Source organism: Malania oleifera, chromosome 13 (assembly GCF_029873635.1).
Source record: "Malania oleifera isolate guangnan ecotype guangnan chromosome 13, ASM2987363v1, whole genome shotgun sequence".
Classification (NCBI taxonomy): Eukaryota; Viridiplantae; Streptophyta; class Magnoliopsida; order Santalales; family Ximeniaceae; genus Malania; species Malania oleifera.
This window is the reverse complement of record NC_080429.1, coordinates 1,224,794-1,368,972: the sequence shown is the minus strand read 5'-3', so window position 1 is coordinate 1,368,972 and position 144,179 is coordinate 1,224,794. Positions and strand designations below refer to the sequence as shown.

General features: G+C 34.4%; 6 protein-coding genes and 1 long non-coding RNA gene across 14 annotated transcripts; 2 read left to right on the top strand and 5 right to left on the bottom strand.

Moving 5' to 3' along the window:
- The first annotated feature begins 3,642 nt into the window (after positions 1-3,642).
- On the top strand, positions 3,643-5,387 carry LOC131146053 (small heat shock protein, chloroplastic). Its single transcript, XM_058095332.1, has 2 exons — positions 3,643-4,210; positions 4,731-5,387. Exons 1-2 carry the CDS (start codon positions 3,907-3,909, stop codon positions 5,153-5,155), a joined length of 729 nt encoding a protein of 242 aa, XP_057951315.1. The 5' UTR covers positions 3,643-3,906; the 3' UTR covers positions 5,156-5,387.
- Positions 5,388-6,395: 1,008 nt separating this feature from the next.
- Positions 6,396-6,868, bottom strand: LOC131146054 (uncharacterized). Its single transcript, XM_058095333.1, has one exon. It carries the CDS (start codon positions 6,797-6,799, stop codon positions 6,509-6,511), a length of 291 nt encoding a protein of 96 aa, XP_057951316.1. The 5' UTR covers positions 6,800-6,868; the 3' UTR covers positions 6,396-6,508.
- A 36,643-nt stretch (positions 6,869-43,511) lies between these two features.
- Positions 43,512-44,678, bottom strand: LOC131146052 (uncharacterized). Its single transcript, XR_009134213.1, has 2 exons — positions 44,095-44,678; positions 43,512-43,831 (listed from the first exon to the last, which is right to left on the bottom strand). It is a non-coding gene; the product is annotated as an uncharacterized LOC131146052 (long non-coding RNA).
- A 7,495-nt stretch (positions 44,679-52,173) lies between these two features.
- LOC131146051 (uncharacterized) lies at positions 52,174-54,527 on the top strand. Of its 4 annotated transcripts, XM_058095329.1 has the most exons (7): positions 52,174-52,417; positions 52,576-52,755; positions 52,905-53,037; positions 53,297-53,390; positions 53,517-53,556; positions 53,696-53,963; positions 54,144-54,527. In XM_058095329.1, exons 2-7 carry the CDS (start codon positions 52,585-52,587, stop codon positions 54,224-54,226), a joined length of 789 nt encoding a protein of 262 aa, XP_057951312.1. In that variant the 5' UTR covers positions 52,174-52,417; positions 52,576-52,584; the 3' UTR covers positions 54,227-54,527. The 4 variants fall into 4 exon arrangements, with proteins under 4 accessions (XP_057951312.1, XP_057951311.1, XP_057951310.1 ...); XM_058095328.1 differs by having other exon boundaries at positions 52,174-52,755; positions 53,309-53,390; XM_058095327.1 differs by having other exon boundaries at positions 52,174-52,755.
- A 1,561-nt stretch (positions 54,528-56,088) lies between these two features.
- LOC131146050 (polyadenylate-binding protein-interacting protein 12-like) lies at positions 56,089-62,911 on the bottom strand. 2 transcript variants are annotated; one of them, XM_058095325.1, is made up of 11 exons: positions 62,600-62,911; positions 62,038-62,517; positions 61,099-61,209; positions 60,930-60,974; positions 60,773-60,845; positions 60,585-60,697; positions 60,370-60,429; positions 60,234-60,281; positions 60,080-60,148; positions 56,599-56,660; positions 56,089-56,452 (listed from the first exon to the last, which is right to left on the bottom strand). In XM_058095325.1, exons 2-11 carry the CDS (start codon positions 62,461-62,463, stop codon positions 56,395-56,397), a joined length of 1,065 nt encoding a protein of 354 aa, XP_057951308.1. In that variant the 5' UTR covers positions 62,464-62,517; positions 62,600-62,911; the 3' UTR covers positions 56,089-56,394. The 2 variants fall into 2 exon arrangements, with proteins under 2 accessions (XP_057951308.1, XP_057951309.1); XM_058095326.1 differs by having other exon boundaries at positions 61,099-61,206; positions 62,600-62,891.
- Positions 62,912-64,091: 1,180 nt separating this feature from the next.
- LOC131146675 (uncharacterized mitochondrial protein AtMg00810-like) lies at positions 64,092-65,034 on the bottom strand. The gene is made up of 2 exons (XM_058096415.1): positions 64,690-65,034; positions 64,092-64,223 (listed from the first exon to the last, which is right to left on the bottom strand). The coding sequence occupies exons 1-2, from the start codon at positions 65,032-65,034 to the stop codon at positions 64,092-64,094; spliced, it is 477 nt and encodes a 158-aa protein (XP_057952398.1).
- Positions 65,035-84,108: 19,074 nt separating this feature from the next.
- On the bottom strand, positions 84,109-126,398 carry LOC131146048 (uncharacterized). Of its 4 annotated transcripts, none has more exons than XM_058095320.1 (20): positions 126,004-126,398; positions 125,592-125,679; positions 123,731-123,833; positions 123,501-123,585; positions 116,813-116,899; positions 116,564-116,670; positions 116,200-116,341; positions 116,014-116,110; positions 115,716-115,935; positions 100,918-100,976; positions 95,510-95,634; positions 94,903-95,366; positions 88,852-88,933; positions 88,579-88,755; positions 88,441-88,494; positions 87,731-87,823; positions 87,536-87,601; positions 86,481-86,527; positions 85,440-86,138; positions 84,109-85,212 (listed from the first exon to the last, which is right to left on the bottom strand). In XM_058095320.1, the coding sequence occupies exons 1-20, from the start codon at positions 126,121-126,123 to the stop codon at positions 84,849-84,851; spliced, it is 3,279 nt and encodes a 1,092-aa protein (XP_057951303.1). In that variant the 5' UTR covers positions 126,124-126,398; the 3' UTR covers positions 84,109-84,848. The 4 variants fall into 4 exon arrangements, with proteins under 4 accessions (XP_057951303.1, XP_057951304.1, XP_057951305.1 ...); XM_058095321.1 differs by having other exon boundaries at positions 84,109-85,209; XM_058095322.1 differs by lacking the exon at positions 87,536-87,601.
- Between the last annotated feature and the right edge of the window lie 17,781 nt (positions 126,399-144,179).

The following is a 144,179-nucleotide window of genomic DNA, read 5'->3' as shown; positions in this document are numbered from 1 at the left end:
AGGTCCTACAGGGAATCGAGCCTAGCATGCTATGGGGTTAGGATTGGATTTTTGAGTTATTGTAAGTGTAAATGAGACACTAGGTTACTATGTTTATGTTTTATTACATTTGAGATGGTTAGAACTTTGGTAAAATGTTTTGAGGTTTAATTATCTTCCGTTGCATGTTTATATTGAGTTATGAACAAGGACACCTAGGACCCTCTGTTTGGGTTTGGGTCGTTTTGATCATGGAATCAGAGATATATGTGTAGGACATAGCACTCCGGGCCCCACCGGGTTCGGGGCATTACATTTTGTGTCTGCTTTGGATCGCATCTCGTGCCATGAGGTTCCAAAAAGCAACCAACGATTGCTAGATCATCCACGGAGGCTGAATATAAAGCTGTTGCCAATACAACTTGTGAGCTCATATGGATTCAAACTCTCTTAAAAGACGTTGGAATATTTTTGCCTAAACCTCCAACACTGGTGTGATAACTTGGGGCTACCTACCTGTCGGATAATCCAATTCTACACTCTCGCACTAAACTTGTAGAACTGGATTATCACTTTGTGCGAGATCGTGTAGCTGCCAAAACTCTTCAAGTATCCTTTATTTCTAGCAAAGATCAAGTAGTTGATATTTTCACAAAACCACTTTCCACTTCTTGGTTTTTGCTATTACGATCAAAGCCTCACCATCTGCTAGGCGCCGCTTGAATCGCAGGGGGCTGTTAAAGAGAGTCCTTAAATACAAACACAGTGATGTATGCCTCTTTGGGATTTTCTAATTGCTGCCAACAGCTTGGGATTTCTTTATGCTGCTAGCACGTCAACATTTATTTTCTGGCTAATGGTCAAGGACTCCAACATGCAATATGGGCTCTTGTGATATATTATTACTCATGCAGTATGGGCTTCAGTATTTGCTGCCTGCACTCCAACACAACAACATGGCTGCAGCGCAGGAGTGATTTATCACCAACACAGCAACATGGCACAACGGCATAGTAGATTATTATTGTTGCATGTAGTATGGACTCTGGACTCTTGTATTTGTTGCCTGCACTCCAACACAATAGCATGGCTGCAACCTAAATGTATATATAAGTCTGTGCTTTGACACAATATAGCGTGAAGAAAATTTCAGATTCAAGGGAAATAATTTGAGGCATTATGTCAAATATTTACTTTGCATTCTATCGTTTACACTAGCATTTCTAAATACGACATTACAGCACAAAAATAAATATTTCAAAGTATGCAATAAGGGGATAGATCTATCTAACTAGTGTTTCTTTATCTTATCTACCATAAGTTGTATATATTTATTATATTCATGTTATTTAAGACAAATTTTTTTCTTTTTTTCATGAGTACGAGTTCATTGTCTTTCAGATTAATGTTTGAGCATCATTGTGGTTCTTAGGTTCATTATATTTTCATTTAATTTGTAACGAATAATTTGCTCCTCTCTTGCCCATTAATGTAGGGTTCAAAGTGAAATTACATAAATATTTGTATTTTCATATTTACGTTAGAATTTGCACTAATTTAAAATTCGTTCATAATATGCAACTTTGATGTTATTATTATTATTATTATTATTATTATTATTATTATTATTATTATTATTATTATATGGGGGTGTTTGTAATTTATAATAATTAGAAATGGCTCACATTTCACGGCGGACATATATATATATATATATATATATATAGCACATTATTTTATATTATTTATTCAACATAATTCATAGATATTGACTAATTTATATGAATAATATCATATTTATAAAATTTGCATGTAGTACATAAAAATTTAAAAATATTATGAAAATGTACACATGATATAAATTTATTTGCGATGGATTAATTTAAATTTAAAATTAATTCAAAAAAATAAAATACAAATATATACCATAATAATGCTGAATGAGGATTTTAAATGTAAAATTTGAGTAAAATTTAAATACTTTGTTTTATAACATATAGAAAGTTAAACACTTATTAAATTACATGCATTTTGTATTTATATGTAAATATATATAAACCTTTTATAGAAGGTAGGTGAGAAAACAATCACTTATTCTAATTTTAATGCATATAATATATGTAAATAGAAATGTAACACAATATATATTTATATCTTTTTGAATAATATTAATTAAAATTAATTCTTTATTTTTAGTGGAGAAAAATTGTATTACATTGTATATATTATATTGAATATTTTTTGAAAAAATTCAATCATTTATGATAATATTAATTTATATAATGTATGTAAATAGAAATATAACACGGTATATATATTTATATAATTTTTGAACATTATAAGTTAAAATTAATTCTATACTTTTAGTAGATGTAAATATAAACCAGTTATAAAAAAAAAAAAAGGTAGGAACTAATAATTTAATTTAATTTTATAATATACAAATATTATGAAAGAAAGTGATGAAAAGTTGTTAAGTTTGGATCATTTTTCTAAAAATTATTTAGTGAATTTTATTCATATTGGAATTTTAAATTTTTTTTAATAAAAAAAGATTTTTTAAAGTAATAAAAAATTATTGGGATTAATGTAGATACATGCCAAAATTTGACAACATCCTTTTTTGACAAGCAAAATGAAGAATAGATGCATTCACAAAATTATGTGAGTGTGAAGAAATTCTCTCCTCTGCTTAGGAGGCATAACCTGGTTTGAAACTCAGAAAATATTAAGTAAAGAAAAATTTTCTTGTTTAGTTATTGAGAAAAGTAAAAATAAAAAATAAAAAATATATTAAATTCATAAATAAGTTTTTAAATTTACACATAATTAATATTTAATTTTTTAATTTTTAATCATATTAAAATAATCTTTCATTTTTTTATAACATTTAATAGAGAAGGAAGATATAAAAGAAAATGAGTTTCTTCCTTATTTTTCTTTTCTTTCATTTCCTTTTCTCAAGTAAAATGCTTGATTCAAGTGAACCCTAAAATGCAGTTGTAAAGGACTTGAAATTCTGTGTCTTTTTTCTCATAAATTATGTTCAGCCTCATAACTATTGATCTATAATGGATTAGTACTAATGTTATCTTTGTTATTTTTTATTATTATTTTATTAGAAACGGGATAAACAAGTTTAAATAAGCTTTCTATGATGATTTGACTTTCGAGATGTTAATGAATTATTTAATTAAAAAAAAATTTGACAGATGATAGTCGTTTTTAAATTTTTAAGAACTTTGGTTATTAAGGAAGCAAAATGAAAAATAAAAAATATTAAATCAATGAAGAAAATTAATTTCATACAGCATCAATATTATTATTATTTTTTTAAATGTTTAAGTGTGTTGAAATAAATTTTTATCTCAATAATATTTTATATAAAAAAAATCTAATAAAAAAATTATTTTTAAACAAAATTCTTAATCTAAACAAATACTCATGTATAAATATAAAATAAATTAAAACGAATTAAATTAAAATACCTCATACAACCTCAAGGCCTTTTAAACCTTTCATTCATATATTTTTCTACTTATTAACAATTCTTTTTTCAGTCACCTTCTAAATATAGACTATAACTCAAAAAACATTTAAAAAAAAAAAACTGCAATAAACTAACAAAGAAATTTAAAACAGGGGAGGCAAATTCCAGAAAAGGGCAATGCATCGAATCGATCCTTCCCGAACGTACAAGAAAAGTCATGAGCGCTGTGAGATGCCAACTGTTGGTTCCAGACCCTTCATGCTTACCCTTCTCAAATCTTCAAGATCGCTCCACGCCCGCTGCCCTCTTCTGCCTCTCTGTTCTGTATATATTGATTATTAAATCCTCACATTGCAGGGAAGAAATCTTCAATTCTGTAGTTTTTTATTGGATTCTGATTTAGGATTTGCAGAAGCTTGCGAAAAGGGTGTTTGGTAATGGCGGCCTCTCGGACTCTGACCAGTTCTTCTTTCCCTGCTTTATCTGCCAGAGCTAGGACTTCAGCTCGAGCACTTGGCCCCTGCTGTGTTCTCTTTCCTTCGACTTCCAAGTTCAATGCTAAAAAGAGTACCACCGGTGGTTCCCTGTACGAGAGAGCTTCTCGGCTCCCAACGGTGAGGGCCGAGGCCGCCACCGGCGACGAGGAGAATACCTCCGTTGACGTGCCTATCACTCAGAGCACGCAAGGAACCGCCGTCGATTGGCGACCCCGACGGCTCCCACTTGATACCTCGCCCTTCGGTAATCTTCTTTTTGTCCACCCTTTTCTTCTGTTGAAATTTTAACGTTTTGCAATTAAATGTGTAGATTTAAGCATGATGAATTCAACAACTGTGAGAGATTGGCTGGTTGCTTAGCAGTTAAAATTCAGTAATTTTAAGTTTGGGTTCATTATTTTGTTCATGAATTCGTTGAAGCAGTGATGATTATTGATGGGTAATCCTTGAAGTTACGTGCTGCTTAAGAAACTCATTGAGTGCCCAACAAGTTCAGCATAAGTAAAACTCTATTCATCACATTCTAAGAAATTTTTTTCCCTTTCAAATGGGGTTTTGAATGTTCGAACTATGATGAATTCAACAACTCTGCGTGAGATTGGCAGGTTGTTTAGCCGTTAAAATTAAAAAAATTTCAAGTGTAGGTTCATCATTTTGACATAAAACAAAGTCTAATTTATGAATTTGAGTTGGTTGAAGCAGTGATGATCATTGATGGCAAGTGTTGAAAGCATGTTTTGCTTGACAAAATTGCGATTGTGTAGGTTTACTGAATCCATTTTCTCCGATGAGGACAATGCGGCAGATGCTGGACGCGGTGGACCAGGTGTTCGAGGACGCGATGACGTATCCGGGCCGGAGCGGGCCGGCGGGTGAGCTGCGGGCGTCGTGGGACATCAAAGACGAGGAGCACGAAATCAAGATGCGGTTCGACATGCCGGGGCTGTCGAAGGAGGAGGTGAAGGTGTGGGTGGAGGGCGACGTGCTGGTGATAAAGGGAGAGCGGAAGAAGGAAGAAGGCGACAACTCGTGGTGGGAGAGGAGCTCCGGCACCTACGAGAGCCGCCTGCAGCTGCCGGAAAACACCGAAAAGGATAAGGTGAAGGCGGAGTTGAAGAATGGGGTTCTCTTCATCGCAATTCCAAAGATCAAAGTGGATCGGAAGGTGATCGATGTTCAGATTGAGTGAGGGATTTGAATTGAGGTCCTCTCTACAAAGATGAATGCATGACACTGTTTTATGAATCGTGAGCTTGTTCTGTTAATGTTTGGTTTTGTGATGTGTTTATTTTTTTCCTTCCCTTGGTTTACTGTTGTATTGTTCGTGAGGAAAGCAAGGGTTTCTCTGTTTAAATGCTAACTTTTTGTTTCGTGCCATCAAACAATGAAAGAATTCTAAAGATACATGGATGAATTCTATACTTGTATGCGTTTTGTTATCATGCGAAGTGTCAAAAATTAAAAATAGAAAAAAAAAAACTAGTGACATTATAATATTTTCTTTAGACTTGAAAAAGACTTTTTAAGATAACGGTCAAGTTGAATTATGAGTTATTTGTTCATAATATAATGAAGATAGTCTAAGATCTATGAAAAATCTAAATGGAACACTGTAAATTATTAAAATCATTAAATCGTTTTTATGAAGATAAAAAATTGAATTATGAGTTAGTTATAAAGATAACGGTAAAGTTGATTTATGACTGACTTGTAAAGGAAAATGCTCGCTCTGTTTCATTTGAACTTGACCCTGTTCCAAATAGCCTTCATAAACATTTGGATCTCGGAATAAGTTTCGCTCAAACAGAGCACTACAGAAAAAGAAGGAAAACGTGTAAATGAAGCCACCAAAAATAAAAAAAAAATAAAAAGGAAAAAAAGAAAAAGTTAAAAAACAGCAATCCACCCATATGATACTAGTGTAATTAATTTAGTTTCCCTTGATTGCCCCATCGAATTGAGCTGATCAAGATAATGAAAATTGAATTCCTGAAATATTTTTTACGTGAAAACAAAATTGAATACAGTTCTTGTGGTTGAATTTGAACATTTTGCCATTTTTGGAAGGAGTTTGAACAATCAACTTAGTTTGTGGTTTCCCTAATTATTTCTCCTCTGATTTGCTCTGTACCCAAAAACACAAAACAAGATATTTGTTAGAAAGATCAAGAAATCACGAGCATATAATCTATTGTTTGGCCACACTACAGCACCAAAATTAAGACTTGTTGGGTCGAAGTGTATGAGATTCTTTGCCATTTTCTGTCTATATTTTACATAAAGCTTACATGTATCATAGCATGTATGGTTCAGTAATCCCAAGGCTAGCCAACACCCCCCCCCCCCCCCGCCCCCAAAACAAACCCGCAAAATTAAAGAAGGAAAATCTAATTCCTACTCTTTACTCCTAATTAAGAATTCGACTTATGTGACTTCCGACTCAAGAGTAATTATTTTTCCTTAATAGCTTTAATAAGAAGAAATAATTTACTAGAGTGGGAAGTCACATGAGTTACATCCACAAGTTATGGCGAACATCTTCTTACTCGCTTCCTTCGGGGATCGATTCGAGCTTCGGCTTCCAGGCAGTGGCAGAGCAAAATGCTCTGTTCTCGACCCCTGCAACCACCTCCTCCACCGAGACTTGCTTCCGCAACAAATCCTGAAGCTGTTGCTTTGTTATTACCAACTTAATCCTCGTAACCCCCGCAGCTAACTGTTCCTTGTCAGCTATGCATGAGGACGCCCTGCTCTCAGCGCCACCGTCCCCTGTTTCAGAAACAGGGGAACCAGAACATCTTCTCGGAATACAGAGAGCCAAGCAATTTCCCATTTTTATTTTGAAATTGCTTCAGAGAGAGAGAGAGAGAGAGAGAGAGAGAGGGAATAAGGTTGTGGATGCTATTTTTGGGTTGGGTGGGAGAGATTAAAGAAAGGGAGGTGGGATATATTAAGGGAGATTAAGGGAATAATGGGTTGTGTTTGGTTTGTTGATGGGGAGAGGTAGGGTGGGAAGCCATCTTTGTATTTTGGAGGAAATGATGGTATTGGGTGAGAAAGGAGGAGGCAGTAAGATTTCAAAATTTTCTTTTGTGTGTGGAAGAAGGGGGAAAAGGCAAATAAGTTGTCAACACGCATGCAAGAGCGAGAGCGAGAGCGATAGGGGCGGGTTAGTGGAGGGTGGTGCTACTTGGAGCTCTGCGAAGTGCAGTCCATGTCACATGCGACTCCTCTTCCTCATGCATTCCATCTATGAGCTCCCAAGTGCTAATCATATATAACCCAATTGGGGTTTTTCCATATGGGTGTGTTCGCGTAAAAGTCATCCTCCAAATCTAAAAGAAAAACGGTAAAAACGCTATCTTGAGATTTGATAAAGATAAAATAAAAATAAAGATATTTTTTGATATTTTAAAAATATCATAAGCCTCTTTTGAGGTTTGGTAAAAAGATACAGATCTCTTGTAAATTTTTTTTCTTACAAAATACAAAAGGTCAGGACAGGTTCTTAAGATTTTTAAAACCTCATGAAGGTTTCTAAAATTTTTATGACGCCAAGAGTGATCATTGTTCTTTTGCCAAACCTTAAGGGAGGTTAGTGTCTATAGCTCCCGTTCAATTTTATTCTTTTTAATCTTCTAGTGCATAGTATGGATCTCCACTAGTATTATATATTTAAGAGGTTCAAAGAAGTTAGTTTTTTCAGGATTGCAAGTGTTCAACTTGCTGCTTTCAAAAATAAAAACAAAAAGAAAATAGAGAAGCAACCAAGGAAATCAATCCAAAAGAAAGTTTTAAAATTTTTGTCCTAGTCAAAGCTCTAATATTATGTCTAAATTGATATTATAATTTGTGGTTATAAATAAATAACTAAAAAAATAATCTTATAAAATTTTAAAAAAATTATAAGTGTGTTTCCCACAAGTTTCAGCCAATAATAATTACATGTCCTAACCCTCCCCCTCATAAAATAAAGGGAGTGGGGGCAGGGGAGAGTCAAACTTGACATAAGATAATCCAAAATTTTGAAATGGTTTCAAAAAAATAATTGGCATATAATTCAATTACAAGAATGACATTTCTAGAGAGAAGAAGATAAGATTGTCTTTGTCCCCCCTCACCCCTTCAAAAAATAAGAAAAAACAAATAGAGTAATTATTTTTTGTCCAGAAAATCTATCGTTTTTTCATATAGGGTGGCGTGAAGAATATTGGCTAGGCATTTAGGTGCTAGGCTCGTTTTATGTTAATATTGTTGAACATTGATAAGTGAACGCCCATCAAAATTTTCTTCTCTTACTTTTAAAATTTTTTATCCTATTTTTTACTTTTATCATATGCGTGCTTATCTTTTTTCAGTTATTGCAAACTGTAAAGTCCTAAATTATTAATGCGCTCGATCGTATACATACTTATCCTTTCTCAATTATTGCAAGATTTAAAGTCCTAAATTGCATAATTGCATTTTTGGACTTCTTCTTTCTTTTTGGTTATTTTGTTTATTCCTTATGGAAATAAAATTATGCCAAACAAGCTCAATAAAAAATATAAGGCTGAAAAGGACATTTCCGAGAAACAGAACAAGGGCATTTTTGTCCTCACAACTCCCCCACTTAAGACCTAATTACCATTTTATCACAGTAAAGGTGCTTTTGCCATTTTCCCAAAATGTTCAATGTTTTCATGATGCATGTCGGGAAACCCTTCTCTCCAATTGTTTCATATGTTTGTTGACATCATCCTTGTGTTCTTATGATGTCAAATTAGCATAATCCTTATGTCAATGTTTGCTTGACTAAGGTTTTTTCCATCATGAGAAAAACAAGAAGGCAAAAGGTGGGCTTAGGTAGGGATCAATGCATTGGGAGCAAAATCCTCTGTGCTCAGTTTTACATTGAAGGGATGATCCTCTGCTTTCTTGATTTGATACCATCATCACAAATTCACACTTTGAATTTATTAGGATAATTTGAGTTTTTTGGCTTGCCTTTTATATAATAAAACTATGAGGTCGGTAGGATAAGAAGTTAGAGAATGTCACGGTTTCACACCAGTATGATTTAGAAGTATGATTCAAACTCTAATTGTATGAGACGTCTTTTAGAAGATAAAACCGTGAGGTTGATAATGAAAGCGATGATACATCTTTAGAGTTGGACCCAAAATCGTAAATAAAGTAGTTATTGGTAGATATATGTAAAAAATTTTAAAAAAAACTATACAAAAAATAATAATTTCAGTCATGATCAAGTCATAGGGTAAATCCAGAAATGAAGCAAATAAAAGCTAAATAGGAAAAAAATAAATAGAAAAAAAAAAGAAAAAAAATCAAGATTTCTGTGATTAGGTTTAAAGTTCATGTTACGAGCTACAAATAAATGAATTTTCTAAAATATTAGAATCACGCAACACTTAAATTTTAAACTCAAATATACTCAATCTCGCTTAGATTGAAAAATAAAAATTGTGCAAACTCTATGAGTATAACAAAAATGTGTAGGGCAAATGATATTCACATTTCTTGAAATTTGACAAAAAGACAGAGACTTCTCCTGAGGTTTTAAAAATGACATAAATTTTCTCTGAAATTTGCTTAAAAGAAACTAACTTATCCTAAAAAAACACTTGTCTTTTTATAAAATTTAAAATGAGATTTGTGTCTTTTTCACAAATCTCAGGGGAGGTTCTAAGATTTTTGAAACCTCAGAGAGGTCATTTGAGGGGGTTAATGTCTTTTACCCAAATATATAATCTAATATTATAAAATAGATAGTTGGGTCAGGCCATGTTCTCGCAAAATTACCCCTAAATAAGACGACTTGCAATATACAATTTTTTTTATAATGACTTTCCCATTATATCATTTGGAAGTAAGCTAATTATATATATGTTGATTTTGACTTATGTTTGTGTTTTTCTTAATTGATATCCTGGCTATATTTTTTAGTCGATAATAAATTTAAAAAAAGTGGGGCTATATATCTTTGCTTGGATATTAGCAAATATCATTATTTTTTTTTTAGCAAATATCATTATTACTCCAATTGCTTGTAGGTTATTGCTGACGTCTTCACTATGAGAATGTCATTATCTTGATGTGGAAAGAATGAAATTTAATAGAAATTTTTGGATTCCACAAAAGTGCACATTTTTATTATAAGTTTGTTGAAATATTGAATTATTGGAGGGAATAGACTTATCTATAAATCATTTGTATAAAAAAAGGAATAAAGTGACAAATGCATTGACTCGATAAGGTATTATAAGGAGAAATAGTTTATTTATAACTAATAGTCAATTTCCTAGAATTATCAATGATTTGTATAAACTGGATAAGATAGATATGGTTTATATGAGATATGTTTAGTTGGTTTCCTTTTTTGTATTGAGGTATGTTTGGTTGCGGGTTGGTGTTGTTTTTGGGAGGTCTTTTAATTTATTTTTTCTATATGTAATCTCCCATTACTTATCTTGTAATCACGGTATTTCTTGATCAAAAGTGAGGGTATATTAATAAATAAATAGTAGTGTCATCATTCTTTTAAAAAAAAAAATTTAGTTGAGTTACTGAAAGCTTAGTTGCTTATTTAAGTTTAAAAATTAAACAGAGAAAAAATAGTTCTACAATTAGTGATACCAATAGTTATGCTTTAAAATTTTTCTCAGTAATAATTAATCAATAGGATTCAACTAAAAGCTAAAAACCTCATTCTATTATATACAATAGCCATTAGCAAATATTTGTCTCATTTCAACGATTAAAATTGGAATTTTTTATATTAAAGTTTTAAAATTTCATATTAGGAGTTAAAAAGGGTAAGATGAAAGAAGAGGTGATCGATGCAGGTAGAGATTTTTTTGTTGGGTCTCCTCTTCTTAAATTTTATTCTGCATCTTACATTGTTCTAATCCCAAAAATTAAGAATTCCCACAGTTTTGACAAGTTTAGACCTATTAGTCTTTATAGTGTTATCTACAAAAAATTTTCAAAAATTATTGTTATAAGGATAACAGGTTTATTATTTGTATTAATTTCTCCGAAGCAGAGAGCTTTCATTCCAAGTAGAAGTATATTTGAAAATATTTCATTAGTACAAGAAATGGTTCATTCTCTACATAAGAAGTTTAATGGTGGAAATGTAATGATCAAAGTAGACATGACTAAGGCATATGATAGGGTCAATTGGGATTTTTTAAGTTTGGTTCTGAAAAGCTTTGGATTCTCACGGGGATTCTGTGGTTTAGTGGCGAAATGTGTTTCCTCTCCTTGGTTCTCCGTTATGATGAATGACACTCATAAAGGTTTCTTTAAACCTTCTCGAGGGTTTCGCCAAAGAGACCCTCTATCTCCTTATCTATTACAAGAAGTTTTTTCTTAGTTTCTAAAGAAAAATTTTATGGAGAATAAGGTAGAGGTTTGCTATCATCCTCATGGGACACCTTTGGTATCTCACATTCTCTATGCGGATGATATTTTTATTTTTTCCAATGGTAAGAGAAATTTCATTCGAATTCTTATCAAGACTCTTAAGAAGTATAAGGATTGGTCTGGGCAAATGATAAATAAAGACAAGTCAAGTATTTTTTTGATCAAAAAGAATTGCTTATGCTTGGAAAAGATCCTTGTTAAGGATGATTGGCTTTGCGGAAGGAGGGTCTGTGATGACCCAAAAATATATATATAATAATAAAAATAATAATAATAATAATAATAATAATAATAATCATTAAGTTAATATCAATACAGAAGTATTTTTTTGTAGGATCCTTGATTCCATATTTGATGCCTAAGAAAGACTTTGTCTTAACGAGTGCTCAGAGACCATTGCGGCTCAGTCGCTCCCTAGAGGTCGGCTTGGTCAAAATGAAATTTCATAAGATAAACAAAATAAACACTGTTTGTATACGTAAATAAATACATATACATAAAATAATGTTTTGTTAGACATAATAATAATAATAATAATAATAATAATAATATAGGTATCTTATGCGGTGCCTATAAGACTATGTGGAGCCCACATGAGTCCCGAAGTCGTGTGAGGTCCATATGAGTCCCAAAGTTGTGTAGGACTCATAAAATCATATGAGAACTATTGAAATTACATAGGACCCACTTGGGTCTCGAAGTAGTGTGGGACCTACAAGACCATATGGGATCCATATGAGTTCCGAAGTCGTGTAGGGTCCACATGAGTCCTAAAACTATGTAAGGTTCATAAAATCGTGTGAGAACTATTGAAATTACGTAAGACCTCCTTGGGTCTTGAAGTTGTGTGGGGCCCACATGAGTTTTCGAAATTCGAATTTAATTTTTTTTTTTTTTAAAGATACTAAAACATGATTTAAAAATAATAACAATGATAGTGATTTTAAAAAAATTAATTAAATAGGAGTGGTGGCAAGAACTCACACATGACCTCCACCCCTATCCCATACCTAACTCATGTTTAACCCATCTCATGCCCATTCCTTAATTTTTAAAAAATTATAATTTTACTTCTCTCCCCATACTTTTATATATTCAATTTTCTTCCCCAAAATTTTCCTATAAATAGGAAGTTCTCAACATTCATTTTTCACAAAAAATTTTCAAAGGAATAAAAGGATTAGTGAGTAAAAGAATTAGTGGTGGAGGGAGAATTTTTGCTATAATTAAAATTCCCACTCACCCACTCTTTACAATCTCATTTTTTAAAAGATATTCGCTGTGATCGTAACACGAGGTTAAGTAAGAAGTAAGTAAATTTGATTATATTATATTTTTATTTAAAATTCATACCCGAATTTATTTGTAAGTAAATTTTGATTATGTTAGTTAATTTCATAAAATTCTCCTGAGTTTATTTTTACGCATATTTAATTATACTAATTTTATCTTTAATATACTTGCATTTATTTTTGAGTTAAGAAATATTCTAAATTTTTTAGGTATTTTGCATTATTAATTTCTATTTAAGAAAATATTTTTAAAACGAAAATTGTGTGGCACGAGTTTATTTATATGTTATATATTTCACGAAAATATGAGTAAAGATTACATTAGTTGAATTTTTTTTATGTTACGTATTTCACAAAAATATGAATAAAAGTGAGATTTTCATGATATTATTTTAATTGCACAAATTATATAATAAAAATATTTTTAAAACTCCTTATGACTGAGATGATACAGAAAATTACGAATGCTCGGTATCGCAGCTTAAAGTTTAAAAGGATTAGAGTGCACCAACACTATTTACAAACTGGTTTTATATGGTAGTGGATTTCTCCTGAATGCACACATAGGTCGGACCAGGGTTCAATAAGGAAAATCTCACTTAATAATGATATAACGACCCGAATTTAGAATGATATTTAAATAATAAAGAAAGGAAAACTGAAGATCGGAAACAAAAGGAAGCAGTCGACTTCGTCAACGAATACAAGTGATTCGTCGACGAAGGCTTAAGAGAATTCGTCGATGAACACAGGGGGCTCGTCGACGAGAAAATACCGAGAGGAGTTCTGAGGCAGCCTGAATTTCGTCGACGAATACAGGGTCTCGTCGACGAAATTTGTGAAGGACTCGTCGACGAAGGACGGGCTCGTCGACGAAATTCTCTGTTTTAAAAATATGGAAAATCCGGGAATTATTTCATTTTTCAAGAAATCTCTCTCTCTCTCTCTCTCTCTCTCTCTCTCTCTCTCTCTATGACTCTCTCTCCCTTCTCTCTTCATTTCTGGCCCCATCAGTCGTCGGATCAACAATCCGAAGCTACCACGACGATCCTGGCGGAGTTCTCTACAAGTCTGCCAGAGCGAATCGTCAGGAAAACAAAGTTGGATTCCATTCCAAATCCAGGGTAATGCTTTTTACTCAATTTTTGGATTTGTGACAGTTGAGAGAAGTGTTGTACGCGTTAAAATATTAAAGTTTAATACTGAAAGTTTTCGTTTTCAGGGGTATTGATTGGGAATGTTGGGAATACTCCCTAAGTTGAGGTAAGGCTTTTAAGCCTAATTTGACTTAGTGATAGTTATAAAAAATGTTGTATATACGAAAATACTGAACTTTAGTTCTAATAAATTTCATTTTCATGGTATTGAGTCGGAAACCCTGCGGGTGCAGGGAAGAGTTTCTTAGGGGCTGTTTAGGAATCAAGTAAGGGGATAAACTAAGCTAGTTTTTGTTTTTGAGAAATTGCTTATATATATATACTTATCATTTGATTTATGGAAAACGTGTATGTTTATATATATATGTTTTATATTTGCAAAATACTGTGAAAATGATCGTATGTTGAATATGTGGAAAATTTGTTGTGTGGCATGAGTATAAAATGTTGTGAAATACTGTTCTTTGGGAATATGGATGATATGAATTTTTATGATGGAAAATCGGCGTACGGGTCGAGATATTTTTATATATATATGATTTCTCGGCGTATGGGTCATGCTATGTGGATGAGATTTACCGGCGTACGGGCCGAGCTATGTGATTTTCTAGCGTATGGGCTGAGCTATGTGATTTGCCGGTGTACGGGCCAAGTTATGTGATTTACCAGCGTACGGACTGGGCTATGTGATTTTTCGACGTATGGGCCGAGCTATGTGATTTGCCAGCGTACGGGTTATGCTATGTGATTTGTCAGCGTACGGGCTGTGCTATGTGATTTGCCGGCGTACGGGCCGTGCTATGATAAAATGTGTAATACCGGCGTACGGGCCGATGATTTTCATGATACACATATATATGCGAAATGATATGATTGATGTGAAAATAAATGATATGAGATATATATGTATCACAGTTTTAGTATATATTATATGATATCAGAACCTGGTTGGCTTGGTCTAGGCTAGCACTTGCACGGTACGATTACTATGTGTCCATGGTCTTCGTGATCATGATATCTGTGTTAACGCCGCTGTACGGAGTGGTGTGAGACAGGATGGTCGATGTGGTTATTTTCAAGAAGTATGCTGTTATCACAATTGGTATACGGACCAGTCTGGGTAGACCCATCGGACCTACAAATTAGACTATTGACTTGCCAGTGGTCGGCCAACCATTGTCAGGTCCTGCCTTCAAGCCACACAGCCTAGTCATGTGGGGGTAATACATGACAACAGCCAGCTAACCTACCAGGATTGTTTTATGATATTATTATTATGAGATGAGATGAGATATGTTTATGAAATACAGTATGTTCTGCCATGTTTTGATGTACTTATGTTTTCCCAGATTTGATAAACAGTATTGAATATGTTATGTATGGTATATGTAGAACACAAAATACTCATGTTCCCACACATTAGTATTAATTTATTTTTCTTACTAAGAGGTGTCTCGCCCCTAAATTTCATTAAATTTTCAGGAGTCCCAAATAGAGGAGAGGGAAAAGCCCCACTGACATAGTGTGATTTATCTGCCCTTTTTAAAGGGTAAGTTTTTGGTAGGGATAGTATGGTTTTGTGGGAATTATCCCTAAATTTCATTTTTGAGATGTATATATGGAAGTACAGTGATTGTAGTAACTCTGGTACATTGTGATATATGATATGATGGAATGAATATGATTGTACATTTTCTGCTACGTAGGCCTCTACTGTATGTTTTGATATATCCCTGGTACCCAAGGGTCTAAGTGGATTGTGACCTGCTGAGCTGAAATGTGAGATATGTGGTATTGATTTTATGATGATATTATTATATAAAAAAAAAGTGTGGAAAATGAGCAGGTCATAAAAAATGATGTACGTTGATTTAGTTTGGCCGGCCAGCCAGCTAAGTCGAGTTTTCGGACCGCACAACACAATCATGGGGGTAAACATGATGTCACAACCTGCTCATTTTCCACATAAATTTTTTTTATAATAATATCATCATAAAATCAATACCACATATCTCACATTTCAACTCAGCAGGTCACAATCCACTTAGACTTGTGGGTACCAAGGATACATCAGAACATACAGCAGAAGCCTACGCAACAGAAAATGTACAATTATTTAAATACCATCATATCATACATCACAATGTACCAGAGTTACTACAATCACTGTACTTCCATTTATACATTCCAAAAAATAAAATCTAGGGACAATTTCCACAAAATCATACTATCCCTACCAAAAACTTATCCTTCAAAAAGGGCAGATAAACCACACTATATCAGCGGGGCTTTTCCCGCTCTCCTATCTGGGACTCCTGAAAAATTTGTAAAGTTTAGGGATAAGACACATCTCAGTAAGGGAAATAAACTAATACCAATATGTGGCAACATGAGTATTCTGTACTCTACATATACCATACATAACATATTTCATACTGTTTATCAAAATCTGGGAAAACATATATATATTAAAACATGGCAGAACATACTACATTTTCATAAGCATATCTCATCTCATATCATAATAATAATAACATAAAACAATCCTCGTAAGTTAGCTGGCTGTTGTCATGTATTACCCCCACATGACTGGGTTGTGTGGCCCGAAGGTGGGACCTGACAATGGTTGGCCGACCACTGTAAAGTCAATAGTCTAGTCTATAGGTCCGAGGGGTCTGCCAGACCTGGTCCGTACACCAGGGGCGATAACAGCTCACTTCTTGAAAAATAACCACATCGACCATCCAATCTCACACCACTCCGTACAGCGGCGTTAACACAGATATCATGATCACAAAGACCATGGATATATAGCAACGGTACCGTGCAAGTGCTAGCCTAAACCAAACCAACCAGGTTATGATATCATATACATATACTAAAACCATGATACATAAATATCTCATATCATTTATTTTCACATCAATCATATCATTTTGCATATATATATATATATATATATATATATATATATATATCATAAAATTATCGGCCCGTACGCCGACAAATCACATAGCACAGCTCGTATGCTGGCAAATCACATAGCTCGGCCCGTACGCTGGTAAATCACATAACACATCACGTACGCTGGAAAATCACATAGCTCGGCCCATACGCCGCCAAATCACATAACACAAACCATACGTTGGCAAATCTCATCCACATAGCACAGCTCATATGCCGACAAACATATCCACATAGCACGGCTCATATGCCGGAAAATCATATATATATAAAAATATCTCGGTCTGTATGCCAATTTTTCCATCATAAAAACCCGTGTCATAATCACGTTCCCAGAAAACAGTTTCTCATACAATTTATACTCATGCCACACTAGCGGATTTTCACATATTCAACATACGATCATTTTCACAGTATTTTCCCAAATATGAAACATATATATAAATATAATTATTTCTCCTGAAATCAGATGTTATATATACTTATACATGCATTTTCTCAAAACGAAATTAGTTTAGTTTATCCCCTTACCTGATTCCTGAAAAGCCCCTAATAAAACTGCCTTGCATCCGTAGGGTTCCTAACTCAACACCCTAAAAATGAAAACTCTTAGTACTAAAGTTAAGTATTTTCGTACGTACAACATTTTCTATAACTACCACTAAGTCAAATTCTGTATATATATATATACATGATTGAGTATTATAGTTATAGTTTTATAAGTTAAAAAGTTCAATTTAACCGCTGTAGTATATGATTATAAAATTTTACTATTATAGATGGTAGTAAAAGTTTTATATAGAAATTTTTAAATTTACATTTAATTTTAAAACAGTTTTAAAGTTATTGTATTAAATCTTATTTTACGAAATTAAAATATTTTGAAAGCTCATTTTGACCACACACTAATAATAATCTTATTTACTTACTGAGCGTCGTCTCACCCCAATCATTATTTTATATTACAGATCATTTTAAAGAGTGTACCAGAAATATGGCATAACAAGTGCATGAGCGGGAATAGAAAGAGCAGAGTAGAATAAAAAAATTAGCAAAATACAATTTAAAATATGTTTGTGTATTTTAGAATTTTATAAATTTGTATTTTAATAATTGAGACATATATTTGTAATAAAGCTAATTAGTGCTCTCGCAATAAAAATAATTTAGATTTATTTGCGTCCACTGAAAAATTTATATGCAAGAACCCACTCGAGTTCGGGTCCTTACAGGGTTCCCTGCTACATACTTGGGTGTTTCTTTGGTATCGGGTCGTCTTACAACCCATATTTTAGAGCCACTAGTTGCTGAACTGAGAAAAAAGATAGCGGGTTGGAAATTTAAGCTTTTATCTCAAGGGGGGCACTTAATTTTAATTAAGCATGTATTATCATCAATGTTGGTTCATCAATTGGCGGTAATAGACATTCCTACTATTGTCTTCACAAAGATAAATTCTATGTTATCAATTTATTTTTTTTGAGTAGAGTAAATGATAAAAGAAAAGGAAAATGGTGTTCCTGACCTAATATATGCAAGCCTGTTTGTGAGGGTGGTTTGGGTATTAGGGATTTTGAGGAAGTAAAAAAATCATTGCATATGAAGTTTGTGTGGAGATTGTTAACTATGAATAATTTGTGGACTCAATTCTTTAAAGCCAAGTATATGTATAATAGACACCACTTGAGAGAAATGAAGCCAAATAAAGGAACTTGATTTTGGAGATCGATTGTTTGTGTGATACCTAAAGTATTAGAGCATGTTCGTGTTCAAATTAAAAAGGGTCGGCCTCTTTCTAGTTTGATCGATGGTTAGCCTCCGGTCCCCTTTGTGCTAAGGTTTAGCAAATCAGAAACCATAAGCTACAAACATGAGATTGTTGGGATAGAGATGGGTGGAATGTTGATTTATTAGTGGATCTGTTGGGTGAGGATTTGGCTGAAGAAGTAATGAACTATACTATTTCTTGCAAGGAGGGTTCAGATATAATAGTTTGGGTATAAAAACCCAAAAAGAGATATAAAAGATTAGTGGATTGATTCCCAAAAAATAATATTAATTAATTAATTAATCAAATTTAAAATAAAAAAGAAAAAAAATTAATTAAAATTTATTTTTATTTTTATTAATACAATATATTATAATTAATATTAATTAAATATATTATTATTATTATATTAATATAAATATAATTATATAAATTAAATCACCTGAAGCTTCAGGTGACTCCAATTATAATTTACGCCCCCCCTATATTCTTCTTCTTCTTCTTCATGTCATTTCATTTCTTTTCTTTTCACGCGCAGCCTCTGTAATCTCTCTCTCTCTCTCTCTCTCTCTCTCTCTCTCTCTCTCTCTCTCTCTCTCTCTCTCTCTCTCATTCTCTCCCCCTCTCTCCTTGATTTCGTGACAGATTTTAGTCCGATGGAAAATCCGAAGATACCACTGGACTCCATTCGTTGCTGCCGTCATTTCTACCGGAGTGGATCGGTGGTAAGAGCAGCGTAAGCATATTCCCTGGGGTAAGCTATTTTTTCCTTTTTTCTTTAATTTCTTACAAAATATAAGCCCAATTTATGAATGAACACCACCACGAGAATCTAGAGATGATTCTCTACAAGTTTAGTAGAATGGAATTCTCATTGGGGTGTTGGACCAAAACCCCAAATTTGGGGTACGGATGTCATTAATGGGCTTATTTTTAATTAATTAGCATTAATTTAAAAATGCTAAAATATTAAGCATCTCATACTGAAATAAGAGTTCTGAAATTTAGGGTCCAGGTGAGCGCCACGGGTGTAATTTTAGGATCCACAGGTAAAATTTGAAAAATTAAGTGAGGATATTAAATAATAGTTTAAATATTAATTTGAGGTATATAGAACCTAGGGAAGGCTAGATGAGTATTATTTTGGAGAAATAGATTAATTAATTTAGGAAAAATATAAATTTTAGGAGTTGAATTTCGGGCGCCAAGGGCGTAGGATTTGGGTTCTAACGAATTTCTCAGTAGCCAGGTAAGGGAATAAAGTAAAACAATTATTTTCCATACAAATTATTAATGATTATGAGTAAATCTATTTTCAGAAAAGCATATGTTATATTTGTTTATTACGAATGAAATGTATGATTGAGAAAATACTGCTATGATGATTAAAATGCATATGTATGTATGAGATGCCAGAAAATCACGATTTTACAATTTGAAGTATTACTTTTAACAGCACATGTGTGGCATGAATATTATTTTACGAGAATTATATTATGATATGAAAGACTTTATGAGCAAAACATGTATTCAGGTATTATGAAAAGATGAGTTATGTTGTGATGATTTTGACGAATATATGATAAATGATTTATTTTCAGAATATATATACCTGAAACGATTTTGGTGCGAGGTCATGTATTTATGTTATCGGCATGAGACCGTATTTTTTATATCGGCGCGATGCCGTATTTATGTATGATTTGGCAAGAGGCCGTAATTACTATATTTTTGGCACGAGGTCGTAATGATGTTATATATATGATCATGTATTATATGTTATCACAATCAGGATATTAGTTTAGTTCAGTTCAGGAACTCGGTACCGTAGCTATATTGTAGATCAGATATCTACGTCAGATTAGTCCTAACCTTACCACGTGGGGATGGGAGATGGATAGTCGATGTGGCTTTCAGTAGAGTGTGGACGCCCACCTGGCAGTCCAGACCAGGGTGTGGCGGGCTCATCGTAGTTACAGACATATTTGATTCAGCAATGGTCGGCCAGCCATTGTAGGGTCCCACCTTCGGGCTGCACAACCCGTCATGGGGGGTAATACATGGTACCAGCTAACTATTCATCCTGAGTATATTTTCAGTATTACAGTTATAACGAATGTTTTATGTACGTTATGAGTTATTGGCAAATATGAAAATGTATGATTATTCAGTATGCTATGACGAATGTTTTCCTAATTTATGAAACGTACCGTATACGTATAATCGTATTAAATATTCATGTTGCCACACAACTGTATTTAGTTTATTTTCCCTTACTGAGAAGTGTCTCACCCCCGAACATTAAATGATTTTCAGGAAATCCAATGAGACTGGCGGGCCAAAGCCTCCATTGAGTGATTGGAACTTCCCTACTAGAAGGGTAAGCATTGAACTAGGATCGGGAGTTTTTGTTATTTGATCCTAGTGTTATTTTGACTTTTGGAGGTTGTATATAGTAACAATATTTTGATATTATAGAAAGCTCTGGTATTATGTTTTATGGTTGGATGTTTGAGATTTTATGTTTACTGCTGTTAGGTATTCCATTATGCTTGACAGGTGTCCCCGCTACCCATGGGTTTGGGTTGACTATCTTTATATTTTATTGAGTGTCGCTACATTGGGAAGCTTCAACATATGGGAAATTACCACAGCAAGTGCTTGGGAAATTATAAGGGAGCGTAAAAAGGAATTCTTAGTTGCAAAATGGATCTGGCATCCTATGTTGCCAAAACGGGTGTCAATTTGTATGTGGAAGTCTTGGTTCGCTTGTTTTCTGGTTGATACTCGTATTAAAGAAGTAGGTGTTCAGATGGCCTCTCGGTATGATTGTTGTTTAAATGCCAAGATTGAATCTCTAGACCATGTGTTTTGCACGGGATCTTTTGTTCAGGATATAATGACCTGAAAAATAATGGTATTTAAATAATAGAAAGAGGGAAATGGAATCAGTAACAAAAGGAGGCAGTAGACTTCGTCGACGAACGCGAAGTGTTCGTCGACGACATCACACTTGGGAGGTAAAAATAATTTCAAGGAATTTCTAGGCCTCGTCGACGAATATAGGGGTTGGTCGACGAGGGTTCTTCAGGACCTCGTTGATGAAAAAAATACCGAGAGAAGAATTTGGGCTACTCTAAATTTCTTCAACGAAGGGTAAGGTTTGTCGACAAAATTACTTAAGGACTCGTTGACGAGATGACGTGCCTCGTCAACAAATCCCGCAGTATAAATAGCCCTAAACTGATTTTAATCGCATAAATTCGCCGCAGTCTCTCTCTCTCTCTCTCTCTCTCTCTCTCTCTCTCTCTCTCTCTCTCTCTCTCTCTCTACCCCTACGACTCCTCACTCTTCTTCCTTTGATTTCGGCCCCGTCAGTCGCCGAATCGACGATCTGAGGCCACCATGACGTTCCTAGCGGAGTTCTCTTCGAGTCTGCTGGAGCGTATCGTTGGTGAAACGTAGTTGGAATTCATCTCAAATCCAGGATAAGGTTTTTATTCAGTTTTTGGCCTTCAGGCAGTTGTAGGAAATGATGTAGGTTAAGAAATATTGATGTTTTGTTCTGGAATTTATGGTTTTCTGGATGTTGAGTGGAGAACCCTTCGGGTGTTGGACTCGTTAATAGTAGGGGATTTTTAGGAGGAAACATGTAAGGGAAATATGCTATGCTAGGTTATTTGAGAATGCTTTCAGTATAAAATAATAAATGTTCCATCAGAGTATTGTTTGCAGCCGAGATTTATACAGTTTATCAAATATGATTAATATGTATTACAATTACTGTGTGACTTGAGAATATAAATATAGTATAGAAACATGTTTTACAGTATTTTTCAGAGATGTGTCTTACAGAATATACAAAAAATGTATTTTACAGCAATTACAAAAATGTCATGATTATACAGTTTTACAGTACCATGACATACAGATTTATAGTTAATTATAGAAACACAGTTGATATAGATACAGTTTTCCACAGCGTCATGGTTTATACAGTTATTACAGAATCATGGTAAACCAGATAGTTGTATATAGAGATGTATTATATAGTATCAGACCATGTTGGACCATACAGTTACAGAGCACGGTACCGTAGCTACATACAGTTATAGAGTGCAACCACCTATGCAAATAATACGTGATATTAAGGTCGATCGCATAAAGCCCACGAGTGGACAGGCTCCCCATCAGATATGGGTTGAGGAGGGCTAATCAAACTATGGAGTATAGTGATTTATTTCTGGTTGGCCAGCTAGGGTAAATTCCGCCTACGAGCCGCACAACCCTGTCATAAGGGGTTAAATCACAACACACAGTTATTCACAAGAAAGTTTACAGTTATTATTATGTTTATACAGTTTTACAAAAATAGAAAATATATATCTATACTAGCAGTATTTTGATTAGAAACCTAAAGTACATAAATGTTAAGCAACAGGTAAAAGATGAAGATTATATTTCTAGTATTGTGCTTTACAGATTCAGTGATACATGACTATATAGTTGTAATGACCTCAAATTCCTTAATATAAAATGTAATATAATGAATATAAAAGTCAACCCGAACTCATGGGTAATGAGGACACCTGTCAATCACAGCGGAAACCTAAGTAGAAATAAACATAAAATCAAAATCAACCATCCATAAAGCATAATACTAGAATTATCTACATTCCCAAAATACTATATCTATTTACATTCTTCCAAAATATTTCAAAATACATCTAGGATCTCATAATCAAAATAATTCTGATCCTAGTACATTACTTACCCTCCTAACGGGGTAGCTTAGTAAACTCAACGGTGGTCACGCCCCGCCGGTCACTCAGAGTCTCCTGAAAAGTATTTTAAGTTCGGAGGTGAGACGCTTCTTAATAAGGGAAAATAAACTAAATACAGTTGTGTGGTAATATGAATATTTAATGTAATTATACATATAAAGTACATTTCATATATCTGTAGACATTTATCATAACATACTGAATAATCATATATTTTCATAATTGCTGATAAATCATATCGTAAGTAAACATCTGTTATAACTGATAATATTGAAAATATATCCAGGATGAATAGTTAGCTAATGTCATGTATTACCCCCCCATGATAGGTTGTGCAGCCCGCAGGTGGGACCCGACAATGGCTGGCCAACTACTGTCAAGTCAAATATGTCTGTAAGTACGATGGGCCCGCCACACCCTGGTCCAGACTGCCAGGTGGACATCAACACTCTACTGAAAGTCACATCGACTATCCATCTCCCACCCCCTCGTGGAGTGGTTAGCACTAATTTGAACATAAATATTTGATCTATATAGCTACGGTACCGAGCTCCTGAATTGAACTAAACTAACATCCGGTTTCTAATAACATATAGTACATGCTAATATAGCATCTTTCATAATTTTCATAAAAATGGTCCCGCGCCAAACATTTCATAAATACGGCCTCGTGCCGATCATCTAGTAAATACAGCCTCGCGCCGATCATCTCATAAATACGGTCTCGCGCCGAAATCATACATAAATGTATATCATTCTGAAAATAATCAATCTATCATGTATTTTCAACATCATAATGTACTGTATTCTTTCATAATTTTTCAAAACATATTTCATTCGTATCATTGTTGTAACATAATATTCTTCCATGTAAAATAATATTCATACCACACATTGTATTCTGAAATCATAATTTCTGACATCTCATACATATGCATACATTTCAACATAATAGCAGTATTTTTCCCAAACGTGCATTAATTCCATAATATTCAAATATCGTACATATTTTCTGGAAATTAGTTTGCTCATAAATAATAGTAATTTGAGTGAAAAGTAACTACTTTAGTTTATTTCCTTACCTGACTACTGAGAAAGCCCCTAAAATATTCTGGTCTACCTCCCGTAGGATTTCCTGATCAATACCCTGAAACTGAAAACTTCCAATAATAAACTTCAGTATTTCCATGTGTACATCATTTCCTATAACTACCATAAGACCAAATTTGGTTTAAAAATTCTTACCTCAACTCAGAGATGATTTCCAACTTACTTTCACCAATGATCCGCTCCAGCAGATTTGGAGAGATCTTCCCCAAGAGCGTCGTGGTGACTTCAGAACGTCGAACCGGAGTAAATCCGGCCCAAAATCAAAGAGAGAGAGAGAGAGAGAGAGAGAGAGAGAGAGGGAGAGAGAGAGAGAGAGAGAGAGAGAGAGAGAGAGAGAGCGAAAGGAAGAGAGAGAGGAGAGAGTTAGCTTAGCAATGAAGTTAAAATTCAGATTTTTAGTATTTATAGAACTGAATTCGTCAACGAGCCATGTCATTCGTCGACGAATCCTTCATTAATTTCATCGACGAAATTTAGTCCTCGTTGACAAAATTCAGTCGACTCAAAACCTCTCTCGGTATTTCTTCGTTGATGAAATTTAGTCTTCGTCAACGAATTCTCTAATAGAGTTGTCGATGAATCCCCTGTGTTTGTCGACGAATCCTTTGATAATTTCCTTTCCTCTTCATTATTTAAATTTCATTTTATTTGGGTTGTCACAATAGTAATAGATTTTCTCAGTATTGTTACTAATTTGCCACACACTAGTAATAACATATTTCTTCTTACTAAGCTTTGGCTCATCCCAGTGTTGAATTATTTTTTAGGTGAGCCAGTTGGGCGAGCGGACTAGGCTCGCAGATAGAGGGGTCACAGTATTGCCCTATCAAAGAGAGTGAGTATATTTTTGGGAGTATTTTGTATAACCCTCACCAGTTGAGGATATTTGGGGAATAGTCATATATGTGTATTTTGGGAAACTTGTTAGCACTCTGGTATTGTATATAATTATATATGGATATGTTTATTTGATTTCCACTTCTCGATGCTTAGGTTGATGATTGGGTTCAATCCAGTGTGGTATTAGAGCATGCTAAATGTCATAGTATATATATTTGAATAAAAAAAAACCCATTTAAATAGCAAGACGTGACATAGAAGGTATGGAAAAAAGCAGCAATGGCGTTGGGTGTTAATTGTATGGCAACAAATACATGGAAAACTAGAGTTAATGACTAGTTTAGTTGTGCAAGACAAGCCTCACAGTTAAGCATTTTGGTAGGTCTCATACCTAGTCTCATCATTTAGAGACTTTGGACATGTCGATGTAGAGCCAAGATGGAATCAATTCATGATTCGGTGAGATCCATTTCGGACAAGTTAACTAAATGTGCACCTGCTTCTTGCACGGATATTGCAGTCCTTTGTGTAAGAACCCAACCCTAGAATTTTAGATTTAATAAATAACAAAAGGGTTAAAAGGTAAATTTTGTAGGCTTCGTCGATGAAGCCATTATTCTCATCGTCGAAGGCCCTCATACTCTTTTTCACCAAAATTTAGAGCCTCGTCAACGAAAAGATACCGAACGAGTTGTAAAATATCAGAATAGGGTTCGTCACCGAAGGAACTGGTTCGTCAACGAAAGGTGTAGATGATTCGTCAACGAAGGCATCGTCTCGTCGACGAATTGGACCAAGTCAAGTGTCTATAAATATAATATTTTGTTGCTTCATTGCTAAGAAACCTTAAAACCTCTCTCTCTCTCTAGAACCAGCAGAATCTCTCCTTCTCTTTTTTTATTCTTCATTGTTCAACGCTTGATTCAACGATCCGATGTTACTGTGTGGATTAGGGGAGGAATCTTTACGTTTTTAGCATATCGAAAATTCGTTTCGAGGATTTTCAGGTTTTGACCCAAAATCAAGGTAAGGGTCCGATTTCATTTTCATTCTGGTAGATCTATAGAAAATAGTATTGTAAGAAAATATTGTTCTTGGATGTTTAGGTTTTGGGAACTCAGTTTGTAGTTTTGGAGTCATAGAGTTCATATTTTGGTATTTGGAAAAAGGTAAGGGGATTTTTTTTATATTATGTTTGAAATCGGAATCGGTAAACCTATAGTTTATGATCGTATGTATCTTTTTGTTACTTATTTGGGAAAATCTATCGAGTGAAAATGCAAGATTTTCAGGTTACAATTTTTGGGTAAATTGGGGGTTTCAGGTATCATCTTTATTTCTGTTGGAAAATCGTATATTGTATAAAACTATAGTAATGAGATGATCGTACCTGTATTTGTATTAAACTGTATTTCTCGAATTGAAAATGATATGATTGTTGCATACTCAAATAAATGTGGAATGAACTGTTGTATGTAAAATGTTTCAGGTTTTGTAAAACAGCTAATGGCGGCTAATTACCAAACGTTGATAGGTATAGGAACATGAGTTCCAAAATTGTTCCAAGTTTTGTGAAATTTTACCATATCTCGGCTAATTACCATGGGCAAATTCCATGTCTCAACTGAATACCGTGGGCAAGAGTGTCGGACTCTATATCCGAAGGTGTAAAATATCGCCTGTTTGTTTCAGCTGTTCACCGATGGGTGTGAGTGGACACTGTATTATCACGATATCGCTGTGAGGCTTCGATTATTGCAGGATATCAGGTGCTTGAGTGTGACGACAATGACTGCATGTTTAGTATCGTATGTACCGGAACTGGATTGTGAAAATATTGGAACTTTATTGTGTTATGTTTTATGTCGAAATAATAATTGTATGTCACCCACTGATATAACTTCCTTAATGAGAGGTGTCTCACCCTGAATATACAAATGTTTTTCAGGTCCTTCGAGTAGCCGAAACTAACATCATAGAGTCTAAGAGCGTGGTTGTCGGTTAGCTGTGTTTAGTACCCATGTAAGTACAAGTTTTGTAACCGGGTTGTCATTGTTGGGTTTTGTAGACACTTGGAGTACGTACTATATTTTGGGAACGTATATTCTGGTTATGTATAGACTCTAGTATGATATGATGTATGCATAGAAAGAACATTTCCACTGCGTATTTAATGAGTATGAATATGTATGTGAATGTATATAGGGTGTACATGTACCCCACGGGGTCGGACCCTCATTCAGTTTAGTATCATGTATGTTTTAATTGATACAGAGGCAAGTTAGGTTACTATATTCACACCTAAGACCCATCCGCGGGTTTAGGGCGTGACACTTCATGCTTTGGACATTCAAGTAAAAAATGTGAGGGTTTGTCTTCCTTGTGTAGTCAGATGGTGTAAACCTAGGATAGGTTGGGTTAAATTGAATGTGAATGGAAGTTGTAGAGGTACCCAAGTAATTGTGGTGGTGGAGGCGTGAAAAGAGATGAAAGAGGTTTATTTAAAGCAATTTTTTCCTCATTACTGGGTTATGGAACCAATAATATGGCTGAATTGAAAGCGATTATTATAGGGATTAATCTGTGCAAAGATCTCGGATTTGATCAAGTGGAGATTGCCTCTGACTCTACTTTGTTGGTTCAGTGGATAAATTCTAGGAAGTGTTCAGCTTGGAACTTATAGGAATTGTGGGAAGAGCTTGTGCTAGCATTGAGAGGCATATAGTACAAAGTGAAACATATTTACAGGGAGGCGAATAAAAGTGCGGATTTATTTTCCAAGCAAGGTGAATCTGGTATGTCTCGATCATATAATTGTCAGGATGATCTTCCACAGCAAGTCAGGGGAATAATTTAATTGGATTTGTTGGGATTTCTTTCCTTACGCTCGTGATGCTTTGTGCTACTTTCCGGAATTTTTTTTGTTTTCCACTTATAGTTGTTTAGTTCTTATTTATTTGTTTGGTTGCTGGTCATTGGTTTATTAGTTTTGAATAAGTTGGTTAAGTTAGTTTTAGAGTTTTGGGGTTTGATTTTGTTGTCCCCAAATCTCAAGGTTAGAACCACGATATTCCTCTGCCATAAGTGAAGGATTTTCTAATAAAGATAGGAGGTACCTATAACATCCTCAAAATTCTTACCAATTTTTTTTTTATATATGTATATTTACATCCATACCTAAGCAACGGAACACAAATCACATAATCATATATATATGTAAATACTATACAATACCAGAATCGAGTATATATCGACCATAGCCATACAAAACAAATCCCTCCCGCATCATCTACCCCAAAAATACAAAACTCTGTCAAAAACTCAACTTATAACCAAGGTAATCAAAATACACTCTATCCGCAAGCTTGATACATGTATATGTGTGTATATATATATATCTGTTTTATGAAACTATTTGTATAAAAGTTGTGTATATTTATATATATATATATATATATATATATGTATATGTATATGTATATCTTTCTGTATAATCTATGTGAATATATGGCTATATTTGTATATTTTGTATAACTCCATATACTGAAAAAACTATATCAACTGTATATATTATCTATATCTGTATACTCAATATAGTATAATATACTGTGAAAACTATATAAGTTCTTCATCACATAAATATCTACTCAGGCCACACAAACATTTAAAACTCATATTCTGTAAAACTAGGTAATAAGTTGGTATATACATATATGTAAAATCTCTGTTAACATTATAACAGTTCCTAGGATAGCATATTTCCCTTATCTTAATTCTGAAAAGCCCTTACTAAATTCTGGCCCTATACCGCAGGGTTCCTAGCACAACATCCTGAAAACAATATCCCCCGGAACAAAACATCAGTATTTTCTTACCTACAACATTTCTCATAACTACAAGGAAGACATAATCTGAATAAAATACCTTACCCTGAATTTGGGATGAATTTCAAACCAACTTTCCCCACAATCTACTCCGACAGACTTGTAAAGAATTTCGCCAGAAGCATTGTGGTGGCCTCAGATCTTCAATCTGGCAAGAAATGGGGCCAGGATAGAAGAGAGAAAGGGAGAGGGTCGTAGGAGAGAGAGAGAGAGAGATAGAGAGAGAGAAGGGTTTTGAGCTGAAAATCTGATTAAAAATCCAAGTTTTAGCTATTTATAGGACTGGATTCATCGACGAGACACGTCACCTTGTTGACGAGTCCTTCAATAATTTCGTCGACGAACCAGCACCCTCCTCGACGAGTTTCAGTCTACTTAAAACCCTCTCGGTATCTTCTCGTTGACAAAACTTGTCTTCGTCAACGAGGTCCCCTTATGCGCTCGTCGACGAATTCCCTGTGTTCGTCGACGAGGCCCTGTGTAAGAGTTTCGGGTTATTCCATTCAAAATGCAATGTCGTCGACGAAGCCTGTTGTCTTCTTTCATTTTTGCTTCCATTTTCTTCTTTCTTTAATATTTAAATATCATTATTTTTTGGGTCGTTACAGTGCCGCCCTCTTTTTCCAAAAAAAAAAAAAAATCCAATAATAAAGCAATTAAAAGCTCAATGAAATATATAATGCAAAAAATGATGAAAAAATTCAAGATTCTTGTGGTTCGAGTTTAAAATTTGTCACAAGCCAAACAGAAAAAATTTTCAATATGACTCGAACAGAAAAATGTATTCTTCATAATCAAGCCCTAGATTAAATCCAACAGTATTGAAGCCAAACATAATCCAAATAAATATATAGATAAGAAAAAGTAAACATTCATATGGTTTGAGTTAAAAGTTTATATGACGAGCAAAGAGAAATGAATTCTTCCATATAAATCAAACAATAATATAGCAAATATTACAATCACACAATACTCAAAGTCTACCCAAATTCAAATCTTTAATATACTCGGTCTCGCTCATATTGAAAAAAAAGTGTTGCAAACTCAATAAATATAACAAAAATATATAGTTTAGCGGTTTAAAACAAATGCTTAGTTCAAATCGAGTACGCTTCTTATGAAAACATCCTTAATTTTCTACAATGACTTTCCCTTTATATGCTTATAACGTAGGTTAAATATTATCCCCACGAGCATGACACGGTGAAAAGACATCAGCACGTAAGAAAGAACATCGAGGATTCAATTTCAGGTAGATACACTCATGGAGCCAGCGGTATCAGTGGATGGTGAGAGTTTACATTATGAGTCAGCTAGGACCGTGGATGGTGAGAGTTCGCTCCGTGAGCTAGCGGGGACCATGGATGGTGAGAGTTCTCTGTGAGCCAGTGGGGACCTTGGATGGTAATGGAGATGTGTCCCAAAAGTTGGTTTGACCAAATGTCCAAGTGATGCACGAAAGTCGTGTCCACATCCGAACTTTACCCTGATTAGCGAGACCTAGGAGCAGAGGATGCTGATCTGTAGGTTTGATGCCGCACGAAGGGGACTGAAGGGTTCGTTAGTGGCTGGAGTTTCTATATAATAATAATAATAAAAAAGTAGGTTAAATATTTTATGTATGATGTTTTTTGACTTATGTTCATATTTTTTTTATTGATATTTTCTCTAAATTGTTTACACAACAATAAATAAAGTAGGGGCCATATATAGCATTTTTGGCAATATATTAGCAAATATCATTATTGCTCCAAATGCGTGTAGGCTATGTGGATGCCTTAACTATGAGAATGTCACTATCTTTGTGTGGAAATGATGAAATTTTGGATCTACCAGGAGTTTTGAATTCCACAAAAGTACACATTTTTATTATAAGTTTATTGAGATAGTTAGATTACTAAAAACTTAGTTGCTCAATAAATCAAACAATCTGAGGGACCTAGTGCTCAATTTTTTTTGGGTATTTTTTACATATAAGCTTTTTTAATGGGAACAATCATTGTATAATGTAAACACAACTTAGTGCAATTATTGAGGTCAAGCTATAATGATTTACATATTATATGGTAAAAACTATAACAATTCATAATGTATGATGATCATATTAAAAACATAATTTTTTTATTAAAAATAAATTTTTTAACGACAATAATAATCTCCCATCTATTTAACTCTTCGATTGAATTTATCTAATTTCTTTCTCCCTGATGTTTCCTTTTCTTATTTGGTCTACAAGAAAATAACATTAACCAATAGGTTAATAGGTTGAGTTTGACATTTTTTAGAATCCTGTTCCATTTCTTTTTCCTTTTTTTTTTATTACATAGGAACTCCAGCCACCAATGAGCCATTCAGATCTCTTAGTACGGCACCAAACCTACGAATCAACGTCCTCCGCCCTCAGGTCTTGCTAATCAAGGTAAAGTCCGAAATGCGGACACGGCTCCTGTGCATTAGTTGGACATTCGACCAACCCGACCCTCGAGACACATTTTCATTACCATTCACGATCTTCGTTGGCTCACAGAGTAAACTTTTACCATTCACAGGTACCGCTGGCTCTATGAGTGTATTTATTTGAAATTGAACTATTGATGCTCCTTTTTATTTGCTGATGTCTTTTCACTGCGTCATACCTATGAGGGCATCATGTTCCATTTCTTACTTGTAAAGTAGGAGGTTTTGAATCATTCATGTAAGGCCAATTAATTAAGCATACACCTGTTTCTTAAGTTTTAATAATATTAATGTTATTTTAATCCATTTGTTTCTCTTTTATTTGAATAAAAGATTTTATTTTAAAAAACTAAAAACATTATTTTCGATTATATTTTCTCTTTATATTAGATACTTTAAAAAATAAAAATTTAATATGATGTGATTAAAATTAAAAAAAAAAAACTAAAAGTTAATGACATAAAACTAAAACTTTCTTCATTGATTTATTTTATAAAGTAGATTTTTTAAAAAGATAATTTTCAAACTTCAAAAGGGCTTGATGTCACAAAAGTTAGATTTAAGAGTCTTGGCCATAAATTTATGAACCTTGTTAGGAAAAGTGATATATCTTGATGTTGATGGGAATGGGCACAAAGCAGATAGAACTGAAATGAACTACTGCAGAATCAATGGTTCAGTGGGCAGAGTGGGTCAAAGATGGTGACATCTTCTTTGTTCTTTTTGGTCGGGGTAGTCAGTAGGGTAGGTGTAGGAGGACCCTATGGCTATCTGTTTGTAGGGACTAGTCCTAGACTCCTTGTGAGGGATAGTGCAGGGGCAGTAGGTGTAGGACCCCATGGCCGCCTGTTTGTAGGGACTAGTCCTAGGCTCTTTGTCATTAGTGTCCATGCATCTAGCAGCGTACATGGATGCCCTAATTGCAATCTCAAATTCCAAATAATCCAAAATTTATGTTTTGGCCTATAATTTATTTGCTTGCAATAACTTGAAGTTCAAACGAATGCATGACAAAGGAAGGGATTGGAGCTAGAGACTAAGGCTAGGGTTGCAACATGATTCTCAATCCAAAAGAATTTTCTGTGGGAATGCAAGAGAAAAATATTAATAAAGTTGAATGGATAATGATTCAGGTCTTTTGTTTTTTAGTTCATTGGGAGATAATTGTGTACAAAATCAAAGTTAGAAGATGATTCGTCTCTTATGTTTTTGGGATGGTTCAATTAGTAAATTTAAAATATTTTTTATTAGATGTAAGAGTTTGAATTTTAAAATTAGGATTTCTTAAATGAAATCAAATCTTAATATTTAAATAAAGAAAAATAAATGACAGACTCATTATCTTGGTGGACTAATTAGTCATTTGTTCAAAAAGAAATAGAGGTAAACCTAAAACTTACTAGAAGAAAATTTCTCGATCAAGTAAATTCGCAAAAAAAGATTCACATAATTGATTTGACTTAACAGACTTAAGACTTATTATTATTATTATTTTAATTAGTCAACTGTCGAAAGGACTATAAACACTATCGTATTAAAAAAAATTAGACTTTTAAAATAAAATTTTCATCTATAATTATATATGGAGATGCTTATCGATTCAATAATAAATGCATTAAAAACTTAAGCAATAAGACATAAATGTTTAGTTTGCCCATTTGAATTTTTCTTTGTCCTTCTATATATATTGTGTTGTGGATCTTTTAGGTCATACTAGGCGGCTATGGAGGACATGATGGATTTATTTTTAATGGGGTTGATAGAAGGATTGAAGGAATACTATTGTCCTTAGCACTTGGCAGGAGGCTTCTGTTGCCCCACCTCTTAGTTTTAATATTAATTCTTACCAAACACAGCACTTTGATAATTCATAGCAAACCCTGTTATGGCTTCTCTCTTTCTCTCTCTCTCTCTCTCTCTCTCTCTTTCTCTCTCACTCTCTTCACTTTATTTCTACTCATTGTTATGGACTTTGTAGTTCGTAAATTAGACTAGGAGAAAGGTTGCCTTTGGCTGGTGGTGAGAAACCGAGTTAGAAATGGAATAAAGTTGGGTTGAAACTAATAATTTATTAGAAAATGTATACAAAAGTATGTATTATTTCATCTTAATATGAAGTGGAATAGGAATGATTTTCATGAAAAAGTTGGTAATGCTTATTCTTTTCTATTCTACCTTATAGATTAATGAAAGATTATACATTTTCGTCTAATCTTCTTGTAATAATTATATATATATATATATATATATATATATATACTTTCTTTTATGACTTATCAAATGTCTATGTTATGATTGTTTTATTTTAAAAAAAAAAAAGACAATTTGCAAACTTAGCCTTGAATTTAGATGTTCACATCCCAACTTCTTATTAGGGAGATCAAGATTATGTTCCTCATAAGTTAGGGTCATTAGAAAGGGGTTGAACTGGGTATGTTCAACTTAGTCTTTATTTTATAAGGTAAAAAATGACTATCAACAACCAAAAAATTAGCCTTCAGGGTAATCTAAAGATAGATACCTGTGCAGAACTTCTACTCTAAGGACAAGGCTCTATGGCAAACTATGTGCAAGGTATCAAATTTAACCACTAACTGATAAAGGCTCTTAGTCAACTTCTGCACAACCATGAGGCTTAGAAAAGGTCCTATCCTCACCTATTATAAGCTAAAAATGGACAAGATACATCTTGGGTGGAATCTTTCGTGCCCTGCAGGAAACTTTTGCCTCTTAAAGGATAACACTATCACGATTCCAAACTAACCGAGAAAGGGTATAACTTGGGTATAAAGTTAGTGAATGCGTGCAAGGAAAAGGACCTATGAATAGTAAGAGGACCAAGGTTTTATAGATAACATAATAGAGATATTTGTCGTAATTAGATCCATATAGATGTACTACTAAATTACTTAAACTACATAAGTTGTTGTCAAATAAAATTTTATAAAATTCTTTCACCATTTCATCAAACTTACATTCAATAATATGACAACATAGATAGTAAAGCCACAAGCTTGATATAATATTTGATTTTTTTTTTAGATTTTTTTTTTTTGACTTAAAAAATGGTAGTATAGACATCCTAGCTTTAGATTCAAATTATAAAAGATATTATCAACATAATTATTTAATTTAAATTTTAAATACTAAATAATTTTTAATTTTATAACTAATTTAATTAACTCCAAAACTAAACTTTATTTTCCTCCACAAACATCTTGATGAGTTATTGCATTAAAAAAGAAAAAATAAAAAGTACAGAAAGGAAAGTAGAAGTCGTGCAAAATTGAGGACCATCTCTTCATCATTAACTATAGCCGCCCAAGACTTGCAAAATGGGAAGTCAAAAAAGATTAAAAATAACTTTTTAAAGTTAATAAAAATTGGCCTATTAGTCCATGGGTTTGGATCACGTGCCAACTTGGCCTAGCGTAGGCTAGCCCTAGGCGGCAAGGTCACAGGGATGAAAGGCCTATCAAGTGGGAACCAGTGCCTACCCTATTCTAGTGTGTCTAACCATAAGTGGGTCAATATCAATAGCAATATTTTTATTAGCGAGGGAGAGAGAGAGAAATATATATATATATATATATATATATATATATATATAATTTTTTTTTTGTTATTATAATTTATGGTAAAATACATTAACATTTCCTGAGATTTAATACAAAGATAATTATCTCTTACAACGAAATATCTCATAAAAAAAAAAAGGCATAAATCAACTCTTATATTTTATATAAATATATATATATATCTTTTCTGAGAGAGGTATATGTCTTTTTAATAAATCTAAAGGGAGGATTATGACATTTTTAAAACTTTGAGAAAGGTCTCTATTTTTTTATCAAAGAGTTAAAGTGACTTTTGTTCTGTTATTTATTGTCAATAAATTTTAATATATTTAATAAAAAAATTTTAACTAATTTATGAATAAAATTATTTAAAATAAACAAATAGTTGACTTGAAAGTAGTTTGTTCACACAAGTCAATTTCTTTTTTATAATTTAAATTTAACTATTTTATTTATTATGTAGTTTAAGTATTTTTTTGATCTTTGGTTAATCAAATTACATCTTCCAACATAATTTGTTTAAAGTAAAAAAAATATATCAAAATGGGACAAAAAATTAAGAAATTAGAAAAATTAAGTATTGGAATAAACACGAAGTTAAAAAAAAAACCTTTGTTTTATTCTCAATATTAGTTGTATTTTTAATTAAACTATTAATGAACAAAAATACTATAAGAGTTTCTTTTTTTTTAAGAAAATTCTAGAATTTTCATTTTGATATCATATAAACATTACAACATAATAAATTTATTCACTACTTATATTAAATATAAATATAGTTATGAATTGCATTGATTAATGCTCTCCACATTTAGAAGTAATTTCAAAATTCAAAAACATTTTTTCTACAAAGGGCGATAATGATTGCGCAGCGGGATCCCAAATAATATTAGGTTGAATTGGTGACCCAAAGTTTATAAAGTTTGTGAAAAAATTAATGTTTTTTCTTTTAATAATTTATTTAGATATTTATTAAACAAATTGAATAAAAACAAATTATATATGTATACACTTTATTTTTATTTTGTTAAGTTATATATTTTATAATTATTTTAAAATGTTATGATATGGATGGGTTAATTAAGATGCACAGCGGAATAAATACAACAATTAAATGAAACACAACCCGAAAATGATAAACAACAAGAACAACAACAAAATTTACATGGTTTAACAAAGCCTATATCCACGGAAGTAATGGCACAAGAATTTCACTAAGGAAATCACAAAGTACACAATATACTTCTCAAATGATCACTCTCTCTGTTAATACACACCTAAAATGACATATATAACAGTTCCTCAGAGGTTTCCCTCCAATTACCCAACGACCCTAACATTCAAAATTCAAAATGCAAAAAAAAACTGCTCGCAACCCAAAACTTTTCGTCGACGAGACCAAGAACACTTATTGACGACTCTATCCACTCGTCGACGATCCCATTTTTCTGCCCTCGGTATCTCATAAACTCTAAACTTTTGGGCCTCTCAGGATCTTCTCGTCGACGAACACAAGACACTCGTCGACGATCACAGGGCACTCGTCGATGAGTCCCTACTGTGCTGCCCCTTCATACTTTTCTTTCTTCTTTGTTTAAGAAAACCAAAGTATAAAATTCATACCACAAACAACAATCTCCACCTTGGCGATTATACGCCCCTTAGGAGAATTTCAAAAAACATGTCTAACCGCTACAACTAATTTGGTATCTAATATCTTTATTTCTACTCCACATAACTTGATATATCCCAAAGACACAAACGAGTGTGTGGCCCCTAAATCAAATAAAACAAAAGTTGTAAGAACCCGACCTATGAGATATGGAATAAATAAATAAGAAAAGGGTAAAACAGTAATTAAGCAGGCTTCGTCCACGAAGCCACAGTTTCGTCGACGAAGGTCCTTCTATTGTTCAGTGACGAAATACAGAGGTTCATCATTTAAAACGTTAATTCACATATATTTTCTGTTATTCCAAAAACCTGACCCCTAGCCACAAAATAAAATCTTGCATGTAGTTGCTAATTAAAACTCAGCTCTCAGTCGTCAAGTAATAATATCCATTTCCTTTGCTTCTTGGCTAAGTTATCAAAATTCTCTCTCTCTCTCTCTCTCTCTCTTAATATCAATTTCTTTTGCTTCTTGGCTAGGTTATCAAAATTCTTTCTCTCTCTCTCTCTCTCTCTAGAACTCAAAGCTCCACTCTCTCTCTCTCTCTAGATTTCATTGTCATTCTTCATTAGAATCGACGATCTGACGTTACTGCGAGGATCAGGGAATGAATCTCTACATGTTCTTATGGAACGAATCTTCATTTTGAGGTCTTCAGGTTTTGACCCAAAAATTGAGGTAAGGTTTGGTTTTTATTTCTATTTTGGTAGATCTATAGAGAGTAAGATTGTAAGTGATTATCGTACTATGATTAATAGGTTTTGGGAACTTGGTTCGCTGTTTAGGAGTCATAGAGTTCATGTTTGAATTTTCAAGAAAAGGTAAGGGGATTCTGTTTATATCGGTTATTTTTAAGATCGGATTCGGTAGAATTGTGGTTCACGATCCTGTGTATATTTTGGCTAGTTATTTAGGGAAATCTAACGGGTAAAAATTACAGGGTTTTTACGTTATAGTTTTGGAAAAAATGGGGTGTTGTTTTGCATCTCTGGTTTCGTTGGAAAATCGTGGATATATTATTGATTATATTGTGTTATGGAGATGACTTTGCCTTGATTTGTTTTAAATTGTATTATGAAAATCATGATTTTGTGATTACCAAATAAGTGTGGAATAAACTGTTATATGAATATGCATTGAGTTGTGATATGCTGAAATGAGATATAGGAACGTGTATTCCGAATTGTTCCAAGTTGTGAAAGATTGTTCGACTCTATATCCAAGGATGTGAAATATCACCTGCCAGTGGCAAAAGTGTTCGACTCTATATTCGAGGGCGTGAAATATCGCCTCTTACCGGATGATCATAGAAGGGTGTGGATCCACCAAATGTACCAGTACGATGGCATGACAGCCTGGGACTATGCCATGTGTCGGGGACGCCGTGTAATGCGAGCTAGCTTCGTGCCGAAGAATATGACGACACTAGGTTGATTGATCATGTGTGTGTTGAGAACTATACTGAAACTGAACTGTGTTATGTTTTATGTCATGATAACATTCATATGTCACACACCAACATAACCTGAATCTGTCTTATTGAGATGTGTCTCACCCCTATCATACATATATGTTTTCAGGTCTTTCGAGTAACCGGAACTAGCGTCCTAGTATTGGGAGCATGGTAGTCGGTACTGCGTAGAGTACTTGTGTATGTACTTGGACTGTAACCAGGTTGTCGTTTTAGGTATTGTTGGCACCCTGGGTTATGTTTTGTAATATGGAGTCTGGACTCTATTTGTATAGACTCTGGTATGGTACGATATATGTATGGAATGAACTTTTCTATTGCGTATATGTCATGTATGTGAATGTGTATAGGGTGTATGGAAACTCCACGGAGTCGAATCCTCATTCATTATAGTATCATGTGTGTTTTGTATGATACAGGAACATGTTAGATTACTACATCACACCCTAGGGCCCATTGCCTAGTTTAGGGCGTGACAGTAGTGGTAATACGATCACTATTTTCCTAATCCTTCTTCTATTGCTTATCATTGCTATCCTTATTTTCTCCCTTCCATTTATAGTAATACTTTTTTAATATAACCAATCTTACCACAATAATAACACTCAATATTTTTAAATCTTGACTTTGACTTGCTTCGACTTTTATCTCCACCCCTTTCATTTTTGTATTTACAGTTTTGGAAAAAAGGGAGCGTTGTTTTGCATCTCTGGTTTCGTTGGAAAATCGTGGATATATTATTGATTATATTGTGTTATGGAGATGACTTTGCCTTGATTTGTTTTAAATTGTATTCTGAAAATCATGATTTTGTGATTACCAAATAAGTGTGGAATAAACTGTTATATGAATATGCATTGAGTTGTGATATGCTGAAATGAGATATAGGAACGTGTGTTCCGAATTGTTCCAAGTTGTGAAAGATTGTTCGACTCTATATCCAAGGATGTGAAATATCACCTGCCAGTGGCAAAAGTGTTCGACTCTATATTCGAGGGCGTGAAATATCGCCTCTTACCGGATGATCATAGAAGGGTGTGGATCCACCAAATGTACCAGTACGATGGCATGACAGCCTGGGACTATGCCATGTGTCGGGGACGCCGTGTAATGCGAGCTGGCTTCGTGCCGAAGAGTGTGACGACACTAGGTTGATTGATCATGTGTGTGTTGAGAACTATACTGAAACTGAACTGTGTTATGTTTTATGTCATGATAACATTCATATGTCACACACCAACATAACCTGAATCTGTCTTATTGAGATGTGTCTCACCCCTATCATACATATATGTTTTCAGGTCTTTCGAGTAACCGGAACTAGCGTCCTAGTATTGGGAGCATGGTAGTCGGTACTGCGTAGAGTACTTGTGTATGTACTTGGACTGTAACCAGGTTGTCGTTTTAGGTATTGTTGGCACCCTGGGTTATGTTTTGTAATATGGAGTCTGGACTCTATTTGTATAGACTCTGGTATGGTACGATATATGTATGGAATGAACTTTTCTATTGCGTATATGTCATGTATGTGAATGTGTATAGGGTGTATGGAAACTCAACGGGGTCGAATCCTCATTCATTATAGTATCATGTGTGTTTTGTATGATACAGGAACATGTTAGATTACTACATCACACCATAGGGCCCATTGCCTAGTTTAGGGCGTGACAGTAGTGGTAACACGATCACTATTTTCCTAATCCTTCTTCTATTGCTTATCATTGCTATCCTTATTTTCTCCCTTCCATTTATAGTAATACTTTTTTAATATAACCAATCTTACCACAATAATAACACTCAATATTTTTAAATCTTGACTTTGACTTGCTTCGACTTTTATCTCCACCCCTTTCATTTTTGTATTTACTTCTCCTCCCCCCCCCCCCTGTGGTTCACGATCCTGTGTATATTTTGGCTAGTTATTTAGGGAAATCTAACGGGTAAAAATTACAGGGTTTTTACGTTATAGTTTTGGAAAAAATGGGGTGTTGTTTTGCATCTCTGGTTTCGTTGGAAAATCGTGGATATATTATTGATTATATTGTGTTATGGAGATGACTTTGCCTTGATTTGTTTTAAATTGTATTATGAAAATCATGATTTTGTGATTACCAAATAAGTGTGGAATAAACTGTTATATGAATATGCATTGAGTTGTGATATGCTGAAATGAGATATAGGAACGTGTGTTCCGAATTGTTCCAAGTTGTGAAAGATTGTTCGACTCTATATCCAAGGATGTGAAATATCACCTGCCAGTGGCAAAAGTGTTCGACTCTATATTCGAGGGCGTGAAATATCGCCTCTTACCGGATGATCATAGAAGGGTGTGGATCCACCAAATGTACCAGTACGATGGCATGACAGCCTGGGACTATGCCATGTGTCGGGGACGCCGTGTAATGCGAGCTAGCTTCGTGCCGAAGAATATGACGACACTAGGTTGATTGATCATGTGTGTGTTGAGAACTATACTGAAACTGAACTGTGTTATGTTTTATGTCATGATAACATTCATATGTCACACACCAACATAACCTGAATCTGTCTTATTGAGATGTGTCTCACCCCTATCATACATATATGTTTTCAGGTCTTTCGAGTAACCGGAACTAGCGTCCTAGTATTGGGAGCATGGTAGTCGGTACTGCGTAGAGTACTTGTGTATGTACTTGGACTGTAACCAGGTTGTCGTTTTAGGTATTGTTGGCACCCTGGGTTATGTTTTGTAATATGGAGTCTGGACTCTATTTGTATAGACTCTGGTATGGTACGATATATGTATGGAATGAACTTTTCTATTGCGTATATGTCATGTATGTGAATGTGTATAGGGTGTATGGAAACTCCACGGAGTCGAATCCTCATTCATTATAGTATCATGTGTGTTTTGTATGATACAGGAACATGTTAGATTACTACATCACACCCTAGGGCCCATTGCCTAGTTTAGGGCGTGACAGTAGTGGTAACACGATCACTATTTTCCTAATCCTTCTTCTATTGCTTATCATTGCTATCCTTATTTTCTCCCTTCCATTTATAGTAATACTTTTTTAATATAACCAATCTTACCACAATAATAACACTCAATATTTTTAAATCTTGACTTTGACTTGCTTCGACTTTTATCTCCACCCCTTTCATTTTTGTATTTACAGTTTTGGAAAAAAGGGGGCGTTGTTTTGCATCTCTGGTTTCGTTGGAAAATCGTGGATATATTATTGATTATATTGTGTTATGGAGATGACTTTGCCTTGATTTGTTTTAAATTGTATTCTGAAAATCATGATTTTGTGATTACCAAATAAGTGTGGAATAAACTGTTATATGAATATGCATTGAGTTGTGATATGCTGAAATGAGATATAGGAACGTGTGTTCCGAATTGTTCCAAGTTGTGAAAGATTGTTCGACTCTATATCCAAGGATGTGAAATATCACCTGCCAGTGGCAAAAGTGTTCGACTCTATATTCGAGGGCGTGAAATATCGCCTCTTACCGGATGATCATAGAAGGGTGTGGATCCACCAAATGTACCAGTACGATGGCATGACAGCCTGGGACTATGCCATGTGTCGGGGACGCCGTGTAATGCGAGCTGGCTTCGTGCCGAAGAGTGTGACGACACTAGGTTGATTGATCATGTGTGTGTTGAGAACTATACTGAAACTGAACTGTGTTATGTTTTATGTCATGATAACATTCATATGTCACACACCAACATAACCTGAATCTGTCTTATTGAGATGTGTCTCACCCCTATCATACATATATGTTTTCAGGTCTTTCGAGTAACCGGAACTAGCGTCCTAGTATTGGGAGCATGGTAGTCGGTACTGCGTAGAGTACTTGTGTATGTACTTGGACTGTAACCAGGTTGTCGTTTTAGGTATTGTTGGCACCCTGGGTTATGTTTTGTAATATGGAGTCTGGACTCTATTTGTATAGACTCTGGTATGGTACGATATATGTATGGAATGAACTTTTCTATTGCGTATATGTCATGTATGTGAATGTGTATAGGGTGTATGGAAACTCAACGGGGTCGAATCCTCATTCATTATAGTATCATGTGTGTTTTGTATGATACAGGAACATGTTAGATTACTACATCACACCATAGGGCCCATTGCCTAGTTTAGGGCGTGACAGTAGTGGTAACACGATCACTATTTTCCTAATCCTTCTTCTATTGCTTATCATTGCTATCCTTATTTTCTCCCTTCCATTTATAGTAATACTTTTTTAATATAACCAATCTTACCACAATAATAACACTCAATATTTTTAAATCTTGACTTTGACTTGCTTCGACTTTTATCTCCACCCCTTTCATTTTTGTATTTACTTCTCCTCCCCCCCCCCCCCCCCCCCCCCCCCCCCCCCCCCCCCACCCTCCTCCCTTTTTCTTTTTGTAACAAGCACCTCATATTGGGATGAACCCAAAGATCTTCTTCTCATTTCTTCATTCAAAAACACTACTCTTAACAAGTTCCAAAGTCATAGTACCATTAAGAGCAACAAGTGAAACTCGAAAAGTTTCCCATGAATCAATGTAAGTAGCAAGTATCCAAAGTCTTATAATCTCATCATCAAATTGTATGCTCATACCCAATAATTGATCAATAACTCCATGAAATTCATTTAAATAATCAGCCACAGAACTTCCTTATTTATATTTTAGCTACATCATTTTTTAAGCAAAAACAATTTATTATTACCGACTTTTGAAGCATACAAATTTTCAAGTTTCTCTCACAAAGTTTATGCATTTGTGTCATGTTGAATATGATTATAAACATTCTCTCCAATAAAATGCCAAATAAATCCCTAAACTTGCCTATGCTCAAAATCCCACAACTGATAATTGTACCACCGAAATAGATCATTGTACTTGTGTTTATACCAAGAATAATTCAACCAAGCTCCAATACCACTAAAGCAACAAATGAAACTAACACGATGGATAAATTTTTCCTTGCCAATAAACCACTGAGGAGCAAAATTATTCAACAATGACAACCAATAATCTCAGCAAAAATGCAATTGAGAATCTGCCAAATATACACTAAAAACACACCCAATTTTTAACATGGAAAACTCTCCAATATGAAGAATAAAAACCACGAGACCTATGAAACCTAATAAAAATCGACTATAATTTAAGGGATAAGTTTACAGCAGTTCAAACATCACAAAATACTCACAAACTACGAGTAAAAATAAATTCCCAAATATATATATATATATTTAAATAACATTTTTTAAACTAAAGATGCAATTAATCTTATATTTGTGTGTACATTTAATGAAAGAGTAAAACAAATATGACTCGTACCAAAGGAGAAAAAATTACATCCTCAAGGCCGCTATCGTTGTTCGAAGATCACCGCGCTCTTCTAAACGCCGCTGCTCTGGCTGCAGCTTAAACACCACTGTTGCTCTATGATGTGCTGGCTGCTAAGAAAGACTGATTTGAATGAATAGGTCTTCTTGGGAACATATTATTCATAAAGCAAAACACATCCATTCACAATCAGTTATTCAAATCAAAATTTTAAGGAGGTTTGAGGGCATTTGGTGAATATAAGATTATTCTACTTTTGTTTTCTTTTACCATTTAAAAGGAAAATTCAATTTTACGATGAAATCCTTATTGGGGCATTTTAGCGAACACATTTTACGCACAGGAGATTAGAGATGAGAGTTGAATACAGCACCAGGCATCAGGCAGCAGGGAAAATTCTCTAACAATCCCACTTCATCGGGCAATAGGGAAAATCAAATTCTTCAACAAACCCACTTTCAATCTCCTTTAGGTTCATGCCTATAGTAGGTAAAACCAAATCCTCCAACAATCCCATTTTGCAGCTGGGTAAAATCGAATTCTCAAGTTCTCCAATAATCCCACGTACACCAAGAACAGGGGGCCTCACTATCCACGCAGAAGCAAACAATGAAACCGACCTGGCTAGCCATATAGATTTGCATTTCTAGCAAGGTTGTGGTGTCCATCCGCTCTGGTATTACAGGTGTTTGATCACCATGACGACGCTCTTCACCTTAGGAGAGTACAACAACTACACAAGGGCCCGCCTTCTGGCAACCTCCAACTGAGATTTACTTTCGGGGCCGCAGAGATTGAAGGAGGGTTGGCCATATTGCGGTTGTGGCGGAAGCCATCGATGGCTTGATGCGTGTTTCAAATCGCCGGAGAAACAGGTGATTTATCCCGCAAATAAAAAATAAATAAATTAAATTTGAGATTCAAAATATTAGCGGGCATTTGAAAATGAAAGCTAAACATATTGTTGGTCGTAACGACATGAATTTAAAAGAAAGAAAAATAACTCACGACGACAAAAGCTAAACATGAATTTTATTTAATAACAAATACAAATATAACTATTATGTCACCAACTTCCTCCTTGTCGGAGAAGAGTAAAAACTTCATAATCTATAAAGTCTAGCTGTTACCATCAAAAGAAATAAAAATTAAAAAAAAAAATCTTGGAAAACACCTTTCAAGAAAGAGATACGGAAGATATCTAACAGTTCATAGTAAAAATCTCTTTCAAAATGTAATTATTGTTGATTTTGTGATAAGAAAGATCACAAGATAAAGACGGCCCAGAATACAGACGATGCCACATATTGTTGGTCAATGGTGTCACACCATGGGCTTTCCATCTTTAAGTAGCCAAATTATAAACGATAAAATACAATGATATTAATAAGATAAGTGTAAGGAAGAACCCAAACACATCTTTTTGAATTATCCTGAACAGCAATCTTCCCTTTTGCCAATTTAACTCAATCGTGCACAAACACAATACCAGGTCATGATCCTTATGAGAATAATAGAACAAATTAAGTTTGTAACTAGAAAAACAAGGGGAGAGAGATAGAGAGGGAGACAAATAGAAGGTTTATATAGATGGAATCAAAAGTATACAATTATTGTGTTGGTTAAATGTTGAAACAAAAAATGGAAAGTAATTTCTCCAAAATGGAAAAGTACGAAATTAGATTTTCATTAATCTATAAAAAAGTTTTGGTTATATTTGAAGGGGGTTGAAACTATTTGGGCCTTACGCTTAACTCAATATATTATATAGTCAAAATAATTAATTTGGTGCCAAGAATGGAAGGCATTTATGCAATAGTAATAGATGGAAAACAAATGCAAATTTATCTTTTCATTACACATGAAAATTTGCATTTTAAGTTTTCCCAAGAATGTAAAGAGACAATTACATTAGTTGGTTCCATGAAAATTATGAGAAATATTTTAACAAAAATATTATTATATCCTTGACCTGTGTACGAAAAGTATATAAAATATTTATATTTTTTGATACAAAATTAATTAAATTCATTTCCTAAAAATTCCAACAATCATAAATAAAAAAAGTGAACGCATAATAATCCAATTAGCTAAACTAATGGAGGACCGAGAATATGGTTTCAACTTTTTAAATTTCAATTACTATGTTTATTATTGCAATATATTGTTTTTATTTTTTTCTTGATTCTTATTTCTCATTATAATTTATTATATATAACAACAAAATGAAATAATACTTATGTGATGTCCCCAACCAAAATAGTGAGGGTAATTTGCTCCAAAAGAATACTATCCCCGGCCCATTGAAATGAAATTCTCAGAAAACGTTATATCGGCTTTTGGCTTCCTACATCATCCAAATGGTATAATTTTATTGCTAAGCAACTTATAAGGGAGAACTAGCTTGGTCCTCTTTGAGGACCATGTCAAATGGGTTATTCACTTGGAATAAGTTATAAATAGGAAGACATGCGCGAAACTCTCTACCTACTTAAATCTTTACTTTTTCACTATATGATACAGTTAGAGCATAGTTAGAGTGCAATGTAATTATATTTCCATACAAGGGTACTTTGATGTTTTCATATAGGGCTATATATATGCATATTGCAGTCGAGAGTTGAAACCTAGTAACTTTTTTATGATAATAGAAATTGTGCAAGAGCTCCTACACCCCAGCATATTATCGAATCACACAAATTTGTTATTCTTCTTTTTACTCTATGTGCGTGTAAGGATAACTAGGAAAAATCAAGGATAATATTGTCATTTGTTACATAAAAATAAATGTAAAGTGCCAATGATATTATTGGGCATATGCCAAAACTCTTCCATTTGAAAAAGAAATCAATAAATAAATAAATATATCTTAAATTATGTGGGTCCTTACCATAAAAATCTCTTAAGATGTATTAGAAATGAGTCAACTAAACGCATGTTTTTTGAATTATGTAAGGCATTATAATTATTTATTTATTTATTTGTTCAAAAAGTTTTGATTGGTTCTTATAATTTTATTTTATTATTTAAAAGGGCGGCCCACAAACCATGCAAGCCTTAATGGCCGCCCTTTTATAGGCCCTGTATATTGGGCGTTGATACGGATGAACAAGCTCAACGTGAGATGGGCCAAATGGGTACCAAGAACGGTGGACTTCTCTTCCCGTCGTGACACTGGGCTGCATGTACCCTAACTCGGGTTGAAATTTTTTTTGGGGTATTCGGGTTAGAATTTCGGTTAATCCATTTCTACTTCTTTCCGCTCCACTTGCATAAAAGATTTTGTTTGGAAATTTGTTTGAAAAATTATTTTCTATGCTGTTTTATTTTTATATTAAATGATATTAAAAATAAAAATGTATTCTAAAAAATTAAAATACTTCTTTAAATTGTTATGAAACATGAGATCGTAAACTCAAAATAAGAGAGATTTTGCGACGATTAATTTTTTTTTGTAAAATAAATATCAAATGTTCCTATCAACAATACTTAATTAGATGAAATATTTTATAAATCCATAATAAGGAATAGATAAAGAATAATTATTTCTAAATTTTATAATGAGGATGCCTATCGCTTTCTTATTACATGTCGAATGAAATAATTAAGAATATATAAAGAAGAACCATTCTCTTAATTTTCAAAATTTAAACTATAACCCACATTATTTCAATGAGTAACTATTCCGCCAAATCAAACAATTTGTGACTGATTCGTCGACGGATAGCTATTAATTTTTGTTTATGCCCGAACATGTTTGAGTTAAAGCTTGATTGGATGGGCTTCTCTATTGAGTTTGATCTTTTGAGATTTGGATTGGACAAACTACAAGTTTGGATCGATAAGGATGGAGGGTCAATCTAGCATTGTAGCTCCTTCGATGAATATTTTTTTTCTTATTTGATCAGGCTATATATTTTCTCAATTCTTATAATAAAAAAATTAGGATGGAAATTAAATTTTATTTTTCCTCTTAATGCACTTCCTGTTTAGTAGTTATCGACACATTGTTTTTGTCTTTATACTCGATAAGTTATTATCCCTTTTATACATTCATTTAGATTGTGGGCAACAACTCTATATGTATGTATGATGTAAATTTATATTTATTACCATTTTCTAAAACGAAACATATGTCGTGAATTAATCGTAACTTACGTCGAATTAATATTAAATTAAGGAATCATAAGAAGTTTTTAAATGAAGCCTATCCTCATCAACAAATGAGACCCCTTAACTACTCAATGCCAACTTTGCCTTTGATTGCTGCATAAAGATTTAACTTGAGACTAAGGTCAACATCTACTTTGCAGAAAGATGCAAATTGGAAACCCTAAGGCTTGTCTTCTTCCTCATGAATCAAGCCCTCATGAATCAAGCCGACGAATAAGTTACTTTTTGTAAACTCCAAATTATTCAAACTTGAGTCAAATTCAAACTATTGAAATTAATTGATGAGATGATTTCAAATTTTTTTAACAGTACGTTACTCTTAAGTTTAATCAAACTTAATAAGTTTTTTTTTGTCATTTTAGTTGTTTTTTATATTAGATATATGATATAAAGTGTATTTTACATGTAATTTATCATTATACATATAATTTATATGCACATTTTAGTAATTATCTTATAATCAAATTGAATCAACCTTGAATTTTTTAGGGCTAGAACCGATTAAGTCAAACTCGAGCTAAATTTTATAAAATCGGTCAAATTTGTCTATTAGAGGTTGAATCGAGTTTCTGCTATATAATAGGAATTAGGCTATTTTCCATCTCATACCCATCCCGAATCCTTGGAATGTCATATGAAATAGTCCAAATTAAGTTTTGAATTACATAAATGTCAACTTTACTTGATTCAATTGCACTGATACTAACTCAACTTTGTTCAATTAATGCACAACGCACAGGCATTGAAGTTTGGCTACCCGAGTGTGAGAGATTATTAAAATGATACGTCTAACCACACATTTTAGACAGCTTCTTGTATTTTTAGATATTGATTGGTTTTAAATTAATAGTTATCAATTTAAATTATATCTTTTTAGAATTTATTCAAAATAATATCATAAATTTTTTTAAATGTGACATAATCAAACAATTCAATCTAATGATTTCTCACTATTTGACTATCGAGGGTCACAAATTATATTATAGATTTAATGGTTCTTTGAGGCCCATTTGAACTTACAAAATGAAAAAGATAAATAAATAAATAAATAAAGGAATCTACTTTTTCATGTTTGGTTACTAAGAAAATAAAGAAAGAAAATAAAAAATGTACTAAATCAATGAAAAAAATAAAATTTAAACACCGTTTACATTTGATTTTTCATAATTTTTAACCACATTAAAAAAAATTTCATTTTTAGAATATTTGATAGAAAGAAAATGTAATTTTATTTTTTTTTATTTTCATTTCTTTTTCCGGTCAAAAAAAACCTTAATGTATATTGCTATTGAGAATTTATGCACAAGCAAATGAGAAAGCATCGGGATTGTATGTAAATGAAATCTAGTTCTCTCGTTTTAATGTGTGGAATAGATAATAAACTAATAAATTAATTACTCTAATGCTCATCCATTATTATTATTATTATTATTATTATTATTATTATTGGGATCAATGAGTAATGACAATTGAGAAAATAAATAAATAAGAAAAGAAAAATGAAAGAAAATAGGCACAAAACTACCCAATTTTTAAAATAAAATATGCTTCAAAATTAAAGCATTTAAATTATAAAAATCAATTGGAAGAAAGAGCTCGTAAAATATAACTTTTGAGAGCATAAATTTATATAAACTTAAATTTTGAGGCCTGAATTTAAATTTATATTGGTCATTAAAAAACTTAATATTAATTTTACTATATTTTTCTAAATTTAAATAAATTTATGTTACAAAACTCATCCTCAAAATCTAGATGTTAAGGAGAGAGAATTAAGAGAATCTTATACCGACCTTAAAACTGTTCACAGAGACGATGTGGGAAATGAGGCGACGAGAGCTCATAGAAGGAAATGATGCGAGGAGAAGTACAGCCCACAGAGAAGCTAAGTAGCGAGGAGAAGTCCACCCCACGGAGGAGTCAAACAGCCCAAGACCCAACTCGGATACCATGTAAGAAAACTCATCCTCAAAACTTAGGTATTAAGGAGAGAGAGCCAAAAAGATCTCATACTGGCCTTGGAACTGCTCACAAAAACGATGCGGGACTGGACGAACATTAATAATTTATATTTAAGATCCAAAATTTGTACTCTCAAAAATAAAGATAAATTATATTAAAATTATATATATATATATATATATATATATTCAAAATCAAAAATCCATACTACCAGACATGACCTTGTGCTTCCACAAGCATTGCCATTTAATTATTTAAAAGAGATCCAGGTTCATTAATTTAAATTATTTTAATATTTGTTTTCTGATTCCCTGTCATGTATAATAATTGTTTGCAATTTGGATTCAACAATATGGACGCCGCCAAACACGCCACAAATCTCCTTCATCCCTCCCCCTTTTTTTTTTTTTTAAACCCCACCCTACCCCCCCCCCCCCCCCAACCAAAAAAGAGTTCTTATTCTCTTAGCTAGGTTTTCTTGGATCTGGGATTTTCATTCTCAAGTTTCTATTCACATTTTTGCTCTATCATGTTTTCGCGGAAAATGCATGTGCACTGTGTTTTAATTTAATTAATTTATATTGTTATTTAAATTTTACTTTTTATATTTTTTATGTCTTTAAAATGATAAAAAATAAATAAATAAATACTTTAAAAAAGAGTTACCAATAAAGTGAGAGAATGTCTTTATAAGTTTATGTCTAATCAATGTTGCAAATAAAATTTTGAATTTTTTTAAAATTATTAACAAAGAATAAGTAAAAATAATAATAGTCTTTCTGAAAATGGTATTTTAGGTTGTATTTGGGCTCACACAATAGTGAATTCCATAAAATAATTTCCAAAGATAGAGCGAGAGAAAAAACTTTAGGCCTTGTTTGGAATTGAGAAATTATTTGAGAAAAGAAAGAAAAAATATCAAGAAATCTATATTTTTATATTTGATTATCAAGGAAAGTGAAAAAGAAAGTAAAAAGTATATCAAATCTATGAACAAAATTTTGATTTTATATATCATTAATATTTAATTTTTCTTAATTTTTAGTCATATTAAAATAAATTTTAATTTTTGTTAGTATTTAATGGAAAAAAAATATAAGAGAAAATGAGTTTCCTCATAATCCTTTCCTTTAGGGTCCTCAGTGTACTGCAGTCACATGTGTGAGTGCCTTCTCATATTTTATGAATATATTAATTTTTTGAAAATAAAAATCTAGATGCTCAATGTCTATAAAGGTATATTTTTAAGGCGAATTAAAATGAACGTGTAGCCTACCCTAAGGCCCTGTATGAAACTCTAAAAAATATTTAAAAAGGAAAAAAAAATATAAGGGAATCGATGTTTTCATATTGGGTTATTGAGAAAAGTAAATATATATATATATATATATATATCAAATTAATGAATAAAAATATGATTTTATACACCATTTATATTTAATATTTCTTAATTTTTAATCATATTAAAATAAAAAAAAATTTAGTAGAATTTGGTATAGAGGGAAAAATATAGTGAAAAATGATTTTCCTTCTTTTTTTCCTTTTTTTTCCTAACCAAATTTATTGATGTAAACAAGCTTAAATGAAAAAAAAAATTATTCAAAAGACTTGTCCCTCCATGTGCTTGCTTTTTAGATACTAAGCAAGTGACGAATGGATCTTGCTCTTTACGTGTATTATATTAATGTATGTAGAACTTATTTATACATATTTCGCATCTAAAAAACTGACATTCAGACCTGTGTAATTTTTCGAATGCAATGTAATACAAAATTATATTAAATTTTTTTAAAAAATATATACAAATCTAAATTTAAAATTCAAAATTCTTGAACACCGGTCAAGGCATTAGATGAGAAATGTTGAAGGGGGAAACAAATTAAGGGTGGCTTTTTCTCAGCCAGCGAAGAAGATGGTGAAGAGGTGCAGTTGATGAACCCACATGGGGAGAGGAAGAGGGTCAATGTGTCTTCAGTCTCCTTTAATTTTCTCTGTTCTTCTGTGCGAAGCCCCACAAATGGCAAAGCACATGACACCCCCTAAACCCTAACAAATACATTATAAACACACACAGCTATATCTGATTTATATAATTCATTAAGAATACACCAAACAGTGCCCAAAAAGGAGTAAATAATGCAGATACAAAGAAAGAAAAGGCAAGTTGAATACAGCAAGGTGCCAAGGCAGACCCATTTAAAGTATGCAAACTGCTCATATGGGAAAGTTTAAAAAACAGATATAAAGTCCTTGATTTTATTATAAAACTACAACAAATCCTTTTTATCATTTGCATAAATACGTGGGGCTCTCTTGTTTTGCTTCCTTTTGGGTCTTCCTTTCCCCTTTTCCCCCTTTCTCTTTATTAATTATGTTTCAACTTCAACCTCCCAAGGCTAATGATTTCGCATAGCTGCCGAGGAATCTGAGGAGATGTGACAGTGTACACACATTATAGTGTCGTTATACTTCTACAGCACTTCCAAGAAATTAACAGAAGAAGAAGAAGAAGAAGAAGAAGATTTGGCCATGGAAGATCTCATTGATTGTTTCCCATTTATGTCTGCAGCAAAATGCTTCTTTTGACCTTGTTTCCTTTTCTCTCTGGGTTTTGGCTTCTGGGGTTTTTGCCTTTTGGGGTTTTGGTTAATTCTCCATCTGGGTTTTTGCTCTAGCTAGCTGAATTTATACCATTGTGATTACAATGTTTGTGTCTCAGTACCAAGCCATGGGTGTGAACAATGTGGGTGACACCACCTACACCAAGATCTTCGTTGGGGGATTGGCTTGGGAGACTCAGAGAGAAACCATGAAACGACATTTTGAGCAGTTTGGAGAGATCCTTGAAGCTGTTGTCATCACTGATAAATACACTGGAAGATCAAAAGGATATGGCTTTGTAATGCATGCTTGAGAATAAGAATATGCTTCTACTTTCTCCTCCTTCATTTTCTCTTTGTTTTAACTTCAACCATTTTGGTTTAGATTCATCTTCTGTGCTTGTGTTCTGAAGGTGTGATTAATGATTATGCATTTTGTTTGGCTAAGGTTACATTCAAGGATCCAGATTCCGCAATGAGGGCATGCCAAGATCCCTCCCCTGTGATTGATGGAAGGAGAGCTAATTGCAATCTCGCATCTCTGGGTGCACAGAAGAATCGCCCACCAGCTCCTTCACGAGGTCTGTGATTAACTTCATTTCTTATCAAGATTTTTCCAGTTAATGACTATCTGATCGATCTCCAATTGCCAAACTATCATTTGATGATGATGTAATGATGATAATGATGATGAGTAATGCATTATACGCAGAGGAAATTGATCTATTTCTTTAGCATTTTCTTCTCAGTTAATAAACCTATTCATAACCTATCCATTATTTGTTCTATTGTTCATATCCTCTATTTTTTATTTTTTATTTTTCTCTCTTTCTTGAGAAGAAAAAATTGCAGGAACGGAGAGATTCAGACCAACAACTTGGTCCATGGTGCCACTCTCCTACCGCGGCATAGCATTTCCCTACTCCACTTATGGGTAACTAACAAAATCAAATTAAAGATGAACAAAGAAAATCACCGATCAACTTCTTAACTTAATTGTGAAATGGGTTTCTCCTTGCATTTCATCTGTCTTATCCATTTCTTCCCCTTCATAATTTAGGTATTCTGGGTATCCACAGCCACAAGATATGCACACAATGGTTAGTTTCACACTTTTACTCCTCCATATTAAAATTAAGCTGATGAAATTGAGCATGATCATATATAATGTGTGTGTGTGTATAGTTCAAGACATATTCATGGCTATGTTTTGATTTGAGATGATGGGTTTTGATGCAGAATTATTACAATGGATATGGTGGGCAGCAGGTTTCATCTTATTACACTGGTGCAGCTTCTGGGTCCCCTGGGATTTATTACAGTTACTATCCTTTCTATGCTCCTCAGTATGGGCAGAGCAGTTCAGCCCAGCTGGGGTTTGGGATTCCCAGCCCCCAAACAGTCCAATACTCACATTTGCCACAGCAATCCCGTGGCGTCGGGGCATTCTCGTTCCCGGCTGCGTCGGTTTCCCCTTCGACTTCTTCCATGATCACTTCCGCAACGGGTTGAGTATCGAACCAATGCATCGTTTCTATTAACTATATGTTTGGTACATGGAAAAATGGAATGGGGAATGGAGATGATCATTCTTTTTTCAAAGTGTTTTGCCTTCGATTCTCTATTGCATTTCATTCTCTTCTTGTTTCATTTGGCAAACTAATAATGGGCTAGTTGTGAAATGCAGTAGGTGCGGCAACAGTGGCGGTGGGAGCAGCGGCAGGAGCGGCCGCGACAGCCTCTGCCTCTGACCAGAATTCATCAGCCTAATTTTGATCGAGGAGGAACAGATGTAGAAGCAGAGTTACAGAGACAGAAAAGGGAAGGCAAGGAATGGAGCATTGGAAGCAGGGAAGATTGATTCAATTCATGCTCTCAAGTTTGATCCATGAGCATTTTTGGATAGACAATATAGAGAAATGGCAATTCTGATTTTATTTATTGATTGTTTAACACGGCTGAGGGAGGATTGATTCAATTCATGCTCCAAATTTGATTACCCATTCTTTTGATCGATTTGATTTATTAATCCGTGTGTTTATGGTTCAGAACATAATTATTATTTTTTTAATCCTTGGAATTGGTCGTGTTTAATTATTAAGGTTCACTTTTGTTAAAGGAGAAATTTAGTCGAAGGCCAAAAAGAGGGTGTCTTTATTTTGAAGCTGTCTCCTCTGTTGTTTCTTTTATCATTTCGTTCATCAATCACTTCCAACCCCCACCAAAAGAATATGATGGATCAACAGAGCATGCATAAAATCCAAGCACTAATTTTAGGTTTAATTTGCAAAATGCAATAGAGTAAGGAAACTAATAATAATTTATAAAATACAATTGGTGGTTGTGTTTTTTTTCTCTTTTTTTTTTTTTCAAAATTATTGACTGCGATAAAATTAAGAAATTTTTTGACAACAAATTGAGATTATTTGTCACAAGAAAACCAATCTCATTATTTCTGAAAATATATCAAGTGAAAAATGAAAATCAAAATTAATTTCAAGATGTCCCTTCACTTGTTATATAGTTTTATGATCAATTGTAAAACTCGAATGAAGTATGTTATTTTAATAAATGTGTTTTATTGGGCTTACTGTTTTAATCCTTTCGCTAATCAAATAATCAAACTAATATAAAATTATATATTTAACAGCATGAATTTTAACTTTTCAAATTTAAATTTATGTAATTTAGATGAAATTCAATTTAAAATCTGAACTTCAAGTTTCCAAACACATGAAGTTCACAATACGTCATTATAGCGTTAATGACAGAAGTTAACCACTCTTAATTCCATATCTCCTCATACCTAATCGGAATTAAATCCTAAAATGTTTTAAAATAAAAAATTCAAAGTGTGGAATGTATTAAATTTTGACTTGAATGCTTCAATTACTTGTTCATTTCTTTGATTAAAAGCAAAGACTTCCTATTATTCAAGAAATAATTGATGCTTGGGGGTCAAAACATATCACAGTTGGGATGAGAATAGAAATAGATAAGATCTCCACCAAATCTTTTCAAAGAGAAGAATTGAATAGAGGGCATAATAAATATAATTATTTAAAAAGCCTCTAATCAACCAAACAAAGACTAGAATAACCATTTTTTTTTTTCATCGGGAATTTTTTGAGAACTGCATTTTCTAGCAAGAAAATATTTTCACAAAGAAACAAGACCCTAATGCAGATCACAGTTTTTTATCCAACTTGGCAGATGGATTCTTTAGCACTTGTGTAAAGGGAAACAATGCAATTAAAGAACCAATTGTGATTCTGACAAAAATAAAAAGATGTAAAATAATCATAACCACAAAAATAATAAAACAAATAATGCAGAAAAAAAAAACATATTTTCCACTAAAAGATCCAAATGCATGAAAACATGAAATTTTTTATACCAAAATTTAAAAACTTGATTTAAAACAAAAACCCTTGTTAGTGGACATAATTTTTTCCAAAATAAATGAATTCAAAACAGTCCATATCCAAATGCATCAAAACCCTAATTCGGCGTCAACACTCTATACATCAAAAATCCACCCGAGGAAGCAAGCTAGCAGCTTTCAAACAAGCAGCAACAAAAGCATTAAGCCTTTTTAACAGACTAATGATTGAGAACAGAAGGGAAGCATGTAAAAGAAAAGGTGTCAATAATGTTCAGGAGTTAGAAACATCAGGAAAGTATTTCAGTTTTTCTGCAATGGGGGTTCAACAAAATGTGCAACTTCAACATAAATTGAACCATCCAAAACCTCGAAATTTCTATCCAACTCTACAAACTGAACCAACAGACCATAAATATCCCATGTAGGCAACCCAAAATGCAGAGAAAACTATAAATATAAACGCCACAAGTTCCTTAAAACATCTCTATAACCATGTATGTGTATGTAAATATGTTCATCAGAATGAGATCAGTCCAGGAGACACACGGGCATTTCAGTGCAAGGATGGGCGAGGACTGCGAGGGCGAACAGGCGTCTTTGACGGGCTTACCCTGCACACACACAGTGTTGAGGTAATCTAAGGTTAAAAAGAATTAAGAAAATTCTTATTAGAAAAACAAAAAAGAAGACATGAAATCATTTCAATGAAATGGGGGGAAGTGGGGCGGAGAGATCCAAGAACTTTAAAAGAACCTACCTTATTGGTAGTGATCCCAAAACTGCACCGCTGCAGTTCAGAGCCGCAATTGCGCTTTCAGCCTGCAAGAGGAGGAATGCAGCATGCTTATGCATTCACTGGCAAAATTTGGAAATAAAGCAGATGCAATGGCAAAATCCTAAACCACAATGTGATTTGATGTGAATTGATCACCTAAATTGAAGTGCCTATATAACTTAATACTCATTTAATACCAGCAAAAAATAATAATAAATTTAAAAAATGAGAGATAGATACCTTCAAAAATGTAATCTTTACATTTTAAGAAACAGGGTCAATATTATTTTCGAATCACCACACAGGTTATTTATGGTTCATGAATTCTTACCTCCCTCTCCCCGCCCCCCCCCCCCCCCGGGGGGGGCGGGGGGGAACTTACATTACGTAAAACGAAACAAAGGTACTTAGGGACACTAAAGATTGGTGTTGGACAATTAACATTAAATTTATTTTATCTGTACCATAATTATAAGGTCATAACTAGTATTCCAGAAGCTGCATAATGAGCCGAAAAGGAAATGGATCAAAATCTGAAAGAATACAATGGTTCTTCCGAGAACAAAAATCACCAGTACTTGCAGAAAACATATGAAGTGGAAAAGTTCGCAAAATGGAGAAAATGGTGCAAGGGAAGCTTTAAGACAATGATTTTCCAATTAAAAATCTGAAATTTATTGATGATCGAAATGCATATGAATCCAGGCTCATGAAGTCATTACAAAAGATTACACCACCAATTTAACATATAAATACACACACACAGACACATAATGCATACACAGAGATACACATTTTTCGTGGGTTGGGTGCAGGCAGGATTTGTGCAGCCAATATATGAATGTCAACAGATTTCAAGTTGAAACTATCGGACTATGGTAAACTGCATAGCCCAAACAAGAAACAAGAACATATTTGGGCTCCCAAGAAAATTTATTGACGAACCAACCAATCACCAAAAAAAGAAAAACTCAAGACAGAATAAATACTCGTATGAAATGCAAGTCTGCCCACACACACACACATAACTGAGTACAATAAACAAGCTGGAAGCAATCAAGTGCATTTCAAACAATGTAAGATTTATAAAGGATGCAAAATCTTAAATCAAGTTAAGGACAACTAAGCAGATAGTTTAAATAGTTCAACAATTAGAAAAATTTCGCTAAACTTCTCCAAATGTTTGTACCCCTGATATCCCCCAAGAGATACCTACTTGCAATACTCCACACCACTAGAATGTTGGATTTAGCCACTTGATACAAAAAAAATCAAATAGTCAAACTAACACAATGCTTATATTATAGTGGATTTCTAGATCTATAATAAATTTCAGGAATTCAACTATTGTTTGATCAAGAATCACATTCAAACTCAAATTCAAGCAACTCAACAAAGATTTTAAAAAATACAGAACAGTACATGGATGTCAGTCCCAACTTCCCAAGTCAATAAAAGGGCATCCTTGGGCCACAAGGCTCCCCACTTTGCGAGGGTACGGGGGGTTGTCACTTGTCAGGGTGTACAGTCTTACCCTTGCTTTTATGCAGAGAGGCTGTTTTCTTAGACTCAAACCCATGACTAACTGGTCACAAAAGAGCAATCTTACCGTTGATCCGAGGCTTCCCTCATCCCAAGACAATACGATAAATAATAAAAATGCTTTGTTCCAAATTGTAACTGCAAATCAAATTTCGAGGAGTTTCATAATGAACTTCCACAAAACCAATGCACAAGGGGCCTAAACCACTTTGACATCCATGTGTTGCTGTCTTGTGAGAAACTCAATATCCAGATTCCAGGCAGAACATGGAAAAAAGGTTGGAAGAAATATGTGTACTGAAACACTTAAAATTTATGCCACTAATTTAATTTTCTACAATATCCTTTATTTGCTGAAATTCTTTCTGCGTCATCACTTCACTTGTAATCAGTCTCAAATTAAATCCATAAACCCTTTCAGGTACCAAGCTGCCATGCACCTATGCCTCACCCTCCATTCTCTTGCTCTCATGGCATTTGCCTGCTCCCCAACTTAAACTGATCAAATTTTGCAAAATGTTTATGCAACAACCACTCAGCTCTGCTAAGCAACCAAATGTATTGCCATTGGCAACCAACACTGGCCCATAACTTTAAATAATCAGGATGTTTAATCTGAAGAGTTTCTTAAAGTATGTTAAGTAAAAACTACAATGAAATAGCAGCAATACATATCTCTGATTCAAGTCTATTAATGTTTAGCTGTCAGACAATTAAAGGAAGTGCATCATCAAGATTGTTACAAAATCTTAAATATAACTGAAAAACGAAGGATATGAAGACATTTGGACACTCTTTGTTCCCTCTTATCAGAATAAAGTCAATTTGGCAGATCTTCATTAATAAAAACAGGATACTCAAGTGTTCCAATCCCTCTTTTCCACCCCCCCCCCCAAAAAAAAAAAAAAGAAAACAAAAAACAAAAAACAAAAAAAGAAGAGGCAGTAACCACATTTGCAATTTCCTTCTGACCAGAAACCATCATACTCTTACTAGCAGCCTTTATTTCATCTCAAAAATACAGGCAGATGGACGCTATCATACAGGTCATTCCTCAAGTGGACCCTATCATATCAGTCGAAACACAAGCATAATAAAGCTTTTCATAATAAAATATTATCAAAATGGGATGATCTTAAGTGTCTCCCGAAGTAACTCTTTTTAAAATGCTTCAATTTTATAACATTTTCCAACATTAGAATTCCAAAAGAATAAAACAGAACAGTCCAAAAATCATGAATTTATATTCTAAAATTTCAACGCTTGCAGAGAAGCCACATATAAACATTTGGCAAGCTGTATTCAAAAACCCCTTTTGTTTCTCCAAATGTTTTGCGACTTTTAAGTTGACAAAATCAATGTGATTCATTAATCTCATAAAGATCTCTCAAACGGTGGTCACAACCTCTATTCCATAACAAATTTTGGGATTGCATTTTTCTTCTTTTTTTCTTCATCTTTACCCAATATTTACCTATGAAACTTGTTTTCAAATAGATCTCTCTCACTCAAAAATCTCAAATGTTGTCCATAAAAAATTCAAAACAATATTTATGACTGAACATTTGAACAGCACCAAGTCATTAAATTAATAATCATGGAGTGAAGCATTGACTGCATGGAAAGGTTGGAATGCCAAAGAAACTTCTGCATACCTGATTCCTAATGATTAAAACTCAGTAGGATATACTAAGCAAACCATAAGATCAAGTCAGTTGATGCGAGGGTGGCATGGGGAACTGGATGTACTAGGTTTTAATCAATGTAACCGAAAAAATAGATCTAGATTATACTAAAGTATAAAGACAATTCCCTCTCTAGAGATTAATTTGATGACAAATCCACATTAAAACCCACCACAGCAGCAAAGGAGTGATATTTTTCACTTAGTATTTGCATACAAGATCTTGAAGGTAATTACCATTACAAACTCCACAAAAGCAATCCGGGTTGAATGATGGTAGTCTCCAAGTAACCTAAGGCGTTGGACCTGCAACAGACAGGATATTACAAAAGATCTAATTTATCATCAAAGGAGCAGCACTTTCAGGTTTGTTAAATTAACAGCAACAAACCTCTCCACAGATTGATTCAAAGAAAAGTTTGACATCTGCTTGAGTAACCTGTGTCAAATAAACAAATCATCAGAAACAGATATTCAAATCAATGCCCTTAACTACCTTTAGAAAACAGTTATAACCAAAAAACTACCTTCTTGTCAATATTTGTACAGTAAATAGTTCTTGCACACATCTCGCGTTCATCTTCAGACTGCAGAAAACATAATAGCATTTAGTTGCCACTAAGGAAAGAAATATGAGTTCATTATGACAATAGAATAAATATAGTTTCAAAATCAGCAAGTGAAAATTGAATTATAAATGCTCATTACAAAGAGACAATGATCATAAGAGAAATTCTCTCACCCTTGGCAAAAATGTTGGGTTAACAGGTGCAATTGCAGTCTTTGAAGGCAGCACTCTTACTGGGTAATATCCAAGCATAGTGCCTGCTAGACTCAAAGCAGCCCTTGCACCTTCTGCAAGCAAATGAATATTAGTTTACAACAACACAAAAATTCACCAACCTGCATATTAATAAGCAAACAACATACCCTCATCTGTAAACTCCACAAAAGCAAAACGCAGAACAGAATTAGGATCACCACACACTCGACAGTCAACAACCTGCAACCAGAAAGAAGGGAAGTTATTAATCATTCCCCTTAAGAAATAAAAGATAACAAATATGAGAAATGAAAGACCAGTTACCTGTCCACAGCTAATAAATAAAGCCGCAAGCTGTTCTTCAGTAACCTAGAAGCCATGCAGGGAAGAAGCAAATGTCTGCAGGTCAGAGAACAAGCAAAACACGCCCAAAAAAATGCAAAACAACAAACTTATAAATAGAACCAACCAACAATATAATACAACCCTTTACCTGTTGATCAATGTCAGAGACATACACAGTCCGCCTAATTACCTCTTCTCGCTGAGCCATACCTGTTCGACTGTTCATTCTCCGCTTACCCTGACTATAATTATTCTTCTTCTAACAAATGAACCAAATTAAACTATCAGGGACTGTAAATTGATATCAAAACATATGGATCAAATGAAACCATCAAGAAAAGTAAATTGCTATTAAAATGTATGTATCAAAATAAAGAAGAACATGCATTAAGCATGTTAAAGGCTTAAAGCAATGTTGATCGATGAGGAATTACGAGAAAAAAAATAATTGCAACTCAAGCTGGATTTAGGAGATGGAAGAAATAAAATTTTCACTATATTTCACAAATTTAATCAATGAGAACCATGGGGTTCAAAATACAATGCCATTAAGCATTAAAACAGTTAACAAGCATAAAAAGAATGTGGGTCAAAAAACTGAAGGTCTGCTAGCTGACTGAGAGATCGTAGGTTAACGCCCAAAAATTTAAAATTGTGAGTCTTGCATTCTCGTTCTTAGAAACCTTAGAAAAAAATAAACTCCACTCAACTTAGCCAAACATAACTATTTATATAAATTGACTGTTAAAATTTTTAAGGACTCTTTTTTTCTTTCAGTTTTGGAACAAACCACAGCAAGAATAGCCACTTGGCACAAAATTTTCATTTCATTTCCTTAGCATCCAAAAAGAAGTGAGAGCAAACAGCTCAATCCTGCCGCAAAACCTATTACTATGCTGCTACATATTTATCCAAATTGACTTGGAGCGGTTGTTTTGAACTTTTAAGGACCTTTTCTTTTTATCCAATGCTAAATAGACCACAATAAGAAGAAGCACGGGGCACAAAAATCCCATTTCACATAATTTCCTCCAATTTCTAAGCAGCCAAACAAAAGGCAAAAGAAAACAGCATAATAATCACATACCCGCCTGTTAGTATGTCCATTGGCATTGCCGGCGAGAGTATGCATTGCAAGGTTACTCGCGTAAGCGAAGTTGCCATTCGGTGCCCGATTGTTGGACAGCGAAGGAGGCACAAACTCTTCAGCCATGGGGTTCAGCTTGGACAGCAGTTCCTCCAAATCCCTAATGTCACGCTTAAAACCCTCCCCGCCGTCTTCCCCATTTCCCATCAACTCCAGGCCGTTGGATCGCTGATGGTTCTGATGATTCGGCACGCCATTGCCTTCTATGCCGCGCTGCTGACTGATCACTTGATGCTTGTGAAAACCGTTCTGATCGGCCGGCCGCAAATTGCTGCCGTCGTCGCCGTGCTTTGAGTGATCGAGATCGTCGATCGCCCGCGATTCCGACGGTACCACGCTAATCGCGGCGTTCTCGACAATCGCCATGATCGGAGCTCCCTAAACTCAGAAAATTCCTTGGAACTTCCCTGCTAGCCCCCTCTGTGTTTACTTTTCCAAATGAGGTCGAACGAGAATCGGCCGAGAAAGTGCGAGAAAATCACATTAGGTGAAGAGAACGTACCTGAGCAGTCTAAATCCTCGCCATTGATCGAACAGCAGACACCACCTCGAAGATCGAACCGAAATGCAATAGCTGCTCACAGCAGAATCGATGAGGGAAAGCGTAGAACACAGCACTGCTTTTCCTTTTCTGTATCTGTCACTGATTCTGAAGAGAGAGAGAGAGAGAGAGAGGGTTTTAGAGAGAGAAATAGAGCGACGGAGGAGTGGGTGGGTGCGTTCTTCGGATCGTCCGTTTCCGTTTCCCCTCACTGCCTTTTTGGACCTTCTTCGTAGCGTCCCCAACTGGTGAAAAGATGGTGAGGACTTGAGAGAGCATGGAGAAGACCATTCCACCCAATATATTTTGTAAAATTCCGAAAATGCCCATCAAAGCCTTCTCGTGCCACGTCGTCTCCTGCCTAGCCCACTCCACGCCAACGAGTTATTATCCGCTTTCATCAACAATTACATCAAAATTTTATCAAATTTATAAATATCCTTCATTTATCAAATATTTCATATTATTATGACAAAATACATGAGGGATACATTTTTTCTACGAGTGATTGACTATACCATATATCAATTATTACTTAATCAGTCGTAAATTTCGTGATAAACAAGTCATGTAATATGTATGTAACTAGTAAAACTTTTAATCTTAGTTTAGAAAGAAAAAAATAAGATAGTGTTCAATTAATATTTTTTCTCATCATTATAATAAGAAATTAATTTGGACTTATGGAATGCAATGGTGTAAGAGAGAGTTCACTCATATAATGTTTGTGTGTTGTTCCATCTTATCTAAAATAGAAAAAATAAGTACTCTTATTATAAAATTTAAATATGATTTTTATCTACTTTTTATTATTGATTTATCTATATTTTTTTATTATTTATTTTATAATAATAGCTTTTTTATATATATATAAACTACAATATTTTTTTACTAGATATTTCATAAATTAAATATATTAAAACACAATAATAAATTATGAATTAATTATAATATTTTTTAAATAATAAATGCCTAAATGATTTCATAAGTCATTCAATAAAATCATTTTAATTTTAAAATTTTACTATTTTAATAACTGCGCATTAACTCCATTTGCTTCCATCTTTCACTAAAAGACAAAACAATTTCAATTTTAAGCTTTATATTATCTCTATAACTCTATCACCCCTAGAGACCATAATTATATATCTTTAAAATTCTTCATTATTTCCTTAGTCTTTACTCAAAGGTAATAAATTTGAATATTTAAAACACATAAATGTGCTACCATGGTATCAGTGTGTTTACACTCAGCAATATAATCTATTATAACTTAGTTGCATGTTTGATACGTAAGAAAATATAATTAATTTAAATTGTTAAGATTAATACAGACTTTATTAATCTTTTTTTTTATACATACAACTCTACAAGGTCATCCTTTTATAGGAGAAAGATGCATACAACGGTACAAGAGTATTTTAGGGAGATATAATAACATCCTCCCTTAAACTCAAGGTGGTTTCGAAGATGACATCTGGAGTTTGTAGACTAAAGCATGATGACGACCAGGTGGATGAGATTTCGTGAAGATATCAGCCAACTGATCAACCGAAGAAACTGACAAGAAGCGAAGTGTCCCGTCCTGAAGATGATGACGTACAAAATGATAGTCGATCTCATTATGTTTGGTGCGTTCATGAAAGACATCGTTGTGAGCGATCTGGACAGCACTATGATTGTCACAATAAAGTGAAATGTTTAAGGGCTGAGGAACTCCCATATCTTGGAGAAGCCAACGAAGCCAAAGAACCTCAAAAGTAGTATCAGCGAGAGCTCGATACTCAGCCTTAGTGCTAAAGCGAGCAACAATAGTTTGCTTTTTGCTCCGCCAAGAGATAAGAAAGTTACCAAGTAAAAAAAGAAAACCAGTAGTAGACCAACGATCAGTAAGGTCCCCTGCCCAATCAGTATCTGAATAAACTTGTAATGTCAAGGATGAGTGAGAGGAAAAAAAAAAGGTCATGAAATAAGGTGCCCTTCACATATCGTAAGATGCGAAGAACAGCTACATAGTGAATAGATCGAGGAGCCGACATAAATTGACTAACAAGGTGCTCTGCATAGGCAATGTATGGTCTAGTGACAGTGAGATAAATCAAGCTCCCGACAAGTTGTCGGTAACGAGTGACATAGGGAAGGAGCTCCCCATTAGCAGGATGGAGTTTGATATTGGGCTCCGGCAGACTATAAGTTATCTTACAATCGGTGAGGCCAGCACGTGTGAGAGGATCAGAGGCATATTTGGCTTGGGTCAAGGAGTAGCGATTAAAGGTAGGGGACACTTCTAAGCCAAGGAAGTAGTGAAGAGAACTGAGGTCTTTCATCTCAAACTGCCGACACAGAAATTGCTTAAGCTTATGAATACCATAAGTATCATCACCAGTAATGATCATATTGTCAACATAAAGTAGTAGAAGAGTGATGTCAGTAGTAGTGTGATGGGTAAAAAGAACTGAATCATAAGGGCTAGGGGCAAACCCAAGTTGGGCAATAGTGGAGCTGAACTTGGCAAACCAAGCACGAGGAACTTGCTTAAGCCCATATAAAGCACGGCGAAGATGACAAACCTGACCAAGAGAATGAGGATACCCAAAAGGGGGCTGCATATCTCCTCAGCCAAATCACCACGTAAGAAGGAATTCTTGACATCCATCTGCCACGCTGGAGAAAGAATGTGGCCAATGAGCAAGTTAGAGCACAAACGGTTGATGTTATAAACCTTCCCAAGGAACTGGTTCTGTGGTGGATTTTCTGAGAAATCGAAGGTTCCCTCGCCGCCAACAAGACTCAATTGCCTATGCCGAGCGCGGCCAGAGGAGCAAGGAGCGACTTGATGGTGAAGAAACCCAGAGCCCAAACCACCCCACCAGGAGCTGGTTAGCTGGGCGAGCTCGCGCGTGTTGGCTTGCACAAGGAGAACGGACGGGGAAGACAGAGACTCTCTCACGATGGCGAGCTCGCGCGTGTTGGCCTGCACAGTCGGTGTCGTCGTCAAGGACAGGGAAGACAGAGACTCTCTGCCCTAGGGGTTTGTGCTTCCTTTCGTTTCTGTTCGGTCATAAGTGTCGAAGGTTGGGGGAGGATGCCTCTCCCTCTGTGTTGGCACGACGATTGGAATACTAAGAGAGCTCCAGTCAGCTGAGCGTGAAACGATGCCAGATGGAGGCAGAGACGAGAGTCTCGCTGCACCAAAGGGAGACAGGACCAGAGGGAAGATGACAACGACGTCGTCCAAAACAGCTACCAACGATGACGACGACGTCGTTCGTAACGGCGGCCGAGCGAAGAAGATGAAGCAGTGTGCGGCGGCAAGGAGGTTTAGAAAAAAGAAAAATTAGGTTTAACTTGGCTTTGATACCATGTTAAGATTAATACAGACTTTATTAATCTTTTTTTTATACATATAACTATACAAGGTTATCCTTTTATAAGAGAATGAGGCATACAAGGGTACAAGGGTATTTTAGGGAGATATACTAACAGAAATGACTATCAATATTGTGAATTTGCTTTATTTTTTCATCCTTTCAAAGTGAGAATCACGAGAATATTTTGTTTTTTGATGCATTAAAAAACAAATATAAAGTATAGTTTTTTTTTTTTTTTCAGAACACTGAGTCTAAACGTTACTGCTGCTATAGATGAAAAAAATAAATTTTAGTTTTAATTAAATTTTTTTCTGTATTTTTAAAATATCCTCCTTCTTATAAACTATTAATAAAATTAACGAATTTAATAGTATAATTCAAATTTTAAAATTTAAAATATCTTCAAAACTCTGAGATTATTAATACATTATTTTTGTATTAATATCACTTTTCCGAAAAAAAAAAAGGTGGGGAAGACGCTAAATAGCAAGTATACAATTTATCCCTTTTTTTAATTCCAAAAATGCCCATGGAGCACGGTCTGCAGTAGCTCGGACGCAGGCTGGACGCGTGGCGCGTGGGGTGGAGGAGGAGCAGCCTGTATTGGGAAATGAACAGATGGCACTCATAGGACGCGGGTGTTCGGAACATCCATGAACTACTGTTTGTCATGTGGCATGCCACGTATGCGATTGCGCACAGGATAGGGTGCCCAGACCTGTATCTTTATCCTCTGCTGTGACAGACCAAATTTTTTTGTAGTTCACGAAAAATTACGCGCACTCAGGGATGTAAGTAAATGTAAGACTCGCCGCAGATGGTCCAACGTGTCGTGTGCGTGACTAGTGTTGTGCGTGGATGGATCATGGATCAATATTCGCCTGGCGGGGACGTAAGCGACGTATACAAAAACGACGTCGTTTCGTTCGCTGAAGCAATTAAAATGTTCAACGTTTATCATCTTTGACATGTTGACTGCTGCAGCTAGCCGCGTGGTGGACCGTTTTGATCCAAATGATGATGAGCCGGCGGGTCAATTCCAAGTTCCTTTTGAAGTTAAAGTCCTGAACCAAACAAACGAAAATTGCCAAATTATGAACCCATTTTCGTGTGGATAAAATATGTCTATTTTTTTTTACCTCAGTATAAACTTAGATGGCAAGGAAATTCACCAAACAGTCCTGAACAAAGATAAAGTCTGGGATTCAAATCTTGCCACCTGTAACGCACATCCACGATTTACCTCTTACGTGTCGGCTAAAGGCACAGCTGTTGTAGGTGTGGGATTAGTCTAACGCATAAACCTAGGAAACCCGACATATCCAAAAAAAAAATATATATATATATATATATCTATTTTTACTCAAAATTTATCCGAACAAAAATGTCAATATCTCTTTATAAAGCAATAAAAGCATGTCCACTTTTATTCAAAATTTATAAAAAAAAAATGCAAATATCTTCCTACATATTAAATTGGTATTTTTATGCTTAAAATTTATCAACTTTATAATACAAGTTTTACGTCTGTATCCAAAAACATGAAATAATTTAAGATAAAAAATAATAGTTATTTTTTAGGATTTGACAAATCTCTATTGACATTTGATTTTTGAAACATTTAAATTCCGTTCGGAACTCGAAAAATATTCAGAAAAGGAAAAGAAATGAAAATATTAAAAAATTCACGTTTTTATGTTTAATTATGAAGAAAAATAAGAAATAAAATGAAATATATACCAAATTTATAAATTAAATTTTGATTTTACACATCATTCATATTTAATTTTTAATCATATAAAATCAAACTTTCATTTTAAGTAGAATTTAATGTAGGAGGAAAATATAATGAAAAATGAGTTTCCTCCTTATTTTCATTTTCTTTTCTTTTCCCAAGTAAAATTCATAATCCAAATGGCCCCTTATACTCTTTAAAAAAAATGTCTTTATAATATATATAAGGGGAGATCTCCCTCTTATTTTTTTTTTTCTTTTTTGGCAAAGTTCAAGAAATATTAGTGGAATCTTTAAAATATCAATAGAAGTTCATGTATCCAAAAATTTATGATTATCAAGAAAAGTGAATAAGAAAAGAAAATATATAGCAAATTAATAAATAAAAAAGTTAATTTTACACATAATTAAAATTTACATTTTCTTAATTTGTAATCATATTAGAAATATAATAGTCTTAACTTTGCACATAATTAATTTATTAGTTGATATTATTCTTTCACAAAAATAAAAGCTGGTTAATAACATAGTAATGAATAGAATTGTGAGCATTTTTTCATCTTGTCGTTGTCAGTAGGATAATGGATTGTGCATTCAACCTTTCTTTCTGTAATATTAGTTTCTAAAAACATTTATTGTATAAGACTATTATATTTAGTTACAATAATCAAATAATTAAGGGCGATAATTTTTTTTGGGTTCGGTAGGAGGCTTAAATAAGTAGTCTACGTAAAGAGAGAGAGATATGTTTGTACTTGAAGAAAAATAAGTATATACGTACGAAATGTAAATTTTTGTATGTTAAAACTTGTTCAAATGTTAAAATGCCCGAGTTATCATAAAATCCTTCTAATATATAACTCTGAATTAGCGAGGTCAATTTTAAAAACTTTATATATTTTTTTCTCGCATAGATATACAAGTTAAAAAGAGTTTTTACATCTCAGTTAAGTAACTCTCCACGTTAATGAGATATATGTAATAACAAAAAAAAAAAAAATAGTTAAATCAGATTAGTGGAGCAATTTCAAAAAATAAAAATAAAAAATATATAAAAATAAAAAATAAAAAAATTAATTAATTAATTAATCACTAGGCTGAGCCGAACTAATCTCACTTACGGAGTTGAAACTCCCCAATTCAATTTCCGGGTTGAACAGAACCGATCTCACTTACGGGGCTGAGACTCCCCAATTCAATTTACAAGATGAACCCAACCATAAAATAAAACATATGTTGTACATGAAAATGCTTCTGAGAAATACAAGTAAAAATGTACAGAATAAACCTCAAATGTATGCACTCTAATATGATATGATTTATACTCAGTAAAGTAAGGGTGCTTAAATATATTTAAATTCTAATAAGAGATTTTTTCCAAAAATATATTTCAATAATAATATGGGAGAACATAGGGTTTTTGATCTTAATAATATTTTTACAAAAACGAAGATGTGTGATCTTTGATGTTGAGAGAAATATGCACATGCTTCAAAAATCAAAATAAAATAAGTATTTCTCCAACAAAGATTAGCAATAAAAAAGTATTTGGAGAAATTAAGAGTTATGCTCAAAAATTGTTTTTGCAATAAACTCAATCAAAGTAGATGCCCGAACAAAATAAATACTCTTTTACAAAAGATTTTCCAAATAGCAATAAAAAGAGTAGGAGAGTGTAAAAATTTATTCCAAGGAAAAGATTTTTTGCAATGAAATCAGTTTGGGGGATCTTTGATTAAGAAATAATTTGAGAGATTTTTAAAGTTAATCAAAATTACTAATCTAAAGTAATAAGGGGGTATTTATAGATTTTCTAAATATTATGACCGTTGGGGACACGTTCGGTATTTTGAAAAAGATTAATTAAAAATTAATGACCTTTTATTTAGCCCTTAAAAAATTTCCAAGCCGAGAGGTTTCGGGTGGCTGAATTTTAGTTCGGTCGCCCTAATAAACTCAACTCAAAAATCCATTTTTATTGGTTCGGGTACCCGAGTTCAAGCTCGTGTGGCTAAACAAAAGTCAAAACCATTATGTCTGCGGTTTGGGTGCCCGGAGCAAAGTTTGATTAACCAAACTAACAAATTCGGTCGCTCAAGGCCTTTTTGAACGCAGAGGTTTGGGCCCCTGAGTTGGTGAAAAGTAACTTGACAGGTGTTCGGTCGCCTGGAAACAATACACTCATTTATGGTTCGGTCGCCCAAAACCATGTCAACCCGTTGACTTCCCAGCGATTCGGGTGCCCGAGGTGTTTTGAACACTTGGTGTTCGGTCACCCGACCTCTCACAATTATGCCTATTATGTTCAATTTTATTTCAAGTTGATCCCCTGATTGTAAATGTGAATGGGGACTTTGTGCACAATGTGTAGGAACCTAGGGTCTTTTCAAATACGCCCAAAAACTTGGCGTCGGTTGACCGCTAAGGTTATTCGGTCTCTATGGTCAATCTACAGCATTTCTGAGCATACAAGACATATCATGCAGATGCATATATTATTACAGACCAAGATATAAAAATTAAATACGTATACAAATTAAAATGAACGTCTTCGTCTTTTACTCTTCAAACTCAATGGAATACGCCGGATAATATAATCTTTATGTTCCTTCAGGCTTCCATGTCTTCAACCTCATGTGTGAGCTGAATCATGAACTTGTTCAAAAACACTAAATGCACACATGAGATACTTGTACTTTGTCAACATCAAAATAGGGATCAGACTCAAAAAGTCAACATGTAGGATGTGAAGATTCAGTTAAGCTTCGATTCTTGGGTTTTGAAATTCAATAATTTTAAACAAGTCAAAAATTATATACCTCTTATAAATACTGCTAAACAAATTGTTGAACCAACTAATGTAAAGTAGAATTAAGGGAATGAGCACTAACTTTTTGCTTTTTTTATTTTCTGTTTCTAAATTTCTCTGTCAGCAAGCTTATTTTTATTGCTTTAGTGATTTCTTTTGATAACCTCTCTTTACCCGAATTCTCTCAATTCTTTGTTGTCCAACCTTTTATCCCCAGTTCTCCAGCCTCTGCAATTTGAGCTTTTTAGCCTCTCTCGCTATCAATCTTCAACCTTTTTTATGTTTCTTTCTTCCCTTGTTTCAATATTTCAGTCTTAATTTCTCTCTCTGAGCTTTTCCAGCCTCCCACCCCCCACCTTTTAAAAAATAAAATAAAATTTTCCCTTTCTTCTCAATCCCCTTAAGTCCTATTTATAAACAAGCTTGTAACGACCTGAAGAATAATGATATTTAAATAATAAGAGGGAGGGAAATGGAAACAATAACAGAAGGAGGCAACCGACTTTGTTGACGAACACAGGGGATTCATCGACGAGGGTACATGAGGACCTCATTGACAAGGTAGCATTTCGTCTACGAGAAAATACCGAGCGGCCATTTTTTCGAATTCTGAATTTCGTTGACGAGGAGATGATATTCATCAACGAACCTCCTTCTAAACCTCGTTGACGAGATGACGTGGATCGTCAACGAAGGTGGCAGTATAAATAGCTCTAACTAGGTTTAATCACAAAACCTCAACGAAAATCTTCCCCTCTCTCACTCCTACGGTTCTTCTTCCATCTCTCTTTGATTTCGACCCTATTAGTCACCAGATCGACGATCTAAGGCCACCACGACGCTCCTAGCGAAGTTCTCTCCAAGTTTATCGGGGCGGATCGTCGGTGGGATAAAGTTGAATTTCTTCCCAAGTTCAGGGTAAGGTCTTTTATTCGAAATTAGGCTTTCCAACAGTTGTAGGAAATGAAGTAGACAGAGAAATAATGATGTTTTGTTCTGGTGAATGTTGTTTTCAGGGGGTTGAATGGGAAACCCTACGGGTGTAGGACCGATATCTAGTAGAGGCTTTCTAGTAGTTAGGTAAGGAAAATATGCTATATTAGGAAACCCTTTTATGATTTCAACATGAATTATATGTTTTTATCAAATTATTATTCAAAAAATATATATATATTTACAGTTTCCAGAACTTGATAATATTAATATTTATTTGTGTGACTTGAGTTGATAACATAACAGTACTATATTAATAGAAATACCATGATATTTGCATATTTATAGAATGACGAATTTTTCAGTATACAATATACTGAAATATGCATTTTCAGTAATTTCATAATAACACGTTTATTGGTACCATAACGCCCCAATATACAGATATTCAAACAGCAGTTCAATTATACAGAAATCAGATTTTCAGTCAGTTTATTTAGAATTTCAGATAAATTCTATGGGGTTATGGTTGTTTTAGAAACCACGGTAAAAATATTATATTACAGATATTAGTTATCTATATAGTATCAAACCCTAATGGATCAGACAGCAGAGCACGATACCGTAGCTACAGACATTCAGTTCATAGTGCAACCACTTTACTTAGATCGTAAGTGGTATGAGGTTGATCATGCCCACGTCGGGACAGGCTCCCCATCAGATATGGATTGAGGGGGCCGATCAGACTGTCGGAGTTCAATTGACTTACCCTGGTAGGCTAGCCATGATAGGTCTCGCCTTCGGGCCGCACAATCCTGTCATGAGGGGTTAAATCATGACATACAATCATTCAGGAAAAGTTTCTCAGATATTATAAGTATAAGTAGATTTCCAGAAGTAGTAGTAGTATTATGAAAAGGAAATTTATATAGTTTTAATATATGTTATTTATACCAGCATTTACAATTTCAGTTATCCATGATATTATTTATAAATCAGATTATTAATACAGAAATATAACTCAGTAACCACACACTAGTAATAGTATGTTTCGTTTTACTGAGCGTTGGCTCATCCCAGTGTTGAATTGTTTTTTAAGTGAACCAGTTAGGCGAGCGGAGCAGACTCGCTGGTAGAGGGGCTGTTGTACTACCCTTTTGAGAGTGAGTATTTTTGGGTGACATGTTTTTGTAAACCCTTGGTATCAGTAAGGGTAGTTTTGAGAGAATAGTGATGATTGTATATTGTGAGTTGATTTGACACTCTGGTATTGTATTATGTGTGGATTTATTTTATATGATTGGTTTTCCATTGTTTAGGTTAATGATTGAATTTAAAATTAGGAAAAATATTTTATTTTATTAGCAGGTCGTTTCAAGCTGGTCACAAAGACTAGCTCATATGAAATGGGAGAAAATGGCTAGTTATAGGAACTAGCCACCTTGAAAAATGATGCATGAGGAAGGAGAAGACAAGCATAGCTTGTCTGCCCTAGGAAAATAATCGTGTGAGGTTGTTGGGGCTCGACTCATTGGGTGGCTCCAGCCCAAATTGGACTAACTTTGAAAAGAAAATGCCCGAAATATGTCCTTTTAATTTCTTAAAATTAAACCCAAGGCTCTCAATTTCAAAACACGGGCCCAAGGTGGGCCTACACTATCTTTTAGTTGGGAAATTTACCCAAACTGGGCTCAATTGGCTTATATGTGATCTAACATAGAAATTCTTTCTCTTGTGTATGTAGGTAATGAAAAAAATCTCGACAACAAAAGAATGGAGACCAAATTTTTTTCATTTTTGTATTTTCTTAGAAATCATAATTATGATGCTAAAAAATGTATGCATGTAAAACAATTTTTACAAAAATGCCTAATTAATGAAAACCCAATTCAGCTCAGTGAGGTTGAGAAAAAAAAAAAAAAAAGGCCTGATAGGAGAAAACCTTAGATGGTACCAAAAAACCAATGACTAAAAAGACAAAATTAAAGAACAAAACCCCTTAAGTTAGGCTACATAATAGCCAGACAAAATGAGGTGTCTACATCCAAATTTATAATTTTAATTTATAAAGAATAAATTTTAAAATTTTAGTTTATCTTTTTTTAACACTATATTTGTCACGCCCCGAACCCCGAAATGGGACCCAAGGGTGAAAATGTAATCTAACATGTTGATGGGGATCAACATTCCCCAAACATAACATTTGCTAAGATGGTGTCACGTGGATGCATTCGCTGGGATGAAGGCAACTGCGCACCTGTACAAGAAAATGCATAACTTCATCTACAGAGGCCCAAATAACCTGATTCCAATTGGGCTAGAAAGAAGACTCCTATACCTTTCTTTGGGTATAGGGAAAATTATGAAATTCAAATTGTGCACGGCTTGGCAGCCCAATAACGGTAGGCATTCGTCAAGAAATTCTGCATCACATGGACAGCTGCACACCTCTCACCAAATATGCCATAACTTTCCAAGAAAAGTCCAAATGGAGTGGCTCAAAGTGTGTTGCAAAGAAGACTTCCATATCTTTGATTTGGTATATGGTAGGTAAACTAATTCAAAGTATGGAACGTCTAGAAGGCCGAAGAATGAGACTTTTTTTGTTTTGAAAATTTTACATTTTTGACTTTTGGTTTCATTTTCCATTCAAGGCTTGTTATATTTTATTTACTTATGGTTGGAGGGTTGTTCCAACACCTCTATATATAGCTGGGCATGTAAGTTATTAGGGACATCAAGTATTTTGAATTGAATCAAGATTTGTTGCCTTGTGTTTAAGCTTTAAGCTTGTTCCCCTCTTTGTGAGTGAGTGGTGAGAGACCACATCCCTTCTCCTTTGGGGATTGAGTGGTGAGAGGCCACGAGATTATCATTATCCATTCTCCATATTACCATTCCAGTAGCTATTTTGTGAGATTAGTACTTCGACAGTCAAGCAGATCAATCACAACCCCAAGAAAAGCCAAGAATCATCATTCAAGATATCGAGCAAGGTTCGAGTGTGTTGTGCTCATCATTCCGAATAATTTCAGTAAGCTCATTTCAATTACTTCCAAAATAACTCCTAGGTAGCCAATATGATATTTACCTTCCATTAGCCTTTTCAAAATATCCATTGTATGCCTTTGAATAATATCTGTAGACAAACTCTTCAAAATCCAAAAGATTTTCATACTTGAATGCTTGATTGTGTCTTATTCTAAGAATATATAAGATGCATGTTTAGGCTTATTTCTAAGGCTTGAATCTACCATCTTTCAAGTAATTATCTTATCCTACTTGATTAGGTCCTTAAAGACAAGTGTACATGAATCCTATAACTTTTTGAATTTTCCACAACCTGTAGTTCTTGCATATAATTTATATTGGTCATTGCGGTTAATTAAATTCTCATCTTAAAGTGTATTTGGTGTGTGCATTTGTGAGAGGGTCTTTGGTAGGACTAGGGTTCCTAGGATTGTCCTACATCACATGTCCATGTATCCGATAAAACATCCAAACATACAGTACAATGGATGAGAGTCCGATCCCGTGGGGTTTCTAGGCACCCTAAACACATCCAAACACAATCATATACGCAGCGGAAAAAGTCATTCTATATAAACATATACAGTACCATACCAGAGTCTATACAAAAGTACAACATGACTCTATCAAAACGTACAAACTGGGTGCCCAACACATCCCAAAATGGCAACCCATCAAAATACAATCCTAACACTTACCCAAGCGCTAAACGCAGTACACTGGCCACTACGCTCTCTACACTAGGACCCTAGTTCCGGTTACTCGAAAGACCTGTAAAAATGTACGTACAGCAGGGGTGAGACACCTCTCAGTAAGGAAGAACGCATGTTATATCGATGTGTGGCATTTGAGTGTTATCATGATACAACATACACGCAGTTAAATGTATTCCAGTACTAATTTCCACAGTGCACACACGCACCCATACACATACACATGATCAGTAATTTCGGTGTCGTCACACCCTTCGACCCGAAGCCGGTCCGCGACAATACGGCGTTGGCCTGTAGTCAACCCGCGAAGCACGGCGCCACCGGCACATGGCTAGTCCCAAACTCCCATGGCATCATACCGGCGCATAACTGGTGGATCCACACCCTTCGGCCTGATCTACCGAAATAGGCTCACGCCCTCGAATATAGAGCCGGACACTCTCAGTACTTGAAACAATTTCGGAATCGCGTTCCTACTAGCATTTCAACATATCACACACTCATGTATGCTCATATAACCAAACAAACCACACCCATTTGGTAATTTAAATCATGGTTTTCCAAACAAATACAGTTTAAACAAAGTCAAGGCATGTCCATCCCAATAACACAGTATAAATCAACATATACCCTTGGTTTTCAACAAAACCAGGGATGCAATCCGTCGCCCCCTTTTTCCCAAAACTGTAATAATAAAAAATCCATAGTTTTTCCCATTAGATCCCCCCAAATAAGTAGTCAAAACACACACAGGACCGTGAATCACAGCTCCACTGAGTCTGATTTCAAAAATAACCAATATAAACATAGTTTCCCTACATTTTCCCCGAATAGAAAATCCCGAACTCCAAAGTCCCTAAACAGCGAACCGAGTTCCAAAACCTACAAATCATAGTACAGAATATGCTCACAAGACAGTTACCTACAAAACTACTGGATCAGAATTGAAAACCGAGTCTTACCTCGATTTTATGTCGAAACCTGAAAATCTCCGAAACGAGATTCCAATCTGTAGAAAATATAGAGAATCCTTCCACGATTCTCGTGGTAACTTCAGATTCTTGATTCTATCAACGATCGGCGAAGAAATCTAGCGAGAGAGAGAGAGTAGGAAGAGTTCTAGAGAGAGAGAGAGATAAGATTGAAGTTTCTTAGCTTAGAAGTAAAGAATATTCTATTTATAGCTTTTTTGACTAGGGCAATTTCGTCGACGAAATGGTGTTCTCATCTACGAATTTTCCACTGACTTCGTCGACGAATCGATGACCTCGTCGACGAGTCTTGATATTCCCGATTTCCAAAACTCCTCGTCTTCTCCTCGTCGACGAGTCTCTAAATTTCGTCGACGAGAAGAACAAAGGCTTCGTCGACAAAATCTGGCTTCGTCGACGAGGCTTACTCTTTTACCAAAATGCCCCTCTCTTTAATATTTAAACCCACTTATCACGGTTCGAGTTCTTACAATATTTGATAAGTTACTTGAATTTAAAAATATTGAATTATATTTTATTTGTTTTATCATGTGTTTAGCCATTACATTTTGTAGTACTATAATTATTAGGTATTTTAATAATTTATTAGTAATTTTCATTTTCTCATATTTTATTATGACTAAAATTATTATTTTTTCCATATATACTTAACGACTGAATAATAGTCAACTAATAAAAGGTTCATTTTGTCAACAAAATTAAAACTCAAGGGATTTTTTGAAAACACATGGGGTGGATTGTCATTTCTAAAAACACATAGGGGTGTTACCCAATTTTACCTTTCACATATATCTTCTTCTTATTGAAACTAGTCAAAAAAAATAATATTTAGCTTTTTTCATTTACTCATAGACATCACACTCACCATTAAAACAATTATATCAAATTATTAAGAATAAAATAATTTTTAATCACAAGAAAAAAAATTGGCATAACTCCTAAAAATTATATTATTGTTTCTTTTCTTCTTCTTTTTGTGCTTAAAATCCAACCATAATATGAAAAAATTTCTTGTTTTCTTTTTAAATTTGTTTATATGATTTAAATAGAACTTAATATAATTTATATTCATGATATTAAGTTCTCACAAATTTTAATTTAAAATTTAAAATATTCAAAGCTCTTAAAACATACGCATCAATTTCTCTTTATGATATTTAGGGTAAAATATTATTATCGATTTTAATGCATGAGTAATGCAAATTACTTTGATATTTACATGACAACACAATATTAATCAAGTCTCATGCTGTTTTATTTTTTCGTGTGTGTTTATTAATATCTAAGTAATTAATAACTATTTTTTCTCCTCCCACTTTGAAAAGATAGCATTACTATAGCAAATAATAATAATTTTATTTAACTCTTTTGAAAGGTATAAATTTTTTTTCATGCATTAATTGTGATTAAGTTTAACGCTAATTGTATAATGCTAATATTATATTTATAATGTTTAGTCGGGCCAACTCAAGTGGTAAGGGCGAACTTGTGACTTTGAAGACCCCAAGGTCACGGATTCAATTCTCTCTTTTGAGACATCACGTCGATGAATTACTAGGAATACATCACTTTCAACCTCGAATTTGGTGTCGTACCATAATATTTAATGTAACGCGAAATTATAAAAAATTTATATAATTATTATGATGTGGTGGAGGTGGTGGTTGTATGGGATAATGATGATAAGGATTAAGGGCCTCAAGAAGAAGTAATTATTTTTAGCAAACTTAGAAGCAATCAAATTTTGCACGTGTAAAAAATCAATTATAAAAATATCAAAAGGCATAATGTTGACTTAATGATTAAAATATTATTATTATAAAAAATTCACGTGAGATTGGCTAGTTTTGTCAGGATATTATTATTATTATTATTATTAATTTAACTAAATTGGTGATTTCAAAGTCTGCGCAATTTTTTTTAATGATCTATTCGAATAAAAAATTGTAATTAGGATAAAATCGTGTTTACTATATATTTTTTTTATATTAAATATAATTATAAATAAAATTTATTTTAATTTAATTTAAAAATAATAAAATTAAATGTTAATAATGTGTAAGATAAAATTTTTATTTATTGATTTGTTATTATTTATTTTTTTCACTTTCTTGATGGCCAAACATGACAAAGAGATTCCTCTGAATTTTCTATTTCTTTACTTCTATTTTTTAAGTTCCAAATAGTACTTTAAGATTATTATATAAAAACTATTAAATAAATAATTGTCCTGTCATCTTATAAAATTAATTTGCAGTATTGAATGTGCAACTAATTATTTTTTAAAAGTTTTTATTTGAATTTTAAATGACATAAAAATTGCTATCTCTCATATAAAATATCTGTTCTTCTCATCTCAAGATTTAAGTTTATTTGGAATTTTAACATAAAAAAGTTTCCTAAGCAATTACTAATAAATATCTCAAAAATTTGGTTTTCAAAGAAACAAAGTGAATTAAAAATATTATTCAATATATCTTAACAACGGTAGTTCGTTTGAAGAAAAGAAATTATTGTTATAATTTATATTCAAATCTGGTGTAACCCGTCAAATTAAAAAAAAAATAACAATAATTTTAAAAGTACTTAAATAAAGAAAATATTTAAAAATTTATAAAAATAATTGTAATTACTTAGGTTCATCTCCTCGTTACGAAATTAAAATATCGAGATTTGAGCTGTCTTATCGTCATCTTTAAAGTATGAGACAAGAGGTTTTAGGATTAGACTAAATTGTAGCCCGTCTATTCATCCCTCTAAACACATCATACAAAGATTCATCTCCAAAAAAAAAAAAAAAAACCCCATACAAAAAAATATTTAAAAATAAAATTTGAATGGTCGAGAATTTTTTTTAATAAAAAATTAGTAATAAAAAATATTATAACTTAAAGTAGACTTTTAAAAAAAGGAAAAAAAGAAGAACTTAAATGGTGAAATACTTGTGTATTATAATTGCAATTAATAAAGTTTATGCTTTATTAATGACCAAATATTTTTTTAATAGACTCCATATTTGTATAGATGAGAATTGATATGAATGCAAGTTGTAGGGAGCAAGGGGCCATAGGCTATTAATTATAAGCTCATTTAATTGGTAACACCTAATTAATATTTTAATTGCCCATTCCTTTTCATTGCCTTGAGAAATGATTATGATAATCCCCAAAAAAAAAATTTTAAAAAAAAGGCACTTTGGGCTTATCAAAATTAAGTAGGTAAAAAGGAAAGTGTTATAGACCGTTTTTGAAAAAAGCAAAAAGTATTTTTTCAATATTCTACTAGGGCCTTTTTATTTAAGAATTTTTGATAAATAATTACGTCTTACCATCCTCTCATTAGGCTTTTTCATCCGATAAGAATATACCAAACAGTGAGTGTTATATGGTAGGGTCCACGTCTGATCTAACAATTTGCTTTATTTGATGTATTTTTATTGGATGAGAGGGTCGGGACGGGAGGATGATATTGGTTCTCTCTGAGAGTCTATCTATTTTTTTCTTAGAATCTTTAGCCTAAGTGTAGAGAAATTTGGCCGATTTTTTATTTTAAAAAACTTTGAGAAATATTATCTTATTTTATAATTTTAATATTTAAGAAATGTATTTATAATTTTTGGCTTATTAGGTGGAGCGGTAGAGAATTGGAGAGCTTATTAATTTAGTCACACTCATTTTTTTTTTTTTCAATATTTCAAAAGAAAATATAGAAAATCACTATGCATTTCATTTCAATTTTCAAAAGGGTGCCCTTTTAAAGTTGAAAATATGGCAATGAAAAAAAAAAGAAAATAATTATCGACAATTAGTGTGTCCTCTTTCTTGAACTGGAAAATATAAATTTACAGCTTTAGATTTGAATTACGAGTAAAATTTTATAATTAAAAATCAATGTCAAAATGATTAAAATTAATATAATTATTTCTGTATAACATTGAATTATATTATTTTTATTTATAATTATTAATTAAATATCTAATAATAAATTATTAGTTATGTTAAATTTACAACTTTAACTCATGCAATCGTTTATCAATTTTATCAAATATTTATGCGCCTAAGCATTAAAATGATTAAAATTAAAAAATAACATATATTCAGATATTAAATATCAAATAATTTAAATAATTTAAATTTTAAACTCCGTACCCGATTCAAAACCTATTTAAATCTAATTTATAAAATATTATTGAATGAATTCTCAAACTTCTTGACCAAAAATGAATTGGTCCATGCATGTCACGTGCATGATGCTTAGTTTGACCCTACAGTCAAGGGTTTTGGAGATTCGTGGGAGAGGGGACAGTGGGAGTAAAACCCATAAATACAGTCAAGGGTTTTGGCCAAGACCCAGCAAAGGATAAAACTTTACTGAGAGGAAATGGTAAAAGTAAAGCAAAGATTCAAGGTAAAATGTTTCATACTTCCATTCAAGAGCTTAGAATTTTCTTCTCACTTTCTTTTTTTTGGGACCTTGAACAGAGAATACCTAAAGCAATGGTTGAATTAAGCAGTGCTACAGAGTTTAATGTTCAATTAATCTGCACCACGATCCATAAAAAAATAAATATATATAGGAGAAAAGTTATACTAAAGTAGCACAAATTTTTCGATCTATTCCGTACGGTACACATGGGTCGGGCATATCACCGCTGTTGATTCTGTAGGACTTTTCAAGCCAACGACGGCGATCTGTTTTGATATACAATGTGGGTATGGGGAAATTTTTTGTGGGGAGGGAATTAAGGGGAGCATACCAATTTCACCAAAGTAATTAGGGCAACATTTTCAAGAATTTTCTAGAATTAAGAGGGATTAGGACACTTTAAGGTTCGGATTTTGATAGGCTTGTATTGGTTTTTAATAGTTCATTTGTAAATCTCATGTGACATATTTGTAATTACGGTATTCCTCCGCTATAAGTGAGGGCTATCAGTAAATTTAGAGTTTTCGTTTTGAAAAAAAGAAAATGGAAAGAAAGAAAGAAGATAGAACACCTTAATGACACCTTTGCCTCTAAGTTCTAACTGACCAATTAGGTGTGTTGTGTTGGGTATTTCTTCATTATTGCCCTTCACTGTCAACTAGCAGGACCACCATTTTTGTTTCGTTGGAGGGGAGGACCATAGGAGAATGGTGTACAGTAAACCCTACATTGACATGGCTAATTTTATAATTGTCGAACTCGAACTTGGTTTAAATGTAATTTTTTAAAATTAAAAAGCGATTGAGTTGATTTTAATTTGATTGTTGGAATATGAGTTTGTGGCTACTGGAATTTAGAATAAGAAAAAATAGTAAACTAAGATTTCTAAAAGTATACGCGGAAGTCATTAAAATATAGAACTCAAATCTTTCAAAGACAAAAATGAATATAACATTAGTTGGGACTTCCACTTTTTTTCTATTGGTTAATTGAATTAGTTTTTTTTTTAATTTTCTTTGTTTCTTTTTTAGGTAAATGGGTTAGCAACAATTTCTTACCTTAATTAAAAAATTTCTCATTTTAAACTACAATTATAATAAAGGCCTTGCTTCTTAAAAATTACCATCTTAAACTTTTACCGATTTTTGGACTTTATCCTGATCAGCAAGACTTAGGGGGAGGACGCTGATATGTAAGTTTGATGCCGCAACAGGGAGTTCGAAGGACTTATTGGTGGCTGGAGTTCCTATGTAATCAAATATATATATTTATATTAATAAGTTCCTTTTTAAAAGGTCCTTTCCAAAGTTCCAAGAGGTCAAAATAAGCCTTATACCTATTTTATCGTATATACATGTACCTTATATTGAGTGGACTGATTTTCTCTTTTAACCCATAATCCATCCCAATTTTTGCAAAATAAGAAATTTATAGTCAATATATGTTGAAATAATATCTTCGTATTTAAGTAGAGAAGGGTAAAGGGGCGGAGCGTAGATTAGTCAAGTGTCCAAAAGGCCTCGGATATTATCGTTTCAAAAAAGATAACGTTTCACTTATACAATATAAAAAATAATAAAAATAACATAAGATTAAGTAGAATCACGAATAAGAAATTTGACCTCAACTTGCGAATTGTTTAAGTGTCTTGAAGTAAGCTTTTAACTTAAATCGAGTCAAACTGAATAATGCAAAATAAACCCAATTTGAAATTTTGATCAATTCTCTGGCAGATTTTTATTACTATTAAGAAATAAAAAATAGAATAAGATGAAAAAGTTAGAATATGGGATAAAGATATGCACTTTGGAATCCAACACATTTATATTGGGAATCTCTTTAGTGGGTGCAACTTTTAGTTTCTTTCAACTTGCTTAAAACTTTTGTGTTTTTTTTTTTCATTTTTCAAATTTTCATTAGAATTATAATTGTATATTTCAGAGTTTGGATTTAAACTTTAAGGTTTTGTTTGGTTTGCAAAATGTCTATTTTCATGAGCTTATTAGTTTTAATAGATTTATTACAGTTAGTTATATGAGAAATTATATTGTTACTGTAAAATAAATAATAATGTAAACATTTTATAATGGAGATGTCTATTTCATTCTTATTACATTTTGAATGAAACAAGTAGAAATACATAAGAAATAACTATTCCCTTAATTTTTAAAATTTGATTAAAAATGGGTTAATGTGGATAAACGTAAGTGCAAATTTTGGGAAGCCCTTTTGTATTTGCCTTCTCAAATGTCCTCATTTAATTTTTCAAGTGAGAAATTTATATGTAATTGTCACATAAAATGAAAAATTATTGTGCTAAGATTTTGTTCAAAACTTGAAAAATATTAAGAAAAAAATATAAAATGAATCTCTTTTCCATTTTTTGTTGTCAAGAAAGACTAGAAGGAATAGAATATAGAAAAAATTAAAATTTTAATTTTACACATCATTAGCATATATCTTTTCTTAATTTCTAATTGTATAAGAATAAATTTTTATTCTAAATAATATTTAATAGAGATAGAAAATATAATAAAAAATAAATCTTAATTTTTTTTTTTAATAAAATACTTGGTCCAAACAAAATCTAATTATCATAACATCATGTTTGATTTGCAGAAAAAATAAAATGAAAATTTGAATGGAAGGTATCATGAAATTAAGTGATAAATTTGATTTCATTCTATTCCTACATATCAAACAAAATATCAAATATGTAGTAAAGTAATTTATCATTCTAAAACTAGGCTCCTCAATTACGCCCCCACCAAAAAAAAAAATATCTTTGAAACAAAATAAAAAATAAAGTAAAGCAAGTAAGAAATACACTACGAAAAGGCTTAGGTAAGACAAATGTGTACATGTTTAAAAATTCACACAATTTTAATTTCATATCCTCAAACCCCACAGGAATTACTTACTAATTATGGCAATGCTTGTGATGACATAAAACTATATATATATATATATTCATTTAATCATGTTGATGCCTCTGAGATGCCATACAGCCAAAAAGAATAGCAGCCAATTTAGGCATTTGACAAAAATAGATAAGCCTGCCTAACCCCACACTGCACTTGGGGTCCCATGTCAAATTTTGAGAATTCCTATTTTGGTTTTTTAGGGGCAACATAATGAATTTTAAGTAATTGGGAATATTCAATATTAGTTTAGCATTAATATGATGTTTATTCCTATCATTTTCAATTCTCAAAAGTACTCATATGAGAACAATGATGCCTTACTAAGACAGTAGCATTGAGTCGGAAACAAATCGATGGTCAAACCAATAATATATGCTAGATTTATAAAAAATTGTACCAATTTATTCTTCAAATTTAAAACTTTACAATGGTGTTCATAAGATTATATAACAAAGCACCAAGCGAAATAATAATAATAATAATAATAATAATAATAATAATAATAATAATAATAATAATAATCCAAGAAGCTTAGAACTAAAATATTGAATTTGAATTCAATTAATTTAGACAAGAGAATATAAAAACAATATCAAAGTTTATCTAAACTCACAAAAATCGTAAATCCAAACACAATGTTATAATAAACCACAATAGCTTTTTCAAATGCATTTAGCAACCAGCCTCTTCACTAAAGGTCACTATAAACTAAATTTCATTTCAATCCACACAAATTTGGATTCAGGATCATCTCTCAAGCATCATGTGTGTTGTGATTTCCCAATACCAATTTTCATGAAACCATAGAGCATTACCAAACGGAGCCTGGCATAAGAAAATGACACCCATGACAGTGCAATACCTTTCCCATCAATTATTCACATATAGCACCCAAAAAAATACCATGCTTTGGATGATGAAATTTTTGTCCCCAATACCTGTCGACATCATTTTGAAACCGCACCAGCTGTAGTGAACAGACCACCTTGCCCAAGTTGGATTAAGTACTACCAGCGAATAAATTAAAACAATACACTGCTGCTCTGGAAATGCATGTTCATTTCCTAGGTACTAAATCAAATATATTATTTTCTTGCAGGAATATACAGGGCTATTAAAATTTATTTCATCACTTCTTCCGGGCACCAACAACATTATCTGCAAATGCTTCATCAGAGCTTCCAGTGAATCTTCGTCGCACTCTTATAAACAGCTTTTCCTTTTTTTTTTTTTTTTTTTGTTAAGCTATACAACATATGATTTCAGGAAGATGTCAAGTTCACACAGGTGCTGCGGAGAGTAGAAAATCTGGCTGCAGTCTTTGTAGCAGTACCCCACAAAAAGGACACAAGGGCTTTGGGAGTACTTGTAGGGTAGAAGCCTCAATTGAAGACTTCAAATCCGAAGGGTATTTGGGCATAGAAAAGAGAGCATCGGGTGCCAGTTCCGACACTCGTCTTTGACAGCACATGCAAAACCATAAGGGAGTTGTTGGGCAAACCCGCATGGAAACAGCGCATCGCGCTAATTTATGGTTCTGACCATTTTGGCAGAAAGCAACTTCGGGAGATTCAAATGGGACTGATGCTGAACAGTAGCTGCATTGCTCTTCAGGTACATAATCGCAAACTGGTTGGAGCCTGCTGTTGAATGAAATTGAAAAGGACAGTAATAAAATAGTTTCAAATTCATAAGCTTGGAAAGGATAAGAATAAAGTTCCTAACTTCTGGTGAGCCATTTTCATCAGTTGAAAAAAAAAAAAAAAACAGCATTTGCTGAATGCCATTTTATGCACAAAGACATTGTAACTGAATTCAGTTTGCATAGAATCAACGAATTAGAACCAAATAAAGGGAGGTGTCAACCTACCTCCCTACAAGCTTTCCAACTTCAGATGCAAGAAATTGTAGTTTATCCTGCACATGAGGACGATTTAGGGCAACCCACTGCTCCATTTGCGCTAAACCAACAGGATGCCAGTATCCAGCTCTAGAAATATTTGAGGCCGAACAGGACGCATGGTATAAAGCAGAAGAAATACTGAAACCAACAAGCCTTTCTCGCAGTTCTGTCTCACAGCCCAAAAGTAGCTTCCTCCCCAACTCTTCAACACCATAAATTCCAACTAAATTCTGCTGTCTTCTGTTATTTGTGTCTTCTTTGATCGCTGATAACATTACACGTCTACAGATAACACTGAGTAGATGCAACTGGCGGGAAGTAATTTTTGATAATAATCTAAACGTATGGGACAAGATTTCTTCAGTAGAAAGGCACAAGTGGGACCCTACATAAGATGCTGATAGCCACTTAAACAGTATATGTTCAACATATTTTGGCACACATTGCTTGAAAGCCATTAATGCCGCCATGATATCCCAAACAACCAGAGGTCTGTCCACGTTTTGAAATCGTTTCAAAGACCACAATACATTGTGCTCCCAATATGCCAATTCCTTCTCAGAAAAACCTGGAAAATTTCCAATACCAAGCTCCAGGTATTTGTTTGATAAAATATCTAATTGCTGCCCACCAGTCCAGAAGAACTCAACAGCACCCTTCATGCTCCTAAGCATTTTTACAAAATACGTTACTTTCTACAGGTCAACAAGCAAGTCAAGCTAGGTCCTTTTGTTGTACAACTCAGTATTTTTTTCCTTTAAATTTATGTTAAGGGGCTAAAATAACTTGGAATGAGGTAGTAAAAATGGATTTAACAGCTCTTAAGTTAGTTGAGGAAAATACCCACAATGCATGAATTGGTAGAAAAGGATTCATATAGCCGACCCGCTTAGTAGGACTTAGGCTTCTTGTTGTTGCAAGGGGCTAAGTTGTATCCTTTTACTTCCCAACATATATTACAGACTTTACAGTCACACATAATTCTAGAAAATAAATGAAAAGAATTACCTAGCCTGGTACATTGGGTTCAATAGATCACTATCGAAACTACGAGCCTGCAAAAAGCAGTTACACATTGCTCAACTCTTGAATGCATGGTATAATAAGCATACGGCATATAAAAATGATTAAAAATATCATTTAATGCCTAATTGGTTCACAACACTGCCATTGACAGCGCAAGCACCATAAACAAACTAATAGGGCATTTGGACGCCCCTGTAAACTGATTGTAATATGGGATTTAAAACGATTAGTTGATTACTTGTTTTTTCTATAGCAAATAGATGAATGGTTGAACACATTAGTTCTTTATGGTACTTTTTTATAAGGAAAGCAATGTTCAGCAAATTAATCTCATTCTAGCCCATATTACCAATGAAACACAACAAAATTCTGGAATTCCACCTGTGGCAGATTTTTACCCCCCTCTTATTGGTGCTCAGTAAACCCTACTTCAAGATATCATAACAGAACTTTACGAAATGAAGACAAATATGAAAAAAATATATGAAAATTTTATGGTTGTTGGAGAGTTTGATATAAATTGCGGGTGCACTGTCCACCTAAAATCTTAAGTTATTAGAGTGGTCTCTAACAATCTAACATGGTATCAAAACCTAGTTTTATGATGTCCTGGTTTCAAATCTTGTAGTCGTATATTTTCCTGTTAAGACTATTATGGTGTACTTTGTTCTATTTATCGTTGCACCATGCCAGTTGGAGTCACATGTGAGGGGGATTGCTCTTGAGATACATTGTTTGCCTACCACGTAACAGCTTGAACTTTGAGGTGAAATGCTGATCTAACATGGATCACATGCTACAATTTTTCTGACAAATGAGAACAGCACACTGCAATAAATACTGCAGTAAAAATTTTCAATTATGAAAAAATAAATCTTGTTGATCCATAAAGCATGTTAAATTTTTATGACATGAATTCTGCTGGTAGTGTTTATGCAGTTTTCAAAAGCACATACAGCTAAAAATGACCAAAGAGAAACTGCTTTTCCAGAGACTAACTCATGAGATAAAGTTATTTTAGCATAGGAATTACATACCAGAGCAATTATCAGATTTCCAGGAGATATAGCCACACCAAAACATGAATCAGATGCATTTGGAATCTGGGAAAAAAAATCCATATTTTACCCCAAGCAAATGGACCATGTTTGAAAAGGATTTTTTTTTTTTTTTTTTGGGGGGCGGGGGTGGGGGGGTGGGGGGTGGGGTGTTCAAGAAACTGCATTTCATACATCAATGGAGCTCTTCACATCAAGAGTATTTGAAGGAATTGGTGCTTCAAGGAGGGACTTCCCATGTAAAATCCAGCTATGCACAGAATTATCCTGTTGTCATCCAAAATAAAAACCATAGTCAATACATTGCTTAAATTTTCTCAACTACAACAAACACTAGGGAATGGATGCATAAATTCCACAAATGACAATGCCAGATATCTGATGGTAAACTTTAATCCTTGCTATAACCTGAAGTAGTAGCAAATAAAAGCAATATAGCATCGTATCACATTATGCCAGATTCCACAAGTTTGATAAATAATATCTAGTTCAGTATAGAAAGTGCAAATAAAAGCATTTTAGAGACAGATTGAATTGGAGGAGCACTTCATGAGAATAGGAAATTTGTATCTTAATCTGATATAACATAAAGAAACATACTGATGAAAATAAGCAACTAATGGGCAGTAGTAATAACTAATTTCCATGGAGAAAAAAGTAATGCATACATACAAAGTAATTTATTATTGGACAAAAAGGCAACATAAATCATCATATAGAAAAACTAAAAGCAATATAGCATCGTATCACATTATCACTGAATGCCTCATCTTAATGCTAGTTCATTATCCTTCTAATGCAGTGTTTATACCATGCTGCAAATCAATTGCATTAAATAATATCCTTTTCTTCAATGATTTAAAAGAAAGCATGAACTTTAGTACCTGGCTGCAGCTGTACAAACAAATTCCATCAAAAGCCCAAGCTAAACCTGTCACCTGGTAGATTTTAAAACATACAAATCATCATCGTCATGTAGAAAAAGAGTGAAATTGAATTATTGATCAAGAGAAGAAACTTACAACATGGTCATGCACATCATATGAGCCTGCTTTATCAAAATTTCCAGTTGACAAGTCACAAATCCATACTTCAAAAGATCCGGATACTCTGCCAATCGCTAAGACTATCTTGTGCTGGTATTGTACAGGCGTAGCTAGTGACAGCACAGAGACTGGGACAGAACCAATGGATGAAACCTAATTAGGATAGTAAAATAGGTTTAATCAATATCTACTTTGTTGAAATCAACAAAGAAATAAAATCTCTTTCTCCAACACACACACACACACTACCTCATTCAATAAGACAAAAGGAGCACAGTTAACTTCTGATGACTTCAGTAATTCCTCACAAGAGCCCAGCCACATCTTCACACTTCAGAAAGAGAGAGGGAGGAGAACAGAATAGAACAATTAAAGCATTGGATATGTAAGAATCTTGACAAAGAAATCAGAATAATCTAATCAGAACCAAGAATTTGTTGAAATTTGTAAATGCGTAAAATTCTCCCTTTGCCCTAGATTGTTAATTGATCAATGTAAAACTCGCATGTGCATATTAATTATATTATGTTTGCATTCTTGCAAGAGGTCAATATCAGCAATTCATGGATTGACCATAGAGACACGTTGCAAGGTCTCTACTAGTCATGGTTTGGGCTGTAGAGTGTTTTGGCTTAGTGGGCTCGAGTAAAGGTTTGCTGAAGGGGTCCCTACCCTTTAGCCTTTTCTTGAGTTGCTTAAGCATTCGCATGTCATTTGTGACACATGTTCCTTTTTTACTTCCTTACTTCCTCTCATTTTAATCATGTGTCATTACCGGATTTGCTCAAAAATCCATCTTCTTCATTAATTGACATATGACAAGTCAATCAATTATTGAAAGATAACACCTTGCAAGATTTTGCCTCTCCCCTATATATACCTCTTGATTATTCTTCAAAAGGGCCCTTTTTGGACACTCAAGCAACTAGGCCATCAGAACCTTCAGCCATCAGAATACCTTCACCTGCCACATTTCATTCTTGAGCCTTTTGGGAATTGCTTGGCTCTCCTCTCTGTGCCCTCTTTAGAACATGCATTACTTGTGTACAAACAAAGCTCTCCTCCTTTCTCTAGAACCCATCCACAAAGTTCGAAACACATGCTAAAGCGCAAATTTTCAAAAATAGGAATTCAGTTTGAGCTTCTCTCTTAGAAAAATCCAAATTCAGGAGCAAAGATGAGTAAGGAATGAACTGTGTGTGTGTGTTTATGCATGTGTGTGTGAATATATATATTTTGCTCTGTGTGTGTTTCACAATGTTCATCTAGAATTTAACAGATAAGTCATAATTGCAAATTTTACTCAGCTAAAAACAGTTACTGCATCAGATCCAAAGCACATAAATAATGCATACACAACTGAGAGAAAATAATGGAGGCAAAAAGAATAATAGTTAGAATACCCAAGGTGCTTGAGTCATATAGCAATATCTCCTATGCCCATCAAAAGATGAGGTCCCCAACTCCTTGTACGAGGAAGACCAGTCCACAACACTAATTAAGAAGGGCTAGCATCTAACCCATCCGTTGATAGCTTAATTTCAACGATATCAAACCTTATTCCTAAACAAATTTGAGTTATTTTGGATATTGGAAAATATCATTATCTGACTTGGATGTTGATTTAAATCAACTTGAAATTTATAGAAAATATTGTAAGTGTGAATTTTGTTTTCTGGTTTTATGAAAATGGAAAAACATTCATGTCATATTTGTTGGAAGACCAACTCACAGATATATATTCACTAAGAATGAGTAACTTCATTTTATTTTGATCAAACCCTTGCTACGTTGTGTTTTTTTAGAATAAAAAATCAAAGTTTCTCCAATATTTGTTTTTGATTGGTCAATGCCAATATGTTTTTAAATTATTCCTCTCGTGACTAATTGATTTTTATTGAACATATCCCTTGGAGTATTTTTATCTGAGGTTTGATTTTTTTTTTTTTCCCGATATTTAAATTTTAATTCATTGCTTGAAGAATATCCCAGAAAGAGCACACTAAATGAAGAAAATTTGATTGCTTGGAAGAGCCAAAAGGCAAGCAAACCATTTGAATGGAATGAGGCCTTCAACAGCTATGAATTTGAATTCTGAAGTATAATAAAGGCCGGTCATTTGAAAAGTAAGGTAACAAACCATGCACCACCAAAAGAACAAACTCTAGTATTTTGAGTTTGCTCACTTCGCTCAATTTTTTTTCTCTAGATTTGCTATCTATCTCTGATTCGAAGCGTGGAAACAGCCTCTTACAAAAATGCAAGGTAAGGCTGCGTACTATAGATCCATCCTGATCCGCCCCTTCCCCAGACCCCACATATGCAGGAGCTTTATGCAACTGGCTGCCCTAATTTACTATCTCTGTGAGGTTTTGTTTGTAATTGACTTAAATCCTTGAGCTAATTATTTCTTTGTACCAGGTGTGAACAATTGTTATCCTGTGAGAGGCGGACTGATGGAGGACAAGAAGCAGGAAAATGGATGGACCCTCGTCGAAAGCTGATTAAGAAGAATGGGTTAAGGAATTGTTGGATTCAGCCCAATAGATTTAGGAGTAATTAATTAAAATTTATGTTTATTTGAGGTTTTATCTGTAATATATATATATATATATATTTTATAAGGTTTTAATTGTAATTTTAAGTATTCTAGGGGTATATGTATATTTTCATGCATTCTATCCTTCCTTACATAGCATGCTAAAGCCATGTAAGAGGTGGTTATCATTGAATTTGAATTGAGAGTTGAAAGTGTGTTCTTTTCCCCCAATTGTATCACCATTTCCTCGTCTCTCTTCTTCTTCCTTCTCGCATCTTCTTTTTCCCCTCTCTTCTCCTAAATTCTCTCTTGGCTACAACACCTTTTTTCTTTATTAGCAAAAATTATATTAAAAAAGGCATCGAGGGCCACCCAAGTACAAAAAAAACTACGAGAGAGAAACATCCCTTACCGAAAATTATCAAGAAAATCAAGGATTACAAAGGGGTCCCTTTCAACCAGCCCAGAATGCTAGCTAGAGATTAGAGCAATCCAATGGTCCATGACGGCCTGAATTGGAGAGATAATTCCTTCAAAGGCTCTTCTGTTCCTCCTTCTCCACACTGCCCAGATAATAGGATCGGGAATGAGGGAGAGAATCTTCTTCCTTCCTTATTAGATATGATCCCTTTCCAAGCCCACAGTTCACCTCCCACTATAGTTGCAATGGACACACTTTTGATTTACGGTGGAGATGGCTAAGTTCCACAATTTTTTGGTCCAAGAACAATGCAGAAGGACGTGATTAACCGATTCCTCCTGCTCCAAACATAAAAAGCATCAATTGACAAGAGGAAAACCCTTTTTCCTGAAAATTGTCGATGAGAAGGACTTTTCCAACCGCAGCTTCCCATGTGAAGAAAGCAACCTTTGAAGGGGCTATCATTTTCCAAGTCAGCTTCCAAGGGAAGTTAGTGCTGCTCCCAGCAGAGGAACTAAGGTGTTTGTAGAAAGTGCTGATGGTGAAATTTCCATCCTTCCTCAAAACCCATTTGCATGGTTTTAAATAAAGGTGATGGTCCACACAACGGTCATGTTCACAGTGTAACAGTGGTGACCGATGCAGACGTCACATGACGGATAATAGTCTCCGCTTCTGTGAATTCATTTTTTGCATTAGCAAACTTCTTAAAAACATATACATTCACATGTTTTGATACCAGAATCCTTATACTAATGCTTTAAATGATTTTTTAGTAAATTTTAATCAATTTAAATATGACATATACTACAAGTATTAGATGTCATCTTGGTTGCTTTAGTTGCTGTTGTCAAGAAGAAGCTTAAATTTGATAATTTTTTCACTACTTTATCAATTGTAAGTGAAATTCAAACTAAGAAATCACAAATATAAATAAATATAAAATATAGAATGCCATCTTTTGTACTATTTTAGTCTTTAAAGGAATTTTTGTTATCCAAAAATAAAATATAGTATGTTCATATGTTAAACAAGAATAAAAATGCATAAAATAGAATGTATTTTAGTTCCCAAACTAGGTGTAAGAAAAACAGAAAATAAAATAAAATTGAAAGAAAGAACTTAGAATACAACAAACATATGTAATTTAATGAGAGAAAAAGTTGTGTTTATTTTAATGGTAGTTACTGCAAAAATGCATACTAAATTTCAAGGAAAATAAAATCAAAAATGATTTTTTTATAAAAAAAAATCACCAAATAAACAAACCAACTTAAAATTGAATTTCTAAGCTTTAATAAAGGGAAAAGAAAGGGGGAATGCTAAAAAAAACGGACTCAAAAAATATTTTAGTCATTCACAGCCAATCTAGCACTGTAACAGCCCATAATGGTCTGGCACTATAACAGCTGTTATCCTTTACGGTTGTGAATCAGTGCACCCCGGACATATCACCCCATAATGGTCTCAAAAGCCACCAATGGTCCAATACCGTTCTGTAACATCCATTAACGGCTGTTAAGCACCGATTTTTAAAACTATGCCCATTTGGACTCATCGGAATTGACCTGACAATGAAACTGATAGACTGTTGAAAAAATATGTAGAAGTACCAAGTTCCCAGCCGAAAGCATTTCTATCCAAAGGAATATCCCAAACAATCCTTTGACTAGTGAACTCCATGTGTTGAGTAATAAGGGCATCTTTGTTGCTCGCAAGTTTGACAATGGAAGGGAAAGAGGAGCTGAGTTGGGAATGACTGCACCAAATATCATGCCAAAAGAACACATCATCTTCGTTTCCCGCATGAAAGTAGATCAGAGGGAAAAAATTCTCGATACTTGTACCACGAGCTTCCTTTGAAACTTTTGAGGTCCAACCATTATGATGAAGCATACTTGGCAACAATGACATCCCTCCAAAGGTGATTTTTCTCAGTCATGAGTCTCCAAAGCCATTTCCCCAAAGGGGCCTTATTAAAGATAATAAGGGATCTGAGGCCAAGGCCACCCTTTTGTAAAGGTTGCTTAACCTCTCCCCATTCAACAAGATAATTTATGAAAACCTCACCTGTGTCCTCCCAAAGGAATCTTCTTTGGATACCCTCCAATCTCTTGGAAACTACACTAAGGATAGGGGAAAAGAGACATGAAGTAAACCGGTAGATTGGACAGAGTACTTTTAATGTTAGTGAATCTGCCACCTTTAGACAAAAAGTTCCTTTTCCAACCAGTGAGTTTCTTTTCAAACCTGTCAACAATGAGATCCCAAATACCCTTATCCTTAAACTTCGCTCCCAAAGGAAGGCTAAGATGGGTAATAGGGAAGGCATCAAGTTTACAACCAAGGATACTTGCAAGAAAAGGACCACAGTCGCAAGTTCCCAATGGAATGATTTTACTTTTGCACAGATTCACTTCTAAGCATGAAACTGCTTCAAAATTGAGGAGGATGCATTTAAGATTAAGAATTTGCTCCAGCTAATCCCCACAAAATATGATAGAGTCATTTGCAAAAACGAGTAGTGATTTCCATGGAGTCATTGTTCCTTCCGAATTCCAATGTTAAGACCCTTTAGAAGGCCACCTTGATTTGCCCTAGTTATCATAAGGCTCAGCTGTTCCATGACCATGATAAACAAAAGGGGGTCACCTTGCCTTAGACCATGAGACAATCTGAAGAAATCAATAGGGCATCCATTAACCAGGACTGAAAAAGATGGTGTTGATATACACTGCCAGATCCATCTACACTAAGATTCCCCAAAACCCGTTCTTCTGAAAATGTACAGCAGAAAACTCCAATGAACATGGTCAAAGCCTTCTCTATATCCAGCTTGCACACCGCTCCTCTTTCCCCACCCTAAATGTAGGCATCAAAAACTTCATTGGCTATAATACCAAGATGCTATCCTGCATCAAGGGTCGTCCTTGAATCTGCAAGGAGAGGCTCCCTGCATGAGGAGGGATTCCTCAGTGATCCATGGAAAATTATTTTTTGTAAGCTTGGTTTGATAAGGCCAGTGTTACTGTAATTCTAAAGAAGGAACCTTGAGAAGAGGACGCAAGCACCAAATTTGGGCCAAACCACTATAAATCTGTTGTGTCTCTCTTATTTCTCTCTTTAAACTCTCGAATTATTTGTTATATCATCTGTGATTGTGTGATTGAATTGGCTTGAATTGTTTGAATTAAGTTTTTGAATAAAAATTGAGCAGTAACCCAATTCACACCTCTTCCTCTTGGGTTACTTCTAGGGCCAACATTATCATCTAGCAAAAAAGAAGAAAAGATAGAAGGAAGTAAAAAATAAATAAATAAAAAGAACATACCTAACTCACCTGCCGTTAGAGCTCCCAGTAGCCAGCAGAACCTGAGGCATTGATGCAGTCAAAGCAAGTGAGGCACAAACAATTGCAGTAATCCATGCATCATGTGCTTGAAGGAGTCCAACCAGCATTGCAGCATCATGGACCGTGCCTTGCCCAATAGAATAGCATTGTGGGCCATGGACTCTCCACAATGATATTTTACCTGACTTCCCTCCTACTGCAAGCAGAGAACAGAATTCAGATGAATTACTGGTAGGAACTGGACCAATTTCAGATGGTAACTGCAACACTGGTGACCAGACAGCGACAAGTGATGATAACATTGCACTGCGAGAAGCATATTGAGCTGCAGTTATTTGTGGAAAAATGCAGTTTTCTGGTATTTTCTTTTGAGGCTTCACTTTAGACTTCGACACAGGAACAATTTGATAAGGATTAATGTGTTTCATATTCTCGGATTCCATCTCAACTACCTGGGAAAAAGCAACACAAATAAGAAACAAAATCTGCAATGAAAATAAGTGTGCACGTATTTCCAAGCCATTAGAAGACTATTGAAAGGCATGCTGATACCAAAAGAAGAGCAGATATGCCATCCAGATAAAAATATATATACCTCACATAACTCCTCTCCTTTCATTTCAATCTTAACAAGAATGACCTGCCATGATTTTTTCTGGCTAATCCACACTGGTGCTATTCTAACAGAGTTGGCATTTAGTATGGAAGAACCAATCTCCCCTGCAATCCAGAGTGAGCAAAGAAAATAAAAAACCTTAAAGAATGATTTGGGTTGTGTGTTTAATTTCTAGAAGAAAAATTACTAAAGCACTAAATGTTCCATATCATTTTCCATGCACACCCTAAGAACAGATAAAAAGTATGTACAGACTTTGAAGGCATCAGAGCACTTAGATATATATATATACAGAGCTTTTTCTGCAAGCCTTTAGTCAGACAATGTCTGACTATATCTTTCCTTTCTGAATACATTTCCTCTATGAAATTCTTGTTAAGAGCTCAAACCCATAGCACAACATTACTTCTCCCTTGCAATTCTTGTTAAGAGCTCAAACCTATAGCACAACATTACTTCTCCCTTGCAGTATGGGTACCTAAGCTTTCCTGTGAAATGCCCCACCTCATTGGATCTCCCATTTAATGGCCCATAGTGCCTGCTCTTATGTTTCTTTAACTGACCCGACTTCTAGTTTAAATTTTTCCATCTTATTTTTGTTAAAAATCTAATGATCACCCAGAACAGCTCAACTCAATCAAATAGTTCTTTTCTTTATTCTTAATTGGAAATAAAATTAATCAGAAAATGAAGGAGAATGGAAAAAGAAATCACTTTCGAAAAAACAAGGAAGAAAAGCAGCGACAATATAAGAAAGCAAGAAAAGCTCATCCAGCCATCAGGTAAGCAAACCTACAAAAATAGTTAGGGCTCATTTAGTTATGGTAAAGAGTTTTCATTTTCCATTTTTAGTCTTCCAAAGAATTATTAAAATCCAGCCTTATTTTCCAGTTTTCCAATATTTGTATTAAAAAAGTAGAAAATAAATAACTTGTTTAGCTGTGCAAAATATTTTTCATTTTACATTTCAAGATCTCAAGATAATTACAAATGAGAAACAATGTTTTCCAATTTTTGAGGGCATGCCTTGGGTCATGGTAAGGCTGCTCCTTTATGATTGGCTGGTATTTGAGTCCAAGGAAACAGTCTCTGCATAAAAGTAGGGGTAAGGTTGCGTACACTGTGACGACCCTCTCCACCTCGCAATGCAGGGAGCCTTATGGTCCGAGGATGCCCTGTTGTTTTCCAATTCTTTCAAAAATTATATAAGAAATTAGAAATATAGAAAACAATAAAAAAAACATTTTCCAACCTCCCTATAAAAATTTGGAAAATTTGAAAACAAGGTGGCATTTCGTAATTATTTTTGCAAATGGAAAATAAAACTGTTTCTACAAGTGAATGGTGCCAAAACTTGTCATTGTTTTTATTTTTTATTTTTTCTATGCAAATGTTGCAAAATTAAAAATAAAACTTTTTTTTTTTTTTTTTGTAATTCTTTGGAAAGCAAAAAACAGAAAATGAAAAGTGTTTTCCACAACTAAATGGGCCCTTATTTGCTCTACCTATAGAACAATTATTTATTGATCACATTATTCTCCCACATTAACAATTTTATTCATTATTTTAAGGCAAAATTCATTATTCAAAAATGTTTGCTCTAAATTTAATTGTCATAGAGACATCTTTTGAAGCAAGTATCCCCTGCTGCCTTTAGCCTTCGTTCTATGAAGAATACACTCACAATCTCATCCCCACTTGTTTTCAACACAGCCCATGTAAATGGAACTGAGTCGTGTGGACTGGCTTAAGATATTCCAAATCCACAACCCACCCTAATTTACAACGTCTGCAGTTCATTCATCCACAGCCAGTTGCCAGAGATCTGAACCCAATGAGAGTCCATCATTACCTAGATTGGAGTAGCCTTTTATTGCTCTAGGCTCTCTAGATCAAATGCTTTCTTTAGGAGAACAGGAACATCTAGAGATTTTTCATTTTATATTTATGCTGCTCTGTCAATTTCTTAATAGAGAGGGAAGGTGCAACTCAGTTCAGTTTGGCTTGTTTCAAGTTGACAACCCCCAAAAGAAAAGAAACCACCAAACTTGATTTGGGGTTCAATATGGGAAACCAAAACTAAGTACAAACAATCAAATCTTTTCATTCAGTGATAATACGCTCCCAATCTATATAAATTGTAAACCCAAACACTGGCCTGAATACCCTATTTACCATTAGGCCATGGAAGAATTAAATTCAAAGTCATTTTGGTTACCCTATTAAACCCTATTATTTTACCCTATTAAACCCTATTTACCCTATTATTTTATTAAGCTATATAATAAACATTTTTTTAAAATAAAATCATTTTGGTTATTATGTACTTGATTATACTTTCAAGTTTGCATATTATATTTTATTATATATATTTTTATTTTGTTTTGACTATATTATTACATTATATTTTACTTATATTTTATAAGTATCATTTTTTAAATATGTAATTTATTAAATGTAAATTAAATCTCATATATTATAACACTATAACATAATTTATTTAATATAAAATAATAATATAATAAAACAACCACCATAGCATTAATTTTATTAACAATAATATTTTATTCTTCTTTTATATACTAGATCATTATTAAAATTTATTATTATATATTTTTATTAATGATATCAATAATTAGAATTTTATATTATATTAAGGTTATACATAATAATAACCGCAATTATGTCATAATATTCTATAATCTAATACTATTCTATTACTTTTTATGGGTTATAATATTATTATATATAATATAAATATTAATAATAATCACTAAAATATTTTAAAATATTCTATATTAAATATATATATTTTTATAAAAAAAAAAATGGTGTCCAAGGTCCTTTGGATATTATTATATATTTATATTTAATGACGTTATAATATTAATATTATTTTTTAGATTTATGTGGCATATTATACTATAATATATATATATATATATTATATAGTACTATATTAATATTATTTTTTAACAATATTATATATAATATTACATTATAATATATATGTGCCTGTGCATATGTAATATACAATAGTATTATATATTTTTCTATACCATATCATTATTAAATTTTACTATTATATATTCTAATTGATGATAATAAACATTGAAATTTATTTTATTTATTTTTAAAATTAAAAATATAACATAATAAATCAATAATCATATCATAAGTATATCATAATATTTAAAATTTAATATTGCTCTAATTTTTATATGTTATAACATTATTATATATAATAAAAAATTATTACTAATGATTTAATATTTATATAAAAATATATTTAAAAAATTTAAATATTAATAATGATATCATAATATTAATATTATTTTTAAAATTTATGTAGTATATACTATATTATATTAATAAAAATTATCATATTATAATAAATACTATGTTTCTAAGTATCAGAATTTGATTAATGGAGTAAGAGTCAAGAGTCAAAATGTAGGCCAAAGGGGGAACCCCATTCATTCCATCGGAATGAGGCTACCGTAAACCAAACGTTAGAAATGGGAATCAACCATTCTACTTCTGATCCTAAAGTTGGTTCCCAATTACCAAGCACCACCTAAATTCATGCCATTGAAAAACCTTCAAAAATTCTTTAGTTCCCTTGTTTCTTGCTTTAACCATTTCTGGAAAACTACACAGAAAATAAATTTGTCTCTAATTATTAAACATCTGTGTGTACCATTTGTTCTTGTACAGTTGACTTCTTATCTTGCTCTCATGTGAATTAGTCAACCCACATAATCCAACTTCTCCCATATTAGCATTTGCTACTGGTTGCTGTCAAGTTCCCAAACCGTTCTATCTTCAGTTTTTGCTGAGTTCTCTTTCAATCTTTTTAATTGTGTTTCATTGTCTATGCCTTCATATCATCCAGAGCAGTAAACAAAATTAATCAACTTATGTCTTATCCCACAAATAACACTATTTGTAATTCCTCAATGAGTAATCTTCTAAAAAAAGGATCAACTATACATCAGGGAAGTAACTGCAGCATATCATACTTCTATAAAAACGGAGGCAATCTGCTTATTGGATGTTATATGGTGGGTCTATCGCATAAACAAGCTTGTTAGAAACTTACACAATCACATGCTTTGACTACAAAAATTCACACACTAATGTTTTAATTCTACCAAATTTTAAATCAATTACGAACTTACACAACATATGCCATGCATGTTGAATGTTATATTGGTCTTCTTTGGTGCAAAAGTGGAGAAAACCTTGCATTTGTTACTATTCAGTATTCTATTTTATTGAGTACAAATGCAATCTAAAGAAAGAAATCATAAAAATCTAGAAATTGGAATTTCCATTCACGATTCAAATCTCAACTTGACAACTATGCTATTCACACTACTTTATTGAGTATAAAAGTGTAATCTAAAACAAGAAAATCATAAAAATCATGAAACAAAATGCGTGTGTATGTGTGTGTGTGTGTACATATACATTCATATTTCATAATTCATAGTATTATCACATAAATACATAAACATTTTATGAAAGAATAAGCAGATTTGAGCAAATTCTAGAAACTGTCTAAAAATTTTAAGTTTTAATTTGACCATTTTAGAGCAATGGAAGAGTGTAGATGTATGCATATTTTTTTTTCAAATTTTTCTACCAAGCAGAATCAAAAACTTTCAAATCATGATTTTTATTCTTCTGTGTAATAAATGAATTGTGTACTTGTGTAACAGTTCCAAGAGACACTCGTACTGCTATGTAATGGCATCATGTAACTGTAGCAGAAGATATATAAAATCATGCACATACCCTTTATACTTTCCCTCAGATCAATTTCTATTTCCGTGAGCAATTTTTAGATCAAATAAAATCATATCCCAAAAGCAAAACTCATGTTCAAACCCCTATACAACACTATGAAGTTCAATAACACCAACAGTTGTAAACCTTCAAACTGACACTGAAGTGGACCTGTAGCCAATAACACCAACCCCAATCACCCCAAATCTCCATAACCAATTATGGGACCTCAATCATGGTTTCCACACCCTCTTATACTCGTTAAACCGCTGATCTAAACATGTTCTTTTCAGCTACACTTTCTTAAATGCTATTTCTTAATTCTAGACATATTTGATGATCACAAGACACACCAAATCAAAGTTATCCATAAATGCAAAACAAATATGATTCCACTGCTTCAGTTGATGTATGGGGCCTCTGCTTGTGGCTCGAGGAACTCATGAAGTGCACACAAGCAATTAATGGAAAACCAATTTACATATGCCAATTATGTGTCTGTCACCAAGACTTAATACAGCTATGTTATGCAAATTTATTTGCCCTTCAAAGAAACTTAAATCAAGTCGCCAGTTTGAGGATTAGGTCAAACGCACCATGAAATTTCACCAGAACACCACCCTCATCAAAACCCATAAATAAGCCTTCAATCCACCTGCACATTTAGTATAATCGTGAAATTGTAATAAATGATCTAACCAATAAAACTCGAGCTGAAATCAATAATAAGAAAAATGGATTCTAAAACAATTGATAAGTGTTGAAGAAATGAAATCAGAATAGGTTTTCTATATTTCTTGAATGAATAATTGTGTACAAGCCTATACATTCTACTTATAATACAATTGGGTATGCTAAAGTTGGAAACAATCTCCTAAAATAATCTCTCTCAATAATAGACAATCCTCTACATAAATACCCCAAAATCACTCCAAGACACTCAGGATTTCTACACTCCCCCTCAAGTTGGATCATAGATATTGATCATGAAAGTTAAGGAGTTGTCCCAAGAGGGGGGTGAATTGGTTTATTAAAATTTTTTTTTAATTCTTTTTATGAATTTTTTGACCTCTTATTAATTCAACTAATACCCAGCAAGACTTAGTTAATTATTCAAACCACAAACCAATACTTAACACAACACAAGTAAACCAAAACTTAAACAAACATCCAACCAATCAATCAACTTTAAAGTAATCAACCACTCAATATAATATTCAGCTTTTTGGCAATTCTCAGCTTTTGTATGTAGTCCTGTGTATATAATTGATTCAAGCCCTGTATTGATGGATTTTATTTCTCATTGTGATACACAACACTCTCTCCAAGAACTTAGACCTTAAATAAACTTTTAGTTAATAAGTCTTGAGTGTTGAACCAATCAATGTACTCTCTTACGGTTTCCGCAATTTGTATTGATCAACTAACATACTTCCTTTCGGTTTCCGCAAATTCCCAAAAACAAATTAAGCTTTAGTTTATTTAATATCTAATCTATGTAATGTATATGATCAGAAATTAAAACACGACCACGCAGTTAATATTTGCAAGAAATTAAAGAGAATAGGGAACGAGAATGACACCACGTTTTTTACTAGGTTCGACTTATTCCCAGCCTACGTTCTTGCCTTTAGCCAATACAACCAAAGGATTCCACTATGTCATTCCTTTCCAGGCGGAACAAACCTTTTACAAGCAATACCCCACACTTAAACACTCCTTAAGTAGGCTAAAGCAACACCTCTCCAAGTGATACCCCACACTCGATCACTCCTTCAATAGGTTAGAGCAATGTCTCTCCAAGTGATACCCCACACTCGGTCAACGATCCAACAACCTGGAATCATCAAGAAACAAGAAACAATAGCTGCGTACAAGAACACTCTCACATAGAGCAGATTAGTACAAATTCAATCACTATGTACTTCAGTATTAAATATCAATATGAAATACAATGAAGCTCAAGAGAATTTATCACCGAGTTCCTTCTAGATGAGAATTAGCAACTCAGAACTCAAAAGAAGGATGGATCAGCATTTCAATTGAGCAAAGAGTTGAGCAAGAGAGAGCAGCAAGATAGCTTTCAGCTTACAAACAAATTTTTCAATTTTTTTGTTCTTTCTTGGTTTTTTAATTTGATTTGTAAAACCATGTATTTATAGGCTTAGAAAAGTAATTTCATGTTGCACAAGATTACTTGGAGTATCTCCCAAGTTTTCATTAATTTTGGGGCACAAGAAACCTTTATTTGAAATTTAAAACATTTAAATTTCTAACCGTTAACAGTGTTCAGACGACTGAAGTATCGAGTTCAATCTTCTGATGTTCCTTAAAGCACTAAAAATTATAGTCTAGAGACTAAACTGTACATTCAGACTTCTGAAATCCCAGCTCAGATGACTAAACTAAAGGTTCAGTCTTCTGAGGGTGTTCTACCTGTTCTGGATTTCAACAAATAAATCTTCAGTACACTGAACTAATTCTTCAATCTTCTAAAGAAATTCTTCAGACATCTGAAATAAAACTTTCAATCGTCTAAGGTACATCTTCAGACTTCTGAGGGTACACCTCAGTCGTCTGGGCAGACCAACTCTAGAATTTTCATTCTAGTTTTCAAAAAAACTTTGTGCTCTCTTGCTTTGATTTCTTATAAAACATTTTCCGAGTTTTGAAATAAGGTCTCTAAGTCCATAATTAATCCTAGAAGAGCTTTCAACATATTCAAAAAGATATTTAAATACGAAGTACTTAGATAAAGATTTCTTATGACGTTTGACATTCTAAACACTTAAGTCTTCATGCTTGTCTCTCTTTGGCTCTATCTTGTCTTCGAGCTTCAATATAATTTAAGCTTTTAGCAAGTTCTCTTTAATATTCATGCCCTTTAAGCTTCATATGATCATCTTTGAATTCATGCCTTTTAAGCTTCATTTGATCATCTTGCCTTGGAGTATAAGCTTTGAATGATCCTTGTGAGCTTTTGACCTTGTTTTCACGTTCTTGAGTCCTAAAATATCATCACTTAACCAAATATGTTAAGTTCCTCTTGTTTGTTTTCATCAAAACAAGATTTTAAGCCTTGTAAGGCCAACAGATCATATCCAACTTGCAAATGAAATAATCAAAACTCTGTCGAGCTAACCCTTTGGTAAAGATGTTTGTTGTTTGTTCCTTGGTAGGAATATAAGTCATACAAATGGTTCCTTCTTCAACGTCTTCTTTGATAAAGTGTCGGTTCACTTCTACATGCTTAGTCTTGTCATGTTGAACTAGATTGAGAGAGATACTGATGGCTGCTTTGTTATCACAGTAGAGTTTGATAGGGAATTTCACTGTGATCTGTAGTTCTTCCAAAAGTTTCTATAACCACAGTCCTTCACATATCCCTTGTGCAACTGCCCTGAACTCAGCTTCAACACCACTTCGAGCCACTACATTCTGTTTTTTACTCCTCCAAGTCACCAAATTTCCTCATACAAAGGTGCAATATCCGATGGTAGACCTTCTATCTTCCGCTTATCCTGTCCAATCAGCATCTATGAAAGCTTCTACTTCCTTGCTTTCACACTTCTTGAAGAAGAGTCCTTAGCTCGGAGAACCCTTAAGATACCTGAGAATCTTGTATACAGCTCTAGGTGAGTCTTCTTTGGTGAATGCATGTGTTGGCTTACAGCACTTACTGCAAAGGCAATGTCGGGTCTAGTATGTGATAGATAGATTAGTTTCCCAACCAATCTTTGATACCTCTCTTTTTCAACCGATATTCTGCAGTCTTCAACTCTCTTTACTGCTTCAATTGGGGTTTCACTAGGTTTACATCCAAGCATGCCAATTTCGGTTAGGAGATCAAGGATATACTTTTGCTGAGAGACACTGACACCCTTTTTTGATCTAGCAACTTCCATTCCCAAGAAGTACCGCATTTGTCCCAAGTCTTTGACTTCAAACTCAGCAGCTGGGACTTTCTTCAATCTTTCCATATCCACTGTATCATCTCCAGTTAAGATTATATCATCAACATACACAATAAGAATTGTTTTCTTCCCACTTTCAGACTATTGAAAATACATAGTATGATCTGATTGCCCTTGTCAATGCCTTTGGTTCTTTATCACCTTCGCAAATCTGTCGAACCATGCTCTAGGAGATTGCTCAAGTCCATACAGGGACTTCTTGAGTTTACATACTCAGTTTTCTTCACCTTTCTTACTGAAATCCAATGGTATCGTCATATAGACTTCTTCTTCTAACTCACCATTTAGAAATGCATTCTTAATGTCGAGTTGTTGAAGTGGTCAATCCAAGTTGGCTGTGAAAGACAGGAGAACCCTAATTGTATTCAATTTTGCCATCAGTGCAAACGTCTCCGGGTAGTCAATGTCATAGGTTTGTGTAAACCCTTTTGTAACAAGACGGGCTTTATACCGTTCAACTGTCCCATCAGCTCTATATTTCCCTGTGAAGACCCATTTGCAGCCTACTGGCCTCTTCCCTCTCGGCAAATTCATAACGTCCTAAGTTCCATTCTTTTTTAGGGCCTGCATTTCCTACATAACGGCTTCCCTCCATGCAGGAATCTCCAAGGCTTCCTGGATATTTTATGGAATTCTTATCTTGTCAAGGTTAGAGGTAAAAGCACGACACTCTGCAGACAGAGTTTTATAAGACATGTATTTTGACCACGGATAAAGAGTACATGACCTAATTTGTTTTCTGATAGCAATGTGTAAACTGATATCATCAAGCATGGTTTTAAATAACGGCCGTTACGTAACGTAACGGCCGATACCCCAACGTTGCACGTCGTAACGGTCCGTTACGGACCGTTACATGGCCGATAGGTCGCAGATTCGCTGAAGGCTTTCTGCTGCAGGCAGCAGCGCTGCTTTCCCCCTCTCCCCAGTCCCCACACCCATCTGCCATTCAAAGGGTAAAATGGAAAGTTACAAACTGACCTTGAAAATTTGTTGGCCGAAGCAATAAGAAGGCTTCGAAGCCTAAGAGTGAGCACACCGAGGTTACCGAGCAGATCTACTCATCTTCGCACTTCGCAACCTTCCAGGACTCAGGAATTCCAGACTTGCAGTTCCAGCAGCTTGGCGAGTCACCGGCAACAGGTCTGCAGCAGCTCCGCCACCCCTGCGAGTCGCCGATAGCCCTTCGGCACCTTCCACCTCCAGTCGTCGCAGTCGCCACCAGCCAGCCTCTCGATTTCAGCTTCGGAGCTTGGAGTCATCGCTGCTTTGTGCTTCGTAGCCTTCGCTCCTTCGAGGCTCCTCCGAGTTCCCTCGAATCCCTCCCCTCTCTCGGTCTGACTCAACTCCCAAGCCCCAGCGTATGAGACACTTCAACACTAACACTCAACACTCAACACCCACAACACTTTTCATTATTTTATTTTTTTTTAAATTATATTTTGTTGTACCCACAGCACTTTTCATTATGTTTTTTTTTTTTTAAATTATATTTTGTTGTAAAATAGGTTTGTTAAATTGAATTAAAAAAAAAAGTAATTTAATAGAGTAAAAAATTAGAAATCATTAATAATTATGTAAAATAAAATTTTCTTAATTTATAAATATTTTAATTGTATTATATTTTTTGAAAGATAATTATGAAAATTAATTCCATGACATAACAAGCAATTATTAATAGTATATAATTAATATTTTTTAAGGTTAGTAAATAATTAATATTTACCAATAATAATTGAAGCCTTTTTTATAATAATATTTGAATATCCTATTATCCACTACTGCATTCACCATCTAAACAAAGCATTAAAATAATGTATGTACACAAGATATCCATGTGATGGCATTTTATATTATCTAGGCTTAATTGAGCTCTATTTTTCACCATTCTTAAAGAATTCCAAGGAATACTCTGCACAATTATTATAATATTTAGTCTTAGGATTTGCCAAACTTATAGAAATAAATTAATTCATGGCACCAATTGGCTAACACACTATTTATGTCAGCAGGACAAAGTGGTCATTTTGATAAAGAAGATATCATATTCACTCCCATCTATTGAAAAAATATTAAATAATATTCATATTATAAAAGAAAAAAAAATTAAATAACATCTGTCACCCATTTTATGTTACATGTGTATCTACTTGCCATTTCTTAAGTAGGGTGACCCTGTTTATTAATATTTTTTAAGTTTTAAAACATCATTTTGACCTTAAATTTAAAATTAGGTAAAATAAATGTTTACATCTATTTTTTGTTTTTAGTTATCAAATAAAGTAAAAATTGATAACTTAATAAAAAAAAAAATTAACCCAATAGTTAATACATTAATAAATCTGATTTTTACTAATTACTACTGGAATTTGTAGAAAAATTTAATTTTAATCCATATACTGAGAAAATGCTTAAAAAATTAAATAGTCAATTTGTAATGTACGGATCTCTATTTGTGATGCTGTGATGTATATGAAAGTAAAGCAAAAATCTTTTTCACCTTTAAAATTACAATGTTAATTTCTTATAGTTATAAATGAAAATAAAATCAAGCTATAAAAAATAATGAAAATATCTTTTAAAGATAAAGGAATATATATTTTTTGTAATAAAATATCTAATATTTTATAATTTTGTTTATTTAAATATAAAAATAATAAACATTACTTATTATTTTTAATCAAATATTATACTTTATTTTTACGTAATAAGTATTTAAAATTAGGACTATTTAGTACTTATTATTTAATATTTATCAAATTACTAATTGCATTATTCCTGTCATTATAGGAAGGTTGTAACTTTGTATTTTCTTTATGTTTTGTGTAGAGATCATCAAATTAAGTCTATCAATATGTCACGTGATAGAGGAAATGAAAACTTACCTAGTGAGGATATTGGATGGCATTTTGGTACTGCGGTGGACGGTAATAGACATGTTATTATGTGTAAGTTATGTGGGAAGATAATCAAAGGGGGCATTACACGCTTGAAACAACACTTGGCACATAAAAAGGGTCAAGTAGCTGGATACTCAAATGTGACCACACAAGTAAGAGAACAAATGATGAAACATCTACAACAGTATGCTAAGAAGGAAAGAGATAAACAAAAAAGGCAAGAAGAAGCAGAAGCCCAAATTAGAGGAGATTTTGAGAATTTGAGCGATGAAGAAGACTTGGAAGAAGAAAGTATGAGATTTGCTCGACAAGAAAGCATGCGATCACAACAACAATGGGAAGAGAGAGAAAAATTTCAAGCAAGAATAACTGGAAGGGGTAATATTTATGAAAAGGGAGGTGGCTCTAGCAGTGGTGCTACCAGTGGTTTCAATAGAGCAGGAGCTCGATCTTATAGTGGTCGAGAAGCTGGAGGTAGTGGATGACAATGGATCAATCCTGATGCCCCTGAAGCTAGACTAAAGGCAATGGATCCTATTTTAGAAAGAAGCAAGAGTGCGAAACAATCAAAAATCAACACAAAGTTACTGAAAAGTTTAAGAAGTAAATTAGGAAAAGCGGTTGGAAAATTCCTAATTTATAATCGGATTCCAGCGAATGTAACTGACTCTCCATTTATGCAGCCTATGCTTGATATTGCTGCAAAGGTTGGAAAGGGGGTGAAGGGTCCATCACCCTATGAGATATCTGAAATTTATTTGGAGTAAGAGTATCAAGAAATGAAAAATTATATAACTTTTTTTGCTGGAATTTGGAAGGAGAAAGGTGTAACACTTATGTGTGATGGTTGGTCAGGACCAACTAGAAAATACATTATAAACTTTTTAGTTTATTGCGATAGAGGCACCGTGTTTCATAAATCAGTTGATGCCTCTGATGTGCCAAGCAGAACAGCTGAATATTATTTCAGGTAATTTTCTAATTTTAATTGTATATGCAAATAGTATTATGGACTTGCATGTTTTTAATTAAATAGTAGTAATTATTGATTCTATAATTTCATTTCAATTTAATGGACGAGGTGGTTGAAGAAATTAGAGAGGAGAATGTTGTCCAAGTAGTGACTGATAATGAAGCTGCAATGAAGACAGGAGGAAAATTATTAATGCAGAAGAGGCCCAATCTCTATTGGACAGCATGTGCAGCTCATTGCATAGACCTTATTCTTGAAGATATTGGTAAGAAAAGTAACGTGAAGAAGGTCTTAGAAGATGCAAGAACAATAACCTCATTTATTTACAAATAATAGAGAGTTACTTCGCCCTGCCATCACTTGATTTGCCACAAATTTCATTGCTTTGGAGACTATTGTCAGGCATAAACAAGCACTAAGGGAAATGTTTAGATTTGATGCTTGGAAAAACTCAAGGTTTGGAATGCCAAAATCAGGCCCAGCATATGATTCAAAGAAAATTATCTTAAGCAAAGAGTTTTGGCAAAAGGCCTCTGATATAATTAAAGTGCAAGAACCCTTGGTGAAAGTTCTTAAATTGGTTGATGGTGATGAAAAACCAACCATGGGCTTCATATACGAGGCAATTGATAGAGCGAAGTTGGTTATTCAAAAAGATTGCTGGTTTTACAAAGACTATTGGAAAATTATTGACAACCGGTGGAGTTTTCAGTTGCACCAAGATTTGCACACTGCTAGTAAGTGTAAATCAAATACAATTTCTTATTATTTTAACTTTTTAAATTATGCATAGTTGCATTAGAAAACTATTGATTAATATATTTCTAAATTTAATTGTAGGGTATTTTTGAACCCACAATTTCTTTATGGTGCCCCACCCTCTCCTGAAATTGCTAGAGAAGTCATGGATGGAGTTAAAAAAGTGATAACCAAGTTGGTACCCGATATAAATACTCAAATTCGGGCTATTGATCAAGTAAGTATTGGTTCCATTAAATTGAATAATGAATTGTTCTAGTATTCTGTAATACTTTCAAGAATAATTATTAATACATCTGATTAATTAATTATATTTCACAATCATCCTTTTTTAGTTGTTGCTATATCGAGATAGGTAGGAGACTTTTGGAACCCCATTGGCTCAAAGGGCAGTGAAACAAACAAATCCTGGTAAATATGGCTATATAACTAAATAATGGAGAATGACTCTATTTTCTCTCTTTGTATTCAAATTTGACTTTTGAAAACACTATACTAACATAAAACTCTTTTTAATTATTCATGCAGCTGAATGGTGGATTCATTATGGCTTGTGTGCTCCTGAACTCCAAAGAATAGCAATTAGAGTTCTTAACCAGACCACATCAGCTTCGAACTGTGAGCATAATTGGAGCAACTTTAGCCTCATTCATAATAAAACAAGAAATAGATTAAGGTACATGAGACTACAAAAACTTGTTTTCGTACATTATAACATGAGGTTAAAGTTAAGACGTACAATGAGAAGAAGCCAACGAGAAATTGAAGAGGGTTTCAATCCTATCAATTTGGACTACATTTTCGAAGATGATCCTTTAAGTCAATGGTTAGAGGAGAGAGAGACACCACTACTCAACGGTCAGGACAATTCAAATTGGTTAAATGAAAAGGTTGATGGTACTACAGAAGGAGGTGATCGACCACCAATAAACGCGCATGATGATTCAAGTTCAAGCCCTGAACGTACACAAAGTGATGACAATCTTGGTTTGAGCCCACTAAGTGATGATGATGGTAATAGTGGTGCTGGAGCTGGGGTTGGGGGGGTGGCAGTAGTGGTGGTGGAGGCGGCGGTGTAGAATATAATTATGGATATGATACAGGGACATCATTTGGAAGGGATATATATCCTTCTGATCCTTATGGACTACATGACATACCTGAAAATTATGACTTGGGTATTCCTCCAGGGAACCAATCTTCACAACCCAGGAGAAGGAGTGCTCGTGGTGACCCTAGCGATTCTACTGAAGATTCATATGGTGTGATTCATAGTTTTGGCAACTTTGGTCTAGATGGTTCATCATCACAATCATATGGATCTCATCCAACATATCCACATTATGCATCTCGTGACTCACATTTTTATCCCAGTGGATCAGGAATCTCAGGATCTAGTGAGTCTTCTTCTACACACTACCCAGAGCCAGCCCCTGCCACAACTTATAGACATTATTCAGGAGAATTTTCATCACCAGTACATTTTCAAGAGCAACAACAAAATGACGCAAACTTGGGTTCATTCAACTATGTATTTCCACAAGGATGGGGAGATAATTTCCCATCCCAATCTCAAGATACAGATGCAAATTATGAAGACCCTCCACGTCATTCTTTTTGGTGGTGACATGTGTTATATTATAAATTTGTAATATTGTATTCATGTATTTTCAACTATTTATTGATATTTGATATCAATCACTTTTTAAATTCATGTATGTGTAATGTGTATATTGAGTATTAAGTCTATTGAGTATTGATTCATTTTTAGTAACTTTATGACTTTAATTAATTGATTCTTACATTTCTACATCTTTTTACTCATTAAAGTAATGTAAACTATAAAAAAATATGCTTTTTTTTGTAAACAGCGCAATAAAATTAATATAGAAATCATAATGCCTATTAAAAAGCATTTGTAGGTTGAATGAAAGCCTTCAAAATTCATTAAAAATCATGTATTAATGGATTTCATGCTTATTTTTTAATTTTGGCATGGTTGTGCATGCGTGAAAAAAATTCACGACCGTTACGCCCGCTTCCCGTTACGTAACACTCGCGTCTCCCTCAACACCCGCGACCGTTTCACGACATTACCCGCGACCGCGATTTTGAACCATGTCATCAAGTGCAAACTTATCAGAAGGAAGCTCATGGCCATTTGGTTCTATTACCTAATCGGGATTGGGTGTGGACTCACGGTTGCTCGGAGCTATCACCGGTTCCAACTCTCTTGGTGCCTCAGATATGAGATTCTCCCTGTTCTTTGATTTTGGTTTCTTTGCATAAACAAGTATCTCCTTGTTGTTTTTTTTTTTCTGCATCTCCCCCTAAGTTTAAGTGGTCTTTTGTACATGACAGATCAAGGAATGGTATAATGACAGGCTCAATGTATAGCACAAATTCATCAATAGAGAAATCAAAGAACCGATCTTCACTCCAATTCTCTCTCTAAAGAGAGGATTTTTGGAAGTAAGGAATGGTTTCAAAGAACAAGGCTAACAAACATTTTTTTTGTGACAGAATCATAACATTTGTAGTCTTTCTGAGTAGGAGAGTAACCAATAAAAATGCACATAATGGCGCGAAGTATCAATTTATCCCTATTGTGAGCATGAACATATACAAATGCAGTACACCCAAAAATTTTAAGGGAGAGATTGGAGTTGAGCAGAGAATTGGGAAAACATTCTTGGAATTTTTGGAGAGCAGTGGCAAAAGAAAGAACCCGACTAGGCATTCTATTAATGAGATATGTAGCTGTTATAATGGCATCACCCCAAAAATATTTTTTTCATATTTGTAGTGAACATTAATACCCGAGCTACTCTAAGAATATGCCTATTTTTGCATTCGACAACCCCATTTTGTTGAGAGGTATCCACACAGGAACTTTGATGGATGATTCCATTTTCTTAAAGATAATTTCCCAATGTATTATTGAAATATTTTGTACCATTATCAATACGCAATATTTGAATGTGAGTTTGGAATTGTGTTTGAATCATGGATTGGAAATTGATAAAAATATAACGGACTTCAGTTTTATCTTTCAACAGGTAAACCCAACAAATACGAGTGTAATCATCAATAAAAGTAACATACCATTTCGTGTGAATGCGATTAAGAGAGCATGAGGGTCCCCATAAATCACTGTGAATCATAGTAAAAGGTCTAGATGGTTTGTATATGGATTTTGGAAAGAAATTACATTGGTGTTTCGCAAGTTCACAAATCTCACACTGAAAATCAGAAGACGTCTTATTTGAACAAGTGGAAGGAAATAAATGTCTTAAGTATTGAAAATTTAGATGACCCATCCTAGAATGCCATAACAAAATTTCACTATCCCTAGAAACAGATGCAGAATCACAAATAGTAGTTTGACATTGTTCATTCATATTCACCTCCTCTAAGTAGTAGAGTCCCTCACACTCCTTAGCATTGGCAATCGTCTTCCTCAATGATAGGTCCTGAAAAACACAATGAGAGGAAACAAATTTAGCAGAGCAATTGGAATCTTTTGTCAACTAGCTAATGGATAACAAATTGCAAGACAACCTAGGGATGTGTAGGACAGATTTTAGAGTTATAGAGTCAGAGATTCGAATACTCCCTTTGCCTGCAACAGATGAGAGTGATCCATCTGCAATTTTAACTTTCAAATTTCCAGCACAAGGTGAATAGGATGAGAACGGATTATAGGAATCAGTCATATGATCAGAGGCACCAGAATCAATTATCCATGTTGATTTGTAATGAGAGATGGCATTTAAGGCTGTCAAAAAATTACCTCGGTGGGCTAAAGAACCAGAAGGAATACTTGTGGAAGACTGACCCGATGCTTGAATGGTAGAGAACATTTTATAAAGTTGCTCGAACTATTCTAGACTGAATGCGCCACTTGACGTGGAATTATTATCTTTCTCACCTTGTGGTTTCTCGGCTAGGTTATCAATAGCAACTTGGTAGCCACGATTTTTTGGATTCTATCTAGACTTCCAATATGCGGGCTTCCCATGTATTTCCCAGCAATTATATTTGAGTGGCCCAACTTGCGGAAATGCTCACACCTGGATCTTCCTTTCTGCGTTTTTTGACTTGTCCTAGCAGGAGTTCCTCTTGAAATGAGGGTAGACATTTCGGGCCCATTATTTTCGATCGGCTCTTTCAACATTACTTTGTACCGGTTCTCCTCTCGCCTCACCTCTAAGAACACTTCCCGAGTCGAGGCTGAGGACATCGGCCGAGAATCCTCCCTCGTGCCTCGTCCAAGTCTCGGTTGAGTCCGGCCAAAAATTTGAAGACTCGTTCATTCTCGATTCTTCTCTTGTATTGGGTACTGTCTCCAGGGCATTCCCATTCTTCCTCAATGCTCAGGTCAAGTTCTTGCCAGAAATTCGTCATCTCCATATAGTAGTCTATGACTTCTCTTTCTCTTTTCCGCATCTGCCATAGCCGAGTTTTGACCTTGAAGATTTGAGAATAGCTTTCGACATCTGAGTATGTCTCGGGAACAGCATCCCAGACATCCTTCACTGACGATAGGAACAGCTAGGTATTGCCGATTGAAGATTTCATGGAGTTCACCAGCCACGCAGTCACCATGGAGTTCTCAAACTTCCACTTCTGCAGAGCAGCAGCGTTGGTTGAGGCGGGCTTCTTCTTTTCGCTGGTAAGGTATCCTAACTTTCCTTTGCCGTCAATCACGAGTTTGATTGACTGAGCCCATTCACGGATTTTCTTTCCGTTCAATCTCTCCACCGAGAGTGGGAAGGGCGAGTTGTCTAGCCCATTCAACTTCAAGGCGGAGTTGGCTTTAGTCTTGCCGTCATGAGCTTCAGAGGTGCTCGACCCTCTGCTATTGACGGCTCCTTCTGCCATTGTTAACTAGGATTATAGAAACCCTAGCTCTAATACCATGAAATCAAAAATAAGTTTTCTGTATTTCTTGAATGAATAATTTTGTACAAGCCTATACATTCTACTTATAATACAATTGGATATGCTAAAGATGTAAACAATCTCCTAAAATAATCTCTCTTAATAATAGACAATCCTCTACATAAATACCCCCAAATCACTCCAAGATACTTGGGATTTCTACAAGAAAGTCTAAGTAAGTTTTAATAAAAAACTAATAATGATGTGAACAGTCTCTAGGCACCAATCACTTAGCTTAGAAGAAGCAAACTGTTATGCAATGTGTTGTTATTGCCTCCTTGGATATCAAAATTTGCGTCTTGACGCTTCACTGCTTTTCATTCTATTTTCTTAAAATATGACATGGATAATAATATGTGCTTTTGTTGTCTTTTTATTTGGTATTTGTTTTGGGCAAACAAATCTTATTATAATCTATTCCATTGCATCTTTTTTATAGGCTTCAGCTATTTGACAGGATGTAAATGGATTCATGTTAGCAGATATTGCGCCCCAGTCCGCTACTACAAGGGCGGAAATGATAGTCTCCTTAGCAAATTCAAAGTAGTAAATGGGATGAATTTTGTGATCTACAGCGGATTCGGGGTAACAAGCACATGCATGCATGTATATATGAGCGAATAGCTAGGTATTTATAAATATATAATTTTCATTCAATTGTACATAGCTTCCTACTTTACTATTGTCATTTTATTTTATATTATTCTACTACTAACGTTAGGGTTTATCAAAAAAACATACTTCTAAGATAAATTAATAATGTAAAGACATAGCTATTTTTTTTTTTTTCAAAATTATGTGTGTGTTTTTTTTGTTGGCAGGGCAGATTCACATCCTCAGAGGGAGGCAAATCCCCTCATGAGACAAAGACGGGGATACATATAATGCAACAAAACTAATTCAGAGTGATAGGCAGGGCAGATCATTCTTGGAGCTCTATCATCCATTCAAAAATAGTTTATGAGATGATTGAATATTTGAATTGAATCAATCCTCCCCTTTCCCATAAGAAAAGGCCAAAGGATAGAACTTGATGAGGCTCAAGATGAGAAAGTACAAAACAAAGGTACAAAAGAAATGAACTACATAAAAGATCCACATTCAAGTCTAGAAAACTAGTCTCCATCATTCAGGGTCTATTTAGTATTGTTGTTGTTTCCTATTTTCTGTGTTTGCTTCTGTTTCTGTTTCTCCGCTATGAAAAACCAAATTATAAAAATGGGTTTGATTCTATTGTCAGTTTTTTCTTTCTATTGCTGGTTTTTAATTGTTCGCAAAAAATTGAAAACCAAATTTTATGGTTTTTAGTTGTTTTGACAATATGTTGCCAGAAATTTTAATATCCAGAAATAGTTTTTTTGGATTAAAATATTCATTTTATACACTTTTAAATTAAACTCAAAATTAAATGACCATATGAATTTAAATATAATTAAAATAAAAATACACATCAATTTTAAAAAATAATAATAAAGCCAATTACAAAATACATTTACTATTTTTCAATTGCCATGTTTCATAAGATTTTTATTGTAAAGTAAATTTTGAAAGTAGAACAATTAAGTAAAATGATTATAAGAAATTTTATTTTTATTATAGTAATTTTTTAAATGTGTATTGTTTGCAATTTTATTATTTTAATCATATTTTTATAATATTTTGATTTAGAGATGAAAATGAGCCTTTTTTTAATTAAGTTTTTAATTTGTATTAATTTTATAAATGTTAACCATACAGGTTGCTAATTTCTAGTTTTTAGTTTCTATTTCTGGTTTTTGATTTTCGTTTCTGATTTTTCATTTCTCTAATTTTTGACAATAATACCAAGCAGCCCCTAAAATTACCTATCATTTGTCCAAGCTTCCACTGCTTGTCCATTTTGGAGGATATTCCCCACTCCATCACAATTAGCCAACTTTACTTCTTCTGGAAGATTGCCCACGTGCATGGAAGGGCGAACTTCTGGAGAGTGGTTCTCTAAATTAGCCATTGAATCTTTAAGAATATTTGATTCACAAATTTCGTCAAATTCTAGATTTATTTCAACCTGTCCATCTTGCTTCCCTGAAATGATAATCAAAAGAAAATTACTAAAAAGAGTGACACTTTCTACGTCAATGACAAAATTAAGTAGTCCCCCACCATTCGTTTCTGGGAATGCAACTAGAGCTTTTACACCAGTCAAGTGCTCCAAAACACCAGCAACCCAAACACGTTGGGAACCATCCAGCCTAAGAACCTGTAAAATCCAAACCAGGAAATTGCGTAAGAACTAAATTGGCAGTAGACTAATGCATATAGGGCCAAATCTATGATAATTCTCCAAACCTCTACTGATGAACCCTCTTTCAAAATTGAGCATGGGAAAACCACTTCTTCTGCTACTGCAGTAAAAAAATTTTCAGTTTGACAGGAAGAGGAAGTTCCAGGATGCAGAAATTGACCTTCTGAAGTTTCCAAATCCTCATTACTGAAGCATGTTCATAATATGTGATAAGTATAAGAATTCACACACACATACATACAAGCAAAATAATTGTGTGGTACGGCCATCTTAAATGAAAGACTTAATATGCCAGCAAAACTATTGTGTTGGCACATAATCAAACAGGTTTAAGAGAATCAGAAAAGTACTGAACAGCTTTTCTCTAGAATGAACAAAGGAAAAGAAAAACTGTAGTGAATAACCTACATTGCACCCAATTCATTAGCTCTTCTTCCCTTAGACTTCTTTCTTAGAGCAGAGATTGGCAAATCATCCACACATTCAGACTCTATACAGGGTTCAGTTGCTTCTTTCTAGTAAGAAAATACCCGCATATCATCATTACAAAGACTGATTCAGAACATAACTTGAAACTTTAAATATTACCAACTCAACTATTACACCAAGAATGAGGACAGAAAAATGCAAAAGGATTTCATAAATGAAAGAACCTACAAAAGAAGATTTCAAGGAAGGACTGCCTAACTCCCCAAAATTGACATTTGCAAGATACTCACATAGCATATCAGAAACATCCATTACCTGCATATCACGAGAACAGTAGGTTATTATCTAAAAAATATACACAAAAAGTGTATGATTATTACATTAAAGATTCCAATCACTAGATCCATATTTTCACAAGGAAAAAAATTGTTGGGCTATTTCCTTCCAAGTGGAGGAAAGCCCAAGTGGGCTTTATTAAAAGCTCAAAGCTCAGCTCTTTAGTGTGATAACCTAAAGGAAATTATAAAAAGAGAGGGGAGAAGGGAGGAGCATCACTTCTCAAAAAGAAAGAGAGAAAAACGTGATTTTTCTTATGGTGCCCAGATTTCATCAAAATTCCGATCCCGCTTTGTTTGTAATCCAATCAAGCTGAAATATGGAGGAGAGGTTCACGACTCGAGGAGCTACAATCTGAACGGTGGAGATCGGATTTTGAGCTTGGGAGTAGGAATTTTTGCCCGCGAACAGTAACTGCGATTTTGGTATATTCTCTCCAATTCTCTTTGTATTTGTCAAAATTGTTGATATCTTGATGAGATATATTTGTAACCTCTAATTGCGATTAGAGAAGACTTGGTGTACCCATTATTTGATTGATAGTGAAGGTTTCAACTAGACTAGGTCCCATGGTTTTTCTTCCTCACACTGGAAAAGTTTTCCACGTAAAAAATTGCTTGTGTTCTTGTGACTTGGTGTGATTGATTATTTTTCTTATTATTTTCAACACGTATAAAAGTAGAGATACACTATATTTGCTTGCATATAGAAAGAAGAATTATTCCGCTGTGGTTATTTGTTGATATCTCTCCCAACAAAGTGGTATCAGAGCCCAATTGACAAATTGTCAGGTTGGCAGTTTGAGTTATGGAAGCAAATACTAGTAGAATGATTAATCTCAATGGTTCAAATTATCACATATGGAAAGGAAAAATGGAGGATCTTCTTTATGTGAAAGAATATTACCTACCAATGTTTAGTGCTGAAAAAACTAAAAAAAAGGTCTAATGTGGAATGGACTTTGTTACATCGACAGGTGTGTGGGTATATCAGGCAGTGGGTAGATGATAATGTTTTGAACCATATTAGTGGAGAGACAAATGCACGTTTTCTATGGAGTAAACTTGAACAGGTATATGCTAGAAAGGCTGGAAATAATAAGTTATTTTTTATTAAACAAATGATGGCTTTGAGGTACCAGGACGGGACTCCTTTATCTGATCACCTGAATACATTCCAAGGAATTATTAATCAGTTGGTTGGAATAGGTATTAAGTTTGATGATGAGATACAAGGGTTATGGTTGCTTGATTCATTACCGAACTCGTGGGAGACACTCAGAACTTCATTGTCTAACTCTGCTCCAGAAGGTGTAATCACAATGGATATGGCCAAGAGTTGTTTGATAAAAGAAGAGATGAGAAGAAAAACACAGGGATCCTCTTCACACTCAGAGATCTTGGTTACAGAAAAAAGGAGGAGAAGTAAGAGCAGAGGTCCGAAGAACAAAGATAACAGCAGAAATAAGTCCAACAAGTTTGCAAATGTTGAGTGTCATCATTACGGGAAAATGGGACACATCAAGAAATCTTGCAGGCAATTGAAGAAAGAAAACAAGAATGAGAAAGGGAAGGGAATGAAGAATAGAGATGACAAAGATGGTGATGATAGAGTTACTACCACCACTCCTGCAGAATTCCTCATTGTTTATGATGATGAGATGATAAATGTTACATACCATGAGACCAGTTGGGTGATTGACAGTGGTGCCTCCATTCATGCTACATTTCGTAAGGATCTCTTTACATCCTATAGATCCGGTGACTTTGGAACTGTAGAAATGGGTAATGATGGCTTGGTTAAAGTCATTGGAATTGGAGATGTGTATCTGAAGACAAAGAATGGCACGAGTTTAGTTCTTAGAGATGTAAAGCATATTCCTGACATTCGTTTGAATTTGATTTTTGCAAGTAAACTTGATAACGAAGGATACTGCAGCACTTTCAGTGATGGCCAGTGAAAGCTCACCAGGGGTGCTATGGTTGTGGCTCGAGGAATGAAGCACTCTGCATTGTACGTTCTGCAAGCAAAGTCTCCAACGACATTGTTAATGCGATGGAGGATAATGGTACAACAGAGTTGTGGCACAAGAGACTGGCTCACATGAGTGAGAAAGGATTAACTTTATTGGGGAGGAAAAGTCTACTATGTGGACTGAAAAGTATACTTCTAAAAAGGTGTACTCATTGTTTGTCAGGAAAGCAGAGCAGAGTTTCTTTCAAGAATTCCCTTCATTCGAGAAAGTCAGAGATACTAGATTTGGTACATTCGGATGTGTGAGTGAGAAAGGATTAACTCTATTGGGGAGGGAAAGTCTACTATGTGGACTGAAAAGTATACTTCTGAAAAGGTGTACTCATTGTTTGTCAGGAAAGCAGAGCAGAGTTTCTTTCAAGAATTCCCTTCATTCGAGAAAGTCAGAGATATTGGATTGGTACATTCGGATGTGTGTGGCCCTATGAAGACGAGAACATTTGGTGGCTCCAGATACTTTGTGACCTTCATAAATTATCATTCAAGGAAGTTGTGGGTATATACCTTGAAGTCAAAAGACCAAGTGTTAGCTAAGTTCAAGCAATTTCATGCCCTAGTTAAGAGACAGACTGGGAAGAAACCGAGGTGCATCCGAACTAATAATGATGGAGAGTATTCTGGTCCATTTGATGAGTATTGCAGACAACAGGGCATTCAGCATCAAAAGACTCCTCCGCAAACTCCTTAGTTGAATGGCATAGCAGACACGACGAACAGAACATTGGTTGATAGAGTAAGATGTTTGCTTTCACAAGCCTGATTGCCAAAATCCTTTTGGGGGGAGGCATTGAGCACTGTTGTTCATGTGTTGAATCTTACACCCTGTGCTCCTCTATAGTTTGATGTGCCAAACCGAGTTTGGACAGGTAAAGATGTTTCCTATAATCACCTGCGTGTTTTTGGGTGCAAAGCATTTGTGCATATTCCAAAAGATGAAAGGTCCAAACTTGATGAGAAAACACGACAGTGTATATTCCTTGGCTACGTTCAAGATGAGTTTGGATACAAGCTTCATGATCCAGTTGAGAAGAAAATTGTAAGAAGCAGAGATGTCGTGTTTGTAGAAGATCAGACAATTCAGGATATTGAGAAGGCAGAGAAATCTATGTCTCAGCAGGGTGACAGTTTGACTGATGTGGATCCAGTTCCTTTGAAGAATTTTCCATCTCAGCCTCTCGGGTTGAGAATGATGTTCAGGATGACCACCAGGGAAGAGGTGATGTGGATGTTCCCTTACAGGTTCCGGGAGATGTTGAGACTAATGAGCAGTTGACAGTGCAGAGATTCCATCTAGGAGGTCAGCCAGAGACCGACATCCTTCCACTCGGTATTCAGCAGAACAGTATGTGTTATTGACTGATGAGGGAGAGCCCCAGTATTTTGCAGAAGTCATGGAAGATGAACACAAGACAAGGTGGGCTGAGGCCATGCAAGATGAGGTGCAGTCATTGCATGATAACCACACCTTTGAGTTAGTGAAGCTACCTAAAGGAAAAGGAGCTTTGGAGAACAAGTGGATTTACAAGAAGAAGTCAAATGAGTTCTCTTCACGGCCACGGTATAAAACTAGACTAGTTGTAAAAGGGCTCAATCAGAGAAAAAGTATTGACTTTGATGAGATCTTCTCTCCAATTGTAAAGATGTCATCGATTAGTATAGTACTCGGCTTAGCAACTAGTCTTGACTTGGAAGTTGAGCAGATGGATGTGAAAACTACCTTCCTTCATGGTGATTTGGAGGAAGAGATTTATGAAGCAACCAGAGGGTTTCAGAGTGAAAGGAAAAGAGGATTATGTGTGCAAGCTGAATAAAAGCCTATATGGTTTGAAACAAGCACCGAGACAGTGGTATAAGAAGTATAAGTCTGTTATTGGGGAGCAAGGCTACAAGAAGACAACTTCAAATCACTACGTATTTGTTCATAAATTCTCTGATGATGATTTTATTTTCTTACTGCTTTATGTGCATGACATGTTGATTGTTGGCAGGAATGCTTCAAGGATTGACCAGTTGAAAAAGCAATTGAGTAAGTCATTTTGCTATGAAGGATTTGGGGCCAACAAAGAAAATTCTTGGCATAAGAATCAGTCGTGACAGGAGTGCCAAGAAGTTATATTTGTCACAGGAGGAGTACATTGAGAAAGTGCTTCAGAGGTTCAATATGGACAAAACTAAAATGGTTAGCTCTCCTCTTGCTACCCGCTTTAGACTAGTACAAAGGAATGTCCTTCTACAGATAAGGAAAAGGAAGACATGGAAAGAGTTCCTTACGCCTCAACGGTAGGAAGTTTGATGTATGCAATGGTTTGCACAAGACCAGATATAGCCTATGCAGTTGGTGTAGTTAGTTGATTCTTGTCAAATCAGGGAAGAAAGCACTGGAATGCAGTGAAGTGGATCATGAGGTTTCTTTGAGGCACTTCTAGTTTAAGACTTGGTTTGGGAAACAGACAACCATTATTAGTTGGCTACATAGATGCAGATATGGTTGGGGATGTGGATACTCGTAAGTCTACTTCGGGCTATTTGATAACTTTTGCAGGTGGGGCTATAGCTTGGCAATCGAGATTTCAGAAGTGTATTACTCTTTCTACGACGGAAGCAGAGTTTATTGCAGCAACGAAAGTGACTAAAGAGTTACTATGGGCAAAGAAGTTCTTGAGAGAACTTGGTTTCGAGCAGCAGAGGTATGTGTTGTTTTGTGATAGACAGAGTGCTATTCATCTTACTAAGAATTCTAGTTTCCATGCAAGATTGAAGCACATTGATGTACGATACAATTGGATCAGAGATGCATAGAACGATAAGTTACTGAAACTTGAAAAGGTTCACACTGATGATAATGGTTCTGATATGTTGACAAAGACACTACCAAAAGAGAAGTTTGAAATTTGTTGTTCGATCGCCGAGATGGTGATTCCCTCCACATAGTTGGAAAGGGAGAGATTTGTTGGGTTATTTCCTTCCATGTGGAGGAAAGCCCAAGTGGGCTTTATTAAAAGCCCAAAGCTCAGTCCTTTAGTGTGATAACCTAAAGGAAGTTATAAAGAGAGAGGGAAGAAGGAAGGAGCCGTCACTTCTCAAAAAGAAAGAGAGAAAAACGTAATTTTTCTCATGCTACCCAAATTTCATCAAGACTCCGATCCCGCTTCGTTTATGGTCTGATTGAGCTGAAATTTGGAGGAAAGGTTCACGACTCAATGAGCTACAATCTGATCTGTGGAGATCGGATTTTGAGCTCGGGAGTTGAGATTTTTGCCCATGAATAACCGTGATTTTGGTATATTCTCTCCAATTCTCTTTGTATTTGCCAAGATTGTTGATATCTTGATGAGATATATTTATAACCTCTAATTGCGATCAGAGAAGACTTGATGTACCCATTATTTGGTTGATAGTGGAGGTTTCAACTAGACTAGATCCCGTGGTTTTTCTTCCTCACACTGGAGAAGTTTTCTACATAAAAAATTGCTTGTGTTCTTGTGGCTTAGTGTAATTAATTATTTTTCTTATTATTTTCAGCACATATAAAAGTAGAGATACACTATATTTGCTTGCATATAGGGAGAAGAATTATTCCGTTGTGGTTGTTTGTTGATATCTCTCCCAACAAAAATAAGTCCTCTGCTGCCCAAAAAAAAAATCACCCAACAAATGACATTTAAAAAGAGAATATATTTATATATGTGTGTGTGTGCGTTACCTCATGTATCAAGGATAATCAGAAAATTACTACATTTCAGAGATTATTAGATGATATTTCCAGAAGGGATCTCACTTAGTAAAACGAAGTTTCAAGAGTATTACAACAAGAAGAAGTGCCATGACAGATATAGCAAATTTCTTTCTTCTTTATTTTATTTTTTTTAATTTTTGGTTTTGGGTTGGATTTGTTTTTTCTTTCTTTCTTCCTTTCTTGTTTTTTTTTTTGGAGTGGGGGTGAGGTGGGTAAGATCAACAGCCAAAATACCAATGCATGCATGTTAAATAATTTTGAAACTTCTCAAAACAATTAAATTAAAAATCACCTGCAAAAAATGCAAATCATACAGGAAGTGTACACATGGATTGGAGAGCAAAACAGTAATCTCTCTGAGTTTTAAGTGAAACAAAATATATAAAGACCAAAGGAATGTCTTTTGGAAGCAACTGACAAAATTAACACGGCATAGCATGTAACAATCACCAATCAGCCTGAATTAACCAAGAAACTAAAATAAAAAAAAAATAAAATTTAGCATCCACTGTTCAAGCTCAAATAAAAATGTGTGCAGTTTTTGCTTCTTGACTAGAAAAAGTTGTTTGAATTGAAGATTCAAATTTCAAACTTAGATAGATCATTAAAAGCATGATTCACTTCAGTCAGCAATCTAGTTCTGATACATGGAATAGCATCTCATGCTCCCCTGACATTTTGAGCTTTTGATAATGAACTCATCTAAGATGAGGGAATTGCACCCCCAAAATTAAATTATTTTATTTCCTCATGGTTTCCAAGCACCTTCTACTGGTGGTAGGATCAATAACTGCTTGTCTCGTGCCATACCTCAACCCACTCAGAACTGAACTCACAAAATGGTGGACGGTAAAGCTTCACGCGTCCTTCTGTGGTGCACACAGCAAGCAAGCACCTGTATCAAATTATATTGCAACTGCTAGTAAACTTCATAGACTGTTATACTCTTACACAAATTATAGCACGCCAAATGCATTGATTAGCAGTGAACAAGAGGAAACGTGAAATGTCAATGTTAAATAAAGATTAAAAATTAATACCCTCCATTAGGAGCAAATCCAAGAGGAGACCATGAAATTGATCTAGCCAAAGGACGACAATCCCTCGATAAACAAGTAGACAACAAGCAGCCAGATAGTAAATCTGAAAAGATCCAAATTATTAATAATAAAAAAAAAGTGAAATAAATGTTAATAGACATGTTAACCCTGATATTGATATCAACTGCTGATGTGTACATTAATGAAATCAATTTTGGGAGTAATTATTAATTAAATGACTGGTGGAAAATCTTTCTGATAGGTACACCGCAGCATAAAAATAAAGAGCAAGATATTTTTGTCATGGCTTAACATCCAAAAAAAGACGTCAAATGCATATGTGACTAAAAACACCGCAAAAAAGGTTACAAAACTGGAGTGGTGAAGCTAGTTTCAAATAAAGGTGAGCAATTGCCCTCTTGTTATTTTGTTTGGAGAAAAAAAGATGTAACGTTAAATACCAAAGTTGTCCCCATATTAATATTCGGCCACCACTTCCCACCTTCCCAAACAGCTTAAGCTCATTTGTCGTCAGCCAACAATATATCAAGCCTTAACACTTTGCCGTCAATGATGAATAACAACGTTATGGGAAATAAGATATAACAATCACAAAATAAATGCTGGCAACAAGGAAATGAGCGGTGCTTTCCTTCAGGTATTTGGTGTATATTAAATCTTTGAATTATATAATTGTATCATTTTGTTAATGAAAAATAACGAAAATGTTCTTGTTTTGCACCACCCCCTCCCCCTAACTTCGCCCCTGGCAAACCTAATATCATATACTGTTGGGTGGTCTTGGGCCTTCTCAACCCCAAAAGTTAGCTCATAGGGTGAGATTTTCCATCACACTTAATAACTTTCACCAAGTCCCTTCCACAACCGATGTGGGACAACCCCCAACCCCAACAATCTCCCCCTCGCACAACAGGCTCCAAACTCCTCAAGGAAATGAGCGGTGCTTTCCTTCAGGTATTTGGTGTATATTAAATATTTGAACTACATAATTGTATCATTGTTAATGAAAAATAACGAAAATGTTCTTGTTTTGCACGATCCCCTCCCCCTAACTTCGCCCCTAGCAAACCTCATATTATATACTGTTGGGTGGTCTTGGGCCTTCTCAACCCCAAAAGTTAGCTCATAGGGTGAGATTTTCCATCACACTTAATAACTATTCACCAAGTCCCTTCCACAACCGATGTGGAACAAACCCCAACCCCAACAATCTCCCCCTCGCACAACAGGCTCCAAACTCCTCACGAATTGGGATCAAGTCCCAAACTTCTCACGAATTGGGCTCACCAAATTGGCAGCACCACATGCCCAGCATCCTAAGGAGAAATTATGGGCTCTGATACCAGTGTTGGTTGGTCTTGAGTCTTATCAACCCCAAAAGCTAACTTATAGGATGTGGGACAAGTCCTATAAGTTAATAACTATTCACCAAGTCCCTTCCACAACCGATGTGGGACAAACCCCAACCCCAACAATCTCCCCCTCGCACAACAGGCTCCAAACTCCTCACGAATTGGGATCAAGTCCTAAACTTCTCACGAATTGGGCTCACCAAATTGGCAGCACCACATGCCCAGCATCCTAAGGAGAAATCATGGGCTCTGATACCAGTGTTGGGTGGTCTTGAGTCTTATCAACCCCAAAAGCTAACTTATAGGATGAGACTTTCCTCGCACTTAATAACTGACCACCAAGCCCCTTCCACAATCAATGTGGGACAACCCCCAACATATACACCATCTCATAATCTAAAACAAGTTCAAGCATCCTTGTTTCACAGCCAATTTACATCAAATGCGATCTCACCCTATGTGACAAAATAATACGAGTAGTCAACTACCTTCTCTTTTGATCACTCCAATCGGAAAAGGTCTGCTTGTTGAAGGAATCATGACCAGACCTCGAGGTCCAGTAGGCATTGCCGGATTCTGAGAAAATTTAAATACATTTGCTGCATTAGTTTAAGGCTACGTTGGAAGATAATTTTTTGACTATAGAATGAAATGGAATATAGCATAAGGTTTAAAAAAAAAAAACTATTTTTTGGCTGTTCAAGAACTTGATTGAAAGTAAAGAAAATTTAAAAATTAATGAGGCGTACAATAAAAATGTGCTCGTTAATTTGCTGTACATTTATATCTTAGTTACTAAAAGAAGAAAGAGTTGATTCTTTCGCATCTCATTTTCCTTTACTCGATGATTTCAAGTTCCCAGTGGAGGACGACGGTATGAACCGAAATTACCGAACTTACGAGTACGGTGACGAAGTGACCAGTGGCGACGGCGAGCAAGTTCTCGTCCGACCAGGCGACGGAGTTGGGGTAAGAAGGAGAGGCCACCAGCGGAACGGCTCGGAACCGCGAGGAGACCATTGTGCGGGAATTGACTGAAACCGAAGAACTGTACAGAGCTCGCCAAGCTCCAATGGTGTCTCTGTGTGTGTTTGGAAGGTTGTTTGGGAAGTTGGAGGGAAAATGAGAGGGCGATCCAGGGATCAAACCCTGTCGACTGCGTTTCGAGATGGATTACGGATTTTTTTATGTTTTAAGGACGGGAAAGAGACGATAAGGAGGGACAAGTGGAGAGAGAAACCCTAGTTCGAATCCCCTCGGCTGCGTTGCGTTTCTGTGAGAAGAACAATTAAGGTAAGAATTCTCAAATTTCAAAATTTGTTATTTCACTTATTTGTAATTTATTATTTTAGGTTATATATGATACTAATTTAGTTTGCTAAAATTTTAATTTAAATAAATATTTTTGCACGAACATAAATCAATTTGTTAAAATTCATAAATATTATAGGCTAAGTTTATATGTAAAACCATGGATTTCAAGTCTTAAATTTAATATAATTTTATATAGTATTTTGTTCAATTCAACACAAATTCAAATTTAATGTCTGAAATTTATGAGCGTAAATAAATATTACATACGTTGTAATATCAATTAAATAAAATTAAATTTAAAAATCACTTAGTTAGTGCTCTAAAATATAGATTTTAAGTATTAAGTTTGATTTTGTTTGAATTTAAATGAAATTTAGTATAATTTTGTATCAAATTTTATCTAAAATTGCTTAAATTTAACTCTAAAGCTATCCAAGCTCCAAAATGTAGTATTGTCATTCTAATTAAATATAATTAAATACTAGTTTGTGTGCACGTGCATTATAACAATTAATTTAAGGGCGTAACCAAGTAAGATAGTTGTTATTATTATTTTTGTGTTTATGCTTTATGGAGATAGCATACTCCATTATTGGTGTATTTAGTAATTAATTCACAATTGCCCTCAACCTAAATATTCAAGAGTCAAAACCTAGAGGTAATAATGAAGTGTATATTCCTGTTTTTTTGTTTTTTTTAGTATTGAATTTAAAAAGAAAATTAGTCCATCAAAATTAATATGAGATGACTGTGATCAAAAGATATCGATACAACAGAAACGTGAAAAGATAAAATTTGCATCGCTGCTCTTATTATGATAGGCAACGACAATAAAAAAGACAATAAGCTCTTCTTCTTTTTTTCATTCTTATTACAAAGGAAAACGATGCTAGATTAAAAAAAAAAACCAAATGTGCCATAATCTCATGACAAATCTATATATTTTATACTCGAGGTGATATTAAAATTTGCTCCATTTAAAAACAATTTCCGAGTCTTGACATTCCCATATGATAAAACTAGAGTCTATGATTGAATTATTCTATAAGTTCTTATTTTTGAATCACTTTTCCAATCCTTAAGTGATCTCTAAAAATGCTTATGTAGCGTTTGAAAGTATAAATTTCGGACTTTTAATATGAATTTGGGTGGATTTGAATAAATTTTAATGTAATTTTAGATATCATCTTATCCATATTCAATAAAACTCCAAATCCAAACTCTCTCCATGGAGTCATTCTCCCCTCCCTCCAAAAAAACCAAAACAATAGTTTTCAAATGTACTTTTCATATTACTTGGCAAAAACCAATTATTTGCATAGATACTTATGAAATGTACTTTAAAAAGAAGTATTTAATTTTTTAAGTGCTCCCAAACAAAAGCTTAATTAGATTAGACACTTGTTAGGTCACTAATCAAGAGATATAGTTAAATTAAAGTGTAAATCAAATGATTTATGTGAGCAGTATAATGATTCCAAATGCTAGTAATAGCAGAATAAAACAATTATTTGGAAAATTCAAAAATAATATTTGATGACATAAATTTTTTACCTTCGATTTGGATTTATGTGGGTTTAAAAGAGTTTTAAGACAAATTTTTAATTGTGTTTTTGAAATCTACACATATTTAAATTCAAACTTCAAAATTCATGCCTTTAAATTCAATAAAAGGGTATAGTTTACAAGCATAATTTCGATTGATTTCTTTAACAAAGTATATGGACTGATAAATTGTAATGATCCCAAAATATATATACATATAATAGTGATAACTGATACGAGGTTAATATGGGTCCCCTTGGTTGAGGGATGGGTGACACATGTTCCCTCGCTAATATGTCTTATCCTCTTATTAACAAGTCTTATCCCCTCGCTGATGTACCTTATTCTCTCATTGATGTGACTTATCCCCTCACTAATGTATTTTATCATCTCATTAATGTGTTTTATCCCCTCATTCATGTGTCTTAGCACATTTATATAAAGGGGAGAGGGGTGCTATACGTAGAAATTGCAAAAAGGGAGAGAAGGAAAAAGAAAATGAGAGAAAGAGAGGAAAAGAAAGATAAAGAGAGATTAAATTACAGTCTAAAATTTTGAGAATTATAATTTTGGGTTCCGATAAATTATAGCATAAAGGGTTAAATTTAGGTATGTTTCTAAAACAAATTTTTATGGTATACTTTGATTTTTATTATGGTATAAGCATTGTTTTAGTTGTTCAATTTCTGAATTTTAGAGGTATCCTAATATGGTCTTTAGAATTTTCAAGATTTATATTTTGAACTTTACTAGAATATTGAATGTCTAAAATATGAGCATTTCTCTAGAGCCGAGGTTATGCTTACAAATGTTGAAATTCGGTGGGGTACTAGTTAATATATCAATATTCTTGAGGATTAAATTTTGAAATTTTCTGAAATCATTTGATATGATTTTTGATTTTTCGAAATTACAATCGATATATTGTAAAGCTACAACCAAACTTAAATTTCGAATTTATTTTATAACTTTTACTTCGAATCTGACCACGAAATTTGGTAGACTAATATATAACATATATAGGAACATATGGATTTAATTTGGCAATTTTTTAAGTTTGAGAAGATGTCTTTTGATTTTTCAAAGTAAGTGTTGAATTATGGGATGGTCAGTTCAATTAGGAAAATTGAAATTCAATTAAAATAAATAAATAAAGTTTAGTGACCAAACAATGTTGTATGGATACAAAATTTGTATCTAAATTAAAAGGATAAAAAAAAAGGTTATTTTGAGATAAGCTTCATGTCACTCCCCAAACCCGCTAGGTGGGCCCCGGGGTGTGATGAGACAATTCACATGCGTCTCTGATACCATTCACGCAGCGGAAATGATTAAACATTCTCCAATAAAATACCAAAGTACTATATATATACAACCTAAAAATGAGTATTCATTCACATATATTATATAATCATAAGTTCTAAAACATAAATTGTTCTTTTAACCCCTCAATATTACCAAAATTCTAAACCTTACCCCAAAAGCTTTCTAAGCTTGATTACCTGAAAGACCTGAAAAATATAATAATACGACGGGGTGAGACACCTCTCAATAAGAAAAGAATAAATTATAACAATGTGTGACAAATGAGTTTCGATATATATGAAATATAGTTGTTTCTTAATCCACCACAACAGATAATACACATGCATATCCACGCACACGTACATAAATATTTACCGGCGAAAGTTGCCGAGGATAAGGAAGATTACTCGCTCATACATATACCTCCCCTCTGCTCTGATACCGTTTGTAACCGTACCCTTTAATCTGGGTGTGACTACAACTGATACTGATCAGGGTACTCACCTTACTCGGTAAGCCCTCAGATAGAGAGTTTTACTTTTCCATAAATATTTATACATTTAAGTTCACATACCAGTATTCACACACATTCACATCAATCATCCCACAAGATACCATGTGTATACTTCACACACCCAATATTAACCATACCATAGAGATTCACGTATACACATACATCACAAAACATCCCTTATGGATACAGTAGATTCCATTGATCTCAGTATGTGGTCCACACAATGCAATTGCATACCTCTCAATACGTGGCCCGCATAGGGCTATTGCGTACAACCAAGTACGTGGCCCATATAGAGCTACTGCGGAACTTTTGGTACGTGACCCACTAAGGGCAACTGCGTACCTCTCAATACGTGGGCCACATAAGGAAGCTGCGTACTACCCAGTATGTAGCCCACATAGGGCTACTGCGTACTTCACTGTATGTGGCCCACGTAGGGCAGTTACGTATTTCACTATACATTTAGGTTAACAATAGACAGTATTTACAACAAAGCAGAATTTACAACCAAACAGTATTCACCACCAAACAGTGTTCACAGCCAAACAGTATTCCTAACTAGACAATATTCACAAGCAAACAATATTCACAACCAAACAGTATTTTCAACCCGTTAATTATGAAAGGTTATTCTCATGTCACATAGTTTATTCCCAAATCATAAATTATATTCAAAATCATCATTTTTCAAATGCCTAAACCGTTTAGAAAATCATGTTAACTTTTTGAGTTCGATCTCTATTTTGATGCTGACAAACCACAAGTATCACATGTGTGCATTTAGAATTTTTGAACAGGTTCATGATTCAACACACACATGAGGTAAAGGACATAGAAGCCTGTAAGAACATAAAGATCATATTTTCCAATGTATTCCATGAAGATTGAAGAGCAAAAAACGAAAGTGTTCATTTTATTTTGTATATGCATTTAATTTTTATATCTTGGTATGTAATAATGCATGTATCCATATGATATGTCGTGTATGCTCAAAATGATCGTAGACTGACCATAGGGTATCGAATGCCATTAGGGCACCCTTAGACCTTAGAAGGTCTTTAGGTCCATACACAAACACATTAGATGTCCCCATAACACTTACATAATCAGGGGAAACAACTGGTTTAAAATTGGACTTAAAGGATCAAAATTATGAAGATTCAAGCGACCAAACCGCTGAGAAGTCAGGGGGTTGACCAGGTTTCGGGTGACTGAACCAAATATGAACGTATCGTCTATGGGCGACCGAATCCCTAACTTGATACATTTTCACCAACCCGGGCGACCGAACCTCACGTTTATTTTACCCCTGGGCGACCAAACACTTGAGTTTTGTCATTCGAAGTATAGACCGGGCGACCGAAACGCGGATAGAATGATTTTCGTCTTAAGTTAGCCAATCAAACCCATACTCGGGCACCCGAACTTCAAAATTGCTTTTTTCTATTGTGTCTATTTAGGCGATCAAACCTATGGCTTAGTCAACCGAAACTCTCAGGTTGGGGTATTTTTTAAATGCTAAAACGGATTTAAAATTAATTAAACTTTTTTAATAATATCCAGCGTGTAACAACTTGGCCCTTTATACAGACCCCAGAGTCACTCACTCATAATAAGTACATGTACCTGTTCAAAATACATAAACGACCCGCCCTAACCAGGGACATATGGGTATAAATCATACATAATATCAATGTAAATGTCGCGGAACAACATAAACATTCATTGGGATTTCTACTAGTCTTATACCAGAGCTTACTAATACATCCACAATTACATAAATCCAAACATATAATAAATCCCGTTATTACAATCTTCCATAAAGGAACTTCATCTAAGTTTAATACAGGATTCAAATGCTTACATAAGCTAAACCAAAAATAGTCTTCCTAGACCCTTTAGCTACTAAGACCAATGTACCAATGGGCCTGAAAACAAAGGTTATAAAATAGGGTGAGATACCTCTCAGTAAAGAATAAAGTGTTACAACAGTGTGTGATGACATATAAGCACATTTTCATTCAAACTCATACGTTCGAAACCTTTGTTTATAATACTGCATCGTATAACATTTATCTGCACATCAAGAATTTAAATCATGCATATGAATATTAAAACAACAACCAGCTTGTCATACATGTTTTTCCTATTTACCTCGTGGCACGGTTTGTGCACTGATATCTCCAACGCCGCCCTGTTCGTGCAGGCATATGTCAAGTATCTATACATAGTCTGATTGCCCCCATCTTGTTTATTATTTCACCAGTGGTTTCATTACACATGCTAGCCGACCATCTATGTACCCACACTGATTTTAAACATGAGTGGTTGCACTGTACCTTTCCAATTGAGGAACATTCTCTGCCATTGGGAGTATCTTTCAACTCCATTACTGAAGCTTTTTCAACTTCTTACACTGGAGTATCTTTCAACTCCTTTAGTAGTAAGTTGTGGTTCCATTTATCATATATACAATTTATAGCAAAATATAGTAACCTATGCAATTCCAGTATTTTCACAAATTTAGATAATCATTTCGGGTTTAAACAAACACCTATCCACTCGGTTTACCCTTTTTTTACATATATACAGCTCGGTGTATAACCGGCCTCTGTTTTCCACATTTTCAGTATAACAAATTGGGACTCCGTTCTCATAATCTATATCAATAGTATAGAAAATTCATACATTTTCATTTCAACATATATCACACAAATTTAGTCCAAAAAGCCGCTAAATGATATAAATCTAGTAACCATCACTTAAAAAGAAAAGTAAAGGATTCAAGCATATCCTATTACAATATAAAAGCAAATAAGTAATTTTCATAAGATTTGGAGATCATATGCAAAAATCATCATTTTTATCAAAAATCGTAAAATCGTAAAACCAGCATTTCTACTCAGTAGAATTTAGTAAATAAGCAGTTAAATCATACATGTAAATATAAAATAGCTTTTTAGCAGTTTAATTTTCAAAAAATGTTGTTGTAATCAGTTTTCCCTTACCTTAAACTAGAAACGAAACTTCGTATAAAAGACAATCCAAACCGACAACTCGGGATCCTCAAAACCTAAAAGCCACAGAATATAATCTTACTATATTTTCTGCTACTATCCAAATATCCAATCAAAATTAAGATCAGATCCTTACCTTGATTTTTGGGAAAACCCGAAAATCCTCAAAACTACGATCCAATCCACTAAATTTATAGAGTTTCCTCTTCTAATCCACGCAATACCCTCCGTTTTTTGAAACAGACGACGAACGCCGAAGAATCTTAGAAAGAGAGAGAAATTTCGTTGGTACAGAGAGAGAGAGAGAGCTTTTGGGAGAAACTTAGCTCCTAAGCAACTAGATTGGATATCTATAGGGTCTTTGACCAAGTCCAACTTGTCGACGAGGCGGAGTCTTTGTCGACGAATCCACCACACAGCTCGTTGACGAGTCCATCCATTCGTCGCCGAGTCCAAGTTTCGGATATTCTTTGATCTGCTCGGTATTTGCTCGTTGACGAGGCTCTGAATTTCGTCGACGAGGATTTGAAGGATTTCATCAACGAACTCAGCTTATACAGGTTTGGGTCTTTACACAGCGTGTCCTCAACGGTCAAAATTTTCCTTAGGTTTATATATACCCCTTCATAAGCCATGATTAGCAATTTTGATTAGGCAACTTTTATCTCTAATTTTATCCTAATTAGAGTTTCCCTAAAAACATTTTTATTGCAAAAACTTTTTCATTGAGGCAAATCTTTTACTCTCAAAATCTCTCTTTATTATTCTTTAGAAAATCTTTTTAAAGAGAGCATACATTTTATCCGGACATTTACTTCTTGCATTTATACTTTCGTAGAAAACAATTATCTTGCAAGAATCAATTGAAAAATCAAAATCCTAAGTTCTCCATTTTTTTTTTGAAAAATATTTTTAGGATAATATTTTATTAGAATTCAAATCTTTGTTGTGCATATCATATACACTAGTTTTCAAATATTGAAAATATTATGTTTAGAAAAACACTCATACTCTACTAAGCATCATTGCATATCATTTTAGAGTGTTTGTATTGAGTTTTATTGTGTACATTTCGGCTTGTATGTTTCAAAAGCATTTTCATGTACAAAAATCATTTTAAATGTAACTGTAATGACCTACCTAATCTACCACATAATCAACCATAATAATTATAATTATCTTAAAACATAAAGTCAACTTGAACCCGTGGGTAATGGGGACACACTTGTCGTACACAGCAGAAACCTAAGTAGCAGTAAATATAAATTTCATCGACCAAACCATAAGATACATTATACCAGAGTTACCTACACTCCACCCCATACTATATAAATATGCAATCCTCCAAGTCACCAAGAGATGAAATTAGGATCTAAAACCAAAAACCAGCTGATCCTAACTCAAAACTTACCCTCGTAGTGGGGTAGTAACAACTGTCTCAACAGCGGGCTCGGTTCGCCTATCTTTCTTGGTTCCTTGAAATGATTTAAATTGGGGTAAGACGCCTATCAGTAAGGGAAATAAACTAAATATAGTTGTGTGGCAGCATGAATATTTGCGTACTATAATAAATACATGTCACATGCTTAAAAACACTAATAATATCATAATTGAGTAAACATATAATTTCATAATTTTACTAAATCATATTGTATCTAACTGTTCATAAAATCATCTAATATAACTAGTAATTCTGAAATTTACTCAGAATAAATAGCTAGCTGATGTCATATATTACCCCCCATGATGGGTTGTGCAGCCCGAAGGCAGGACCTGACAATGGCTGGCTGATCACTGCCGAGTCAAAAATGTCTGTAAGTATGATGGACCCGCCACATCCTAGTTTGGACTGCCAGGTGGACGTCTACAGCTCTACACTAAAAGCCACATCGACTATCCATCTCTCACCTCCTCTACTAGCATAGGCAGTTAGCACAAATCTGAATTGAACTATATAGCTACGGTACCATACTCCTGATAATTGATCTAAACTATCATCTGGGTTCTGATAACATATAATACATGATAATATACTGTTTTAATATAAATAGACTGATAGCATTTTATGAATTATATAATAACATAATAGTTACGACTTTGCACCGAATACATTCATAACTGCAGCCTTGTGCCAAAAACATGCATAACTACGGTCTTGCGCTGGTTATCAATCACAGCCTTGCGCCGAACATATCATACATACTGATCTGAATAAATGTAACGCCCTAACCTGGGTCTCTCAGGGAGCACTACATCTCTCCTCCTCCACCTGGACTAGACAACAGGGGGGCGGGCCTTATCGGACTAATGACTGGCCCCACAGATCAACATGTGTCTTTTTCAGTGTGTTTTGTCCTCACTCACATACTTCTTGAGAAAACTTCCCAAGAGGTCACCTATCCCAATATTATTCCAAGGCAAACATGCTTAACCGTGGAGTTCTTATGGGAAAGCTTCTGAAAAGAAAGATACACTTTATTAATATAGGTAGTAACATCTAATCTTTAAAGTCTTTCATCCATAGGGTATCACATTCTCCCCCACTCATAGAACGCAACATCCTCGTTGCGAACCCACATTTCCAAACCCAGGCAATGTGAATCTCATCACACTTCCAGGCTGGGTGTTGTCTCTGTTACCATTTGTAACGCCCCAACCTGGGTTTGCCAGGGAGCACTGCATCTCTCCTCCTCCACCTGGACTAAACAACAGGGGGGCGGGTCTTATCGGACTAATGACTGGCCTCACATATCAACACGTGTCCTTTTCAGTATATTTTGTCCTCACTCACACACTTCCTGAGAAAACTTCCCAGGAGGTCACCCATCCCAATATTGCTCCAAGGCAAGTACGTTTAACCGTGGAGTTCTTATGGGAAAGTTCCGGAAAAAAAAAATGCACCTTGTTGATATGGGTAGTAACATCTAATCTTTTAAATCTTTCATCCATGGGGTATCACAACAAATGTACTATTCATCTTATATTTCGAAATCATGGTTTACTGTATTATCATGTTATTCCTGAAAATAACTAGAACATACTTTTCTGTAAAATTTGCTTAACATGATACAACATGCGTAAAATAATATTCATGCCACACAATACTGAATAAAATCATGAATTCTGTTATGAAATCACATTTTCTAATATTTCATACTTAAAAATATATATTTTTGTGTAACAACAGTATTTTCCCAATATACATATCCACGCATATCCTTATATATCATACATGTTTTCTAAAAATTAATCTGCTATCAAATAATAATAATTTTCATGAAAAATTACTGCTTTAGTTTATTCCTTTACTTTACTACTGAAAAGCCCCTACAATGTCTAGTCCTACACCCATAGGGTTCCCCCGTTCAACACCATAAAACAATATCTCTCTGAACAAAACTTTAGTATTTTTTTGAGTACTACATTTTCTTTAACTGTAGGAAAGACAAATACTAAATAAAAAGTTTTATCCTGAATTTGGGATGAAATCCAAGTTAACCCCACCAATGATCCACTCTAACAGACTTTAAGAGAACTCTCCCAAGAGTGTCGTGGTGGCCTCGGATCGTCAAACCGACAAGAAACCGGCCCAAAATCTTAGAGAGAAGGGGGAAGGGACGAACAGGGGGGAGAGAGAGAGAGAGAGAGTTTCTTTGCATAGTTTCTATAGAAAAATCGAGTTTAAGCTATTTATACACCTGCACTCATTGACGATCCACGTCACTTCGTCAACAAGGCCACAAAGAGAGTTCATCGACGAACACTTATTCCTTGTTGGTGAAATTCAGAGCTGAACATAGTCTCTCAGTATCTTCTCGTCGACGAAACACGTGTCCTCGTCGACGATTCGCGTTTGTTGACGAGGACCTACTGTAACCCCCTTTACAATTTCCTTTTTCCTCCTATTTATTATTTAATTATTATATTTTCTTCGGGTCAGTTGGGTTCAGCCTAAAACCCTGTAAGTGAAACAAGTTCAGTTCAACTCAGAAATTGAATTGGGGAGTCTCAACCCCGTAAATGAGACTAGTTCATATCAGCCTAGTAATTGAGCTGGGGTTTTCCTCGTTCCGTAAGGAGAGGATGTAAAGAGCTTCTACTCCACCCGTTTAAGAGAGCAGGCTTAGTGGAATCCTTTAGGGTATGCCCAAGACAGGGATGTAGGCTAGTTTGGTCGAACCTAGATAACAAATCTTGTGTCTCTCTCTCCCTATCTCATTTAAATTACTGCACTTTAAATTTTGTATGTGTATGTCTATTTATTTACTGTTATATTAAGTTGCATGCACACATTTACATTAAATGAGATACACGTGTATGCGTGAACCAATAGCTTAATCATTTTACATATACGCATTTAATTTTGAATAAGATATGTTTTGTGGTGAATCGACGAAACATTTAAATTAACCGAAAAGTTTTTTTAAAACCCAATTCACCCCCCTTTTGGGATCACACCAAAGTCAACAAATCATACTCATATATATAAATTTACATACTTGAATTTAACCGGTTCAAAGTTAATAAAAAACTTGTATAACTTACTCCCCTTACCTGTTCCCGATAAGAATGGAAAAACTAAAACCCAAACCATTCAAATCTATCGAGAATTGATGACTTACGCACCGGGAAGAGGAAGAATGGATCGTGGAGCACCCGGGAGCTTCCAAGAGGCTTAAAGGAGAGAGAGAAAGATTAGAGAGATTCGGGTCTGAGAGAGAGAGAACGGTTTTCCCAAAAAAAAGACCTAAGATATATTTATAAGTGAGCTGTCCCCATAGAAAATTGTCGATGGTTTTGCTAGCCATCCTGAAACCGTTGACGGAAAACCTGAGTTAGAGAATCCCAAGAGCCTTTCTAGAGGAAACTGGCGACGGTTTTGTTTGGGGTTCCCCAAACCGTCGACTGTTTTGTCCCGTCCTTCACCATTTATTTTTCCTTTATTTATTTCCCTTTTCTTTTATTTATTTTTCTTTTATTTTATGGGTTCGGGTTATTACACTCCATTTTTTTTCTTTCTAAATAGCGGTTTATTAAATAGAATCGAATTTTGAATTGGACATTTGAAAAGGTTCAAAACGAAATTAGAATTCATTTTTCTAAATAATGGATTTATGGTTACCTTATGATGGGTAAAAGATTTAATATAAAATTTTCAATTTCTGATGAGATCAAGGTAAGTGGGTTTGATTATACAAACTTTTTTTTTTCTAAAATATACCCGAGTTTATTTTTGAATAAAATATTTTAATTGTCTCGGGTAATTTACAACATTGTGTTGTTCTATTAAGAATAAATGTTTTAGCACAAAAATCGTGTAACATGAGCTTATTTTTATTAAAGTGCATTACATGTTTTATGAAACAATAAGCTATGTTGATATTCTTATGATATTATTTTTATTGCATGATTTATATATTGGTATGTTTTAAAAACCTTTATGGCTCAAAGATTGTAAAGTTACAGATGTTCGATACTATAGCTTACAGCTTACAGTTACAGAAATCATAGTGCACCCGCATTGTTATACAAAGTGGTTTTTAGAGCAGTGGATTTTCCCAAGTGCACATTTGGTTCTAAATCAGAACTTAATAGGGAAAATTTTCACTTTCAATTTATAGTTAAAGTTTGACTTACTTTGGTTGGCTGACTGTAAGAACCAGACCCGAGATAAGTGTATTAAATAAATGAGGAAAAGAGAAGAAAATTTTAAAGGGTAAAAATCTGCAAGGCTCGTCGACGAGGCTTCTTTGCTTGTTGACGAAGCCTTTTGTTTAGCTTAGCGACGAGATTCAGTAACTCGTCAACAAGGAGATGCTGAGAGATTTTGGGAAATCCTAAAATCTCAGGCTTGTCGACGAGGCCATCTTGGCGTCAACGAACTTTCTTCTGCGGCTCATCGACGAGGCTCGCCGAGTTAAAGACTTATAAATATCTTTTTCACTTACTTAATGGTTAAGAAACCAAAAACCTCTTTCTCTCTTTCTAAACCTCGAATCCTCTCTCTCCTCTCTCTCTATGATTTCGGGTTGTCTATTGTCGGAATCAACGATTTGATGTTACCAAGTGGATCAGGAGGAGAAGCTTAACGTTTCTAGTAGATCGAAAATTCGTTTCGGGGATTTTCAGGTTTTGACCCAAAAATGAGGTAAGGGTTCGATTTCATTTTCGTTTCGGTAGATCTGTAGAGAATAGTATTGTAAGGAAGTATTGTTCTTCGTTATTTATGTTTTGGGAACTCGGTTTGTAGTTTTGAAGCCGTAGAGTTCAAGGTTTTGGTATTCGGGGAAAGGTAAGAGGATTCTGTTTATATCAGTTATTTTTTAAATCAGAATCAGTGAACATGTAGTTTACAATCGTATGTATGTTTTGGTTACTTATTTGGAAAAATCTATCGGGTGAAAATACGGGATTTCCGGGTTATAGTTTTGGGAAAATTTAGGGGTTTCGGGTATCATTTTTATTTCTGTTGGAAAATTGTATATGGTATAAAACTGTAGTATTGAGATAACCGTACCGGTATTTGTATTAAACTATATTCTCTAACTGAAAACGATATGATTGTTGTATACCCAAATAAGTGTGGAATGAAAAGTTGTATATAAAATGTTCTAAGATTTTGTAAAACAGTTAGGGGCGGCTAATTACCGTAGCTAATAGTGTTGAAATTGGTGTGATCCCAAGATGAGGGGTGAATTGGACATTTAAAATTTTTCAGTTAATTTAAAACATTTCGCCGATTCACCACAGTTCATATCCCATTCAACACATATATGTGCATGTAAAATGAGTTTAATAATGAAAGCAAACATACACGTGCGCAATATCTTATTTAAATTAAATGTGTACGCAAATAATTTTGACATAAAATAAGCATTCATACGCATGCTGAAATTAAAGTGCAGGAATTTAAATAAGATAAAGAGAGCGACACTAGATTTGTTATCGAGGTTCAGCCAAACCAACCTATGTCCCCGCCTTGGGCATACCCCTCAAGGATTCCACTATACCTGCTCACTTAACAGGGTGGAGTAGAAGCCTTTTACATCCTCTCCTTACAAGGCGAGGAAAACCTCAGTTCAGTTTTTGGATTGAACTGAATAGATCTCACTTACGGGACTGAGACTCCCTAATTCAATTTCGGGTTGAACAGAACCGATCTTATTTACGGGGTTGAGACTCTCCATGTAGTAACCCGACCCAAAAAAAAAAAAAAAAAATATTTTGGAGAAGATATTTTGAGATATTTATATATAAATATCTTGGAGGAGATATTTATTTAGATTACTTAAGGGCTAAGTAAAGATTTATTCTATAAATTCTCTTATCCTCTCTCATTCTCTCATTCTCTCATTCTCTCTCTCTCTCTCTCTCTCTCTCTCTCTCTCTCTCTCTCTCTCTCTCTCTCTCTCACAAGGATTTATTCTATAAATTCTCTTATTCTCTCTCTCTCTCTCTCTCTCTCTCTCTCATTTTCTCTCTCTCTCTCTCTCTAAGATCCTTCGCCGTTCGTTATCCGTTTCCAAAAACGGAGGGTACTGCGTGGATCAGAAGAGAAAACTCTACACTTTTAGTGGATCGGATCGTCGTTTCGGAGAGTTTCGGGTTTTCCCAAGAATCGAGGTAGGAATCTGATCCTAATTTTGATTGGATATTTGGATAGCAGTAGAAAACATAGTAAGGTTATGTTATGTGGTTTTAGGTTTTCGGGATCTTGAGTTGTCGTTTTGGACCGTTTTCGTACGAAGTTTCATTTTGAATATAAGGTAAGGGGAATTTGATTACAACAGTTATTTTGGAAAACTAAACCGCTAAAAAGCTAGTTTATGTTATTATGTATGATTTAATTGCTTATTTGTGAAATTCTACCGTGTAGAAATGCCGATTTGACGATTTTATGGTTTTTGGTAAAAACGAGGATTTCGACGTATGATCTCCAAATTTTACAAACATCTTTATTTGTGTTTATACTATAGTAGGAGAGACTCGATTCCTTTATTTATTTAGTTAAACTATGTATATTGAATTTCTATCATTTAGCGGGTTTTTGTATTAAACTTGTGTGATATATGTTGAAATGGAAATGAATGTATTTTCTATACTACTGATATAGAATATGGGAATGAAATTCCAATTTGTTATACTGACAATGTGATAAACAGAGGCTGGTGATAAACCGAGCCGCATCAGTAAACAAAGAGGGGTAAACCAGGTGGAAAGACGCCGGTTTGAACCCGCTGGAATTATTTCTATACTATTGATATAGATTATGGGAAATAAAATCTTATCATATTTGTATAAATTGAATTTATGATACACGGAACCACAGCTTGAGAGTCCCGGGAGGGTTGAAAAATACTTTCTTTGCAGAGTTGAAATAAACTACTGTTATATGATACGGCACGATATCGTAGCTAGATGTACACGTGCAACCACACGTACTAAACGATGTGGGTACCAAGATGGTCGGCTAGCAGGGTGAAACCATTGGCTGATATTGGGCCAATGGAGGCAGTCGGATCGTATGTAGGTACTCGGCAGTGTCTGCACGAACAGGGCATTGGACGAGTACCAGTGCACAACCCGAGCCACGGGGTAAAACTGGTTATAGGGATATTTTGCTGTTGGTCATCTGATAAATCATTAAATGGTCGAAAGACAGATGTGGGAATTTTGTAATATGAATAATGATATACCTGATGCATTACTGTATTGAAAATATTGGATTTATATTCCAGATGTTGAATGAAAATATGCATGTATACAGTCACACACTGTTGTAACTCCTTCTTCCTTACTGAGAGGTGTCTCACCCTATCTTACAACCTTTGTTTTCAGGTCCATCCGTGCGTCGGTCCTAGTAGATAAAAGGACTAGGGAGTTTATTTTGGTTAGCTTACGTAAGCATCTAAATTTTTGTACTAACTTGATGAAAGTCCTTTTTGGAGGGTTGTAATATGACGATTACTCTAAGTCCGAATGTATGTAAATTATGGATGTATTAGTGAACTCTGGTATAAGGCTAGTAGTAATCCCAATGGATGTTTATGTTTTTTTTCGCGACATTTACATCATGATTATGTATGTTTTACACCTGTATGTCCCTGTTTAGGGAGGGTTGTTTCCATATCTTGAACAGGTATAGGTATTTGATGTATGTGAATGACACCTGAGTCCGTGTAAAGGGCCGGGTCGTTACACTCCAGTTCAATTAATGGGAAAAACCCAACCATACAATCAAACATTTTTGTACATATAATAATGCTTCTGAAATACAAGCAGAAATGTACATAATAAAACTCTAAAATGTATGCACTCTCTTATGATATGATTTGAGCTCAGTAGAGTAAATGGTGCATTTTCTAAATAATCAATGCACAAATATATGTATGAAAATATGAGTATTATGTTCTCCTATAAATATTTTGCAAATAAAGAACATTTGGAGAATCTAAGAATTTAAACTCAATAAAATATTTGTGCTGTAAGTAATTTCTCTCACAATATTTATCAACTAAATAACCGGAAGAAATGCAAACAATACTCTCAAAAATTGATTTTCAAAAGATAAATAATAAGTGAGAGTGTATGCATGTAAATACAATTAAAGTGCTCAAAATAAAATACTTTCCTTAAAAATGATTTTGAGATAAAACAAGCGAAAGAGAGTTGGAGAGACTTGTTCAAAATATTTTGTCTCGAAATAATTTGTCTTTGTTATCTAATCTAGTGGTTATAGACATGCATGAGTTTGAGATAATCTTAGGTATGGATTGGTTAGCTGCCCATTATGCTAGCATTGATTGCCATCATAGAGTAGTAGTGTTCAAACCTCTAGAAGGACAGGAGTACAGATTCGTGGGATCACGTGTGCGCACTCCACCTTAGTTACTATCTGCTATTTTGGTACGTAGATTGCTATTAGAAGGTTGTCAGGGATATTTAGCTTGTGTGAAGGCAGTATCAGAAAGGGAGCTGAAGGTGGAGGAGATCCTAGTGGTGAGGGATTTTCCTGATGTATTTCCTGACGATTTGTCGGGACTACCTCCTGATCATAAGGTAGAGTTTGTTATTGATCTAGTTCTAGGGACAGTGTCGATTTCGAAGGCGCCGTATAGAATGGCACCAACAGAGCTGAAAGAATTGAAAGAATAGTTGCAGTAACTGCTAGATAAAGGGTTTATTCGGCCTAGTGTGTCGCCCTGTGAAGCATCGGTTTTATTTATGAAGAAGGGTGGGTCGATGAGGTTGTGCATCGATTACAGGAAAATAAACAAAGTGACTATCAAGAATAAATACCCGCTCTTGCATATCGATGATTTGTTTAATCAGTTACAGGGAACACAGATCTTTTCGAAGATAGATTTATGCTCCGGGTATCATCAGGTGAAAGTTAGGGAGGAAGATGTTTCGAAGACGACATTCAGAACACGGTATGGTCACTATGAATTTCTAGTTATGCCATTTGGTTTGACGAATGCTCCTGCAGTATTTATGGATTTGATGAACAGTGTCTTTCACCAGTATTTGGATTAGTTTGTGGTAGTGTTTATTGATGATATACTGGTGTGTATTCGAAAAGCCCAGTGGAGCATAAGGAAGATCTGAGGATAGTGCTTCAGGTGCTAAGAGAAAAGAAGTTGTATGCGAAGCTCAAGAAGTGTGAGTTATGGCTGGAATAAGTTACCTTCCTTAGACACGTTATATCTAGGAGTGGTATTTATGTTGATCCGAGTAAGACTAAGGTGGTAGTAGACTGGGTATGACCAAAGAACGTGCACGAGATCAGGAGTTTCCTAGGATTGGCGAGGTACTACCGCAGATTTGTTGAGGGCTTCTCTAGGCTGTTAGGCCCATTGTCCAGATTGACCAGGAAAGGAGTGAAGTTTGAGTGGTCTAAGGAATGTGAACAGAGCTTTTAGGAGTTGAAGCAGCATCTTATCACTGTGCCCATGTTGACGATTCCTTCAGGAGAAGAGGGGTTCGTAATTTATAATGATGCGTCTCATAAAGGGCTTAGATGTGTGTTGATACAGCGAAGGAGAGTGATAGCCTATGACTCATGACAGTTGAAAAAATATGAGAAGAACTACCCTACCCATGATCTGGAGTTGGCGACGGTTGTTTACACACTAAAGATTGGAGGCACTATCTATATGGGGGTAAGTGTGAGATATTTACTGACCATAAGAGCTTAAAGTATTTCTTCGCGCAGATGGAATTAAACACGAGGCAGGGGAAATGGCTGGAGCTAATAAAGGATTATGACTGCACTATCAGCTACCACCTAGGAAAGGTTAATGTGGTCGCTGATGCTTTGAGCCGAAAATCAGTGGATTCATCTGTATCTGCAGTGGAGATTCGGCATCCGATCCAGA

Coding starts and splice junctions, on each gene's coding strand:
- LOC131146050 (XM_058095325.1), bottom strand. CDS start 62,463: ATGGCGATTGTCGAGAACGCCGCGATTAGCGTGGTACCGTCGGAATCG. Junction 60,975..61,098: donor TCTCTGACATTGATCAACAG/GTAAAGGGTTGT, acceptor CATGGCTTCTAG/GTTACTGAAGAACAGCTTGC. Junction 60,430..60,584: donor ACCCAACATTTTTGCCAAGG/GTGAGAGAATTT, acceptor TGTTTTCTGCAG/TCTGAAGATGAACGCGAGAT.
- LOC131146054 (XM_058095333.1), bottom strand. CDS start 6,799: ATGGGAAATTGCTTGGCTCTCTGTATTCCGAGAAGATGTTCTGGTTCC.
- LOC131146048 (XM_058095320.1), bottom strand. CDS start 126,123: ATGGTCTCCTCGCGGTTCCGAGCCGTTCCGCTGGTGGCCTCTCCTTCT. Junction 95,635..100,917: donor TGTTCTGGTGAAATTTCATG/GTGCGTTTGACC, acceptor TCTGGATTGCAG/GGGAGATTGGTTCTTCCATA. Junction 87,602..87,730: donor ATGTGAAGAGCTCCATTGAT/GTATGAAATGCA, acceptor TTTTTTTCCCAG/ATTCCAAATGCATCTGATTC.
- LOC131146051 (XM_058095327.1), top strand. CDS start 52,561: ATGTTTGTGTCTCAGTACCAAGCCATGGGTGTGAACAATGTGGGTGAC. Junction 52,756..52,904: donor GATCAAAAGGATATGGCTTT/GTAATGCATGCT, acceptor TGTTTGGCTAAG/GTTACATTCAAGGATCCAGA. Junction 53,964..54,143: donor CATGATCACTTCCGCAACGG/GTTGAGTATCGA, acceptor TGTGAAATGCAG/TAGGTGCGGCAACAGTGGCG.
- LOC131146053 (XM_058095332.1), top strand. CDS start 3,907: ATGGCGGCCTCTCGGACTCTGACCAGTTCTTCTTTCCCTGCTTTATCT. Junction 4,211..4,730: donor ACTTGATACCTCGCCCTTCG/GTAATCTTCTTT, acceptor GCGATTGTGTAG/GTTTACTGAATCCATTTTCT.
- LOC131146675 (XM_058096415.1), bottom strand. CDS start 65,034: ATGATCATTACTGGTGATGATACTTATGGTATTCATAAGCTTAAGCAA. Junction 64,224..64,689: donor TTGCCTATGCAGAGCACCTT/GTTAGTCAATTT, acceptor CATCATCTTCAG/GACGGGACACTTCGCTTCTT.